Source organism: Impatiens glandulifera, chromosome 6 (genome assembly GCF_907164915.1).
Source record: "Impatiens glandulifera chromosome 6, dImpGla2.1, whole genome shotgun sequence".
Taxonomy (NCBI): Eukaryota; Viridiplantae; Streptophyta; class Magnoliopsida; order Ericales; family Balsaminaceae; genus Impatiens; species Impatiens glandulifera.
The window spans coordinates 1,581,258-1,725,436 of NC_061867.1; the positions used below are offsets into that span (position 1 = coordinate 1,581,258).

General features: G+C 29.1%; 15 protein-coding genes across 18 annotated transcripts; 9 read left to right on the top strand and 6 right to left on the bottom strand.

The window, feature by feature from the left end:
* Positions 1–567: 567 nt before the first annotated feature.
* LOC124941583 (secreted RxLR effector protein 161-like) lies at positions 568–2,494 on the top strand. Its single transcript, XM_047481925.1, has 3 exons — positions 568–976; positions 2,364–2,377; positions 2,432–2,494. Exons 1-3 carry the CDS (start codon positions 568–570, stop codon positions 2,492–2,494), a joined length of 486 nt encoding a protein of 161 aa, XP_047337881.1.
* Positions 2,495–3,972: 1,478 nt separating this feature from the next.
* Positions 3,973–4,582, bottom strand: LOC124941585 (ethylene-responsive transcription factor 1A-like). The gene has a single exon (XM_047481927.1). The coding sequence runs from the start codon at positions 4,570–4,572 to the stop codon at positions 3,973–3,975; it is 600 nt and encodes a 199-aa protein (XP_047337883.1). The 5' UTR covers positions 4,573–4,582.
* Positions 4,583–6,272: 1,690 nt separating this feature from the next.
* Positions 6,273–27,604, bottom strand: LOC124941527 (protein virilizer homolog). Its single transcript, XM_047481868.1, has 28 exons — positions 27,242–27,604; positions 27,080–27,168; positions 24,175–24,298; positions 23,440–24,099; positions 22,972–23,340; positions 22,748–22,852; positions 22,437–22,619; positions 20,349–20,490; positions 20,087–20,268; positions 19,872–19,957; positions 19,741–19,789; positions 19,129–19,195; positions 18,564–19,042; positions 18,394–18,493; positions 17,397–17,521; positions 15,870–15,937; positions 15,570–15,783; positions 14,198–14,413; positions 13,534–13,695; positions 13,381–13,434; positions 12,907–13,103; positions 12,202–12,271; positions 10,694–11,022; positions 10,037–10,223; positions 8,087–9,328; positions 6,772–7,569; positions 6,629–6,700; positions 6,273–6,527 (listed from the first exon to the last, which is right to left on the bottom strand). Exons 1-28 carry the CDS (start codon positions 27,359–27,361, stop codon positions 6,507–6,509), a joined length of 6,510 nt encoding a protein of 2,169 aa, XP_047337824.1. The 5' UTR covers positions 27,362–27,604; the 3' UTR covers positions 6,273–6,506.
* Positions 27,605–39,400: 11,796 nt separating this feature from the next.
* Positions 39,401–40,332, top strand: LOC124942362 (ethylene-responsive transcription factor ERF105-like). The gene has a single exon (XM_047482849.1). The coding sequence runs from the start codon at positions 39,520–39,522 to the stop codon at positions 40,246–40,248; it is 729 nt and encodes a 242-aa protein (XP_047338805.1). The 5' UTR covers positions 39,401–39,519; the 3' UTR covers positions 40,249–40,332.
* A 7,441-nt stretch (positions 40,333–47,773) lies between these two features.
* LOC124942019 (ethylene-responsive transcription factor 5-like) lies at positions 47,774–48,713 on the top strand. Its single transcript, XM_047482424.1, has one exon. It carries the CDS (start codon positions 47,868–47,870, stop codon positions 48,654–48,656), a length of 789 nt encoding a protein of 262 aa, XP_047338380.1. The 5' UTR covers positions 47,774–47,867; the 3' UTR covers positions 48,657–48,713.
* Positions 48,714–53,001: 4,288 nt separating this feature from the next.
* On the top strand, positions 53,002–54,613 carry LOC124942837. The gene has a single exon (XM_047483400.1). It carries the CDS (start codon positions 53,185–53,187, stop codon positions 54,289–54,291), a length of 1,107 nt encoding a protein of 368 aa, XP_047339356.1. The 5' UTR covers positions 53,002–53,184; the 3' UTR covers positions 54,292–54,613.
* Positions 54,614–56,291: 1,678 nt separating this feature from the next.
* Positions 56,292–58,324, bottom strand: LOC124942838 (homeobox-leucine zipper protein HAT4-like). The gene is made up of 4 exons (XM_047483401.1): positions 58,135–58,324; positions 57,763–58,061; positions 56,972–57,051; positions 56,292–56,872 (listed from the first exon to the last, which is right to left on the bottom strand). Exons 1-4 carry the CDS (start codon positions 58,238–58,240, stop codon positions 56,566–56,568), a joined length of 792 nt encoding a protein of 263 aa, XP_047339357.1. The 5' UTR covers positions 58,241–58,324; the 3' UTR covers positions 56,292–56,565.
* A 15,475-nt stretch (positions 58,325–73,799) lies between these two features.
* LOC124942939 lies at positions 73,800–75,156 on the top strand. Its single transcript, XM_047483510.1, has 3 exons — positions 73,800–74,480; positions 74,552–74,617; positions 74,704–75,156. Exons 1-3 carry the CDS (start codon positions 73,947–73,949, stop codon positions 74,707–74,709), a joined length of 606 nt encoding a protein of 201 aa, XP_047339466.1. The 5' UTR covers positions 73,800–73,946; the 3' UTR covers positions 74,710–75,156.
* A 5,889-nt stretch (positions 75,157–81,045) lies between these two features.
* On the top strand, positions 81,046–83,437 carry LOC124942266 (RING-H2 finger protein ATL22-like). Its single transcript, XM_047482729.1, has 2 exons — positions 81,046–81,739; positions 82,830–83,437. Exons 1-2 carry the CDS (start codon positions 81,046–81,048, stop codon positions 83,276–83,278), a joined length of 1,143 nt encoding a protein of 380 aa, XP_047338685.1. The 3' UTR covers positions 83,279–83,437.
* Positions 83,438–85,000: 1,563 nt separating this feature from the next.
* LOC124942265 (mitochondrial inner membrane protein OXA1) lies at positions 85,001–90,229 on the top strand. Its single transcript, XM_047482728.1, has 10 exons — positions 85,001–85,087; positions 85,188–85,620; positions 86,224–86,314; positions 87,222–87,269; positions 87,800–87,858; positions 88,401–88,476; positions 88,565–88,696; positions 89,376–89,483; positions 89,565–89,619; positions 89,685–90,229. Exons 2-10 carry the CDS (start codon positions 85,199–85,201, stop codon positions 89,966–89,968), a joined length of 1,275 nt encoding a protein of 424 aa, XP_047338684.1. The 5' UTR covers positions 85,001–85,087; positions 85,188–85,198; the 3' UTR covers positions 89,969–90,229.
* Positions 90,230–95,401: 5,172 nt separating this feature from the next.
* Positions 95,402–101,654, top strand: LOC124941167 (long chain acyl-CoA synthetase 4-like). Its single transcript, XM_047481446.1, has 19 exons — positions 95,402–95,588; positions 97,014–97,077; positions 97,151–97,240; positions 97,438–97,494; positions 97,693–97,741; positions 97,853–97,929; positions 98,008–98,047; positions 98,119–98,213; positions 98,688–98,855; positions 98,962–99,072; positions 99,141–99,228; positions 99,665–99,731; positions 100,120–100,195; positions 100,289–100,406; positions 100,478–100,723; positions 100,803–100,942; positions 101,019–101,201; positions 101,268–101,387; positions 101,535–101,654. The coding sequence occupies exons 1-19, from the start codon at positions 95,434–95,436 to the stop codon at positions 101,580–101,582; spliced, it is 1,992 nt and encodes a 663-aa protein (XP_047337402.1). The 5' UTR covers positions 95,402–95,433; the 3' UTR covers positions 101,583–101,654.
* Positions 101,005–107,434, bottom strand: LOC124941162 (toll-like receptor 13). 4 transcript variants are annotated; one of them, XM_047481436.1, is made up of 9 exons: positions 107,112–107,434; positions 105,556–105,710; positions 104,390–104,607; positions 103,402–104,011; positions 102,698–103,204; positions 102,515–102,609; positions 101,465–101,660; positions 101,301–101,369; positions 101,005–101,134 (listed from the first exon to the last, which is right to left on the bottom strand). In XM_047481436.1, the coding sequence occupies exons 1-7, from the start codon at positions 107,324–107,326 to the stop codon at positions 101,646–101,648; spliced, it is 1,815 nt and encodes a 604-aa protein (XP_047337392.1). In that variant the 5' UTR covers positions 107,327–107,434; the 3' UTR covers positions 101,005–101,134; positions 101,301–101,369; positions 101,465–101,645. The 4 variants fall into 4 exon arrangements, with proteins under 4 accessions (XP_047337392.1, XP_047337393.1, XP_047337395.1 ...); XM_047481437.1 differs by having other exon boundaries at positions 101,301–101,372; XM_047481439.1 differs by having other exon boundaries at positions 101,005–101,372; positions 107,112–107,232; positions 107,284–107,421.
* A 6,799-nt stretch (positions 107,435–114,233) lies between these two features.
* LOC124941165 (probable protein phosphatase 2C 8) lies at positions 114,234–115,416 on the top strand. Its single transcript, XM_047481443.1, has 2 exons — positions 114,234–114,667; positions 114,766–115,416. The coding sequence occupies exons 1-2, from the start codon at positions 114,257–114,259 to the stop codon at positions 115,090–115,092; spliced, it is 738 nt and encodes a 245-aa protein (XP_047337399.1). The 5' UTR covers positions 114,234–114,256; the 3' UTR covers positions 115,093–115,416.
* On the bottom strand, positions 115,167–119,370 carry LOC124941160 (endoglucanase 6-like). The gene is made up of 9 exons (XM_047481435.1): positions 119,036–119,370; positions 118,755–118,967; positions 118,468–118,668; positions 117,225–117,314; positions 116,981–117,145; positions 116,407–116,691; positions 115,961–116,309; positions 115,808–115,873; positions 115,167–115,728 (listed from the first exon to the last, which is right to left on the bottom strand). The coding sequence occupies exons 1-9, from the start codon at positions 119,222–119,224 to the stop codon at positions 115,430–115,432; spliced, it is 1,857 nt and encodes a 618-aa protein (XP_047337391.1). The 5' UTR covers positions 119,225–119,370; the 3' UTR covers positions 115,167–115,429.
* A 17,327-nt stretch (positions 119,371–136,697) lies between these two features.
* Positions 136,698–139,657, bottom strand: LOC124941163. Its single transcript, XM_047481441.1, has 5 exons — positions 139,459–139,657; positions 139,305–139,389; positions 138,807–139,212; positions 138,612–138,739; positions 136,698–137,481 (listed from the first exon to the last, which is right to left on the bottom strand). Exons 2-5 carry the CDS (start codon positions 139,374–139,376, stop codon positions 136,990–136,992), a joined length of 1,098 nt encoding a protein of 365 aa, XP_047337397.1. The 5' UTR covers positions 139,377–139,389; positions 139,459–139,657; the 3' UTR covers positions 136,698–136,989.
* Positions 139,658–144,179: the final 4,522 nt, after the last annotated feature.

A 144,179-nucleotide genomic window follows, 5' to 3' on the forward strand; every position in this document is an offset into this window, starting at 1 on the left:
GAAGTTCATCAAATGGACGTAAAAACAGATTTCTTAAATGGAGACATGGAAAAAGAAATTTACATAGATCAACCTCAAGGGTTTTCTTCTCAAGGGCAAGAAAATAAAGTTTGTGAATTAGTGAAGTCATTGTATGGCTTAAAACAAACTCCAAAACAATGGCATGAGAAATTTGATCATGCTATGATCTCAAGTGGTTTTAAGATCAATGAATGTGATAAATGTATTTATATTAAAGACACAACAAATGATTACGTCATTTTATGTCTTTATGTAGATGACATACTTATCATTGGAAGTAATGATAAAATGGTTAAATCCACTAAAGATATGTTAAATTCAAAATTTGACACTGATGTGATTCTTGGAATCAAAGTGATTAGAACATCAAAAGGGATAGTTCTAAGTCAATCACATTATGTGGATAAGATCCTTGAAAAATTTAACAAGGATGATTTGGCATTGGCTAAGACTCCGATAAACACGAGTCAACATCTATCTAAAAATCGCGGAGAGAGTGTTTCTCAATTAAAATATTCTCGAATAATTGAGAGTCTAATGTACTTAATGAGTTGTACAAGACCAGATATAGCCTATGCAGTAAGCAAACTAAGTAGATACACAAGTAATCCGAGTAATAATCATTGGAAAGCCACTGTACGATTATTTAGGTATTTAAGAAATACTCGTGATTATGGTCTGCACTACACGAGACATCCTATTGTTATCGAAGGGTACACTGATACTAATTGGATTTCAGATATGAAAGACTCTAAGTCAACAAGTGGATATGTATTTACACTTGGAAGTGCAACTATATCTTGGAAATCTTCTAAACAAACTGTTATTGCTAGATCCACGATAGAATATGAATTTATAGCTCTTGACAAATGTGGTGAAGAAGCTGAATGGCTACGTTTATTCTTAGAAGATATTCCAATGTGGTCTAAGCCCGTAGCAGCAATTTCTATTCATTGTGATAGTCAATCTGCGATCGGACGAGCTAAGAGTCATATGTATAATGGTAAGTCTAGACATATACGTCGTAGACATAATACTATTAGACAATTACTCTCTACTGGAATTATCTCAATTGATTACGTAAAATCAAAAGATAATATTGCGGATCCTCTAACCAAAGGGTTAAACAGAGAGTTGGTGTTAAAGTCCTCACAAGGAATGAGACTTAAGCCTATAATAAGTTAGTATGAAGGGAAACTCAACCTATGATGACTGGAGATCCCAAGAACTAGGTTCAATGGGACAACCTAATTGTACTAAACTTGGTAGATTGCTATGGATAAAAAAATCCTACGATAAAATAGCATTTCGGGAAAGGATAAGCACACAGACTTTTAATGATTCTTTGTGAACAAAGAGATCACCTATGTGAGAGAGAAGTGGGGCCGCTTCGAAAGAATTGCACGGCTCAATTATAGACCCTCTCACTGAACCAGGCGAGTGTTCATGGCCAAAACGAACACAATCATGAGAACTGACAAGTATCAGGAAGAATTCTATGTGAAAGTGTGTAATCGTTTACACAGAAGGCAGAATAGTTCAAGGACATCGAGTCTAATAATCAGCTAGTAAAGTTATATACTTTCATAAGGAAATGTTTAAAGGGTTACACCTACCTATCCTATGTAGACCGGGTTAATCTTTCAATTTCTATTAATGTGAGGGATTGTTGGAATTAAACTAATTCCATTAATTAAATGGAAATGATATTTGGGCTAATGAAATTCACACCAAATTCAAATGTGAATTAAGTGTGAAATTAATCCAAATGAAATTCAAATAAAATTCAAATGTGAATTAAAGTGAAATTAATCCAAATGAAATTCACATAAAATTCAAATATGAATTAAAGTGAAATTAATCCAAATAAAATTCACATGAAATTCAATTGTGAATTAAAGTGAAATTAATCCAAATGAAATTCACATGAAATTCAAATGTGAATTAAGGTGAAATTTCATCCAAATGAAATTCACATCAAATTCATTGTGAATTAAATATGTTAATTGTTACAATTAACATAAATATCTTGAAAGAGGCAATTAAAAAATGGTGTTAATTGCTATTGTAACTACAAAATACTTATTGTTGGATGTAACTTACAAAGATAATGAAAAGACAAGCAAGGATAACCGTTGGATGAATGGATTAGTGGCCGTTGGATTAAAGAATTGATTATGAGTTTAATTTTCAACTATAAATATCCTCTTACCTTGATTCCTCTTCACACATGATCTTATCACTTCTCACTCTAGAATTCTAAAGTCTTTCCTTGTTCTTGTGAGTATTCTTGTGAGTGTTCTTCGAGTTTCTTGACTCGACCATTTTTGTGCAAAACCCAGTGATTGTGATTCAGGTACTTTTGTCTAGTTCGCTGTTGTAATGGTTTTTCTGTGCTAAATCATTGCAGGTTCCGTTGTACTCTGGGAAACAGTCACTGACGAAACTCTCTAGCACAAACGGGAAACGGTGAAACTGTTTTAAGGGAACTGTGATTCCACAGGCTTCGAAGCAAACGAGAAGATTTTTCTTCATCTCTTAAATAATCTGTTGTATCTATTTTATTATCATTGTATATTTTCATATATTATTTACGTGTAATTTTTATGAGATAAGATTACCAACAAATATAATGATGAAGACAAACATATCTAGAATGGTGAGTTTGAATGATTCTAATTATAATATCTGGATTGCTAAAATTGAAGATTTGTTGTATGTGAAAATTTTCACTTACCAGTGTTCTTTTTAGTTAAGTCTAAAGAAAAAAGTATTGACAATTGGAATTTTTTGTATAGACAAGTACGTGGTTATATTCTTCAATGAGTTGATGACCATGTTCTATACCATGTCAATATCTCTATCTAAATTTGCTATAATTTGATGATTTTTTTTTTCAAGTAATGTATTGCTTCACTGTATTGTACACTTGGGATTGTCTCTTCCAATATGTCCTCCTACTTTCCATGTTCTCTCACAGGGAGGGCAAAAGTATTTTGGATCCGAATTTTGAGTATTTAGGTCTTCATGATCTTGGACCATTCTTTTCCAAAATGAACTTGAGCTGTTTCACTTGTATTTATAGAAAAAAAAAAAAAAAAAAAGTTATAAGCTCTTCTTCTAAATGATATTTTATTTACAACGATAACACTGTAAATTTGGCCGAAAGTGTTTATTTCCTTAAACATATCTTTATCCAAAATATAAAAAAAAAAGTTCAAAATTTCAAATCAAATAATAGTAATGTTCTATACATGTAAGATTTAATTTAAAAAATATTAATTATATATTATTATTATTAGTAATGATAATGAAACTAAAAATTTATATTTGATTATTATTATTTATGAAATAAGATAGGAAGGAATTTTTATTTATTTAATTATAAACTTACTTATCATTATAATTTGTCTAAAAAAAATATTAATAATTGAATTTTTTTTGTATAGACAAATACGTTGGTTATATTCTTCTTGACGATGTTCTATACCAGGTCAATATCTCTTCATCTAAATTAGCACATAATAAACTTACGATTTTGAGTATATGATTGAATTAATAAAATAATTAATCATCAAAAATAAATAAATTAATTTATTGTCACAAAAAGTATCATTATAATTTGTCTAAAGAAAAAAGTATTAACAATTGAAAATTTTTATATAGACAAGTACATAGGTATATTCTTCACGACCATGTTCTATACCATGTCAATATCTCTCCATCTAAATTAGCACATAATAAACTTACGTTCCTGTGTAAAGTTACATATTAATTGTATATTAATTGTTGTATGTGAAAATTTTCACTTACTGTTCAAAATATACGAGTATATGTTTGAATTAATAAAATAATTAATCATCAAAAAAAAAAAATTAATTTATTGTCACAAAAAGAATTAATAAAATAATATTAAAACCAATTCAAGAATACCCATAACAAGTACTGTCCTTATCCACTCCGGCCTTCATCACCAAACACTTCCTTCGCCATCTCCGGCGTCGGCGCCGCCTGTATCCGCAACCTCTTATTTGTGACACGAACCGGTTCGGGTTCACCCGAATTAATCCGGAGCGGAAAGTTTAATAAAGCCCGACACCCACGAATTCTAAACGCCGCTTGATCATAAGCCAAGGCTGCATCTTCTTCCGTCTTGTATGTTCCCAGCCATATCCTCCCTCCATTCTTCGCCGGAACCCTAATTTCCGCCGCGAATTTCCCCCACGGCCTCTTCCTAACTCCCCTGTAATGCTTTCCTCCGACCGGAAGAACTGAATCAGAAGCTCCAATCTTGTTTCCATCCATTTTTACAGAAAAACCCATCTCGGTATTGGCCGAGAAATTGGAAAAATTGTTATCTGTTTCCTGTTTGATTACTCCGGCGAGCTCTGTTTGTGGGTGCCAAACGGCGTCGTTTAAGGCGTGGATTATGAGCTTGTCGTTGGAATCGTTGTCGTGAAGGTTCAGAGCTTCCCAGGTAATGTCGGGGAAGAAGGTGTTGTCGCCGGAAATATCGGTGGCCGGAGTTTCAGAGTAGCGACGGCGAGTCATTGATTTTGGATGAAGGAATGAGACGTATGAATTAGTATAAATATATGACCAAATTGTTATTTAATGTTTGAATTTGTCTCAACTATGAAGGCTGACGTATTCTCTTCGAATGATTACAAATTTTTATTAATAAAAACGTCAACTTATTATTTTCGTTTTTTAATTAAAACTGAACTTTGAATGATGACGTATTATACTCTTCAGAAGGTTATATTGAAACGTTTTTGTTTTTTTAATTAATTTATCACGTTTTTAAATTTAATAATATTTAAAGATATTTTTAACATTGAGTATTGTCTTATAAGATTTATGTATTATAATTTGTTAAAATTTGTTTGAGTAATTAAAAAAATTTATAATATAAAAAGTATTTGAATAAAATATATTTTATATTTATTTTCTAAAAAAACTTTAAAATAAAATAAATTTATGTACATTTTATAAATTTGAACGTACTTATGTTTTAAATTATATAATTTTTGAAATATATATTTAAATTTGTGAAAGATCTAAATTGTGACGGTTGAAATCTAAGAATATAGTCAATCATAAATATTTATATTGAGATAAAAAGGATAAGAATTGAAAAGTATGCCTGAGAGAGTTTCTTTTTTGAATGTTCTTCGGCAATGCAAAGAAAAGTATGAAGACATGACCAAATATGTTTTGGATTATATGGGTCCCATTTACCATACATGTTTTTTTATGTTGCAAAACTTTTCTTGTCGGACAATTATTGAAGAAAAGTCTCATTAAACTTACAATAATACGAAAAGTCAGCATCACAAATTTCAAATAATCATTCTAGCTTATGTATGAAAATAATACACAATCCATAATTTAAGTGAAAAAAATTATGTTCGTGAGTATTTATTTAATAAAGATTAATATCATATTATTGTGATTAGATATAAAATAAACATATGTACCAGCTTTTAAATTATCATGTATCAATTTAAAATTATAATTTTATTTTAGCAATGGTTAGTTTATTATATTTTTTTATAAATAATAACTCAATATCTATAAAAAAATAACATGAATTTAATATAATTAAAAAAATTAAAAATTATACTCTATTTAAATTTGTTTTTAATATTTAAAATATATAAATTTAAACAAAAAATAAGATAAACATAATATACCTCAATTACAATTTATTTAGAAATTATAAATTTATTGTTTACATTTTATAAATAATAATATAACATTCCTTATAAAATAAATTACAATAATTTATTGTACACATAGCACACATTTTAAAATATTTGTACACTAAAAAAAATACTAAAATCAACTTACAAATTTTAGTAATTATTATTTTATAAATAATAACACAATATCTTTAAAAAAATATATGAATAAATTTAAAAATTAAAAAATGGTTTTAAAAATACATATAATTAGTTGAATTAAAACATCATTTCAATTTAATTGTCAATGAATAGACCATAGACAATGATATTTTCAAGTAGGATATAAACATCATTTATAGTTATGTAAAGTCATAAACTTCTATGCTTAAAAAAATGAATTTTCAAGAAGAGAAAAAGAAACTAAGATCCAATATAAAGCAGCCCTTATGCAATGCTAGTAAACAAAACCCTAGAAAATTTTAAATAGGATGATAATTCACTAACAACAAAATTGTTATTTCTAAAACCCTATAAAAATGAAAAGACATAAAATAAAAACAAAGCATAAGAATAGTCAAAATATACATCAACAAAATCCCCATGATCCAGCCATCCATACATCCATAATCAAGCATCAAATGAATTAATTGTCTAGTTTATATTACTTTTTTCTAACGTTTGAACGCATCTTGCGCTCGATTTAATAAAAGTTTAACTTTTAAAAAAAATGATTATTATTCCATAACAAAAACAAACTAGGTCACAAAACCTGCGTTTTACATCTCACAGCAGCAACCGCTATATTTGTCCCAATCTCTCCTGACAAAATAGTAATAATATGAAAGAGTAAATCACAATGAACAAGTTATTGAAAACAGCAACACACAAAGCAGGGATATAATATTCAGAAGCTAACCAACCTGGAGCATTTGCATTAATTTTGGATGTTGCTCTAATAACTGACAGAGTTTATCGCGATCACTCAACAGAGACTGCAACAAGAGAATAATTATATCATAGAAACACAAACTTGAAGTTAATCATCGTAAATAGTTTTACATACCTGAATAGCTTCTGGGGAGCTGAAGTAGTGTTGCAATGTCATTGCAGCATCTTGCTGCTGCTGCTGCTGAGAGGTAGATGACTCACCCCCTTGGTTATTATGTATTACCTGTTGCTGCTGCAGCTGTTGCTGTTGCAGCTGTTGCTGTTGCTGTTGCAGCTGTTGCTGCTGCAGCTGCTGCTGCATCATTTGAGAATGATCAACTTGGTGTCGTTGGGCATGTGACAGACTCTCTTGTTGTTGTTGTTGCTGCTGCTGATAGTATAAATGAAGAGGGGAGATTTGGGATTGTTGGGTGATCTGTGATGGCATTTTATTGTCAGACTGTTGTTGAACAACTTGCATTGGTGGTCTAAGGTGGTGAGGTGGGCGAAGAATTTGTGGCGGTTGTAGAGGCTGTAACTGAGTAAGTGATTGCATTGACTGAATGGGAATATGATTATGTTGGGGAATACCAGACATGTTTTCCCCTCCCTGATTATGTGTTGGAGGAGGAGTTGGGTTATGTCCATAAGCAACACCACCCATGGGAGGCATGGAAACCGGTCTTGAAAACAGTAGAGGTGATGGAGGATAAGAAGTCATTGTTGCACCCGATGCAGAGTGAGTGCTATACCTAGGATCACTTAACGATGGATGAGATAGATCAACAGCTCCATTATTACTACTTTGGTTAAAGGCTGTTGAAAGTGATATCGAAGTTTTATGTGATGGTAAGTTGGAATTAGACATCGGGTAAGGTAGTGGGGTGGAAGGGAGTGGGGGAGGTGGCCTTGCAGACCCACCTTGTGAATGCCCCTGCAAAATATTCAATTGTCAAACTAATGGGGGAATAAATATTGACATTACATAATTGCCTTAAGGCCTTATTGATGTGGGTTGTTTGAGATTAAATTAAATCAATAATCATTTACTTATTCAAATCATTAACCAAAATACACTAAATTGTTAAAAAAACAACAATATTTTCCATTATATATTTATAGTCTTAATGTCTTTTTACCCAGTAACCCCAAATAACCTGATCATTCAAGGTTATTTGGAAATGATCCTAACTCAAAATAGGCCTAAGCTTAAGAGTAAAATTTCCTTATATTATTTACTTTTCTGTCTAGTCGATAGTTGTGAGAGTTGTATCAGATACCACCCATATGGAAACACTTGTTCAAAAATTTGTTTAGAACCTTAATTCAGTTAGACACCTGTTCAATTTTTTTTTATATAGAAACGGATTCACATACAAAAACAAGTGTTTGAAAATGGGGTTAAAAGGAAAGTACTTAGGAAATGTAAAGACAAACATATTTGTTCTTACATGATATCCCTGGGGTCCTCCTGTAGGGTGAAAATCTCCGGCAGGGTTAGCAAACTGAGATAACTGATTATTCATGCCATCGGAAACTTGAGATAACATGGATATCATTGTGTGTGGTGGTGGCATTGGAGGAAGAGGGGGGTTAACTTTTGTATCATATGGCCCTCCTCCAAAATTATTCTTTGGCTGCAAATGCAAAGACATTCTAGAAGAAGGCAACAAATTATTATTCTTCACATGAATATTCTGTGCATCATCACCCTGTTCATAATATTTCCTATCAGAAGAAACACTTTGTTCCCTAGCCAATGGCTTATCAGGTCGTGAAACTGACATCCTTGAAGAAAAATCACTCTGAGCATTCTCTTCTGCTAATACACGACTGCTGCTTCCATTCAAGTCATTCCCTGTCTCTTCCACAATTGAATGTGGAGACCGTTGCTGTTCAACTAAAACCGTAACAGGTTGCAGTAAATTATCATCTGGTTGGGGAAAAGGCAACTTATCGTCGAATTCCGCCTCTTCCGCGTCAAAGATTATGTCTATCCCCTCATCATCCAGATCAGCCTTCAAGCGCTTAGATATATTCGACTTGTCTTTATCAATATCAATCACAGGAGCAATACTTTTTATACGAGGAGTTGCATCACCAGATACCATTGCTACTGGATTTTGGCGTTCCCTTTGCCTAGCCATGAATTCATCAACATGGATCGATGGAGGTCGCCCGCTTGATGATCCTACCCGTTGTACTGCGATTACATTAGAATTACTACCATCAATATTTCTTTCTCTGGCAACATAGTCATCCACATGCATAGATGGAGGTCTGCTCGTATTAGGCTTCCGTTGCCTGAAATTATCCCTACGTGTAGGGATTGTTGGTTGTCCTGAACCTCTAGAGAATGCATTATTTTGGGCTTGAGTGTCAGCCATGGAATTGTCACCTCTTTGACGTCTACCTGCTCCATCAGAAGAAGAAGGTATTTTCCTTTTCTGGGGAAGAGCTGCTTCTGATAAACTTTCAGGCAAACTTTCTGGACATTCCCACATAAATTTATCTGCAAGTCCACTAAAGTTTTGATCGTCAATTTTTTCATCACTTCTGTCAGCAATCATACATATCTTTGGAGAAATTTCCACATCAACAGAAGACATTAGACTGAGATCTACATCCGTAGCTATTAACAAGTCAGAAGGCTCGCTTAATAAAAACAATAGTGACTTCGAAAACTGTGTAACCTGTAAATGAACAAAACACAGAATTAGAAAACATACACATTTTTTCAGTTCTTTTATCCAAAACTCTTTATCGCCATTGGAGAGGGACACCTTGGTGATGCATATTTGTAAAAAAATAATCAAAAAATGGAGAAGAGACCAATTATTCTCCCCATTTACTTCCATTGATTTTTTTTTTAAAAGGTGAACTTTTATTTAAAAGAGCGCAAAATGCGTTCAAACGTTGCAAAAGGGAAGGAAAAAAACAAAACAATAAATAAGAAAAACAATGTAAGAATTTTAAATGCCAATAAGATCGAAAAATTCTCATCCCGTACAAACCCCATTTACATCCATTGGTCAGACAAAGTATTAGTGAAAAGAGAATAATATTGCAACAAGTTGACAGCTTCTAACAATAGTATTTATGGTACAAGACTAACCAAATGGCTCTAGAAAAAAATAAAAGGTTGAGTATTCAGGAATGGAATCAGAAGCTGATGGATCAATTTGCTAAATGCTAGTCGAACTAAGGCAGGAAAGATAGTTGTTAAGTTTATAAATAACTTGCAGGAAATCATGTCTAGGAATTGAGTAGGATCACAGGGAAGAAAGCTTCATTATGGATAGCAAATATTTCTCACAAAAAAAAAAGCATTTCATATACTACAGCACATTTTTCAAACAAAACAAATATTCATCAAACCAAATAGAAAGTCACCCCCAAACCTGATATAGACTTTTTCTCTCATTGGATGATACAGCTTTATAATCGCCATTACTCATTTTTGAGGTAACCATTGATGCTAAATCTTGAATGTATTTTATGTTGTCCTCTGAAAAATAATTTGCAGTGTTCGCATCATGAGGAATACCAAAAAGATACTTCAAAGCAACCACCCTGTCCAGGTTCCATCTGAGGTTTCAAAAGAATAAAAAGAACAAAAGCACAAAATATAAATCAATCTTCTGAAAACATCAGTAAGACAAATTCTTAGAAATCAATCTATCGAGACAACCATAGAAAAAAACAATTACAAATCCAAGAAAAAATAAGAATTAGAAGACAAGTTACAGCTGTTAACAATCCAAAAATCATACAACCTTACTAAAATATTTGTTTCCTTCATAGTTGAAACATAGAATGGTAGGACAAAAATTTTACTATGGAAACCTGATGTATGAAATTTATGAGAGTTAAGAGTAACAAAACATAATAAAAATAAGGATAAAAGCTTTTTTTCCACTGTACTTGTGTAAAAGGTTCATTTTCACTGAATTTGCAAAAATGGCTACCCCACTCACTTAACATTTTGACTCATCCAAAGAGAACAAGAACAAACAAGTTCTGCATAAGATGAACTCTATGTCACAAAAGGGACCAACCTTTCCGCAACCATGCAGAACTTCAAAACACCACAAGACAATGCAGTAACAGCATCAATAGCATGGTCTGGTAGGACATCCCTTGAATCAAGAGATTTCAGTAAATTTATCCAACAACACAGCAACGGAGGGTGTTTCTTCCAGTTAAGTGTATCAAAAACACTACTGTAGCTTGGTTCTTCATTCATGCTCGTTGAATCAGATTCCTTGGCAAATAAAGCTTTGACATGGTTGGTAATGGACAGTAAAGCTTGCTGTCCTTCAGAAGCAAGGCATGTTTCCTTAAATGCAGATAAACAAGCAAGTAATTCTTTCCCAACTGGCAGTACCTATGAGAATAAATTACCATTATAAACTAGAACAGACAACCATTATTGGATGATTGAACAGCAAGAGTATATCAGTATTAAAAAAATACAGAATATAGTGGAGCTATGTTGGGTAACATATAGAAGAAAAGAAGGATTGTAAAGGAGTTCACGGAAGCTAAGATAACATATGGAAGTCCATCACTTATATAATATTTAACATGATGAAATTGCAAGCTGTTTTCTGAGTAGTAAATACTATGCATAATTAACAACAAAAAATACATTGGAACATTTCAAGGTACAGTGATAAAGAAGCAAGAATGTGATATATAAGGGGAAAGGGTTAGGGCTAATGCCCCATGGTAGAAGTGTGGTTGGGAAGCCTAACTGTATGTATTATGTGATTGGGAAGCCTACTGGTTAGGAATGAAGTGGGGTTATTAATAGGGTAGTATAAATAGAATAGTTGTTATGTTGCAGTTATGAAATGAATTAGTTGAATAGTCTTTTGTTAGATAGAGATTATCTCTCTTCTTCATAAATGTAATTCTCTACTCTTCATTCTCATTCTATCTTCGTTCTTACTCTATAATTCATTTTGAGACATCAAGAAGATACATATTCGATAATTGAGCTAGGATAGGTAATTGAGCTAGGATAACTGTCAAATTCTAATTCACATTATAACATTTGTATCAGAGCTTGATTCTGGCAAAAACAAGGTTAGATGGTGAGCTGTGAGGTGAAATTTTTCAAGTTGACGTTCAAGAAGAGGTCTGTTCAATCGGAGGTTGCAATTCCGATGATAACAGTTCCAGAATCGCAAGTAGGTATGCTAAAAAAACGTTTTGTTAATTTGTCTAGAAATAGTAAATAATAAAGAACATAAGTATCCAACGATTAAGAGAAATAAGTATAATGTTTTATTAGATTAACTGGGTGTACGAGTGTCTTTGTGTTAAGGTTAAAAGGTTTCCAGTCTTTTACATTTTCTTTTTATAAAGGCATGAAGCTTTCTACCTTTGCTATCAATAAAATTAGTCTCTATATCTAAACCAGAACATTCCCCAGTTTCGGTTTATAATGGAGACCTAATGCAGTACCCCAAATCTTCTTTTCCAGTATTGATTCTGTTTTTTTTTCTCTAACAGCTTTCGTGTAAGGTCATAGAGAACATGTAATATAACAATGGCATACCTTGCATAACTCAAGCAGCAGTGATAAGATCATTGAGAAATCTTCTGTAGTCAATGTTTTGAATTTGATCCTAAAGGAAACAGAAGTATTTCAATTAATGAATTAACATCTCTATTTAATATACTAAGAAAGATAAGAATGAACCATGGAGTTTATTTTTTAACGCAGAAGAGCAAATATTAATAATAGAAGAAACACTATAAACAGAAAGAAAACAAAGAGAAATGAAAAACATAAAGAGGAATACAAGAACTAAAATTACATCTCAAATTTAGAAATGATTAAGAAGCTCAGCTTTCAGAGCTCATAGCCATATATGAATAAGAGAACAAAGAATCTCTTTCAAAAGCTTAGGCACAATAAGACACTGCATTTTGAATGGGATACATGAAGTATGTCACAACAGAAGATATTGCAGCCCAGGTTTGACAGAAAATATATGGATGTTCACACATAGAAGAGATAAAAAAATTGGAACAAAGAGAAAAAAAAAAAATATATTGTTTAATAGATCAATAAAAACACTGATGTTCAATAGATCAATAAAAACACTGGTGTTCAATAGATCAGTCAAAATGCACTGTACAGCTTGAAGAAGATCAAGAAAATTGAATAAAGCCTCAAAGCTAGCTGGGAACTTCTTATCCAATCAGCTACCTAAAATAAGACAAAAATACAATATTCTTAGAAACAACCTGGGCATACCTTCCAATATAGAGAGTACATGGTCGTGAATCACAGAGATGTTCAAGTGTTCTTAATATAGGAGCACACCATGACAGCTGCGGAAAACCAATATGTCTGCTCTCATAAAATGGCTTTCCTTCCAACTCAGCAACTGGAACACACCTCTCCAGCCCTTTTACAAGTATATGAACAACACCTTCCTTCAATAATAAGGCCTATATGAAACCACAAAAGGAAACATTTAGTACTCCAATTAGAATTCTTACACAGATGAAAAACTAACATGCAAAAAATGCATCCACTCTATTCTCTTATGAGGTTTCTCATTAGGATACGGTTATAAATCATGACCATTTATGGTAATTGCATGATCTGTTTTAATAGATTGAGTTGTTTCTCTAAACTAATGGGTGTTTCTATGTTAGAAATATATAAAGAAACAGAAATAAAAACAAAGGGAATTTCCATAACAGGCCCTATGAATAAACAAACCTTGCCACAGGGATGCTCTGATAAGACAGCAAGAAAATCAAGCAATCTGGAGACCTGGAAATGATAAGAAAAAATAATAAGGTTAAGAGTAGCAAAAAAATTTTAACTCCAGATATAAGAAAATGAGAGAAAATATGAGGCATCTCCCATCACCTTGTAAGCATCATAATCAGACATCGACAATAATGATGTTTCAGAAAGGGAATTACGAATTGATGAAACTATAGGTTCAAGAAGTATAGAGGCGTGATCCATATTCAGGCATGCCACACGAACAACACAAACACGAAGCATGTCTTGTAGCACAATTACAGTCTGTCAATGCAATATAAAAATTCATCAGAACAAAATAAATGACCAGTAAATTCAGAACTCTGAATCATATCAGGGATCCCCAATCACACAGTTACAGTTGGATTATTAATTAAAACACATCATTATAATAAATAAAATGTAGTCATGTTATATCAAAATCTTTGGACATCTTAAGTGTTTTCCCCTTAATCATTTAAAAACTTTGTATGTTTTGCTTACTAAATCCAAATGCAATGCCTTTTCATAAATAAAATAAAAATCTCTAACACTATCACACAAACAGAACACCTTATCGAAGTTCAGAAAGACAATAGCTTCAAGGATAATAATGAGGACTCTATACAAAAACTGGCATGGATGGCAGCAAAACTGATATCAAATATGTTGTTCATCAGAGAGAAACTTAACATGGATGGAAGTGCTTCTAGCAATAATCAGGGACTAACTTGCAGGGTAAAATATCCACGTATTCTGATAGAGTAAACAAGTATGAGTAACTTACAGTGATCGCACAACGCAGGATAATCTGCGCAATATTCTCAAGCTGTGGTACCAACTCACTCAACAATGTCTCAAGGTGTTTTGGTTTCAAGTACCATTCTGTATCTTTCGCCTTCTCAGAACCAAGGAATGTGCCAACAGCCAACATTCTAAGACCGCTTAACATGGGAATTCCTTCTTTCCAAAGCCAGATGCCTTCTTCCGGCAATAGATCATTCTTGTGATTAAACAAAAATATGTATGCATATCAGTTAACAATTTTAAATTCACCTGCTGATTATATATTAGTAATAATAACATGAGAATCATCAATAATCTAACTACTAATTACAAAACCCCAACCATAGTTGTCAATAGCGCCCGTAGCGCTAGCTATAGCGAATAGCGTAGCGTAGCGCCCCCTTGTAGCTATAAGGGGCTATAGGCTACGCACTTTCAAATAGCCCCGCTTTTGTAGCTATAGCGCCTATAGCGCCAAAAGCTATTGCCCCTTGTAGCGACGCTTTTACAAAATTAATATTAATTATGACTTTTCATCTCCCCAAAATTTTTAAATTTCAAAAATTTTTTGACTCTTCCTCTTCTTTGCACTCTTCTTTTATTCTCTTATTATTTTTTCCTCTCTAGTTTTTCCAATTATTTTCTCTTCTTTCCTCTAATCTTATTTCTACATTTCTTCTCTAGCCTTTTCTTATCCCTCTTTCTCTTCTCTAGTCTTTTCTTATCCTTCATTCTCTTATTTTCTCTTCATCAACACATTTAAGAAGCTCGAAGGCAATCACATCTAAATCAAGAGGGAAAAGACCAATAGAAACATCTAACACATCTGATATTTTAGATGAATTTGATTACAATGAAAAAAGTGAAGAAGAGAATGATGCCAAACATTATGCAATTTCAAATGAAGAAGATGATCTCAATCTTGATGAAAAAAATGATGACAATGAATTTTAGATTATGTTTTGAACTTTTTCTAGTTTAAGAATTGATGGTTTTTTGTTTTGAACTTTTATTTTTGTGATGTTTTTTATTTTTGATATTTACATGTTTTTAACGCATTATTTTCAAATAGCCCTCGCTACGCTATTCGCTTTACGCTATAGCTATGAGCAGCTTTGACGCTATTTAGCGCTATACGCTATTGACAACTATGACCCCAACTTTTGTTATAGTGAGGCTGGCATTCTTTTCCATTTCGTAAAATGATGTAACATTTTTGTTTGGTGCCAGTTAGAAGGAGAAGTGATACACAAGAAATGTGATATACTACAGAACACTTTGGCTCCCCATGTATGTTAATTAAGCAAAGTTTTACAAAGAAACAAAGCTGCGAACTAATTAAGCAAAGTTAACAATGAAGCAAAACTACATACCAATAGACAGAGGAAACTGCAAACTTCCTTGGGACCCAGTGCCAGAAATAATGTAGTTTGAAGACTGTCAGTGAGAAATGAGAAAAGGGTGGGGGTCCAGCCATAAATTGGCCAACAAACAAGCACTGAAACAATTAGATGGCAAACAGCCTCATAACCGAGTGCAGAAACAGGATAAGAAGCTAAGTCTGTTGAGCATGCAGCTAATTTTGAGCTGCAAAAAAAATATATATTAGATTGCTAAATTAAATATTGTGAATTTGTAATCAATACCCAAAGAAGATAGCACAACGGATTTACCTCACTTCCTGATGTAATTGCACAAGGGCTTTCATCAGCTTTGTATTCTTGTGCTGCTCTTTGGATCTCTAAAACAACAACAAAGAATATTCTTATGTACCACAAAATACAGAAAATTAACAAATTACCTCCTGAAATGTCTATAAATATAATGACAATAATTCTTAATGAAATGGCACTAAGCCGTTTTCCCAAAAAAACAAAAACAAAAAATATAATGACAATAAATAAAAGGATACAGCATATGAGAATGACTGTAACTAGAGTGTTGCATGAAGTATCATCTCTTAATGACCAAAACAATCTTCTAATTCTAGAGGAAAAACATATTAACATTGATGGAAACAACATATATATATATATGCATCTAAGTCCATTGGAAAAGGACTACTTAACTAAAACATCATAAAGAAGTCAAAGATCAGTACAACTTAGCTGTAGAAAAATTAAGAGAAAATATTGATATATATTTTGAGATTGATTTGGAATGCTAAACTATTTAATTTATTTATTTTAAATATAATAAAAATGATATTACAATGGAACTATAATTTATAGGAAAATGAAGGAGACTAGTTAAATAAAGAAAAACTTCCAAGATAGGCATAAATGAACATGTTGTTGGGAAGACACAACTCCAACCATTTGAAGTTAATTTCTCTTGGAAAGACAAAGTTGTTTTGTTTGGAATAAGGCCTAGTTAGATATTTTCACACTCGCCCTCAAAGTAGGAGAAAAATTCAGCCTAAATGAGGAAGCCCCAAAAAATCTTGATTGAACAAAAATAGGTGGCAATGGAGACAAACACTGAACAAAGGGACATTAAGAGGTCCGCATGAGTCGTGGAAAGTCTACAGAATGGCAGCCACTGGATTGCCAAGATGGGCGAAAATCTCCAATAGGTGTGACACTTTAATATATCCGGAGATGAGCCAACAACATTGCACATAGTGTTTACAGAATGGAAGCCGTTGGATTGCCTAGAGAGGGCGAAAATCTGCAAGAGGCACGACATTTGAATATATGCAGAGAGGAGCCAAAAACAAGTAGGCTGAAACGGCATGATTTCATCTTCCAGAGCCGCAGGAGAAGTGATATTGATTTATTTTTTCTTTTAGATATTTGAAACTTGAAAACCAAACTGAGCCTAAAAGAAAAACACCGTCGCAACTAGCAAGACGAGCATCCAGAGACAAGTGATTTGTGACGGTTGAAGCCCTTCGCCAATGGCAACATTGGCCATCGATGGAGGAAACGAAAGACTATCAATAGAGACCTAAAACTTTGATACCATGTAGAAATATGAAGAGAGAAAATAGATGATATATTTTGGTTGATTTAGAATATTAAACTATTACAATGAAACTACAATTTATAGGAAAATAAAGGAGACTATTAAATACAGAACAACTTTCAATATAGTCATAAATAAACATTTTGAAAAATGAATCTTGGAAAACAAATTTGTTTTTGGAATAAAGCCTAGTTTGATAATCTACAACAATAGCAGCAGATTAATCACCACACCTGTAATGATTGCAACAGGTTGAACAGCAACACTAAGGATGGAATCAAAAGATCAATTAGACTTTGCTCCCGGTGGCGGTCAAGAAGAAAATCAGAAGTTTCAGTCCCCTCATCAACAAGGTGATCTGCTTGAACACATAACAATAGGAAGAAAAATAAGTCATTTCTTCTGATACACCAGATTAACATGGCCTTTGAACAAGGTTATACATAAGCTTAAAAGTAGAAGCAAGAGGACATGCATCACTACAGTTTAATTGCTACAGCCATCAAGATTGCTGCATATCTGTAAACTAGAATTTGAGCTACTAAACGGCACTTTACATGAACCAAACAAGGTAGAGAATAGCAACTGAACCTTAGCATTATTGGTATGATAAGGAAGTAACAACATGCACTCCACATTCAACATAGTAGTTGAATTGACTAGAATTAATCCAAAGTGCATGCAGAAAAACCAAGGTGGTAAAGATAGAAATAGTTATACTCTATAGGAAAAGACGAAACAAAACAAAAGAAAATTAGTGAAAATAAATTAGCTAGCTTTGCCACTGAGTGGAATTAAACAAGTTACAGAAGTTTGAAAATGTGATATTTATATTTTCTCTATTAAAAATATGTTACGAGAGAAAACCAGAAACAAAAGCAATGCCAACTAAAATGTCAGTCCTAAATGCGGTAGTTTAACATAGTTTTTCATAAAGTTAGTTAGTGGTCAGTTTTAAATCTTAGTAATGACCATCTACGCATATACATGCTTACTACCTAGAAGTTACAAAATGACAAAACTACCATATGAAAGGACAACAATTTTGTTCACTTCCAAAGGATACTTTTTGTCCAAAAGTAGTCAAAGTAACTTTTGTGAAACATGTAAAAAGTCAAATGTTTTATCACGTTATCAAGGCACAACACAAATCGAGATATCATAACAAAACAACTTATTGGTGAGAAGGGCAAGGGGAGGAGGATGTTAATACAGGCAGTTCCATCTTACCGTAGTTGTTAGAGGATTTCTCTAGCATCAGTCCGGAGTTGATCAAAAGTGCATGCACAACCAATACAGCTCCTTCTTCGTATAAAGCAGCAGCGACAGCCTTCAAATTTGATTTGTAGTTAGCCCTAAATTCTGACAGGATAAAGTCTTGTGTAAAGAAATTTCCTTACCGAGTTCTCTGATATGAATGCCAAAATACGGAAAGCTGTAGTCAGTTGCGCAACAGAAGAATCACGAAGAATAGAGGGCTGGTAACTTTTCTCATATATGGATTTTCTTAGATTCCCAATAAGATTATTCTCAGAGTTGCTGGAAGAGTCTTCGACTTCATTCTCCACACCTATGGCATCTGATGACAGAATGCTAGTCAAGGCAACCTGTCCCTCTCCTCCGGAAACCAATATTACAGCATAGTGTAGAAGGCGAGTAGCCCCTTTACTATGATAAACTACACTAGCATCTAGCCATTCCAAAAGTCTTGTGGGCACATCCTTTCTGTTGGAACCCGGAGAAGATGAATCGAGAGCCTTATGAAGTTCTGTAGCATGTCCAATCCATGAACTCATTGAAGAGGCCATAGAATCAGCAACAATAATTTCAAGGACCTCCGCAGCTGAGTGAACCATTGCCAAATTAAGTGATGAAGCTCCTGCAATGGGAGAATTTCATCCAATAACACAGAGAAGGTTAAATAGGTTAAAATAATCAAGTTTCAACATATACCGAATGCAGTACCACTATTTGAGGGAACAAGATCCACTTCTTTAATGGAGTGTAAAGCTTTAACCAGGACAGACATGACCTACCAAAAGGAGAAAATTTTGCTAAAGTTCATTAGTATAGGGAATCTCAGATATAGCAGAGCAAGTATTCAAAATTAATAAGATTATTGAAAGGCCCAAAGCATGCAGCAAGAATATGAAGTAACCAAATTACAACTAAAATAATTTGTCTAATGATTGGGCCGAAAGTCACAACCTCCTGTTTAATCAACCAACGCTCTATCCGCTCGGCTACAATCAACTATAAGAACTATACATATATTAACTATACATGTGACATGTGGAATGCCTTTAACCTGAATTTTAAAGAACACAATAGTTTCATAAGGGAGAAATAACATAACTAAAACATTTAGATATCATACTCGAAAAGAACATTTAAATGATAAGCACTGCCCATTGTGAAAGATGATTAACAACAAATTGTTACAAGTTTAATCCAGACTATCTTTTAGCATCCCAGTATACACAGGTTTCTTCAATATAAGATGCATGAGAAATTATAAGAATCAAAGTCTGGCTCAAAATCCTAATGAAGATGCAACCCGTGACATAAATATGATACCTCTGGAAAAAGTCCAATAACCAACAAAGCCTTTCGTCCACAAGTAGATCTGTTATCCATCAAAGCTTTTAGGCAGAGGATAAATGTAAATATAATAAATAGACCTCACATAAAGAACATGTAATATGAACCTCGATATGCTGCATAGCTCCCATATTACCCATAAAGTTTCATCAGATTGTGGAGGGCATAACAGCAAACGGTCTACAACATTTACCTGCACAAGATTCATGACATCCACACTCAAATAGTAGACAGCAGAAAAGTATGGAGAGGCAAAAGAAGAGTACAGGATACTTCAAGCAATCATGTAACTGAAAGTTTTGCATTTTTCTATGAGACTAACCACCCTCAGATGTGTCTCGATGATTTTTCCAACTTCGTCAGGATGACAATAGATACCCTTTGATATCAAAACAGATGCATAACGGAGAGGAAATGGATCTTCCTTGCCAAAATGACCTCTGCCTTTTAGCGAAAGTATCAGTGTTATTGATAGCTCGGGGTGGAGTAAAAGAAAGAGTAACCCTGAAAAAGATATGAAACGTGTGAATCAAGAGACAAAAAGGAGAATGGGAAAGGTGATATGCAGTTAGCTCCAGAAAAACCTGAGCGGCAAGAAACAAGAGAAAGCATTATGGCTCCAACACAAGAAGTAACATCCAGAAATATATCTGTGGCATGCCCCATCAAATCGCGTAAATTTGGTGAAGATAAGACCGCAGCAGAAAGAGAAAAGAAACCCCTCTCCTGCTTAGAAGAAAAACAAATAATCAAATATCCTGTAATTAGCAAGCAAAGAACAGCATGACTTACTATAAAACCAGAGAGGAAAAAGAAAAGTAAGAGATAGCTGTCCAACAGAAACTTGCTATGCTCAAATAGTTCAGCAATTAGCATAGCTACCAAAAACAGCACATTGCCACTCATTTCAAACAATAAATAACTAATATCCTTTCTTTTTCTGGAAAATGAGGATACTACCGGCACTGCAAAAAAATGTGATTTACCTAGTCTCATAAATAGCAAACAGGATTGCACATTTATGAATCACGTAACTAAGAGAGTTTTTCAAAGCCCAAATTCTCTAATACTTGCGCATGGTGAACCAGCACTTTTCATTACAAGCTGCGAGTGATTAAGACAAGGAGACACACGTTCTCCATTCCTTTTTCTTGTGCCTATGGAGGGATTATCATTCTAATTAAGAAAGCAAAGCTTGCTTTGTGGACTCAATGTCAGAATTTCTTTGGGAGGTTTTGATCCCTTTATTAGCTACTTATTACTTGCAGATGATTCTATCTTCTTTTGCCGGGTACATTGTATTCAGTTCAGACCTCATGAATATAAGATTTACATTTCAATACATCTTGGGCTTGTTCAACAATTCTACCAAAATTGCACTATTCACCATTGACGAAGTCCAAGGGATGGAGGTTCTAGCTGAAAATGCATAGCCAAAATCATTAAACTGCCATGCAAATATGTCAGCCCCCTCGGAGAAAAAGGGTATATGCTAGCACCATGGAATCATATTCTTGAAATCTTCATTAAAAGAAAGACTCCTCAGCTGAAATTCTCAATCTTATCATGAGACGTCAGGTTGGTTCTCCTTAAAAACATACATTCAGCAATCCCTATTTATTACATGCCAATGTGGCTCAAGTAAGTGTAATTGAGAAATGGAGTCCATCCAGCTGAAATTCTTTTGGAAGTCAGGAATGTACCTAGCTTGCATTCGATAAGATAGGAATGTGTAAAGAAACTCATAATAATTGATAGCAAGGTCTTTAATAAGGCCTCGGAAAAATGGTTGTTGAGATTTGGGTTGGAGGAGTTCCTTTGTGAATGAGGTCATTTGAGTTAAATATGGGATTGAAAATTTTGACGGGAATATCCACCTTGTATATAGTCCTAGGTTTAAATCAGGAAAGGTTGGGAGAAACTTGGAGCATTGGACCCTATTCAAACTTGGGAAGGGACCGTCACTTTCCTTGAAAGATGGCATTCGAGAAGGATATATGTTATTGGAAACTTCCCATATCTTTTAAGGATTTTTTTTAAGACTTTGCTCTCTTTTGCAAAAGAAAATAGGATTTCCCTTTTTTGTATAAATCTAGTGGTGTATTTGGATGGACAGAAATGGAAGAGTGTTTGATAAGAAGAATAATGATGCACTTAGTGTGAGGAAGAAAGCTAAGAATTCAGTAAAGGACCATGCCACTTTTTATTCTTTTTATTAGAACGATGGGTTTCGCTTCTCCTTCAGAGTGCGACTAATCCCCGCGGGTTAAGCACATAGCCCACAAACATACTCAACCAATTTAACCAGATGAGCGAAATTTACTGTCTGACGGGCTCGAACCCAGAACCTCTGAGAGGCTGGGCTATCCACCTCTTGTTGTCGCTAGGCTGGGATAGGACCATGCCACTTTGAAGGGGTTTGATTTTAACCAAACTTAGAGACTGGGCAAGATGTTCTCAAGCTTATAACAAAAACATTTCTTGTCAAAAAATAGATATATGAAAAGAATAAAGTAACAAAAACACAAACATAAAAAGGAACAGAAACAGACATAAACAAATATTACATTTGCAATTTAGACAAACAATACAACAAAAAAATGAATGTAATATAAGCAAACATAATAATATCCACTTGTAGAAACATATGTAACATGCAGGATACGACATACCTTTAGAAGAGATAGCAAGTATGAATCAATCCCTTGACTAGAAAAGTCACAACGCAATGAAGATATCAAGTTTATGGTTGACTTATATGACAACAGTCCCTCAGTTCCGGAAAGATTCAGGGATCTAGAAGATGAGGCCACCAGAGATGGATCTTCAATAGGACCACCCAATTTTAACAACCTCTGCATCATCAATAGGCAACAATATAAACTAAAGGAATAATAATAATGATAGTGTGCAACAAGTTAGTCAGTTAAAGGAGACTCTACTCTCATCCAATAATCCAGCAAAGCAACAAATTACAACTAACCACGAGTTTCTTAAGTTGCATTTTAGCATTGACAAGCTTGTCCACTACAATACTACCATATTTTTCAGCAGACGGATCACCTTTTATCACAGATAACACTGCAGACTGTGCAAGAAAAAAAGAAAAAGAATCGTGTTAACAATTTTACAACAGATACTTACAAAAATTGGGAATTATACAAGCAATTGATTTCCATAAACAGACTTCCATCAGCAATCATATACCTCATATCTTGATGCAACTTCATAAATACGCAAACGATGGAGTATACGAGTTGCAAGAGATGCAATATCATGCGGTTGTTTATCCAATAATAACTTCAATAGCATATTATATCCATCACTGGTCCCGGATGGAACATTTGGATCACCACGAGGCCACCAACCTAGAAAGCCTTCACACCCTTCGGAAAGTTTAGTAGCCTGCTCTATTACTACAAGATACGTTAATGTAACAGCACGAGAGTTCAGCAAGCCTTGAAGAAAGACATTTACTAGTTGCTTCATCCCACCACCATTAACAAAGTGAAAACAGCACTCCCTGCCGGAGCACATAAAAAATGCTGCACTCAACCATAGAAGCAAGCTCTTATTCTGAAAACACGGATATCAATCGTTATGGAGCTGTTATGGTAACAAAGTTAATGAACATAACAATCCACTATATCAAAGAAGCAGAAAAGGCCAAGTTACCTTGGGAACTTCTGGGTGTGCAGCCAATCCAAAAGTACCTTCAAATTTGAAGTTTTTATTTATTAGATCGACCAACTCTTCCGAAGTGAGAATTTTAGAAGTTGAATCAAGAAAAGTAAGATCCACTGAAGATTCAGCAAATGAATCATCTGATTCATATTGAAGGTTCTTGAAAATATCTTCAATTTCCTTCCTGCCCTCAATGATAACAGACAAAGAGATGTTTCCAGAATCCTTGGTGCTACCTGCAGAGCCGCCAATGGTAGAGACACCTTGTGAACTAGATGATGCATAACATGAGGCTACTGTTACTAGGCAACTAATAACTTTATCAATTTGATCCCTAAAGTGGGATGACTGCAAAATCTTGAACACTAGCTGCAGCAGCAGCTTAACCTCAACATCAATATCAGCAGGAACAAATTCTAGGGATAATGCTTTGGGAGGGCATATAATTTCTTCAATTGGTTTATAAGTTGGGCGAAGTGCAGGAGGAAGATCCTCAAGACTTCCCTCAACTGAGGAAACCATATTAGTCAGAGTGCTATCCAAATCCGTATCTATGTTGAACTGCCCCAAATCTTCAGCTGTATTTCCGTATACAACTAAGCTAAGACTGCGGTAGCAGCCTCTAACAACCAAATGATTACACACAGCAACCTGCAAAAATTACAATGTTATACTAAAACAAGTTTGACACATTACTAGAAGCTATAATACGGATAGAGAATATACCTCTACTTCAAGGACATTTGATGACGAAGGAGAATATAGAAAAGGTTGACAAAGCCGCCTAAACCTTATTTCACCCTCGCACTGCACAAAAACCTCCAAAGCAAAAGAGGGAGGAGAAGTTGCTCTGTTAAAGGACATAAAGAACAATGGTCAAGACCAACAGAATCCATGCAGTTTAGACCACCTACAAAACTTAGTCTTGAACATCATTACCAACTACTAAAAAATCTTAATAGCAATGCTTCTTATTTACAAATATACTCCATTGAAGAAATTCTTTAAAGATACTCTTATTTCTAGTAATGTAACTATCAGCATTAATGTAACTACATTCATCAAAGAAGCACATTCAGAATATATGAATCGGGCAAATCGGCTAAATAGGAAAATATATGAATCGGGTATATATAATTAATATTTAGCAGTATCGGCTAAAGCCTAAATAGGCTAAAATATTTAGCAGTAAACAGTGAAGCTATATAGGTTACCAAGAGAGACGGTGGTGGCTGTCGATCGCGGGGGCAACAGCGACTGTCAATTGACGGCGGTTGAACAGATGGGCAAGAGAGAGGAGAAGTGAGATGAGATAGGAGGTATCAGTCAAGAGTAGGAAATATTAGGTCAGTGTTAGTTTTATTTTAAACATACAAGTCCTCCTAAAATTTTTATTTTTTAAAAATTTACCCTAAACGTATCCAAGCCGTATCCAAACCGTATCGGATTGGTCAAACCCACAAACAAATTTATCATATGAATCGGGTAAATATAATTAATATTTAGCAGTATCGGCTAAAGCCTAAATGCTAAATAGGCTAAAATATTTAGCAGTAAACAGTGAAGCTGTATAGGTTACCAAGAGAGACGGTGGTGGCTGTCGATCGCGGGCGGCAACTGCCACTGTCGATTGACGGCGGTTGAACAGATGGGCAAGAGAGAGTAGAAGTGAGATGAGATAGGAGGTATCAGGCAAGAGGAGGATATATTAGGTTAGTATTAGTTTTATTTTAAACATAAAGCCCTCCTAAAAATTTTATTTTTTAAAAATTTACCCAAAACGTATCTAAGCCGTATCGAATTGGTCAACCCCACAAAAAGTCAACGATACCTATCTTGCCGTATCCGATACCCATTTTGCCAAATGGGAGTATCGGTGCTACTTGGCTACTATAGTTCGCTAATTATTTAACTAACTCATTGACCCAATGTGAAAATAATCATCTAGTATGTAATATAAAATGCAAAGTTTAGATATCAAAAAGATAGAGAAAGACATTTCAAGACAATTGAAAAGTGGTTCGATGAAATCAACATTTTGTCATTTTTAAGCAAGGTGATTTTAAATTGAACACTAGCTTGTCTAAAACAAATCATGGCATTGTGCCATGATGGTTGAGTTGCTTAATAAACAATGTTATTAGTCACAAGTTCAAGATTTTGTAAAGTTTACAGTAAATTATATTAAGATATGTGAGTAAAATAAGAAGAAAGCAACTTTCTTACTTCCAGCTCTGCTAATTAATCAAATAAGTATATCATGTGAAAGTTCAATCAGGTTAAAATAAATAAATGGCTAGTCGTATAAATTTAAGAAAGTGCTAGTTCAAGAAACATAAAGTTATCCTCCATGAAACTTGAGAGATAATAATTATATAGAGAATTGCAATACAGTGTTATTGTGAAGATAAAAAGACTTCCCAACTAGGAGTTGGGGGACTGATCAAATAAAGGCAACAACCATAGGTGGATTCAAACTGTCTATGCACTTAGGCCCAATCTCCGTATATTTTTGTCTAAACAGGTACATTTGATGGCAAATCAATGAACCACTCAACACAAAAAAAAACTTATTTCCTTTGCCAATTGAACTAACTTTCTAATATTAATCTCCACTATAACCTTGTCGGAATGTGGCAAGCACAAGGGCGACCTTTTCATTCTAGATCAGATGGCCTATTAAATTTTGTAGTTTATATCAAATATAGGTAAGGTAATAGTTAAGCTAGCATTCATCATCACATCAAAAATAAATAAATCATTTATGACACCGGGCACAGAAACACTACAGTTCAGGATGTTAGGGTCGGTTCCTACTTCACCCTTGCCTTCCACCATCATACATGCCTATCACTAGCCTCTTATTTGACTCTACTACTTTTGTATGGTCTTCAACCTGATGTGAATCTAGCATAACAACTCTGACCCATATCATTTTTTAACGAGGATGTTTTACATGTACTGATATCTATCACATAGTGCCCAATTTTGGAAACACTATTTCATTTTTGGATCAAAATACAGAAACATTAGAAAACTAAACTTAAATTATAGATAATTAGAAATCTATTTTGGTTATTGCATCTAGATCCAGAAACAAAAAATATATATATTCAAATGGGGCAAATACTAAACATACTTCCAACAGATAATATACAATTGGTTTTAATCTTAAACAGGCCAAAACAACATTTGCACATCATCCAAGCTTTCTCAATAGCTTCAGACAATAAGACACTACATTGCACATCCTATACAAGGGGAAACATGCATCCACTTAAAGGATCTTGAGATCTTATCATGAGTCCATGACTTCGTTAAATTCACAAAAAACTAAGTTTCCAACCAGAATATTTTTACTAAGAAAATGTATAGACTCCTTAAATTATGTCAAACAGAAAGTATAAAAAGGTCATAACCAGAAAAGGAAGCATGGAAAACAAACCCTAAATTAAAATCAAATCTGTTTGGCGATTTCAGCAGTAACTATAAGCTTTATATCAATAAATTCTTTACCAGACCTTGCCTTATATTTGATCAAATAAACAACTAATGCACCATAGTAAATAAAGCACACATTTTTCCAGTTTCCTAACACTACAACATTTCAAGAGAATATACAAATCCATACCCAACTAATGTCACTGCGGACGAGGCAGATGAACAACTTTGTTCAAGAAACTCGCAAGATGTGATGACAACAGGTTCAGAAAATATCACCTGGGATTGGAAAATTAAAGTTAGCAGTGTTAACATATGGATAAACAAAACAGAAGAGTGAACAAGGAAGTACCTCGTCTACATATTCATCAAGTTGAGGATGAACAAATGTCTGAGAAAACAGAACACAAGGCTCTGCACGACCTATATAGATACCATCCTCTGGTCTTCTCTTCCTCCAAGAAGTCTTCATTGAAAGTTGCTAGGGCTTTAGTTTCTACTGGCCTCGCTCATAAACCCTAGTAATCTTTCACCTGTTGGTGCTAGAACGCTTGAATTCAATGGAATGGAGAGAAGAAGAAGACGGTAGAGGACTGTATCGTGAAATATGAACGCCAACGTTCGCCGCCGCGATCTCGGGTTTTGGTTTCCGCGTCTCAATTCGCTTGGTTTCAGAGTAGTTTGTGTTCTATTTTACTAAAAGGTTTGGGGTTCAAGCTTACAGCAATTTTATTTTGTTTTAAGTTAGTTATATATATATATTAGTAAATATTATTTGAAAATCAAAATAAACCATGAATTTCATGATGTAAATATCAAATTATATAAATAATTATGATATGATGTTTGAATTTTTTTTATCCGTTTTTTTAACTTTGAATTGTATCACATGAGAATGGAATTATTACAATTGTAGTATTTTCAGATTTTCTTTTTCTTCGCTTCGGAACGACGGAGGTTCATGGTAGTGACATCGAGGAGACTCGACCTCGATGGGAGTGGACACGTCGTGATCGGACAAACGAACAAGAATGTTTGTCTTCTTTTATCGTAATGTTCTTATTTCTTAACTAATTTTACCATATTAGTAAAAAATCTTTTTTTATTCTTTCATATGGTAACGATGGAAAGAAGGAGGAATGGCGTCCCTGCGACGTCGGAAAAGTGATCATTCAATGATAAGATTCAGCATGCTGCTTTTAAAGCAATGAATTGTTCGTGAAAAATGGAACGGCAAAGATGATTTTAAAAAATGAAAAAGACACATTCCGGTACCGGCCGATTGACGTAAGGCGAGGTCTCAGTCGTATATGGCAGAGTCTCGATTGATAGCGAGACCGGAAAGAAAGCAGTAATTCCTTATAAGGATGAAGCCAATAGAAATGCAACTATTTTCACATCTTACACATTTTTGTTAATGCATTCAATAGAAAGAATATACTCATGTATCTCGAAAAAAAAATTAAAATATAAATACGTTTCAATTAGTAAATTATACACAAAATTATGTCGTTCTAAAATTTTATAAAAATTAAATACCAAATCTATCTTTTTTCAAATTTTTTTCATTTTTTTTAAACGTTGGGCTTTACTTCTCCTACAGAGTGCGACTAATCTCGCGGATTAAGCAAATAGTTTGTAACACACTTAACTAATTAACAAGACGAGCATAACTTGTTGTCTGTCGGGCTCGTACCCAGAACCTCTGTGAAGCTAGGATATATATTTTATTATATTACACTTTTTTTAGTCACTTAACCTATCCAACATATTACAATATCTTCGACATATCACACACTCGTAAGTTAAGGAGGAATATTTGGTTTAAACCGAATATTCGACTGAATTTGAATTCACCGAATTTCAATAAATCAAATTCGAATTTCATTTTTTCTTTGTGAATCGAATTTTAAACCAATTCGAATTTAAATATGGTTTTCAAATTGGTTTTATCAAACCGAAAACCGAATTCATTTTTTATTATTATTATATTATTTATTATATATTATATATTATATATTATATATTATATATTATATATAATATAATATATATATATATATAATAATTTATTTATTTTATTATATATAATATATAATATAATATATATATATATAATAATTTATTTATTTTATTATATATATATATATATAATAATTTATTTATTTTATTATATATAATATATAATATATAATATATAATGATTTATTTATTTTATTGTATATAATATATAATAATTTTTCCTTCATTCTCTAAACCTAATTCATCATACCGTCCCCTCATCTATATTCTTTAAGTAGGCCGCGGCCAATATTCTTTAAGGAGGCCGCGGCCCATCCCATCTATATTTTTTAAGACAATAGCACAATATATATTCTCTAAACCTAATATATTTTTATTCTCTAATCTAATCAAATAATCTTCCTAGCCTCCATATATCTATTCTCTTAACCTAATCATCACATCTTTCTTTCATCTCTATTCTCATATGAAAAGCCTTCAGGTTTTATATCTTAGTTTTTTCTTTGTGAAGACTTTTAAATATTGATTTTATCTATGTTCAACACTTATTTCAAATTCAAGATCTATCTCCATTGTTTAATATTTATCTTCTCCACAATTTAAATTTCGTTTTGAATTAGAATGATTCAAATTCAAGATTTAACAATAAAAGAAAAAATAAAATCAATTTCGAATTATTAAAAATTTGAACCGAATATCAAATTAAAATTCGGTTTAATTTCAAATTGGCTAAAAATAATCGAAGAACATCGAATATGAACACACCTATTCTCTAGTCTTACTAAACATTCAATTGTACCACTAAACCAATGAATTTATAGCTATATTATTGCAACCATAGATTTTCGCCAATGAAATTATAGCTATATTATTGTAACCATAGATTTTTGCCAATGAATTAGTAGTTATATTATTGCAACCATTAAATAATATATATATATATATATATATATAAAAAGAGGACAAAAAGATAGGTACAAAAAAACTAATTCATAGTTCATACCACTATGAATGTTTCAACTTTTCAATTATATTTGACTCATGACTTCTGAATAATGTAGACCTACCCGTGAATGAATCAAACATAATTAGACATTGTTTATAATAAAAATATACAAAATTCTAAATTATTATAATTTAATTCACACAAAATTATTTCAAATAACTAAATCAACAAAAACTCATTAAATTAATTAAAATGAAAAGAATTTTGTTTTATAAACTAAAGATCAATAGTTAAATTTCTAAACTTTTGAGTTATTTTAAATTTAAAAAATCTTATCTAAATAGGACCGGAAGTTTCTGACCTTAACCTAATTAATAAATAGAATATATTAAAATTGGGTATACATAAAATGACTCAAAATAAATTTGCAAACTTGTTTACAAAATATATATATATATATTTTAAAGATTTTGTGTTTATCATTTCTTATTCAATCACTTATTTTATTTTATTTTTGTAGAATTTTTTACAAATATATTTGTTATTTAATTTATGTCATTTTAATGTGAAATAAAGAAATATGGTATTAATTAGTAATTACATTTAGTTAAATCGGGTTCGATCTAAAATAGTCCGATCAATCAGTGAATCAGGTCGTCAATCTGGTCGAATTTAGGTCATTTACAAATAAATAAATCAAGTTTATGTTTGAGATTTTTTTGAACCAAAATACTTAATAGGTCAGGATAATATCTTTAATCATGGATTTTTTTAACCAAATTGTGACCCTATACAAAATTATTTAATTTTCACTAAAAATGCAAAAAGAAAAACATATTTTTTATTCAGACAACAAAAGAGAAACATTCTAGTGAATATTTCTCATAATATTGCAAATTAGCTTCTTTATAATACTCAATTTAATCCTCACAGGAAATTTATTACTAACTTGGATTTTTTTTATGTAAAATAAAAATAAAAAATAATAATTTGAGCATTTATTTAATTTTAAATATTCACTTACATTTTATGATATGTAATTTTATTTTATTATTATTAATATATGATTAAATAGATGCAGGCCAATTTGATGCATCATTTTGAATTCTGAAAAAAGAACTATTAAGTATTAACGGCTAGGATTACCACTCATTAATATATAAATATACACGTTTGAAGTTACACTTTGATCTGCATTCCACTAAAATCCCCAGTCTGCAAATATCAAATATAACGATTTATGTGAATCATCTATAGCTGAAATAATCGGATTTTGTAGAGAAAAAACTTGAAAATTCGATTCGAGCTCAATTGAACACGTAGGAAGAAACGATAGTGGAATTAGGCAAAGGCCATGGAAAAGTATGTTGTGGAGATTCGGGATCTGAAATGTACTAGTTGTCGGTTGTGGCTTGGGAGTTTGATACTGCCGCCGAATCATATTCTTAATGGTTGATGTGTCCGTTCAGAGCCGGCCCCGAGGTTTGGACTGCCCTAGCCTCGGTAGAAAAATTTGGATATACTTTTGGTTGTCCTAAGTCTAGTTTTAAAAATTGATAAAAAAAAAATTCAATTTTGGTGAGATTTGAACCCATAACAACCCCACATTGAAACTTTAAATGGATATCTTGAACTACCAAGCTATAACTATTTATGTTTAAAATTATAATAAATCTAATTAAATATTTTGATATTTTTAACAAATGGGCTACCCTGGGGAGTGGGCTGCCATAGCCCGAGGGCTTGCCGGGCTTACCCTAGGGCCGACCCTGTGTCCGTTGTTATTAGTAGCCGAATCATATTATTAATGGTTGATGTGTCCGTTGTTATTAGTATTTCTCGATTCATTTGTTTTGATATTTTTAACAAATGAGCTGCCCTAGCCCGAGTGCTTGCCGAGCATACCCTAGGGTCGGCCCTGTGTCCGTTGTTATTAGTAGCCAAATCATATTATTAATGGTTGATGTGTCCGCGTTGTTATTAGTACTTCTCGATTCATTTGTTAATCATTTTTGTCCATTTTTTAATAGCTAACTTATAAAATTATATTTTTGTAAAAAAAAATTAAAGAGTAATTAAAATTAACATTTTAGTTCCTCCTATAATATTTTCTCATTATTTAGAATGTTTTTTTCAATTTCTCATTATTTAGAATGTTTTTTCACTTTTTTTTTATCATGAATAGAATCTATAAATTAGAGTTATATTAAGTTTTTATAAAATGATTTATTTTTGTGGGCTAAAAATATAATGAAAAATAATAAGAATAATAATAATAATATGTACATTAAAAGTCTCATAATCAAACAAATCACACATAAAAAATAAAATTAAAAAATTAATAATAATAAGTCTCATTTTCTTCAAATTATATCACTCCCTTTCTCCCTCAAGTCAAATCTTACCAAATTATTAGGTTCTTCACTCAACCATGCGCCAATATATATATCTTTTAATTTTTTTTCTTATTTGACTCAGTGTATATATATATTTATTATTTTCTTATTTGACTCCGTATATATATATATATAAAAAAAAAATAGATTATTGCCTTTTGAATGATTTGTTGGGCGTGTTCTATTTGATCACCCATAGTAAAAAAAAATGAAAGTCACCGAGAAGAAATGACACAGATAATTATATCTTCTTAGTTATAATTTTAATTATTACAATTTTTTTTATTATTATTTAACATTTAAATTTTTATTTAATTATTTTAATTTTATTTATATATAACTCTTCATATTAATAATAATTAAAACTGTATTTGATAACTTGACTATCACTTAATTAAATATATTAAAAATTTATTAAAAATAAGTAAGTTTGATTATAATCACTATATAATTAAGTAAAAACACGTTAAAAATAATAAGTTCAAATATAAAACTTATTTTAAAAGTGAAAAAGAGCTCAACACGTTACTCTAAAAAAAAGTTCATCAAAATATCACTGTATCCTTTTAAATTTAATAAAATTATTGGTATATATTATAAAATCGTATTATTTTTTTCATTTTTCTCTCTCTTTTTATATTTTTTATTAGAGAAATGATATTCTCAACGACAAGTTAGCGAAAGCAAGACCACGAATCCTACGTGCCCTTGCCAGCTAGGAGAGAGAAAAAAATAAAAATAAAATTGAAATTTTCTATTTCTCCCCAAAACCAAAAATCATATTATTTCTATCTTTCTATTTCCCCCCAAAACCAAAATCTTATTCTTTCTCTCTCTTTTGTTTCATTCTCTCTCTTTCTCTTTTGTTTCATTTTTCCTAAACCCACCGAGATTCTCTTCTTTCATTTTCACCGACTTCTCTTCCGATCGATCGAAATGGTAAGACTTCTTCCGTTAATGAAACATTTCATTTTTTCCCAAAACCAAAACCCCCACGACAATCTCTCTCTTTATTTTTCGTTTTCATTTCCCAAAACCCAACCCACTGTCGATCTTACTGAAACGTTTCATCGACTTCTTATCTTCCGATCGATTGAAATATAAAGTCTTTTTTCTTTCTTTCGTTTATCTTCCGTTCGAAATGATTGTCATATCAATATTTATGTTTAACGTTTATGGTTTAGCTGCTGAATCGATTTAGATTAGAGTTCTAAAAAATCTGGATCTTCATACATGACCTACAAATCAAATTAACATTACAATAAGATTATTAACAAGAAATGCTAGTTTCGGGACCAGAAAAGCTGGTTTCGGGACCAGAAAAGCTGGTTTCGGGACCCGAAACGGCAAAAAAAAAAAAAATATTTTTGTTTTTGTTTTTGGAAATGAGTGGTTTCGGGACCCGAAATGAGTGGTTTCGGGACCCGAAATGAGTGGTTTCGGGATCAGAAATGAGTGATTTCGGGACACTTTTTTTAATTTTTTTTTAATCTGAAACATTATAATGAATCTTAGAAAATCAAAAATAATTGAAGATAATGTTATTATACTAGAAATTTACATAATTAAACATTTATTTACAATGTTACAATCTGTCATTTATATCACATTTAAAATACAACCTACAATTTGAGAGATTAATCTCATTTCTTCATTAACTTGATCAATAAGAAGATTTGGATCTTCTACATGACCTACAAATCAAATTAACATTACAATAAGATTATTGGTTTATAAAAAAATAAAATAGCAATAAAAGATCGTATAGAAACCATTTCGGAGTTTGAAATCACCCTAAAATGGTGATTTCGGGACAAAAAATGCTGGTTTCGGAACCAGAAAAATTGGTTTCGGGACCCGAAATGAGTAGTTTCGGAACCCGAAACGGCAAAAAAAAAAAAAAAAATTTTTTTTTTTTGAAATGAGTGGTTTCGGGACCAGAAATGAGTGATTTCGGGACACTTTTTTTAAATTTTTTTTAATCTGAAACATTATAATGAATCTTAGAAAATCAAAAATAATTGAAGATAATGTTATTATACTAGAAATTTACATAATTAAACATTTATTTACAATGTTACAATCTGTCATTTATATCACATTTAAAATACAACCTACAATTTGAGAGATCTCAAATAATCTCATTTCTTCATTAACTTGATCAATAAGAAGATTTGGATCTTCATACATGACCTACAAATCAAATTAACATTACAATAAGATTATTGGTTTATACAAAAATAAAATAGCCATAAAAGATCGTATAGAAACCATTTCGGAGTTTGAAATCACCCTAAAATGGTGATTTCGGGACAAAAATTACTGGTTTCGGGACTAGAAAAGCTGGTTTCGGGACCCGAAACGGCCAAATTTTTTTTTTTTTTTTGGAAATGAGTGGTTTCGGGACCCGAAATGAGTGGTTTCGGAACCCGAAATGAGTGGTTTCGGGACCAGAAATGAGTGATTTCGGGACCAGAAATGGTTTTTTCTTACAACCTAATTGAAATTAGTTCTGCAACTAAACCCATAACAACAGCCAAACATTATATAATCATACTTCCGGGTCCCGAAATCACATTTTCGGGACCCATAACAGCCAAACATTATACAATCATACTTTCGGGTCTCTAAACCATCCATTTCCGGACCCATAATGCAGCAAATACACAATAATCATAGTTTTCTATCGTTAAAATCATTAAAATCATTAAAATCCCTAACCCTAACCGCAAAAAGCTAAACGATCTTCAAATCATTAAAATGATCTACGATTCTAAAAGAGAAAATGTTATTTACCTTGTCCTTTGAGATCTGGGAGATTTTGAAGTCTTGTATGGAGATGTACCTGGACCACCAGCCTGAAAAGATAGTATGAAGTGAACACGAAGGCAGACAATGAAGTGAACATACACGAAAGAGTTCTCTTACCATTTTCGATCGAAAGAAGATGAAAAAAATAGAAGAAGTCGGGAATGCCGGAGAGAAAAATCGCCAGAGAAGAAATCGGGGTTCGCCGAAAGTGATAAATGAAAATAAGAAAGAGAGGAAAGAAGAAAGAGAGGAAAGTAGAAAGAGAGGAAAGAAGAAAGAGGGGGAAACTAAAATATTTAATTTTTTTATTTTGTTTTTTTTCTTTTTCTCTCTCCTTGTGCTGGCAAGGCCACGTAGGATTGGATTCGTGGCCTTACTTTCGCTAACCCTTATCATACCTCTAAAATATATATATTTATCTCAAAGAAGGGGAAGTTTGTTTACTATTTTTAGAAAAAATTAAAAAATTAATACGATTTAATATGTAATAATATCAATAAATAAATATATATATATATATTTCTCTTATTTTTTTATTTATAATTAGTTAGATATTAATCTTATTTTTATTTGATAATGTTTGAAAATAATTAGTAAAAAATAATTAAATGAATTATGATAAAAAAAAAATGAAAAAATGTGTTATACTTATAATATGAAAAAGAAAAAACAATATTAATTTATATATAACATTAAATATGAGTTAATATATATATATATATATATCTTATTTTTATTTAATAATTAGCTTAGTATAATTTTTTTTTCTGGTATTTGAAAATAATTTGGTACAAATAATTAAATGAGTTATAATAAAAAGAGGTATGATAAACCCAACGAAGGGTTAACGAAAGTAAGGCCACGAATCCTACGTGGCCTTGCCAGCAAGGAGAGAGAAAAAGAAAAAAAAACAAAATAAAAAAATTAAATATTTCAGTTTCCCCCTCTTTCTTCTTTCCTCTCTTTCTACTTTCCTCTCTTTCTTCTTTCCTCTCTTTTTTATTTTCATTTATCACTTTCCGCGAACCCCGATTTCTTCTCTGGCGATTTTTCTCTCCGGCATTCCCGACTTCTTCTACTTTCTTCATCTTCTTTCGATCGAAAATGGTAAGAGAACTCTTTCGTGTATGTTCACTTCATTGTCTGCCTTCGTGTTCACTTCATACTATCTTTTCAGGCTGGTGGTCCAGGTACATCTCCATACAAGACTTCAAAATCTCCCAGATCTCAAAGGACAAGGTAAATAACATTTTCTCTTTTAGAATCGTAGATCATTTAATGATTTGAAGATCGTTTAGCTTTTTGCGGTTAGGGTTAGGGATTTTAATGATTTTAATGATTTTAACGATAGAAAACTATGATTATTGTGTATTTGCTGCATTATGGGTCCGGAAATGGATGGTTTAGAGACCCGAAAGTATGATTGTATAATGTTTGGCTGTTATGGGTCCCGAAAATGTGATTTCGGGACCCGGAAGTATGATTATATAATGTTTGGCTGTTGTTATGGGTTTAGTTGCAGAACTAATTTCAATTAGGTTGTAAGAAAGACCATTTTTGGTCCCGAAATCACTCATTTCTGGTCCCGAAACCACTCATTTCGGGTTCCGAAACCACTCATTTCGGGTCCTGAAACCACTCATTTCCAAAAAAAAAAAAAAAAAAAAATTTATTTTTTTGCCGTTTTGGGTCCCGAAACTAGCAATTTTTGTCCCGAAATCACCATTTTAGGGTGATTTCAAACTCCGAAATGATTTCTATACGATCTTTTATGGCTATTTTATTTTTGTATAAACCAATAATCTTATTGTAATGTTAATTTGATTTGTAGGTCATGTATGAAGATCCAAATCTTCTTATTGATCAAGTTAATGAAGAAATGAGATTATTTGAGATCTCTCAAATTGTAGGTTGTATTTTAAATGTGATATAAATGACAGATTGTAACATTGTAAATAAATGTTTAATTATGTAAATTTCTAGTATAATAACATTATCTTCAATTATTTTTGATTTTCTAAGATTCATTATAATGTTTCAGATTAAAAAAAAATTAAAAAAAGTGTCCCGAAATCACTCATTTCTGGTCCCGAAACCACTCATTTCGGGTCCCGAAACCACTCATTTCAAAAAAAAAAAAAAAAAAAAAAAATTTGTTTTTTTGCCGTTTCGGGTCCCGAAACTACTCATTTTGGGTCCCGAAACCAGTTTTTCTGGTCCCGAAACCAGCATTTTTTGTCCCGAAATCACCATTTTAGGGTGATTTCAAACTCCGAAATGGTTTCTATACGATCTTTTATTGCTATTTTATTTTTTTATAAACCAATAATCTTATTGTAATGTTAATTTGATTTGTAGGTCATGTATGAAGATTCAAATCTTCTTATTGATCAAGTTAATGAAGAAATTAGATTATTTGAGATCTCTCAAATTGTAGGTTGTATTTTAAATGTGATATAAATGACAGATTGTAACATTGTAAATAAATGTTTAATTATGTAATTTTCTAGTATAATAACATTATCTTCAATTATTTTTGATTTTCTAAGATTCATTATAATGTTTCAGATTAAAAAAAATTTAAAAAAAGTGTCCCGAAATCACTCATTTCTGGTCCCGAAACCACTCATTTCAAAAAAAAAAAAAAAATTTTTTTTTTTTTTTGCCGTTTCGGGTTCCGAAACTACTCATTTCGGGTCCCGAAACCAGTTTTTCTAGTTCCGAAACCAGCATTTTTTGTCCCGAAATCACCATTTTAGGGTGATTTCAAACTCCGAAATGGTTTCTATACGATCTTTTATTGCTATTTTATTTTTTTATAAACCAATAATTTTATTGTAATGTTAATTTGATTTGTAGGTCATGTATGAAGATCCAAATCTTCTTATTGATCAAGTTAATGAAGAAATGAGATTATTTGAGATCTCTCAAATTGTAGGTTGTATTTTAAATGTGATATAAATGACAGATTGTAACATTGTAAATAAATGTTTAATTATGTAAATTTCTAGTATAATAACATTATCTTCAATTATTCTTTGATTTTCTAAAATTCATTATAATGTTTCAGATTAAAAAAAATTAAAAAAAAGTGTCCCGAAATCACTCATTTCTGATCCCGAAACCACTCATTTCGGGTCCCGAAACCACTCATTTCCAAAAAAAAAAAAAAAAATTCGGGTCCCGAAACCAGCTTTTCTGGTCCCGAAACTAGCATTTCTTGTTAATAATCTTATTGTAATGTTAATTTGATTTGTAGGTCATGTATGAAGATCCAGATTTTTTAGAACTCTAATCTAAATCGATTCAGCAGCTAAACCATAAACGTTAAACATAAATATTGATATGACAATCATTTCGAACGGAAGATAAACGAAAAAAAGAAAAAAGACTTTATATTTCAATCGATCGGAAGATAAGAAGTCGATGAAACGTTTCAGTAAGATCAGTGGGTTGGGTTTTGGGAAATGGAAACGAAAAATAAAGAGAGAGATTGTCGTGGGGGTTTTGGTTTTGGGAAAAAATGAAATGTTTCATTAACGGAAGAAGTCTTACCATTTCAATCGATCGGAAAAGAAGTCGGTGAAAATGAAAGAAGAGAATCTCCGGTGGGTTTAGGAAAAATGAAACAAAAGAGAAAGAGAGAGAATGAAACAAAAGAGAGAGAAAGAATAAGATTTTGGTTTTGGGGGAAATAGAAAGATAGAAATAATAGGATTTTTGGTTTTGGGGGAAATAGAAAATTTCAATTTTATTTTTATTTTTTTTCTCTCTCCTAGCTGGCAAGGCCACGTAGGATTCGTGGCCTTGCTTTCGCTAACTTGTCGTTGAGAATATCATTTCTCTATATTTTATTATCTCTAATATATATATATATATAAATAAATAAACGTTAACAAATTATAATATAATATATTAGTTAACAAAATATAATATTTATTTTAATTATTTTTTATTTAATATATTAAATTATATATTTTAATATATTAAGTTTATTAACTAATATAAATAATATATAAAAGTGTTTGTTAATTTTTTATCTCTTATATTTAAATCATTAAATACTTAATTTAATTCAGTTCAAATTTTAATTTTATCATGATTCTTTAAAAAAATAACTCAATAATTATTAATTATACTAAAAATAAATTATAATAATTTCAAAAAATTAATAATTAAAATTAAAAAATGAGTCAGAAATATCGATTCCACACATTCACACCTAAAATAACTACCCTATATTATATTAGCCGTTGATTTGATTCGAATATCTAAGAGTTGAAAATGAGAGAAGATGCTTCCTTCCTTCTTCATACACGAATCCTGGAAGGTCTGTACATTTGAATTCTTCAATCTCTCCTCTCTCTATATATTCCACTCTCTTTCTACTCATCATCATCATCCAAGTTAACTGAACTGAACTTCTCACTCTCAAATCATTCATCATCATCATCTATGGCAGAAATCTCAACAATCGATCTCATCAGACAACATCTCCTAGGCGAATTCTCACCTGTTTATAACAATTCCAACCACACTACTACAACCTCTCAATCTGATTCCATCACCATCTCCGATTACCTAGAATCTGAATCTAAGATGAACTTTCTCGCTTCCACGAAAGCGGTTACAACAAGTTTCGCTAATCGGAAACCGATATTAACACTAGATCTGCCTACTAAACCAGCGGTTACGGTTACGGAATCAAGATCTGAGATTGAAGAGGATAGAAGACACTACAGAGGAGTTCGTCGGAGACCGTGGGGGAAATACGCGGCGGAGATTCGAGATCCAAAGCGTCGTGGATCTAGAGTTTGGTTAGGAACATTCGATACCGCTGCTGAAGCGGCCAAAGCTTACGATCGCGCTGCGTTTGATATGAGAGGGAGTAAAGCGATTCTTAATTTTCCATTAGAGGCTGGGAAATGGAATGTTGAAGAAGTTCAACCGTCTACTTCCGATGATTCTTTACCGGCGCCGGCGCCGGAAAATGGTAGAAAGAGAGATAGAGAAGATGAAGGAGAGGAGAAAACGGTTAAGAGAGAAAAGACGGAGTTTCCATTAACGCCGTCAAGTTGGATGGGGGTTTGGGATCAGAATAATAGTGGTGATATCTTTAATCTGCCGCTGTTATCACCGTTAACTCCTTCATTTTTTAGTTTTCCAATGCTTATGGTATTGTAGAAGTAATATTAATATGAATTGAAATTTGTTAAATTTGTTTTAAAATTATAAATTATTTGAAAAACTTAAATTATATTGATAAGATTTATCATTGGTTAAACCCATATATTTCTAGAATTCATAATTATCTTAGACAAATAATTAATAATTCATTTATTTTTAAACCTACCCATTTAATTTAAAGTATAATATTATATAAATATATATAAAAATAATTTAAGAATTAGAGTTGGTGGCTTTGGCCAATTTGGTTAGAAAAATTATGGATAAAATATGAGTTGTCATTTCTTTGAAAATAAAAAGAATTAATATTAAATTAATTGAAAATAAATAGAGAATTATGTCATATTTATTCATATTGATTGAATAACATAATCCATCACCTAATCCGAATTAATAACAATAATTCATGCCTCATTTAAATAATAGGAAAAGTACTTTTTATTATTTATTTATTTTTATCGAAATTCTATTTATTTTTGGTACATCTCATATGTTATATTTATTAAATTTTACTATCTATTTTTTCCTTGTAGTGTTAATTAGAAATATATTTTTTTTTAAATGTTAAACAATTGTTTTTATCTAACAAAAAAAAATGAATATAATAAGTTGTTCTGTTCATTCTAGATGTAAACGGTTATAACATAAATTCACTCATCTAAACATCTTCAATATAATCAATTAGGCCACCTATATATATAGGGGCGGAGCCAGGATGAAAAATTACATGGGGCTGACTCCAACTTGCATCTCAGATGTAACTTTCTATGCTCCGCTTTTTTTTTCAATAAGATTTCTACGATTATTAGAGATGGAGACTCGTCATGCCCTCTCAATGCATACGCTTGCAAAGTGAGTCACCGAGCGCTTTCAATAATTGTTGTAAGCCGTAATCTGTTATTTTGTTTTTCATCTGAAGACTATGCATTCATAATTTGTCAATATGACAAGGATATTCATTAGATTATCAAGATATTCAACTGCCCTATTATGTGGTGAAATATTACATTCTATATGCATAACAAAAGAGCATATATCCCCATCATTAACTCGCTTTCAATATTTGAATTCATCTATTGTAAATGTAGGTTTTTGGGGTTGCTTATGTTCAAACAAGAAACACGGGAAACAAAAAGCAGCATCTTTCAAAAGAGAGTATTCTAACCAAGTAAATTTCTTAAACCAATGACTTTGGAACCGTCGATTTTGATTTCCAAATTTGGTCGGCGGGTACTCATCCTTAATAGGTTGATATGACCTCATCTTGATATAAACTTGTCTAATTTAATCCATTTGATTAAAAGGATATTTTTATATCAGAATACGTAATGTTGAATCAAGTTTAAGATAACTTACATCAACATCAATTCTAGGAAATTTGTTAGGTTTTAAGCAGGGATTTGTATTACATTATTTTATATACTTTATTTATATTAGAAAATATTGTTAGTATAAAATAAAATATTAATAATAATTGTTTTAATAAAATTAAAATAATATATAGATAAAAATTATATTATAAAGGTGAGGCCAAGATTTGATCACCTGACCTGAAGGTTAACAATTTAGTTAAATAGCCAATTAGGCTAAGAGTCCTATGTCAAATACATATATAAAATATTTCATTTTAACATTTTAATTTAGGTGGGGCTGGAGCCCACCCTAGCCCATGTGCGGCTCCGCCCCTGTATATATATATAATCTAATATAACTATTAATTGATTACATTTATTACACCCCGCAATCGAAATAGGTGTACAAACTGAAATTGGATTGAAAATCATAAAAAAAAAACTCTCAAAAGCCTTAATGAAGATATCCGCAAGTTGAAAGCGAGATGGGACATGAAGAACTCAATCTAACAATGTGAGACATTCTCACGAACAAAGTGAATGCCCATCTGAATGTATTTGGTCCGTTGGTGCTGAAGAGGTTACTGGAGAGGTAAATCGTACTCATATTATCACAATAAACAAGAGTAGTAGTGGAAACAGGGCAATGAAGTTATAGGAGTAAATTTTGTAGCCAACAAGTTTCCAAAAATACATTCGCATCCGCCCGATACTTAGTCTCGATACTAGAATGGGACAAAGTTGTTTACGCTTAGCCGACCAAGAGATTATATTATCTCCAATAATACACAATAGCCAGACGTCGAACGCCGTGTGTCCGGGCACCCACCTCAGTCAACATCAATGTAAGTTAAGAGATATGTAATAGAGGATGGAACAAATGAAGGCCAAAATTAAGAGTTCCTTGAATATACTGGATAATTCTCTTTAGAGCCGCCATGTGTACCTCCCAATAATTATGAATGAAAAGACAAACCTGTTGAACCGCCTACGTGATATTAGGACGAAAAAACGTCAGATATTGTATAGCACTAGTTAAGTTGCGGTACAAAGAAGAATCTAACACAAGAGAATAGACTGAAGCCCAAGTTTCAGTGTAATATCAAACAGCATAGTCGACGGCTTATAAGATTACATACCCGCATTGTCTACAGTCTCAGACGCATACTTTCGTTGAGAGAAGATTCTATATCATTTGAATGAGGCATTATCGAAATGCCCAAAAAATAATACAAAAGACCTAAATCCTTCATAGCAAATCAAGCTGGAGATGAAGGATCAACGTAGAGAGTTAGAGGATGTCGTCAATATTATATCATCAACATACAATAACAAGTCGTGTGAAGGAGATCATATGAGATTGTGGCATGGATCCATTGAAGGACAATGACATTGAGCGTTAGTCGTATATCTTTCTCTTCGTCCATCGATGACGTCGGTAGAATAAGGACCGAAGAAATGATGTGATGAAGTACTCGATGAGGATGAGAATGAGAATGAATTTTGAATAACTCCGTCTATGTCGTGTATTGATTTCCAGCTCAATAACAATATCAACGTGATTCTTGATGTTGAAAACGTTAAGGGCCGGGTGAAATCATTGTTGGTTACTCGTCATCAGAAAAGAAAAGTGATTGAAAAGAAGATGAACTGTTAGGATACGACGTAAAAAAGTAATTAAAGAGAAGACAATAGAAAATGAACCAGAAAGAGAGAAGAAAGAAAAAACCCTAGGCTCTTATAACATAAATGAATACAATCCGTTGTTTTATTGTAAACTATATATACAAGATTATAACATTGAGATCCACTAATTTAGAGATTTTTAATATATTTAATTAGGCCAATCATATATAAAAAAATATAAAATAATTATTAATTAATTACATTTATTAAACAATATATATATTATATGATTTAAATAATCTAACAATTTCATAAATTTTAAGGATTAATTTGATTTAGTTTTCGTTACACATTTATATACATTTGATAATATCCTCAATTTATCTTTCTTATGTGTTAAATATTATCCAACTTAACTTATTTGTTATAAACCTTCAAATATTTTTTTTAACACTCAAATATATATATATATATATATTTGTTTATAAGGATAACTTGTTTCATAGAAATATTCTAAAAAATAATTTAAAATTATTATAATAAATTATTAAATAATTGCAATTGGCAACTTGTTAACGTTTATAAAACAAGTCAAAACTTAATAATAAACAAATAGTTATATAATAATAATATTTTGAGAAATATAATAATACATGACTTAGGATTGAGTTAACGTCTAAATTTCAACACTTATTACAAGTTTGTCCTTTATAAAGAATTTTTTAAATAAAATATACTAATTTTACGTTTTTGCCCATACATGCGTGCGTCACTATTTTGCTGTCTTACGTATTGTTCATTTAATAAGGAAGATCAAACATCTATTTAATATTTGTTAGGATAAGGTGGGCATTTATGAGTTGTAAATATTTTAAAATAATATAATTAAATTAAAAAAATCAACCACAAGATTTAAAAAACAGAATTTTATAAAATTAATATTTTTTAAATTTTAATAAATAATATTTACTATAAATTAATTTCATTATTGTCATTTTATTAGAAATAATTTTTTATTTATTTTCATATCAACCTTCTAGAAGAAATATATATATCATCGTAGAAAAGCTTATTAGTAGCTTTTTATAAAATCAAGAAAAAGTCATCGACTTTATATTTATAGAAGAAAGCAATCTTGTTCTAGAAACACAACTAGGGTTAGTTTTATTATAAAAAAAAAACGTAGCAATAAAAAAGAATAATGAGGACATCAGCAAAATTAAATAAAATTATTTCAATTAATTCAATAAACTCTATAAGATCAAGTCATAAAACATTTAAGGCTTTATGTCATTTATGATTTTAATATCAATAGGAATTGAACTCATTGATATCTCAAGTAAAAAATTATAGTATCAATTGTTTTAAATTAAAATTTTACTAAAAAGTCTTATAAGTTCAAATTTTAATGTGGAATTATAATTTAAAAAAAATGAAGTTAGCTTATTATAGATAATAAACTATAGTTTCAATACATTGTAAATGTGTTAAAAAATAAATACATATTTGATTTTATTATATATATATAGGATAGTTGAAAACTAAAGACTATAGTTTGCTTAAGATATTAAATTGTTAAGGTGGGAACATGACTTCCATATTAGTATTATAGGTACTAACTTCCTAACAAAGAAAATTATCTTTATGACTATAATATTTTTTTTAAACGGTTTCGTCATTAAAAAGACTCAAAAATAATAAAAGGAGTAAAAGAGTTGAAATTGAGCTTATAACCGTTTGCTCAAAGTCAACACACGATAACAATGAGGAATCCACAGTTGACCAAAAAACGCACACGAACATGAAATCAAAATACAAAAGTGAATAATGAATGAAAATAGCAATCAATCAACTAAAACAAGACGATAAGAGTTGATTTTCTTGTCTCGGACTCGTCTCTCTTGTCTTTGCATTTGTTCTTTCTTGTCAATTTTAAGTTTTTTTTGAGATATATTTCCGAATAGAGTTCCGGCTTTTTCGTCTATAAATTTTTTATAATACTAAAATAAAGTTGTCTTAAATAAATAATTATATTATTAGTTTTATGAGGACAATTAAGCACAATTTTATTCTCAGAGAAATATTAAAGTTAGTTTTATAGTGTGTTTTAATTTTAATTTTAATTTTTTATCAAAAATGTATATATTATATATTTTTCAATAATTCAATATTATTTATCAAATAAAATACTACAATTTTATTTAGTTATTTCAAATACAAAATATACTATAATGATTTAACCAAATAAAAACACAAAATAACCTATTTTTTCAGAGTAAAATTATTTTATTTTGAAAAAACATAAATAAAAATTATAAAGAACTTAACATCAAACGAGCTCTAACAACCTCTTAGAGCTAGTTTAATAGTTAGTTATTGGATAAAACTCATTTTTTTTAAAAAAAACTCAAATATCACATCAATAATCTAATAAATCAATTTTATCCATTTAAATACCAAAATTATTTTTTAATTAAATTTTTAACTAAATTGAATATTAATATAAATATATATATATATTAAATAAAAATAGGCCTCAGAGTAATTTGGTCTTCCAAATTTAAAAACCACAATTTTTCTACATTTTATCAAAATGGTCTTCTTTTTTAAAAAAAAAAATCATGTAAAACTCAAAAACATCATTCCTCAAACAAGACCTTATAACTTTTTAGGATTTTATTAAAAAAATATTTTCTCCTTAAAAAAAACAAGTTATTATAATTTTAATTGGTATAATTACTCAATTATTTTTTTTATTTAAATTATAATAAAAAATAAGAATATTTTAATTAAAAAATAAATATTTTAATTATTAAATTGATAATAGAATTTAAATATTTTTATAAAGAAACTAAGTAAATTTAAAAAATCACCCAACTTTGAAGAAAATCTTCTAAGTCATTTGATTTGATTATTTTTTTCGAATTTTTACCCAAAACATAATTATCTCAAGATATTTTTTTTTACAATAATTAAACTATTTAATTTATCAACTAAAATTTTTATTTTAAAATTTAAATTTTAAATATAAAAAATACATTATAATAATTTAAAAAACTAAAATTTAAACAACATATTTTAATTAAATAATATATTTAATAAAAACTCAACAAAACCCCCTAAATAAAAAACATAAAAAATCCTTATTATCTAATAAAAGATTAGTGTCACGACACAACGAAATTGAGAACGAAAACAAAACCACAATCTATAACTCAACAAAATAATAAATAAAATTAACATGTTCGGGATTAAAATTTCCCTTTTGAACATACCCTAATATATATATATATATATATATATATATATATATATATATATATATTTATATTTGTTATTATGAATTTTTTTTATATGGCCTACATGATAGGTTGACAATTTTGGACACGACACGAAAACACGACATAGACTGAACACGAAAAATTAGGTTAAGGTCATGTATTTTTTTAAGGCTGACAATTTTGAACACGACACGAAAACACGATCCAGACCGAACACAAAAAAATCAGGTTAGAGTCATGTATTTTTTTGTTCAGGTTAAAATTAGGTCGACCTGTTTAACCTAATTAATAAATATTGTCAAAATCGGGTCAACCTGAAATGACCCAAAGTAGACTAAATAACATGTTTACAAGTTTCTTTTGTTGAGTTTTGTGTTATTCTTTCTTATTCACTCTTCTGTAAATTTTTTTATAAACAGATTTGTGATTTAACTTTATTTTTATTTTATATTGATGTCATTTTAATTTGATATAGATAAGTGAATTGATTGAATCAGGTTTGGATCGAGTTGAGTTAGTTAAATCGGGTTAAACGGGTCAAACGAGCCAAGTTCAGATCAATCACAAATAAATAGATCAGGTTCGAGTTAGAGATTTTGACCCGAATTACTAAACATGTCAGTTTAGGTTAGAATCGTTCAAACACGTTAACATGTAAACTCGAACCCGCCAATCTGATATTACCTAGATTGTCACCCCTAATTTTTTTTTTCAAGTCGAAATTAGGTCGACATGTTTAATCTGATTAATAAATAGGTGAAACTCGGGTTGACCTGACATAACCCAAATTAGACCTGATAACCCGTTTACAAGTTTTTTTTATTGAATTTTGTGTTATTCTTTCTTATTCACTAATTATTATTTTTTACATTTTTTTTATAAGCGAATTTATATTTTAACTTAATTTTTATTTTATATTTATGTTATTTTAATTTGAAATAAAGATATACAAATTAATTAATCAGGTTTGGTTTAAATTGAATTAGATAAATCAAGTCAAACAGTCAAATTTTAGAAATTTTTTACCCAAATTATTAAACAAATCAAATTTAAGTTAAAATTGCTAAACATGTTAACTCGAATATGAAACTTACTTAAATTTCCACCCATTCGAATAAAAGATTTCTTTATATTCAAATTTCACATGTATATATATAATAATAATAAACCGGACCCACCAATTGATAAGAGGGACATTTCCTGGCTGGTTCATAGATGAATCCTGGAAGCTCTGCATATTTGTGTTTATATAAATCCCATTTTCCACTCTCTTTCTACTCATCCAAAATCCATCATCATCTTCATCTTCTCCATTTCTCACTCTCTCTATCTTCCACTCCAGAATCAAACATCATCAATGGCGGCCACATCTCCAGAACTCTCCAACATCGATTTCATCAGACAACATCTTCTAAGCGACTTCTCTCTTCACGAAAACTTCCTAATTAACGATCTATCCGTTTCAAATTCGCAATCCGATTCTCCATCTTCCGATATTTTCGAATTCGAATCCGAATCTAAAATAATCGATCTCACTTCACCTAAGTCCGTCAACACAATCCGCAGAACAAGTTTCAACAATCGGAAACCATCATTAACACTAGATCTACCATCAGTTAAGAAACTAGAGATCACCGAACTCAAACCGACGGTTACGGATGCGAAATCTGAGATAAACGATGATAGAAGACACTACAGAGGAGTTCGCCGGAGACCGTGGGGGAAATACGCAGCGGAGATTCGCGATCCAAAGCGTCGTGGATCTAGAGTTTGGTTAGGAACATTCGATACCGCTGCTGAAGCGGCCAAAGCTTACGATCGCGCTGCGTTTGATATGCGAGGAAGTAAAGCGATTCTTAATTTTCCATTGGAGGCTGGGAAATGGAATGTTGAAGAAGCTCAACCGTCTACTTCCGATGATTCTTTTCCGGCGCCGGCGCCGGAAAAAGGTGGAAAGAGAGATAGAGAGGATGAAGAAGGAGAGGAGAAAACGGTTAAGAGAGAAAAGACGGAGTTTCCATTAACGCCGTCAAGTTGGATGGGGGTTTGGGATCAGAATAACAGTAACGGTATATTCAATTTGCCGTTGTTGTCACCGTTAACTCCGCATCCGTTTTTAAGTGTTTGGCAGCCGATGGTTCTTTAAAATAATATGTTATTAGGTTTGTTTTGAAATAAAAAAAAATCATATATTATGAAATTATTTGAATAATCTAAAAGATATCAAATAATGTTAAATATGAGTTTGTAAAAAAATAATATATATATATATATATATATATATATATATATATATATAAGTGTGATTTTGTATTATGATTATGAAAGCTATTATTATAGCTGCAAATTTAATTGTTTCAATCTATGTTTCTCAACATGTATTCATCATTTCGGGCATAATCCAATAGATACATCTAAAAATGATTTCAAATAATGAATTTAGTACTTACTATTATAGGGACATAAAAATGAATTTTTAAATACTATTTTATTTCTCTAAAATCAAATAATCCATTAATCTATATTATAATCCACATATATAATACTTCAGTATGTTTTTGTTAGTCTATACAATATGATATAATATTTTAACTTGAAAAAATACTAGAGAAGAAATAACTTGACATCATTATATTTGTTGGAAAAAGAAAAGTATAAATAGAGTAGAGATAAATTCTATTATTTTTTCGACCATCAAATTGCTTAACGTCATTCTCCCAGTCTACTTTTCAAATTCTCTCCCAAACTTTCTAAAAAAAATGTTAATTGAATATATTTAAATGGAATCCTTCAAAATTTCAATGGTATTAATCAGTCCATTAACTTCGGCCCAAACAAAGTAGAATATGGGCTTTAAAACCACCCACATGCTTTCAAATTATAACAGAATCCGCAACGGTAGATTTTAGTCCATTTCGAAAAAAGATAAAAATTTAATTGAATGTAATATTTTCCTCAATTTTTTAATTTAATTCATTATTTAAATTTTAAAAACTAGCATTTTTCCCGTGCATTTGCACGAGTATTAATATAAAAATCGTGAAAAAAAACTACGGATAACATTCTTTATTTTATTTTTAACCGTTTTAAGTTTATGGGTGGGTCAACCCACAATCCGACCCAAGTATCCATTTACTCAACACCTATATAGATTAGTTAGTTAAAAAGTTGAACTTATATTAATATTAAAACGTTACGCGTTTATCAAATTTGGTTTTGAATTTAAAATATAAAGTCTTTGTAGCCTAGTTGGTTAAAGAGTTGTACTTGTTTTGTTAGGTTGCAAGTTCGAAACATACCTCTAGCATTTTTAATTTTATTTTTAACCGTTTTAAATTTAAAAACGGGTCAACCCACAATCCGACCCAAGTATCCAAATTAACCACAGCTCTCGACCCGCCAATCCGGACACTTTAAAAATTAAGCATCATTATATATATATATATATATATATAGATTAGTTAGTTAAAAAGTTGAACTTATATTAATATTAAAACGTCTCGCGTTTATCAAATTTGGTGTTGAATTTAAAATATAAAGTCTTTGTAGCCTAGTTGGTAAAAGAGTTGTACTTGTTTTGTTTGGTTGCAAGTTCGAAACATACCTCTAGCATTTTTAATTTTATTTTTAACCGTTTTAAATTTAAAAACGGGTCAACCCACAATCCGACCCAAGTATCCAAATTAACCACAGCTCTCGACCCGCCAATCCGGACACTTTAAAAATTAAGCATCATTATATATATATATAGATTAGTTAGTTAAAAAGTTGAACTTATATTAATATTAAAACGTCCCGCGTTTATCAAATTTGGTTTTGAATTTAAAATATAAAGTCTTTGTAGCCTAGTTGGTTAAAGAGTTGTATTTGTTTTGTTAGGTTGCAAGTTCGAAACATACCTCTAGCATTTTTAATTTTATTTTTAACCGTTTTAAATTTAAAAACGGGTCAACCCACAATCCGACCCAAGTATCCAAATTAACCACAGCTCTCGACCCGCCAATCCGGACACTTTAAAAATTAAGCATCATTATATATATATATAGATTAGTTAGTTAAAAAGTTGAACTTATATTAATATTAAAACGTCTCGCGTTTATCAAATTTGGTGTTGAATTTAAAATATAAAGTCTTTGTAGCCTAGTTGGTTAAAGAGTTGTACTTGTTTTGTTAGGTTGCAAGTTCGAAACATACCTCTAGCATTTTTAATTTTATTTTTAACCGTTTTAAATTTAAAAACGGGTCAACCCACAATCCGACCCAAGTATCCAAATTAACCACAGCTCTCGACCCGCCAATCCGGACACTTTAAAAATTAAGCATCATTATATATATAGATACGATCAAACCTACACTTATCGATAAACATGGTTGGTACTAGGTAAGCCCATCAAAACTCCGGCAGCCTACCTCACAAATTTAGATCAACTTACTTATTTTTTAAAATATTAAAAGGTTTGGTTTAATAGTTAAGATGTAAGATTTAAATTTTTATTTGGTCACATCTTCAAAACTCAACAAAACACATTCTTTTTAATTAAAACTAGTGTAGCTAATTTTACTTCCACGTTTTTCTACTTTGCGACTAGGGCAAGCCAAAATTCAGTCCCGGTTAAGTCTATCAAAATTGAGAGTTTACGTAAAATCGTTAAACCGTTATAAACTCGTAAAATCTAGAGTTACTTGAAAGAGTAAGAGTTTAATTTTAAAAAATACTATTTATATATTATTATTATTTATATATAATTAAGTATTTTATACCTAACAAATTAAAAGAATTTATATATAAAAATAAACAAATAATAATAATGAGTAAATAACACTATAAAAAAATTACAATTAATTAATTTAAACAAATAATAATTTAATTTTTTTATTTTTAAATATAAAATTATTTTTTTAAACGTAAAATCGTATTAAATCGTAAAATCGGAATTATTTATAAAATCTTAAATCTTATTATCGTAAATTAAAAATCGTAAGATTTTAATTCGTTGACCTTATGTGAAATCATAAAATCGTATAACTTTAAGAGTCAACTCGAGATTTTAATAGCCTTGATCTCGGCATTGATCCATAATATTCCTCTTATTTTTCTTAAGTTCATCACAACTTTTTTTGAAATCTATCTCAACTCTAATATCTAAATCAGTTTTTAGTTCACTAAAATAAGTTCTCTTATCTATTTAAAGGAACTCTATCAAGTTAAGTTATCTTATAATAGTAAAGTATTGATATCATTATCAATTGAATCATAAGAAGTTTATTTGAAAAAAGGAAAAGAAAAGGGTATTGGTTTATAGCGTAGGGTGGCCAAAAGAAAAAGAATAATCCCCACCACCATTTCCACGCTACCTTATTCATTTCTTCCCTTACTTCTATTCCCATTCCCCACTTTTAATTCCATTAGTATCTTAAAAATATCATTTCACTTTTTTTTGTTACATTCAAATCAACCCTTTTACTTCTATATATTACATTCTAAATTGGAATCTCATTTTTTACACTATTATTTTGTTTACACATTGTACAAGTAAAAACTCATAGTGGGTTCATAACTCTCAATCTTACCCTATAATAATTGTTTTTGAGTGATTTGTTTGGTAGTAATTGTCACAAAACTGAAAAATATTTTAGTGATTTTATATAAGGTCTTATTGGCAAATATTTTTTAATCAAAGTTTTTTTTTAAGCAAATTATTAAAAAATTTAAAGTTACACTTATACTTTAAGTGAAAAATTAACAATCCAACTTTAACATTTTGTCAATTAGGTCAGACTTTTTCAGATAGAGTGGTTTGTTCATAACAAATAAGAAATAAATAGTGATTATTGAGTATTAATAATAGAAACTTTGTTTTTAAAAACAATTGAATTTCCATCCTTGTAACATTTATAACATAAACCTTGTAACATTTATAACATAAACTTTGAAGAGTTTGACTCAACCTCTTAATAAAAAGAAACATTTTATTTTTAATATAAATATACTACTAGATCATGTATCTTTTCCTATCATCAATGTCTCAATACCCAAATTCAATTTAAAATAACTAAATTTGACCCTACTCCTTAGATTTGAGTAATTTTATATTTTTTAGAAATGATTTAGCCAGCAAAAATATAACAAAACAAGATCATGAATCCGACGTGGTCTGCCACATGTGCATTAAAGAGAAATAAAAAAAATTATATTTGAAACAATAATAATAAATTTTAAAAAATGACCATATTTAAGAAACTTTTGACCTAAACATGACGATATTCAGATCAAGTTAGATTCGTGGTATTGCTTTGTTTCTCAACTTCGGTTTTTTTCTATAAATAAGTAAGTGAGAATGGAATTTATATGTTCTAATTTGTTTGTCCAATGTTCACACACAAAAAAAATGTTATATATTAGTTTCAAAACAAATAAATAAAAGATAGATATAATAGTGATAGAAGATCAGTTTAATTAGTTGAGTTATAAAATGTTGTCACTATTCCTTCTTCCTAAGAATAAAAGAATCTCATTCATCAACATCTTCTTCTTCTTCTTCATTACAAAGCATCTCTTCACTTTTACTTAACCCTTAAGTATTCCTCCCTTCCATTTTTCCACTCTTCTTCTTCATCATTCCACATTTCTTCATTAACCCAAATCACACCAAGCTTTCTCTCTTTCTCCTCTAATGGCGGATACAGATACAGACACATACAACAAGCCGCCAACCAAATCAAACCCAAAAAACCTCTTCAGCCATTTCATATTCAAATCCGCCATTGTTACACTTCTCTTCCTTGTTCTCCTCCCTTTCTTCTCTTCTCAAGTTCCTGATTTCATCAACCAATCATTCAATACCAGAAGTTGGGAACTTCTGCAACTTGTCTTGGTCGGAATTGCTGTCTCTTACGGTTTGTTTAGTCAGAAAACAGAGGAATCTAGTAAAGAACAATCCTCTGGATTCGACAATGCTGCTCATTCATATGTCTCAAAATTCCTAGAAGTTTCATCAGTTTTCGATGTTGAAACTGAAAACCCAACTGGGTCTGATCATGACAACAAGATTGAATCTTGGAATTCTCAGTATTTTAGAGAAGAACCCATGGTGGTCGTGGCTCAAGATCAAGAAAGCTCTGTTCTTGATCAAGAACAAAGATCTTTAAATAAACCAATACTTCTACCAATTCGAAGCTTAAATTCACGAATACCCAATTCTCATATTCCATTGAGAAGTTCGAGTTTGAGAATTAGCGACGAAAATGTCGTTCTTCGTTCACCAATTCCATGGAGGTCGAGATCGGGAAGGATGGAGATGAAGGAAGAGATAGGAATCGATCCTAACCCTCCATTAATAGATGAATCACAAATCGGACGGTTCAAACCAAGTACAGAAGAATCTCAGAGACAGAAGATATGTTACAAGGCGGCGCCACCGCCTCCACCGCCGCCGCAACCGCCAACAAGATCTTATTCTGATAAAGGATTGAAAAATGAAATCTTGACCCATAAGAAACCCAATACTGAATCGGGTTCAAAAGTGAGATCTTTTGTACCCGTTTCGGAGAAAAGGGTAGAACCGATCTTTCTAGAAGATTCTTCTTCTGATGATGAAAAGGAGGAAGAAGTGGAAGAAAGACACAGCAATGGTGAAGAAGAAGAAAACGGTTTGAATGATGACGTGGGTCCTGACGTCAACAAGCAGGCAGATGAATTCATAGCGAAATTCAGAGAGCAAATTAGGTTACAGAGGATTGATTCAATCAAGAGATCAACTAAAAGAAATTCTAACAAGTAATTAAATTAGCTTTTTTATTTTATTGAAAGTTTCTTATAATTTATTACTCAAACTTTTATTTTGTTTTGGGGTATAAGGATGTTGCCATGATTTATGTATGTATTTGTATGTATATGGTTTCTTACTTTAAATACAAATTCAATCGGTAGGATCCGGTTGCATACGGGTCGGTTGAGGTTTAGGGTCTCAAATCGCCTTTTAAGGTTATTGGGTTTTTAGGGTTTCGAATTTGTTGGTATGATTCGGACTAGGAATGACCTATCCACTGTATCCGGTTCAACTGCGATCCTGACCTGAACGTTAATGAGGATCATGTGAGGTAACTTGGGTTTATTTTTATAAATTTCATAGCTATATGGGTTATAGGTCATCCTATGAACAGTTCGCAACTGAGTGGAGATCATCAACTTTTATATGAAATGATATTAAGTTTTTGTTTTTCGACCATCTATGTCACACTTGTGACTTGGTTTCTTTTAATCACAATGTCAATGTGTAACAGAATTTCGCGGCCATAAATAAATGCTAATGAGAAAATGTGTGGTTTAACAAATATTTGTAGTCACTACCACTTGTGTCATTTAAACTATTATACTAAATTATAAACTCGACAAGCCCTCGAGTTAGGACAACTCACTCTGAGCTCCCTAAGACAACTCATTTATTACAAATATTGTACTTTAGTGATTTAAGATAAAAACTTAAAATTTTTATTTGATTATGGGTTTAAATCATATCCGAAACCATTTTTCTATTATTTATTTTTTTTAACTAGACTTAAGACAACAAAAATATATCGAATTTTTTTCTAGCGGGACTGGGACAGTGTCGACTCTGTACATATTAAGAAGAACGATACTTATTCTTAATTATTAAGGAGATTTTAAAACGAATTGTTTGAATATCTCCAAACTCATTAACGATAGATTTTTAGTTATGTTCGTTCATTTTTTAACATTTTGGGTTTATGTTTTTATTGTTCTCTTAAATAGTTAATTTTGTTGTGTTTTGAGTGTGTTTAATGATAATGTAAACATTTATATTATATTATAGGATAATTTTAAATAATAACACAACTAAGGAGATTTTATTTCATGAAATAAAGAAATTTGATTGTTTCATGAGAGAACTCATAAAAACATGTTTGTAAGCAATGTTCTCTTGAAACCTAGTATGACAGGAAAGTTACATGGGCCAAGTTAAGACTCATTTGAAACTTCTAACTATAATATTTGGGTCAGTTATAACATGTCATTATACATATTGGGTATGAGTCCATGACCCATTTAAAGACTTTTGTGTCTGGCCTAGACAATTAAAGGAGGAGACTCATATTGTAATCCCTAAATTAGAGAGACATCATTTCTTCTATCATGTTTCAATGTTCTTAATAATCTATCTCATTGACAGAAAATGTGATATTGTTTATGTTTTATTTTCATAGGTTTCATTCTTGTGCATACAAAAAGAAGTTTTCAGTTATGGCTTCTAAAAGAAAACTATTTTAAGCATTAGATCGAGCTTTTAGTATATCTTTGGAAAATAATTCTAAGAGCTAGTTTTATGTGGGATTTTTTTAGATTTTTTCTAGTTAAATTATCTACTATCACATTATTATTAAAATACTTTTACTTTTATCATTATAAAGTTAAATACAAAAATAACATTAAAAATTCAAATAATATATTTTTTCATCCATTAAGAATACATTTTTTAATAAAATCCAAAAAAAACTCAAATTATTGAATCAGCCCTAAAAGTCGAATTTCACTGAGAACAAACAAATGACGTTATTAGATGCACATGTAAATCTATATTAGAGCTCATGTGGCTTCAACTCAGCTCGAAAAAAAATTATAATTTATAATAGAAGTTAAGATGACCCTCTATTTATTTTTAATTTAATTTTTTATTTGTTTATCTAATTGATAAAAATACTAAACCTACATTAATCTGCTCCAAAACATGACAAATATGATAAATACAAACATTAATTTGATTAAGATTTTTAATTAATCAAATAATAATTATATAGATCTCTTTACAAGATTACATCACATCCAAACCTTAAATTACTACCCATCCCTATTTTTCTTTTTTCTTTTTTAAATATTTTCTCCTCCTTAAAGATCAACAAATTAGGGAATAGTAACTATCAATATAACACTAACCTACAATATGTCATTTTAGACAATATTAAGATTTAAACAAGGATCATTAAATTAAAACAAATCATGACCCAAATCTCCTTTCTTAAAATTGCATGCATTAAGATCAATTAGGACGTAGCACATCAAATGTCCTTTGAGAAGTGTTAACATTCGACCAAGGATTAAACGCAATTGCTCGATTCTGCGACCGAGGATCCACAGAAGCGGTAGAGGAGGCGGCGCAACCTATGTCGCATGAAGGACATAATGTAAGGGTGGTCGGAGGAGCCATTTGCATGTAAAATTGCGGCGACATTTTTAAAGCTCTAAGTTCTTGTACTTCTTTTTGTAACCTCCTATTTTCTTCTGTAAGATTATCGCAACATCTCTTTAAGAATTCGCAATCAACCTCTGTTTGCTTCAATTTTGTTCTGTAATTATAAAATTGATAGAAATTGTAAATTACAATGATTTATGAGGGTATTATTGTGAAAGGGAGGATAATTGTTAAATTACTAAAAAGTCCTTACCTTGCTCTTCTATTTTGGAACCACACTTCTACTTGACGAGGCCTCAGACTTAATCGTTTAGCCAAGGCTAGTTTTTGCTTCTGTAATAATGGAAGTAACAAATACCCATGATTAGTCACATAATTACAAGAATACCACTAGACCTAGCTCTATTATTAATATACTTAGGCCTTGTTTGATTTTTGGGATTTTTTTAAGAGAATCATCACTTTATCTATATAATTACTCTTTTATTTATAAAAAATTCAATTTTTTTTATTAAGTATTTAAAATTAATTTTATGATCTTTCAATCTAAAAAAGAAACAGTAAAGGGTATTTTTGTATTTGTACCATAAAAAACTGAATTTTTATAAATTTAATCAAACAAGTTTTATTTTTAAGAAAATAAAAGACCAAAAATCAAACAAGCTCTTAAAACTTGTTTGATATATTTTTAGATTTTTACCAAAAACCTAATATTTTCACCCTTTTCATTTCATCAATTATATCATTCCTTTTTATAAATCAAAATACAAAAATACCATTTACTTAATATATTATTAAACTTTAATCAAACAAAAATATTATTCAAAACCCAAATCAAATCCAAAATAACCCAAAAAATAAACCAGCTCTAAGAAGTTGTTTGATATTAGTTTTTTTTTTTAATCCAAAACCTAATATTTTCACATTTTTTCTCTTAAAACACCAAAATAATTTCAATTTCATCAATTTCTATCAAAGATTTAACCCAAAAACACAAACAAAATCCAAAAAAAACAGAAACTAAAGATCAAAGAAAGCACTTACAGGATTCAAAGTATTATGTTCTTTAAAACTTTCTTCAAGTATAACAGATTGATCCTTAGAAAGACGAAGTTTCTTCCTAGACCCATCACCATCTTCTTCATCACTATTTCCTCTCGATGAATCTCTTTCTGCGTCCTGACCATCGCCCATCAAATCGCTACTACTCCTCTTCCCACTAACGCTAGAAATCGTACTATTCGGAGATGAAACGCCACCTTCTTCTTCACACTCCACAACCGCCGTCGCCGGAGAACGATTAACGTCAATACCCTTCAAGAACGACAAAGTTTCCCTCCGATCTGTACAGACATAACAGATTAGAATAGAGCATAATATGATTTACAGATCTAAGAAATAACAATGATTACATACAATTAGAAGGTTGATCATTTGAATTGAATAGATTCAATTGAAGGAGATCGCGATTGTCGGATGGGAAACTTAAGCTTAGACTGAGACCCAAATCTTGGTTCATCATTTTTGTGTAAAAGTTGTAAAAAAAAACAGTACGAGGTAGCAAATAGTAAGGTTTTCTAGAGAGAGAAAGGGATTGGGAAAGTTGGAATGATAAAGAGATAGATGAAGAAGAAGGGTTATATAGAAAAAGAATTATGACATGGTGTGTCGGGAGGACACCAATTATCTTAATTAATCATAATATTTTTTTTATTAGAATTAAATTATATGTTTTTAAAAAGATTGAGTACGATTTTATACCAAGTTTTCATCATTGGTATAATTAATGTAGTTTTCATATAATAAATGATTGCAGAAGAAGACTATATTTATATGATCATGAGATTGTATGATTTAAATTAGTTTTATTATTGAAGCTATTAATTAAAATATATTATTATTTTAATAATTTAATTTAAATAATCTATAATTTTGTTAAACAAAAGTTTTAAATTTATATTAGTGAAAAATCACAATAAAGCAATATAATAAAATAATGACTAAATAGTGTCCTAAAAAATAATAAGAATAATAACCTAAATATATAATAATGTCACATGAATATTTAAATTTAAAAAATGCGTGAATCACTTAAAAACTACTATACACTAGACTTAAAATATTTTTATATTATAAATGTTTGAAAACACCCCTAAACTTAATTTGAGTTTAAATAATGAAAATTATATAAACTCATCTTAGTAATAATTTTCTACATGAAAACTATTTATGTATTTTCAACGCATAACGTCTTGTTCAGTGTCCTACTAAAAATAAATTTTATTATGAGACGAACTATCCATATTGTTTAATCCCCATCTATATTTAATTCGGTTAATGAAACTACCATATTGATGATCAAACATGTCCTTAACGGTGACATTTTTACATAAAATAATGGAAGCAAGCATATGATACGTCGTAACTAGACTTTTGACACACACACCAACAATCTTCCCAAAATTTAATCGAAGAATCATCCCCACAATGAATCTAGATTGATCACGAAAACTTTTCCCCATAAAATAAATTCTCCTCCAAATACTACACTCCGCTAGATAATTAGAAACTTTTATGAACCAATCAGACCAATTGTATCATACTTACGATGCCCATAGCCTAATCGATTTCGTTGCAAACTATAACACCATTTTGATAGAAAATTTTTATTAAAAAAAATAAGATCTCGAATATTCAAATTTCTCACTCTTTACCTAGATAGATGGATAGATTAGAGAATGTGAAATAAATGTTACAGAGAAACATCAAATTAAGAATCTTGTCGTGGACATAACCATTAGTGGGGACTACATAAAATACGATATAGAAAAGTCCATATTAAAATGGCCTTCTTTAGAGATAGACATAGGAAAGTGGAGTTCACGTGGGATGATTGATGTTTATTATAAAGGTCAAAATCGAAATAACAAGGAAAGTTAGGGGTATATTTGACTATTTTCGGTGGAAAGTCACGTGAAGCAAACATGCATTTGCTGGTGGTCACGTGATTTCGAGGACATCAAAATTATATACTATTTATTTTTGGGACCCACCAACCATTTTGTAGGACCCACTTACACAGCCGTGCGTGTCATCTTCTTGTCCCTCCATCTCCCGACACGTACAATCATTTGAACCCACTTTCCCGTTTCTCACGCGCCGTCTATTATTCCTTAAAGTAAAAAGCAAATATATATATAATAAATTTAACATTTTAATTTTAATTATATTAATTAAACAATAACTATACACTATTAGAAAATCAACTTTCATGAGTAATTTAATTTATATTATATTAAAATAATAGTTGATATATATGTCTATGTATTATTATTTATATTTTTTCTTTTGATTTGGTTCTAGATTATTTATTCTTTAATCATCATTTGTTTGTTGATATTTGGATTATTTTTATTTTTTATAAATTTATATAAGAAGTCTCTTATAAAAGAAATGCGATAATTAAAATAAGGTTCTTTATCCTATATTTTTTAGTGGATTATCGGATTGAAAATAAATCAAAATTTTTTTAACCACTTAAATAGGTCCTTAAGCGCATGACATGTGCACGCATCAGATAGTGTGTAAAAGGCAGATCATTATTTTTTTTCATTTTTTGCATTGTAGATAAAAGCAAAAAGAGGGCAGTGCCCTCTATGCCGGTCATGCCCTCCTCTCACATTTTCATAATATATTAGTTATATATTTAATTATAATATTTATTCTTACTATTTTTAAGTTACATTATAATAACATTAAATAAATATATATTATAAAATTTTACTATAATATAAAATATTAATTATATATTAAATTATAATAATATTATAATATATTTTAAATTATAAAAATCTTTTATATTTTATTATAATATAGAAATATTAGTTATATATTATCAAATTTTCCTATAATATAGGAATATTAGTTATATATTCTCAAATTTATTTTGATAATGTTTTTAATATTATAATATATTTTAAATTATAAAAATATTTTATATTTCAATTTATTTAATATTAGTTATATATATATATTTAATTAATAAATATATATTTCAAATAAATTAATATATTTTTTCTATTAATTATATTAACATGTTTTAAGGGTGAAATTCTCAAATTTTCCTATAATATATATAATATAGAAATATTACTATATATTTAATTAATAAATATATATTTTAAATAAATTAATATATTTTTTTATTAATTATATTAACAGGGTTTAAATTCTCAAATTTTCCTATAATATAGGAATATTAGTTATAATACTATAAATTAGTTATTTATTTAAAATAGTATAAATAAAATTTACTTTTAAATTATTTAGAAGCATTGGAGAAGCATTGGAGTGTTTTGCCCAAGTACAATGTGTGCCCCCTTTCTGCCGAGGAATATAAATTTGACAAAATAAGAGGGCAGAGGTATTGTGCGCTGCTGATGCTCTAAGTATTATTTACAATATCATTATTATAAAAATGTCAGAGATTAATTAGATTCGGAAAATCTATGAATTTGTGTGGAGATCTTATTATTATTTTTTAAAGATATTCAAATCAATTAATTATATTAATGTATTTATTTTGTACATATTTTTTTTTCATATTATGTTTTTATCTTTGTATTTATATATAAAATAAACTCCACCATGTATAGATTTTAAAAATGACTTAAATTTTGTGAGGTGAGCATGATTATCACATGTATTAATTAATGTATAACGAATTTCATTAAACTCTAGAGCTAATTTAATTTTGGATGTTTCAATTTGTTTTTGTTTTTATTTTCTTTCTATCTATTAGGTTATTATTATTTTAATTATAAAATAATTAATAAATCAGTTATAAAATACCTTATTTACTTTTATTAATATTAAATTTTAAATAATAAAATAAATATTGTAATAATTTATTTTAAACAAATTTGAAATAATTATTTTTTATATAAAAAAAAGAAACATAAATATCCAAAAACACAACAATAAACAAACCCTAAATGTAAATTAATTGAGAATTTGGGTAAGTGCAACCATAACCATGATTAGATGTCACAACTCATATGCTTTGGTGTGCTTGAAAAGGATCTTTATCTTTCATCATGATTGTATCATTAGTTGTTATAGTTACATATCATCATCATCATCATGGCCAATTCAACTTGATATATTGCTTACTTTTCTTTTAATTATTGTCAATTTATCATTTTAGGTAAACAAAAAAAAATATACATATACATCTTAACTAATCCATTTTCAACACTCATATCAATAACCTTCTTTTTTACATAATTCATGATTAAAATCATGTATTATTATTATCATAAGAAATGTGTGAGTTATACTTGAAGTATTTTTTTTTTCTGTTTTATAGATTAAATATTTTATGTTTAATTTTCATTATAATAGTCAAAAGTTAAAAGTGAAAAATTATAATGGTAATTTATTTTTTAATTTTTAATTTTTTTAATTATAGTACAGGACATTATTTTGCTGAATTTTCTTACAATTTATTCTATGTTTAATTTTATCGACATCTTTTTTTAGAAGTCTACAACCATTACTATACCACTAAATATAAAAGACTTAATAATTTAACTCACACAATGTGCTTGATCGGGATGAATTGAATAACTTAGCTTTATTAAATAATAATTTGTAATAATTTTGAAGAGATTGATTTTTTTATTTTAATTTTAATAAAAGGGATTTCTGAAATAAATTTTATTTTTTTAAAATAGATGATATATTAATATTTTTTTTAATAAAGGATAAAATAGTTTTACACCCTACAGTCATGACTAGAGTTGGGCAATGGGTTAGATAAATACGAACCGATAAGATCTAACACGATATTTGTATGAAACGACATGTTACGATATTATCTCACTCGGGTCTTGAGTTGACACTATACAAGCACAAGACGATATGGTCACGACACGATTATGAGTTTATACGATCTTAACATGGTTACGAGTTGACACGAACACAACACGAGTATAGACACGACACCAGTATAGACAAGACACGACACGAGCACGAGTGTAAACACGAAACGATATAAACACAATAGTCACAATACCTAATTGTGTTTAAAACACAAAACACGAATTTAAACACGAGTTAACATGACACGAATAACACGACACGAAAGAGTCCGTGAATTTTAATATTTTTAGTGGGTCAAGACACGATACGATACTACACAATACGACACGATTAAGAGTCTAACACAACTTGCTCGATTCGAATACGAATGTTTATGCACGATGCCTAGCTCTAATCACAACCTGATAAACATTCAATATTTCTCTATGATGTTCTTATAACGTGGGTTCGGTTTTGTCGGGCTATGTTCGATTGTAATCCCGTGGGTATTCAATTGGATGGTTAAATGTTGCCCGGAAGGCGAACTTGTGGACGATGTTTACATTTGTGCTACTATGGCCACGATTTTAGCTGTAGGGTTTGTAACTAATTCAATCGGGATTCATGCGCTTTTTGGTGCTTTTGTGGTTGGTGTTTTTATTCCCAAATACAGGCCTTTTTCAGGTGCGTTAGTTGAGAAAGTGGAGGATTTTTTATCTAGTTTGTTTCTTCCTCTTTATTTCGTGTCGAATGGTTTGAAAACAAAAGTGGCTACAATTCAAGGACCGCAATTGTGGGGGCTTCTTGTTTTGGTTATAAGCACGGTCTACGTTAGGAAGATGGTTAGGACGATCGTCGTATCGCTTCTATGTAAGATTTCATTTCGTGAATCGATGACATTGGGATTCCTGATGAATACTAAAGGTTTGGTTGAGCTCATCGTGCTTAATATTGGTAAAGATTAGAGTTGGGCAATGGGTTGGATAAATATGAACCGACACGATTCAACACAATATTTGTACAAAACGACACGATATAATATTATCTCACTCAAGTCTTGGGTTGACACGATACAAGCACGAGACGACACGATCACGATCACGACACAATCACGACACGGACACAACACGAGTATAAACACGACAAAAACACGAGTATACACACGAAACGATATAAATAAAATTAGTCACATGACCTAAGGTATTAACATTAACATTCTCTAAACCTATTACATTTTATTCAATTAATAAATTATTTAATTTTATAAATGTAATATTTATAATTAAAATTAAACATACTAAAATACAATATTAAAAACATAATTTAAATAATATAAATATTAAAAAATAAATAAATTATATGAATAGAAATGTGAGTGATCGACTGACCACTCGTCTATTGAACATAGGAGTTTGACTTAGACTCCTTCACGACTTTCATTCGTGATAATAAGATCTTCACGGTGATGACAGTCATTATTCGACAAGGGTTAAGAGCTGCACCCCCACCCATCGGAACATGCAGATGTTCCAGGAGCCAGCCGAGTTGGACTGAGAATCCCACACTCTGCTTGCTCTATGGAGAAACCATCTCGTAGAGGGTTGAGAACAGAGCGGACGCTTAGTTGATTGACATCCCTCTGGTTATAGCCACCATGTATTCAAACCTGTCTTGGGTGTAATTATCGAAGGACCCTGTCATTGCCTGGAGCGACTTCGCTACAATATCGTTTAGAATGCAGACATGGTATTTTAGCTTTTTCTTCTTCCCGTTGATGTTAATCGGACCAGCGATGTCCAAGAAGAGTGTCTGCATTTCTGAAATGATCTCGGACAGAATCTTGACGTCGAAGGTGTGACCCTCCGATGGAAGTTCGAAGAACTCAGCAAATAAGGCTTCGGAGAAAGAATTTTTTGCACCGTTCACCGTCGCTTCGATAAAATCTCCAACGACTCTCCCTGACTTGAAGAACTCTCGGACTTCATCTTCATATAGAGTAAAAGGACCGCCAGAAACTTCTTGAGGCCAGACGCCTCCAGTGATTTAAACACATCAACCACGTCCTGCTGTTCAAAAGTGTACATAGATTCAAAGTCTACCTGCAATATGTTATGAGGAAAATAAACAATCCTTTAGAAAATGTTAATGTGAGTAGCTTATGTCATGTGACTAATTATATTTATGTCGTTTCGTGTGTATAAAAATGTGAGTCTATTAATAATTATTTTAAAGCGCATTTTAAATAATTGACATTCAAATTATTATTATGTTAAAATTTATATTTACACATTTTACATATTAAATAACTTTTTAAATAAATTTAATAAATTTAACTTATTAAATTAATTTAAATTTTTTAAATTAAAATAAATTAATAATCAAATTTTATAATTTACTAACAATATAATTTAATATATATATATGTTAGGATCGGGGACGCCCTTGGAGGACCGGGGTGTTTCCGGTTTCTAGAAGGGTGGTCGCTTACAACACGCAACACACTTTGGTGATAGTCCGGTTAGAGACTATGACCGTTCTCAGCACTTCGCAAACTGTCACAGATTCTTGAACCGGGTTCAAGGGCGGAAATGTCTGTTTCAGTCTAAAGCAACGTATGCGACTTAGATGATGTTTAGGAGGAGTCGGTTTTAGAAATATGAGTGGACCGGTTTTTGATCTAAGGAGTAAGATTGTCTTGGTTTGTGGTTAGGTTAAGTGAATAAGCCGGGAATAAAAGAAATGACACGAGACAATATTTTTTATGGATGTTCGGAGCAAACCCTCCTACGTCACCCTTCTTCTCAAGTTATGAGAAGAATCTCCACTAACTTTCAAGTTTACAACATTTACACTGCCGGTCGAGCCTTAACTTACTACTCGCCGGTTACACTAACTCACTCTTGATGTAATACAATAACACAACACAACAATAGCTTTCGGTAAATGATACAACGGTTTTGGATCGCGCGTGAGATTTCTTTATCTCTCTAAGATTTTCGTAACTTGTCATTAATGAGGTCGCTTCGTCTTCCTTTTATAGTGAAGAGTCTTCCAACGGTCACTTTCTTCTCTCACCGTGGGATTGGTTAATTGAGAGTCACGCCGGTGCAGAGAGGTTGCTTACACGTTTCACCTTCCTAACACTTGGCAAGCATGCAAATACTCCTCATGTAAAGAAGACGTAGCCGGTTTGCAGATTCGAACACGTGTCAGGCATGCACTCTCCGGATGTCGAAGTCGGATCAATAAATCATCATTGTTTTTATCGCATGTTTCTGATCGGATCTTATCTTCTTTTATTTCTCCGAGACACGTATATTTCGTCATATTACGTCATCTTTGTAACTTTTAGTTTCCGGTTGGCTCTTACATAGTATAGTCCGGCTGGGATGTAGACTTTTCTTTGCTAGTCGGTCCCTTGAGAATGTTGAAACCGGTTCCTCTTGATCTTGACTTGATCACTTGGAACTGGATTTCTTTGAAGTGTTCTTCAGCCGGTTTGTGAGGCTCCAGCCGGTTTATGCAATTCGATCTGTTCCTGCACATAGAAGTTAATAGTTGTTTAGTTTTCTGGCCGATTCCAAAAATTAACTTTACTTAATTTTTCTATCAATTTCTCCCTTTTTGATTATTTAGAATAAATATTAAAAAATTGTAATGTATGGCTGGTTTGAAAATTAACTTACTTAATTTTTCTATCAATATAAATAATAAATAATGAACATGAGTGTGTTAAAACACGATTGTGTTAACATGATGAGAAAATCTAGTAGGAATAACACGAAACACAAATTTAAACACGAGTTAGCACGACATGAATAAACTCGTGGACATGAATAACACGACACAAAAGAGTCCGTGAATCATAATATTTTGTGTGGGTCAAAACATGATACGACACGTATTAGATTGAGACACGTCACAACACGACACGATTTGGCCGAGTCGAATACAAACGTTTATGCACGATGCATACCTCTAGTCATGACCCCGCATAATATTGTAAGCAATTAATTGAATAATGTAATAAAAAAAAATAAGGATTAAATGATTTAAATTAGACTAATCAACTCTTAAATTTGTTTGATCTTGTCGAATTTTGTTAGGATTTTTAATGAATTTTATAAAAAACAAAGTTATAAGCTATTGGAAATTTGTTTATGATGAATTATTAAAATATTATATTATATTTAAAATTCAAATTTAATAAATACAAAGTAATAATATATTAATATTTTAATTGATAATTAATTAATTTGATAATTAAAATAATAATAATAATAATAATGTTATCCTAAATATTTAAAATAATAATAAAATCTAAGGTCTAACCAATGATGAAAAAAAAAAGTTGAAGGACAATAATGAAAAAAAGAATATATATGACTATATGTAGATGTTGATTAACTTCACATTACAAGTTTTGTTACATAAGATAACTTGTATCAATGATCATTAATAACTTCAAATCAACACTTACCATTAAATCACATTTATTTATTTATATATATATATATATATATCCAATTAATAAGTTAAAACAAACATGGCCCAGACATGATATAACGGCGAGTGGAATAGACGCTTCAAAGACACGAAGACACACAATAGAGCGTAAAGTACACGCAGAAGAAATGAATGATGGTAAAGATAATTGTAGGTCTTGTTTGGAGTTAAAATTATATAAATAGATAATATTTTTGAAACATGTATAATTAAAATTGTATAATAATGTATTTATTTATTTATTTAATTATATAAAACATGAAAATCCGGAGATCAAACAACGTGGGGTCCAACAAGGTTAGTGATTAGCTGTCCCACGTGTTCCCTCATCATGATTTCAATTATGCATCACTTTACCCTAGGTTCATTTATTATCAAATTCGTCGAGGCAAAATAAAATTAATTAAATCAATTTTAATAAAAATAAACTATAAACAAATCCCAATTGATGGTATATTGGATAATGATGGGTTGTGTTATTATTGAGTTTATTGGACACCTTATGTTATAATTAGATTTAGGATGATTTGATTGCAGATTTGAAAATAATAATTGTGAGTAATAATTAAGATGGAAATATGCATAAAAACAATCAGTATTTGATTGAAAATTAGACTATGAAAAAAAAATTATTATTCTTTAAAAAATTATTTTAGAATTTATTTTATTTTTTATTTAGATTTGTCAATATAATATAATAAACCTTTTTAATGTTTTTTTTTTTTGTTATACTCTTATTTATATCATACAAATTCTATAACAAAAAATAAACATAATTTTATATATATAAATATATATTTTTTATATAAGTTTTATGAAAAAATAATAGTAAGCATATTACTTGTTTAGTTATTTTTAAATAATGGAATATAATAATCTAAGCCTTACATATTGCATTATAAGTAATTTATTTATTTATTTTTAATGTTTGAAGATAATAATTTTACAAATATAACATTCACTCAAACTTAAAACATAATTTTACAAGTAAAGTTTATAACTTACTAACTTACTTTTATATTATTTAATTTGAAAAAATGATTACAAGTTTTTCATTTAAAGTAATTCAATGATTTAAAAAAGTATAAATTAATAATTATTTAGTTAGAATTTAGGTAAATATTGGCTTTATTTAATAGAGATTATTCAAATATTAAAAAAAAAAACATTCATTATTTTATCAATTAAAATATTTATTTCATTAATCAAATATTATTTATTTTATTTTTTAATAATATTTTATTCTATTTTAATACATTTTAAGTTTTTTTTTTCTAAAAAAAAAATATTTCTTAAAATTTACCTAATCAGTTATTTTATTCAAATAATCTAATCTGAAAAAGCTCTATATCATATCAAATCATTTTTTAAATAGTATAAATACTTATTATTAATTAGTTGTTAAATATACCCATTATCTATATATATATATATAATGATGCTTAATTTTAAAAGTGTCCGGATTGCTAGGTCGAGAGCTGTGGTTAATTTAGATATATATGTGAGAGTAAATGGATATTTGAGTCGGATTCTGGTTTCACCCGCCCATAAACTTAAAACGGTTAAAAATAAAATTAAAAATGTTATAGTTATGTTTCGAACTCGCAACTTAACGAAATAAGTACAACTCTTTAACCAACTAGACTAATAACACTTTATATTTTTAAGTCACACCAAATTTGATGAACGTGAGACATTTTTAACTAAATAATTTATATATATAATGATGCTTAATTTTAAAAGTGCCTAGATTGTCAGGTCGAGAGCTGTGATTAATTTGGATATATATGTGAGAGTAAATGGATATTTGGATTCTGGTTTGACCTGCCCATAAACTTAAAACGGTTAAAAATAAATTTAAAAATACTATAGGTATGTTTCGAACTCGCAACCTAACAAAAGAAGTACAACTATTTAACCAACTAGGCTAATAACACTTCATATTTTAAATTCAACACCAAATTTGATGAACGCGGGACATTTTTAACTAACTAATCTATATATGTATAATGATGCTTAATTTTACAAGTGTCAGATTGTCAGATCGAGAGTTGTGGTTAATTTGGATATATATGTGACATTAAAAATGCTATATGTATGTTTTGAACTCGCAACCTAACAAAACAAGTACAACCATTTAACCAACTAGGCTAATAACACTTTATATTTTAAATTCAAATACCAAATTTTATGAACGCGGGACGTTATAACAATATATTTTTATCTGTGTGCATCACACATGGATCTTCCTAGTAGTAATTAATGTGGCATAAAATATTAAATCAAGGCCTATATATTGTATGACCACATATTGAACCTAAACTATGTATAGAGTTTGGCTTCCAAAAATTGTATTTTCTTGGAGTCATACTCAAATGTTATTATTCAAATTTAAATTTGATTTTTTTTTTTCAATGAGAATAGAATATAACTACAAATTAACATAAATAAATTATACCAAAAAAAAAATCAAATTAATTTTTGAATACATTAGTTTTAGAAATACATGTATTAACAACAAATTAAACACTCGTGTATAATTAGCACGTGGATATTGGTCAAATCTATCTGTATTCAGTCAAGGTCCATAATCATTTCATCATTAACATCTAATTAATTAATTAATTTAAATAAGTGCATTTTTTAATACCCAGTTGATGATTAGTTAGGTAGTGAATGAAATTCTAGATCATAAAGGATAAGCTCTCTTGGCCGTTAGATCATGATGTATTATTATTAAAAGTAATGTCAACCGTTAGATACGGAATTATCACACGACAGGAGCACATGCCACGTGCTGCTTAATTAGGTTGTAAATCAAATGTGTAGGTGACCCAACATGTTTGGCACATGACCGGTTGAGCTGTTTTTTACTGAAAATGAGACATTTTATCTTTTAAATAATATTTGTTTTGGTTTAAAATTTAATAATATATATATTAAGTGATTATTTAGAATTGTAAAACTAATTATTGGTTAGCAGTTGGGACATGGGTATGATTTTGGATCCACGTGAAGAGAATTTCCAGGTTGGATATGGAAGATATTATTATATTACCAAACATGGTGTAACAGTTTTTAATATAAGATATTGTCTACTACCAAATATGTGCAAATATTACATTTGACGTGCACTTCATTTCATATAATTGATGGAAGATATTTGGAAATCTTATACATTTATTATTATTATCATTATATATTTGGTATAAGAGTGAAGATTTTTTAATAAATTAAAATGTATATATTCAATTTTATTAAAAACTTTTTAAATTAAAATTGTTTATTACTGATATAGTTGGGATAATAGCTAGATATATGTTATGATTCAGTTGAGTAGAAATGTGACATGTTATATAATTTTTTTTTAAAATTTAATTCATTATTTTTTTATTTAATACCTGTCCTATTTAATTTGTTTTTGAATTAATTTGATTTTTTTTCTCCCTCTTTCTCAATCACTTCAATCTTTTCAATCACTTCATCCCTCTATTTAAAATATTATTTTACCCTTACAAATTTTTTTAAATTTAAAATTATTAAACCATATTACTCAGTGACACATTCCGTAATTTTTAATAATAGTGAGAACTTAAATGTCCAAAACACATTCTACTCAAATAAACTTATTTATATTTCATACAGGTTTATTTTTATCACTTTAGTCAAAATAAATAAAAAATCTAATTTAGGTCAGGCCCTTAGTTTTCAAAAAAAAAAAATTAAAAAATTAAATGTTCAATTATACAATTTATCAATAATTTTCTTTTTATTTTTTTAAAATTAACTCTGATTTTTTTTTTCAAACTCATCAAATTCTATTTTTTTTATTTGTTCCTTATAAAAAAAATTAATAATTAAATGAAAAAATGTACAAATATATTTTATGTATTGATTGTTTTCAAATGATTTTATATATATATTCAAATAGGTTAATGTGGTTAGTATATTTTTTTTTGGATATTGTTTTGTTTTAAAATTTAAGAGTGTGGCTAAAGATCTAATGTGGACTTTGTTAACCCAATAGTAATTGGGCTAATTTTTGGATTAATAATTTTCATTGAAAGGCCCTTAAATAATATTTTTCATTGAAAATGGATCCACTCATGGCCTCAAAAACAAATGTCAACACACATATATTTTAATACAATGTTTCCACATTATTAAGATATCACAAGCAAAAATTAAAATTGAAGATACTTAAAAACTATTTTCAATATTAATGAGTATATTATATTATATGATACTATACAAACTTCTATATATTAAACAACTCAATATTTTCCTACTTACAAATGATCACATTTAAATTAATAATTATATCAAACAAATAGATATTAATAATTAAATTTCAAATGTGTAATTACTAGTAGTAAACAATACTTTATTGAACTATGGGCATCCTATCATATTCTTAGAATGTTCAAATTATTTTCTTGACCAAACCCTTGAAAATTATCATAGTCAACTTTATTATAATTATAATGTCCTATAACTCACCTTTTTTATTGAAAAATCCACATACTAATCAACATATATTGACTTTGAATAAATCTTTTGAAATAATTTTTATGTGGTTTCTAGAGTAGATTTGTTGTTATATGATGTTGACATTCTGATTTTTATTTAGAATTGTTTTTTTTCTTATAAATAATACTAACATAAATGCAAATAAAAATAATTTATTAAAAAATTCTTACATATTAAAAATCTCAGCTAGCAAATATGCCAATTAATGTTTTATTATCTTAAATTTGAAGGTTTAAAAGTTCATACTGTACTTAGATTAATCAATGAATTTTGTTTATTAATATAAATTATATATTTATATATATTTAGATAATATTAAAAAATATTAATTCATTAATTATGACACACACCAATTTTAATTTTCTCATAATACATTATATATTTTTAATTTCAATTTTATAATAAAGGATAATGAATGATTTGCCCACAAATATGATACTTTCTCAAATCATATGATGCCCTAAGTACTCTACCATGAAATATATAATTTTATATGATTTTGAACTAAGCTATAAGATTCAAACTATTAATTTCTTGATGAAAAGAATAAGACATCTAGAAAAAAAATAAAGGAAAACCAAAATGGTGAATATACAATTAATGATTTTAAAAAATTTGATTAAATAAAATCATCATTCCAAAGCTTTGAATAAATATTTCTTAAAGTAACATTAATTTGATTGGTTGAATATAATATTACAAAAGAGGGAATACCAAGAAGAGGCTTGTGGTCCTAATACAAAAAAAATAACATTAAATATATTTTTTATGAGGATAAACCTAAACAACCCAAATGAAAATAGTTTATACAAATTAGTAATTGATATTAGGTTGAATTTGAATTCAAGTTAATCTCATAAATATTTTACCCAAATTAGTAATTCATATTAGATTAAATTTAAATTTTGAGTTAATATGTTTAATGATCAACTATAAGAATGCCATAGTTACAATTAAAATAATAAATTTATGTAATATAAAATATGTAACTTAATTTTACATATGCCTAGTTAGTGTTTTGCTAAGAATAAAAATAATAGTTCTTGATTGCTATATTGGAAGTGAGATACAAGTTGAGGACATAGATAATTATTACGAAAGTTAAAGGGCTTATTGAATCTATAACTATAATTTCAGGGCTATTTGATATATATATATATATATATTGAAATTTGTTAAAAAATATATTATTATAAATAAATAAAAATAAAACTTTTATAAAATATAAAAAATAAAAATTGCATATAGTTTAATATTGATATTTTATTTTTTTATAATAAATTTACTGTATCAAAATTTCATTTTAATCATTCATTCACTTAATTTATCAAATAATGAAATATATATAAAAAAAAAAAATCTATCAAAATTTACAATTTGTGGATTTTTTTATATTTAGGACGCTAAATTACACTAATTCTTTTGAGTGCGGTTAATCCTCGTGGGTTAAGCAAACAACCCGCAAATACACTTAATAATTAAGTAGGCGTAAAATTTACCGTCTGAACCTAGGATCTCAGGGAGGCTGAGGATACTCACCTATTGTTACTGTTAGGATATAAGAGTGAGTGGATGCAGTTCCTTAGCGTTAAAGCGATGCACAACAAGATTTTTATTTTAACAATTTCAAACGTCGTTAACTTATTATTTATTTCACATTTATAAATGAATAAATGAAATATTCATATTACTAATTTAACTACAAACTTTTTACGAATTTAGGGTTTGAACTAACGTTTTTCTGAAATTCAATAATCAATATCCTAATTTGGCTAAAATTTAATAATTAAATTTGTAATATTAATATTTTTAATTTATTTATTTATAAATATAATGTAAATAATAAGTTAACTAAATTTAAAACAATTAAGATAAAATTTTATTTCGCATCACTTAACCAATAAAGAGTCTCAAATTATAAAGTTAAAAAAAAGAGGTCCAAAACAATAAAAAGCCCACATTTTAATTTTTAAAATTGAGATCAGCCTTATTATTTGATTTCTAATAATTTGTATAATTAGTAATAATTTATATTTTAAATATTGATGGAAGGGTTTGAACTTTGATCCCACAATTAATAAAAATTAGCCCCCTTATTTTAACTACATGTATATATTAGCCCCCCTCCGTCTTCTCTCTTAAACCTTTCTCATCGCCCACAGAAGCACAATTCTTCTTCTTCTTCTTCTCGCAAAAACCAGCTTTTCTTTTCATCTTCTTCTCCATTGATATCTCTTCTGCAATTCTCATTCATTTTTCAAATAAAATTCAGGGTTTGTTTCAATCCTCTTTCTATTATCTATTCTTGGCTGATAAACCTTCATCTTCTCATGGCCACAGCGCCAATGAAGTCTAAACCTCTCCATAACTTCTCTCTTCCATATCTGAAATGGAGTCACAAGAAACAGGTCTTCAACAACAGCGATAATCTGTTGCGGAAATCTGCACTATCATCTTGTTCAACGCAGAAACAGGATGATGTATTTGAAGAAGATGTTCATCAAGTTGATGAATCGTTGAAAAGGAAATGGAATTTCAGGTCTATGAATGTTGTTTCAAAGGAAACGGTCGAGATCGGAATCGTTTCAAAGAAGAGATTAGTTGTTGTTGATGATGATGATAATCATGATGATTATCACATGGGTAATGCAATTCTGCCGCAGAAAACTGAGAATCAGCCGAAATCGATGAGGCTTAGAGGATTAACGGCTGATGGGTATGGAATGGATAGGAGAAAAGAGAAGAGGAAATTTTGGATTGCTCTTTCTCGTGAAGAGATTGAAGAAGATATTTACGCTATGACTGGATTAAAACCCTCTCGTAAGCCCAAGAAAAGACTCAAGAACGTTCAGAAACAACTCGATGTAAGAATTTTTCACTTCAATTGGTTCAATTTCAGTATGAAATCTCTGATTGTTTGATTTGATCTATGTAGAATGTCTTTCCTGGGTTGAATTTTGTTGGACTTTCATCTGATGCTTATCGGCTTAATCAATCTCTGGTATGTATATTGTAATATGTTCTGTTTACCCTATTACTGCTGCTGTCATTGTTGAACACTGATAAACTCTTTGCCTGATCTTGCAGAGATGATGATGATGATGATGATCCTGTTGATTCAGTAGTTTCTTGCATCTTGTTGATTCAGTCTATGAAGATAGGTTAGCACTTAGTATAGTAGTAGCAGCAATGTTTCTAATATATACACTTTCTAGTTTCTATGTTTTAGAATTTATGCATGATCTTATGATCTTAAAGGCAATATATGCTTATTTCTAGTTATGGGTAAATGGTTATTAGTGTCTGCCATTGATGAAATGATATTTTGGCTATGGATTCTTGATTGTTTCTTCTAGAATGGAACAAGGTTTTGTTTTGATGACTATGTTTTTAAAACCCATATGCTTATATTTGCAGAATGTAAGTTGCCATTTTATTATCTGATGATCTGATAAGGTTCTATGTTGTTTATGTAGTAATGGGATTTGTGAATTGAATGAAAGGGGATTGAGTGAAAAAGTCTTTAAATGGTGAAGATGAATTGAGTAAAAATGGATCATATATGTCTGGCTCAAGTTTAATAAATAGACTGGTCTGATTTACTGATTTACTCTCTGTTTGTGAGTTTCTCCTTATTTTTTACCTTCTTTTTAAAAGGGTTAGTTTGATTCAACTTATTGGTTACCTTTGTTTGCGTAGAAAGTTTATGGGTAACTAGGGATGGATTAAAAAATTTAGTGTAGACTTACAAAATAATATGAAAATTGTGGATAAACTTAAGGTTTGACCTATATTTTATGAATTTTAGAAGCAATTGGTGAATTAAGTTGAAAAATCAAAGAAATAGTGGTCAGATTTACTCTCTGTTTGTGAGTGTTTCCTTTTTTTACCGTCTTTTTTTTGTCAACTTATTGAATACTTTGTTTGCGTAGAGAGTTTATTGGTAATTAATGACGAAATCAGGAATTAGAGTTGGGGCGTGTTGTCCCATTTTATATGAATTAGAGATGCAAATATAGGATTAAATTGTCGATTTTTTTCGAAGTGGGCTCGAGCTCTAGTCTAAATCTCTCTGCTGATAATATGCTTGATACACTTAATTGTTTGATTTTTTTAGATTTTTTTTATTATTTCAATTTCATTCAGCTTATTGCAAACTATTAGCAAGTTACTCTGGTGATGATAGACCTCATTTTGATTGATATTGAGAATTGATTATTACAACTACCTGTAATTATTATATCTACTAAAAAAGGACATCTATTTTTCTTAGAGCTAGGCATTTGAGGTCACTTTTCATGAACCAATGAAAAAGATACTTTTTAATTTTTAATTTTTAATTTATGTTTTATTTTGTAAGGATTAAATTTTATTTTTATTTTTTATTAGACGAGGTATTAGACGAGGTCGAATTTAGTTAATCGAACTATTAAAATTTGAATTGTGTCATATAATATTTTTTGAAATATATGTTTAAAAACGTGTGAAAAACAATTGAGCTTATATTTAAATTAAGAGAAATGATTTATGTGACGCAAATATAATATTTTTTTTTATATATATATATATCATGTATAAGTGACAAACCACTTCAGATTCGTAGTGTCAACGTTATCTTGTTGCATCAATTTTGGATCGTCTTAGTGCAATATATAAATTTGCTTCTCTTATTTGTTTAAAATTATTATTCTCTGTATATTTGAACACTTTGAGTTAACAATTAATAATTAGACTTAATGATTTGATTTGAGATGCTAGTCTTAAAATGATTTGATTTATTTGAATAATTTTTAAATAATTTATAATATTTTTTTATATCAACAAAAATATATTTTATATATATATATATATATATATATATATATATATATATATATATATATATATATATTAATACTTTTTGTTTTCACATAATAATTCAACTTTTATAAATACAATTTCAATAAAGTAAATGTTGGAGTCCTAAGTATTTGTCTATATTGGGTCAATTGCTAAAAAAAAAAAGGAGAGGAGTACAATTAAAACTTGTTTTAAGAATTTCAGAGAAAAGTAATTTGAAAATATAGATTTATTTTATATATATTATTCAGATAACTATTACTATTGAATTATTAATTTGTATTAAATTAAATTGTGAAATATATATATATATATATATTTATTTATTTATTTTGTTATCTTTAACAAGAATCTTACACAAATAAGGTGGATAAGCTTTTGTAATTATTTATCTTTAAATTATATATATCAACATAAGTGACATAACATCAAATCTTATTGATTCTTTTGAATATTTGAAATTAAAGTGTAGAACATGATTTACTAGGAGAATCATGTTAGTTTTATTTTATAATAAATTTTAATTTAAAAAAGAAAAGAAAAATAGTTATACATAAATGTTGACTTTTATATTCTCTATATAATTCTTTCAATGGGTCGTGCAGTTATTTCAATGATATAATTTAAAGGAATGTTTCATTTACATAATTGACAAGTTGTTTACATAAAATCATTTTTATTAGATCCAAACATTATATCTCAATTTATATTTGACGAATCATATGTTTTCGGTTTAAATGGGGTCGATATAATAGTTGGACGATTTAGATTCATTTTATTGCACATTTAAGTTGAAACAATGAGTTATCAAGTTCAATTCTTATTAATAACGACTAAGTTTGTGTGTTAGTGATTTAGTTATAAATAAAATAAAAATGACAAATTGACACCCATTCTATAAAAATAATAATAATATCGTTTAAGATTATACTTGGATGAAAAATAAATTTGGACCATCTTTATTCAAAAGTCAATTGCCTATAGCAACAGTAATATATGTCAACAATCTCAACCCAATGAGAAAATTTGGCAAATGACTATCTCAATATTCCTTTTGTAAGACTTTTTGAAAAAAAATATATTTATCATTATTTAGATTTAGAATGAGATTATTTAAAAACAATGTGTTTTAATACATTTGCAAATGTATTCAATTTTCATTAAAATATTAATGTATCTTAATAAATAAATAATATTTTATGATAAAAATGTGTGACTGATTGAGATCCCGATTTTATTGACCATAAATAAATAGGTGCTGATCTACTTAGGAGTTCAGGATTTTTTTATCTCATAATTTTAAAAAATAAATAAATTAGTACACTATTATTTTCAAAAAAGACAAAATTTACATTTATCTTTATCCCATAATTTTCTCGTTATTTTTTAAGCCCACCAACTCAGATTGGATCCGTCATGATCATAAATTGTTAACTGAATTTCGGATTATACATACTTTTAAAATTAAATACATTTTTTTTATACAAAAGTTTAACTAATTTGTTTATATACATTAACGTAGTTTTGATTTAAAAGGCAAAAGTCACTACATGCATACATTTGAAATAATCATTTAAAAGATCTTCAATTATTATTAAATAATGTAAAGAAGAACTTATTTAATATTTTTATTAATTTTTTTTAAAAAAATGTTGTACTAAAAAAAAGTAAGTTTTTTGAATTGATTAAATTATTATAATATTATTTATTTCTTTATTTAATTTAAGTTTTATAAAAAATGGTAGAGATATTTTGATATTTTAATTTGTGAATGGAGTGATTTGTGATTTAAAAAAAAGTTAAGATATATATTAATTTTTATTTGTTATAATAAGATCAAACATCAATTGGGAGTGGAACTACACGAATAATATTAATTTCTTATAAAATAAAATGAATAAATGAAAATTTATTAATACAAACTTTTTATTTTAAGAAAATGAGTTATATTATTTTATTAAATTATTATGAATACAAATTTGACAAGGGTACACTATCAAAACCGACTTCTAGAAAATACAAATGACCTTTACGTACTTAATAAGTTTATAAATAATTTATTTATTTATTTCTTCGAAACCGACAAATAAACCAGGCCACACTAATCTCACCTAACAAAAAAAATAAAAATAATTAGTGGTTAGTTGATGGGATTGAATAAGAAACACAAATTAAAGTTGCTGACTAGAAAGGAAAATAAAAAGAAAGAGCAAATATCATAATTATTTGACCAATAAATTTAACTCAATTTTATTACATTGTCTCATTTACATATGATTTTTTTATATTTAATATTTTTTTCATCTTTCTATCTATCACATCTATTTAAAATTCATTAAACTTTAAAAACCTATTTTTTCAAAAAAACAAGTCAAACAAAATTTGTATCAACCCATAAAAAATCTAAGAAAACTCAAAATCAAACAAAAGTGATAAATATCTAAGATTCTTTTTTAAAGTTAATTATTCGAGGACCTCACAAAGTCACAATAATAAAATATATAACTATCCTAATTTTGTTAACCCGACATTTTATTGTCATTTGAAAACAAATAATAGATATCTCTATTTTTGTATCTAGATCTATAAATATATTACAATGGTTATTGAAAATTCATATATCCTTGTCAATGATTAGCATAAATATATTTGTTTTGTTTTATTTTAAATGATATATTTATAGTAAAAGATTATGAGATAGGTTTAAACTCAATAATTATATTACTAGGGACATCTATGTTAGGATCTAAGTTAGCTAGGGATTAAGTGAGTTTCAGGTCAATTCGAAAAAATAAAATAATAATTTGTTTTCTAACGTAAATGTTAACCCGCTATTTGTGAATGCAAAAAAATAAGTTGTTTGTAATATAAATGTTTTGTTTCATTTTAAATGGTATATATATATATATATATATATATATATATATATATATATATATATATAATATTTATAAGATATTGTTTAAGCTCAATAATTATATAAAGAGGAACAAATCTAAGTTTGGGTTCAAGTAAACTCCAGTTCATGTTAATCGAAAAAGAAAAAAAATTCTCTTTTAACCTAAAAAGTAGCCAAATGTCCTTAGGAATAAGTTTTTCGTAAGAGCAAAGCTAAGATTTGAAATTTACCCGAGTTAATTTTTTTTATGAAATTTACCCGGATTATAATAAGAATAATATTATGCAAACAAAGAAAATAAACTCATTTACTTTCGCTTTTTTTCGTTCGTTTTTATATATATATTATTTTGGGTAATCAGGCTACTGCCCAAGTAACCCTGTACATAGATCCTTCTTTGGCTGTTTGTATGTTTTGTTTTATTTTATGTTAAATGGTATATATATATACATTAATAGATGATGAAATATGTTTAAACTCAATAATTATATAATTAGAGATAGATGTACGTTATGGATCAGTGAGTATAACGTCAATGGAAAAATAATTTTATTTTGGTATTAATGTGAGATAACTAATAAAAAAAATGTATTTTTAAAACATAACACTTTCCCAATTAATTAAGTATAAGACATGCCAAGACAATACAAGTTTTAGTATGAAAACCTCTACAAATCTAAAGTAAAAAATCACGGGACATGTATATGTCATTTAATAATCCAATATCATCAATAATGATACAATTAATAGTTTACTCTAGATATAATCAAACTAGAGTCTAATTAATTGGATTAAAATCACACAACAATCTTAGCAAATAACAAAAAAGAGCAAGATTATTCAACTATACAAATTTTTCCTGACTTAGAAGACTCAAAATACAGATCTTCACCATTCAAAACGTAGTCCTAAAAATAACCAACAAACTGTCAATGTTTGAAATCGATCAAATGGTGCAAATTTCGGCAAACGAAAATCTTCTTCAGCTACCACCTCTCCCCAAACTCTTTAATATGTTTTTCTCTACTTTCTCTTTTTCTTCTTCTATAAAACACACTTAAACCTAAACATGAGAATTGAGGATTAATAAAAATTTAAATTCCGTGACTCATAATATAAAATGAATAATATATTATAATACCTAAAGAGATAAAAAAAAATTGAAATAAGAAAGTTACATATATAAATAATATATATTTAATATTAAAAGAGAAAAAAAAAATTAATAATACTATTATATAAAATTTTGGGAACCCTATAAAGGTGGTGACCTATACAACTGCATAAATTGTCTACCTAGAGAGCATGTCTTAACCTAAATGAAAAATAATGTCCATTCACAATATATACAATGAGTCTAAATAAAAATTCAAACCAAATTGAGTCTCTCTAACTAGGCTAACCCCCATTATTTTTTAATTTATTTTGATTTAATTAACTATTTTTTTCTATAATTTTTAAAGAAAAAACTATTTTTTTAAAAAAAATTTACCTAATTCTTTTTCAAATACACACACTCTAATTTCTAGATCCAGTCAAAGTGTCACTATATATAATATAAAAAATACAAAAACGCGTCCATCAAATTATAACCCTATAAATTTAATTATTAAAACACATAACTTTGAAATAAACTTTAAATATTTATAAATAAGAAGAAAAGTAAAATGAAAAATTCCCATTTGTCGCTAATGGATGCTTCACCTTTCTCTCTCATCTTCATCTTCTTCATCTTCTTCAGTCTTCAATTACAGTTTTCTTCTTCTGCAACTAACACTTGCAGTTCTTCATCCTTCTCAATCGGAAACCAGATCCGTTTCCCCTTCCGTCTCAACTCCGTTTCCTCCCGTTGTGGCTATCCAGGATTCAATCTCTCTATCAAAAACGATTCACCAATCATAAACCTCCCATTCTCCGGCGAATTCACAGTCGAAACAATCGATTACACATCACAAACAATCTCAATCAACGATCCAGATAACTGTTTACCTAATCGATTTCTTAACTTCAATCTCTCTGGTACTCCTTTTCAACCAGTTAATTCTCGTAGATTTACTTTTTTTAATTGTAGTTCTGTTCCGTCAATTGCATCGTTTATGAAGATTTCTTGTCTTAGTGGTTTTAATTTTAGTGTGATTGTTGTGGATGATGAGAATGATGATGAGAAGTTAACTATGGCTGATAGTTGTAAGTTTATATCGACGGTTTCTGTTCCGATTCGATTTTGGAGATTACAGTATGGATCGTTGGAATTTATTCGTGAAGATTTGATTATGAAATGGAAGAATCCGGATTGTCGTCGTTGTGAAAGTATTGGTAGGAGATGCGGTTTTAATGGCGATTCAATGGAGATTATCTGTTCATCTTACTTAACTCATTCACAAGGTATGTTTAGTTTATTCATGTTCAAATCACCATTGATACAAGTACTTTTTTTTATTTAAAATCATTTAAATTAAGTTGGGAGATGATAAAGTGCATATAAAATTTGTAAAAATGACATTTTCGGGTTATATAGAGACACGAAAATATCTATTCGCGTCACGCGACACAAGAATCACGTGACGCGAAGGGGTGACCTGATAATATTTGCAAAAATGATTTCGCGTGCGTCGCGTGATGCGAAAGAGTGAGTCGCGTCACGCGATGTCATTTTTGCAAACATTATCAGGTCATTCCTTCGCGTCATGCAATTCATGATTCGCGTGACGCGAAATGTATTTTCCTCTTAAAGGATCCATTTTTGGATATTTATAAGGATCATCTCGTCAAATTTCCCTTTTCCCATAACAAATATTTGTAAAAAATATATTGAAATGATTGTTTTAGTATAGACCTCAGATTTTGAATTTATAAATTAAAAGAGTATATAATTCTTATAAAAATTAATTTTTTATTTTCATTTCGAAATTAAATTCAAGTATTCATTCACATTCTTTTAGAAAAATCAAATTGTCATAAACAATTCAACTGATCTTAGTAAATTTTGTTTATTTATATATTCTCTATAATTTTAATAAATTTTAATTTAATTATAAAAATATAATTTTTCAAAATTAAATCAAAATATAATTAAATTTTAATATTATTTGGTATGAAGGGTATAATTTCGATAATGTAGCGAAATCGTGGTATACTGTTAATATTCAATATAATCAGTATGTTATTCGTATTATATTGAGACTTCGGTCTATCGAAATAAAATATGTTTTTCCTACATTGATCTTTTGGTAAGATATACCGTATGAAAAAAAAAAATCCCAAAACCGAATGGGATAAAACAGTAAAAATATATATATATATATATATTTTAAATATGACTGGATCCCGTAAAAAGTGATCCTTTATGTCCCGTTCATATATTCACAAATAGTAGAAACTCATATTTCAGCTTTACTCGGACCATTTATACAATTAAAAAAAATTAAATGTATTATATAATTTATTATAACTAAATAAATCGTTTTTTAATCAGGTTTATCAATGGGTGCCAAATATGGATTAATCACCGGATCAGGAATTGGTATGGTATTACTCATTGGCATTGTTTTTTGCACTTTCAATAAATTGAAGTTATTTATGGGCCGTAACCATCTCAACAATTCCCATATTTCCAACTTAGAAATGGGCCAACCACACATTGTCGTTGTTAATGGGCTCGATAAGCCCACTATAGAATCCTTTCCCAAGACAATCCTCGGTGAGAGTGGTCGATTACCGAAGCCCAATGATATTACCTGCCCAATTTGTCTATCCGAATATCAGCCCAAAGAGACTTTACGAACAATTCCCGAATGTAAACACTATTTTCATGCGGATTGTGTTGATGAATGGCTCGAGATGAATGGCACTTGTCCGTTGTGTCGGAACTCACCTGATGCTGTATCGACAGTATCGTTAACCACTCTTTCATCCGCTTCGTGATTGTTACCACGTGTATATAATAGATATATGGTATGTTGTGTTTTTGTTGTTGTATATAAACGAGCCATCGCGAGACTTTCACAATCGATTCGATGAAAGGATCTTGTATGTCTCTAGAAGACTTGTCATAAATTTGTGGGAATTTTTGTTGGGCTTACAATATGCTTTGATTTGAAATTTTGAGAAATAACAATAAATAAGTTCTTTGGTATTTTTAACTTTATTTTTGTTAATATAAACATAAGGCGTTGTTTAAATTGTGAGTTATTTAGGTAAAATATATTTATAATATTAAAAAATTATATTTTGATTGACGATTTTAAAGATAATTAATGAAACTAGCATGTATCCCGTGCATTTGCACGAGTAATAATATAAAAAACCGTGAAAAAAATATTACGGTAAAAATTTTATGGGCGGGTCAACCCACAATCCGACCCAAGTATCCATTTACTCTCACATATATCCAAATTAACCACAGCTCTCGACCCGACAATTCAGACACTTTAAAAATTAAGCATCATTATATATATATATAGATTAGTTTGTTAAAAAGTTGAACTTATATTGTTAAAATGTCACGCGTTTATCTAATTTTGAGTTGAATTTAAAATATAAAGTGTTAATAGTCTAGTTGGTTAAAATGTGTACTTGTTTTGTTAGGTTGCAAGTTCGAATCATACCTATAGCATTTTTAATTTTATTTTTAACCGTTTAAAGTTTATGGGCGGATCAACCCACAATCCGACCCAAGTATCCTTCTACTCTCACATATATCCAAATTAACCACAGCTCTCGACCCGGCAATCCAGACACTTTAAAAATTAAGCATCATTATATATATATATATAGATATGAGAAAGTTTGTCAAATATTTAAATAAATACTCATATAATTGATTATTTTATTTTATTATTCGTTAGATAATTTAATATACAAATAATAATAATAATAATTTTAAAATAAATTATCCCAATCATTTTACAACTTTACAAAAGTTTATAAGTATTCAATTATTTTAAGTGAAGTCTCAATTGTGATTTATTATGGTGTAATATTTTTTTCTTTTAATATAGTAATGATTTTGTTTTTTTAATCTTTTTTAAGATAAAAAATTGTATTTTATAATTAAAACATTTTTAAACCCTCAAATTATAAGAATGAATATATATTATTGATGGAATTTATTTCTTACAAAAATGTTATTCATCATAAAACTTAAATATTATTTAAATCGAAATCTTAGAAGAAAGAATTGATGATATTTGCACATTATAAACTTGATTATGGTTAGGGTTGATCATTTACTATTTCCATTTCATTCTATTTTAGAAATTTTTTGAGGCATTGATATATTACTTTTTTATTAAATTATATAAATGATTTTTTAATATTATATATTAAAAATTTATACTATTATAAAAAAAAATAATCTATTTAAAATTATTATAAAATATATATAATAAATAAATATATTGGTGATATTATATATTTAATTGTGTTTACGAGAGGATGAAAGTGAGATCGAGACAATTCAAAAGTACATAAATACTATTACCACCCATTCATCCTCCGTGAACTATCCGTAAAACCGGAGAAACCCGTTTATAACTGAACAATTAAGAATAAAAACCGTGAGATAATTATAATTTTTTATTTTAGACAAAAAATCAACTTTAAATAAATAGAAGTGGCATAATGGTAAATAAGATATTCCGCGCCTCCAAACAGAAGCAGATTTGACGACTTCATAAACACATAGGTAGGTTCAAACAGCCGTCTTCTTCCTCTCTAAGATCCATAGTACTGGTAAGTTCTCTTTCCTTCTTTTGAATTCGAATGTTCTTTTCACTATTCGATTGTTAATTTCTCGTTCTAATTGTCAACAATGATCTCTTCTATGTTATAGGGTTTCCTTTAATGGCGTACAAGCGTAGCCTCACAGAAAGAGCAAGGCTTCTGTATAAACAACGTTTTTGTCCTTCCTTTTCATATATTCATCACAATGATGACCGAAAACAACAAACCCACAATAACTATCGGTCTTTCCATAGTTTTCTTCATCAGAATCAATCAATTGGGAATACTTTAACTAATTCTCAGATCTTTAGTCCATCTATGGTGTTTGGAAGACATATGTCAACTGTAATGGGTGAAGGGGGGAATAAGATTGAGTATATGACTGATATGGCAGACATTCTTGTTGATAAGACAACTGAAACTGTGGCTGTTGTTACTCCTTTAGCAAATGAAGTGGCTATTGCTGCTGCTGATTCTGCGTTTCCTGTGGCTGCTTTACAGCATCTCATTGATGCTGTTCATACTTTTACTGGATTCAATTGGTATGCCTTTTTCTATTCGTTTGATTTAGAAGGGTAGTTGTTTGTATGTGTTAGAGTCGAGTAAAAGAGAATCATTATTCGATTTTGATGTGTTTAATGTACTGTTAACACGATTAGTTTGAAGTTATGTTGGTCATGTTTTGATGTTCATAATTGCGTTTTGAATTGGAATTTTTAGTCCAATTCTTATATTTGGAGAAATCGGGTGATTGCAATTCTAAAATAAGAAGGGTAGAATTGAAACCCACAATTCCAATTTCACTATAACCAAACATAGCCTATAGTATTCTGAAATCTGAACATCTTTCTCAACTATTTGGCTTTTTCAGAATGTGCAAAATTAGTCTTGACATCGCATATAAGAACAAGGTCTCCTATATGTTATACCGAATCTATCCACTAATGCACATGTAAACAATACATTCATGCTTGAGATCTATATATTATAGTTTGATTAACTATGTTTTTCAAGACAATCCTTTTGAGGAAACCAATTTTATTTCTTAATTAAAATTTGTAGTCATATCTGCTTCTCTGTTCATGAGAGTCTTGTAGGTAACCCTGTCATACTAATATGAGGAAAAACTATGATGATTTTTCCAGGTGGGCCTCTATAGCTTTGACAACTGTTCTGATTCGTGGAGCAACAATTCCATTGTTGATAAACCAGCTTAAATGCACTACAAAGCTGAGTGTAAGTTCCATCCTTCTTTTCCTTGCAAGTTTCTCAGTTTCCCTTTTTGCATTTGAGTTCATCTTGATTGTCATGTATAGAATTCAGATAAGTTAATAACTGTTTACATTTTGAGTTCAAGAAATTGACTAATTTCGAAAGCTTATATTTTCTCCTATTAAGGATATGGTCTCAAATAAAGAATTGATGATCTTAATTTAATTGGAGAAGCAACTATTCTCTTGGGTAGAAACATTAAATGCAGAAAGAATTACATAAGTGCTGAAATGAGCTGCTAATGTCATCAATGTTCATCGGTAGTAAACATGTGGATTCTCTTGCAATGGAAAATTCTTAGTCTTGAAATATCAGTAATCTGGATTCTCGTGAAATACCTCTTAGTAATCAATTTACCAATCTGAACCCTAATCTAGTTCGAGTCTCCATATTTCAGAATTTTCAGAAGCTGTAAACTAGAGGTTCTAGTTGAAGCTTTTAACACATAAGTTTGGTTTTACTTTTTGCTGCGTCTCTTCCTGATTTTCTGAATGGTCATGTTAGTAATAGTTTCCAATGCATCTCCAAGTTTTTTTTATATATTTTTTGTTATGATGAAGTTATTTTGATAACTGAATTCAGTATTTAATTTGTAAATGTTCAGTGTTTTTATTAATTAATTTGGTTTAATAAGGAACAAAAACAATAATTTGATTAAAACTATTAACCATAGATGAAAACAAGTCCAAAACATTAGATCAATTCAACTTTATTTTACATTGAACAGTTTATCTATTTTTTTTATTGAAGAAAACTTGTTTTGATTTATGACTTGACTGGTAATTCTCACCCAATTCTTAACTCCCCATTTCTTTAAGTTTGCGTGAGAATATAAAAGGGACTAACCTTAATTGCTAACCTTGTTTTGCAGCTTTTACGGCCGCGGTTGGAAGAAATCAAGCAAGAAATGCAAGATAGGGTATGGCATTGAAATTCATATCACTTTATTGCATGTTATAAGTTCGGATTTTGTAATGCCCAGTTGTTTGCTGATCAACTGAAGAATACTGATTGATATTCTACTGAGAAAACAGTTCCCCTACTTACATTTTATTTATTGTGAGCCCAATTTATTCAAGGAAATAATGTTATTACCATAAAAAACTACGTTAAGTTCTTAGATATTCGGTTGAAGCCATCTTTTGTATTAACTGCTCTTTTAGTACAAATTCAGCAAATGATCCTTCATCAGTTGGCAACTTCCCCTTTTATCACAATGATCAGCCTCATTATATCTCGTAGCTTGTGCTATCATTTCATATATTTATAAGCATCTACAAGAGCTCGTTTCATAAGTTATTATTTCATTTGCTCTTTAGCCAAGAAACTACTGTAAACTCAGTCTTATTTTCATTTAAGTAGTTTATAAGGTTTGTTAACTAACAATTAAGCAGTCGTCTTCATTTCCTTGTCTAAATATGAACCTAAATGATTTCTTTTTTTTACAAGAGCATGGATCCCAAAGCTGTTTCTGAAGGTCAACAACAAATGCAGGCCTTATTCAGGGAGTAAGAAACTTATACCCCATGCACGCGAGGATAAAATTTGAATGAGCATTTATAACTAAAGCACACTTTGTTTTTTGAGAAAATGTCTACTTTTTATTGAAATCGAGAGTGAAACGCAAGAAACGTTTCTAAACAGTTTGCAGGAAAAAAAAGAGGGTGAAGAAAAAAAAAAATCAAAAATACAATAAAGCTAGATTCTGATAAGCTCGAGATAGTCTCATCCTGTGCACATCCCCTTCTTCTTGATTGATGCGAAAGTTTGAAGAAGAAGAACCTATCGAAATAAACAACTAAAGCACAATTTCTATGTGTAATCAAACATATCCTTGAGATAGGACGGAGTTATAAGAGGCTTCTACCTGGTTCTTATTTTTTACTCTAATTATCAACGAATCTATATTCTATGCATATTATTCATTCTGATAAAACTCGATCTACTTTATTCTTTAAATATTTATTATTGTTCTTTGGTTTCAGTTTCTTTCATCATAACATTTTCCCCTCAATTTAGCTGTTCCATTGAGTTTCATTTGTTAATGCAGATATGGAGTAACTCCGTTCAGCCCACTGAAGGGGATGCTCTTCCAAGGTCCAATCTTCATCAGTTTCTTCTTCGCTGTAAGATTAATAGATGTCATCATGCTTGATAAAACAGTTTGACAATTTAGTGGATATTTATTTTCGTAATTCTGAAATGTATCTGCAGATATCAAACATGGTAGAAAAAGTTCCTTCATTCAAAACCGGGGGATTACATTGGTTCACTGATTTAACTACTACAGATCCCATGTATATACTTCCAGTTTTGACAGCATTGACATTTTTGATAACTGTGGAGGTGAGATCCTTGAAACTATCTGTATTTTTTTTATAAAGGTAAAAATATTAATTTACAAAGTATTGAGCCAAAAGACAACTAGTTTGAGGATTTCTTTCATCAAAAAGTTAGATTTAAAAAAAAAATCGTTTGATAAGGAATATGAGATAATTATTGTTTTTTTGTGTGGGTGTATTGCCCAATATTCCCTTTGGATGTGAGGTGAAAAGACAAAAACTTCCCCTTGAATTGTAGGTGAAGAAAATTGAAGAAGAAATGCATTTTTTGTGTAGGTTTTAAAAAAAATGATTTGATTGACTATGGATTAAGGGAATCAGCTCGAAATAACCCTTCATCGAACAAGGCCCAACTATTAACCATTTCGTCAACTATCCACCATAGAACAATCTGGATCATTTTCCCTTGAATTTGGTTGTTTTCACCCAATCAATCCATTTATCCCAAAATTCTTATTTTATTTTGCAACTAGGGTTTATTCCTTCGTGAAATCTAGCACGACCCCTCGCAGGCCACAACCATGGTCTCCCACTTCATTCAGGACACTCTTAGTAGGAATCGTTAACTTGGCATGACCCAATAAACCTTGAGAACACGTTTGATCTTTTTTCATCTGAAAAATAACACCTGTTAATAAAAAATGCAGTATTTTGCTAACTCTCTTTCGTTTTTTCTTTGCCAGAGCAATATGCAAGAAGGCATGGAAGGTAATCCAACTGCTAAAACAATGAAAAACGTGTCAAGGGCTTTTGCTGTTCTTACCGTTCCTTTCACAATGAGCTTCCCTAAGGTATTTATTTAATCGCAAACTGTTGTTTTTATATTTTAACTTGGAAACATCCTCTCGTTTATTCCATTTATGTTTTTGTAGGGTATATTTTTCTATTGGGTGACATCCAATATCTTCTCGCTACTCTATGGATTAGGTAATTTTTCTTTTTATATTTTGATCATTTAATACTTTTATCGTAACACATTCGTTTTATTACAGTAATTAAAACACCTAAGGTGAAGAAATTATTGGGCATTCCTATAATTCCAGTAGCACCTCCTTCAATAGCCAGTGAAAAACCCGCCCTTCCTTTTTTCGAGACTTTGAAAAAATACGCGGCTGCACAGAAATATGCAGTAGAGGAGAAAGCTCGATTGTCATCGTTGCCAAACGAGGCTTCTAGACCTATTGTTGATCATAAGATGCAGTCTGCCGTTCTTAGTCAGAAGATTAAGAGCCTAGAGAAACAAGTAAAAGGAAAAAAGAAGAACAAGAAGAGATGATGATGACCATGAGAAATTCCATTGGAGAAAAACCTTTCTTTTTGTATTAGGAAATAAAACTTTATAAAGTAACCCATTTTGTTGTATTAATGGGACAAGAATTTTGTTTATTTATCTTGCATAGAGAAGAGAGTATTAAGTAGGAAGATATAAAGCCTATGTGAAAAAATATTATTTTCTCTCTTTCTCATTTAAATATTTATTTATAAGCTTGGGTGAATATATTTATTTATTTATTGAATTTAAGAACTATTTTGTCCACTCTTACAGCTGGTTTGATGTGGGTTTGTTTATTTTAAAATTTTATAAATTCTCTCTTTTAAGTTTATTACCATTCTAACTATCAAATCATTCTTTTCATAAATGTATAAATTATTATAATTTTAGTCATTTAAAATTTTATCACTAATGAAAGAATAAATTTATCCTTCTATTTTAATTTAGTATTTTTTTTCTTAATTAATTTATCACTTTTGTAAAATCAAAATAATAATTCTCTCTTTAATTTTTTTTAATTATTCTTACACATTTTTACATTCAAATTGTATTCCACTATTTTGAACACATATATCTCAAAAAATATTCATTTTATATGTTAAATTGATATATCCTATACAAAGTTAGGTCGTTAAAAATTGAAAAATAAATACAATATCTCTATTCAATTTCTTTTTTAGATTACACATTTTTTAATCATTAAAATAAATTTTGACAAATTAAAATGCGTAATTTTCGAAAATAATACGTCCAAAATGTTTCTAAATATCATTTCATTTAAAACGTGACAAATTAATTAGAAAAACGAAAATAATACGTAAAATAAGACGACCCACGTTTTATCCATTCGAAAAAAAATCAAATGACTACAATTTTACAATTTGAATAGTTTAAGTTTTATAAGACACAATTCAATATTAAAACTTAATTTGACAAAAATAATCCAAATTTGAACCTCAAATATCAATTCAATCTTTCATAAACTAAAATATACTTACTTTCTCTTTATAAAATTTAAATTTTAAATATTTTTTTAATGATTTAACAAATTAAAGCTTAAATAACTAACTTTTTTTTTTTATCGAATACGTTTTTTCTAAATAAAATCCAAGAAAACCCATCAAATAACCGAATGAAAGAAGCTCTAAAGTGAGTTTCTTGTTTGCTAAAATATTATTATATTTTATCTGTAATTTTAAAACGAATATATGATTTTTTTGTTAGTTTCTTTGAGAAAAAAATTAAAGTGACGATTTTAAAGTTAATTAAACCGATACATCCGCGAGTGGATCGATTTAAAACATGTACGGACCAATTCAAAAGGCCTATACTAGATAACTCTATTTTTAATTCCTCATCCCTTTCCACATTTTACGGAATGCATAGGAAGGTAAGTCAAGAGGTTCTTTAACATAACTTATCTTAATACACGAAAAACGTTTTCTCTTAAAAAACAGTGCACGAGTCGAACCTATCATAAAAATCTCTCGTCTCCTACTGCGGGAGTACGTGAGGAAGGTAAGGCATGTGGTCAATAATTTCCGGATCGCACAAACTGCCTTAAAGACGGAGTATATTTTTTTAGGGGAACGAAAAAACGCGTATAGTCGGAATTCCCCTAACGTCAACGTTAATGTTGTTCTTCATCGACATTCCCCTAACGCCGACGTTAATATTGTTCTTCATCTACGTCGACGCTCCCCTAACACCGACATTGATAATGCTTGCTCTCGGGTTTTTGGAACATTTATGGTTCTTTTATTAACGTCGGCATTCACCTAACGCCGACGTTAATATTGTTCTTTATCAATGTCGGCGCTCCCTTAACGCCGGCATTGATAATGCTTGCTTTCGGGTTTTTGACATATTTTTGAATTTGATTAAACCTGTTTCATATGTTGTTGAACTACTATTCGCAAAAAAATATCATTCATAAATAATAATAAATTTCAAGTTTTAATAAAAATCTCAAATCATATTAATATAAAAATTTCAATTCGTATGTCAATCACTACTGATTGGGGGAAGAGAGGACATCCTAGACATAAGCGTTTGTATAGTTTCTTGTTGTGCATGTATCATCGCGCATCTCTTTCATTTTACGCGCCTGTTGCACCAAGTCATAATTAACTAGACCATGTTCAAGTTTCTAGACAGATTCAGGCGCACCAAGTCATAATTAACTAGACCATGTTCAAGTTTCTAGACAGATTCTGTAACAAAAACTAGTAAACCATAATTTTAGTTTTATTTAATGAATATCAGCGTCGGCGTTATCGTGTGCCGATACTAATACTCATTTAATGACTATTAACGTCGGCTTTACTCAGCTTTAGGGTAAAGCCGACGTCAACAGTTAACGTTGACGTTAGGCAAACGCCGACGCCAATAATCTTTTCGAAAAAACTCTTCAATTTAGCAGAAACTCCTCTTTATTAGCGTCGACTTTGGGTTAAAGCCGACGTTAATATTATAACAGATTAACGTCGACGTTAATCTTTTCCAAAAAATGTTTTAATCTGGTAAAAACTCATCTTTATTAGCGTGACTTTAGGGCAATTGTGGCGTTAATATTATACCTCACAATCCTAAATTGTTTAGACAAATTAAGTTTTTTATCTGTTACATATTATAATCCTAAATTGTTTAGACAAATTAAGTTTTTTTTTAACTGTTACATGTTATAAGTGTTCCAACTAGGGTAGCGTTTGATACGTGTTCCAACTAGGGTAGCGTTTGATACGTGGTACAAATTATATAGGGTAGAAGTTGTATAGAGGTATAAATTGTAACGAAGTATAAATAATATATGGTAGTATAAATTGCATAAGTTATTAATGTTTGGTATGAATTATAAGAAATAGTATAAGTTTTATATGGTTTATAATTTTGTGTTTGGTACATAGTATAAGAATGTAATATAAGTTATATAGATATAAATTTAAAATTTTAATTATTATTATTATTTTAATTATTTTATATTTATTTATATTATAAATAATATTATTTATTGTTATAAATTATTGTACTATTATTTAATAATTAATGTAAATTTAATTAACATGTAAAAAAAATTAATTATAATATAAACGATAAATTATATTTATTTAATTTAAATATTATTAATAATTGTAATAAAATAAAATTATTATTTATAATATAAGTAAATATATAAATTAATAATTAATAAAATTATCATTATAAAAATAAATAAATATTTTTAATTAAAATATTGAACTATTTAAAAATATATATTAAAAATAATTAAATATAATAATAATATTAAAATTAAATTAAATATATTTAATATATTATATAATAATAAGTTATATATATATATAGTATTAATACAGATTATAATGAGAAATTAAAAATTAAGTGATATAAGAAAAGTGTTATACCTCTATTGAGATTAGTTATAATTTTATACCAAATATAATATATAAATTATATAGAGGTATAATTTATATTAATAATAAAAATCCTACACTATTGGTATACCAATAGTATTATACCCTCCTACCTCTCGTACCAAAACACACCTAGATTTATATATATAAAAATTTACTCTTTTTTGTTATAACATTCAAAATGAATTAACCCATCAAGGTAGTTTATTACTTTCAAAGCATAAACTTTGGTTTTAACTAAATCATATAACACAAAAATAATAGGGAAAAAACAAAGATAAAAAAAAGTTAAATTTTGATATTTTAAAGGGAGACTTGTCTTGTTTGCAGCATGAGATTGTGTAGTCTGTTCTTCGTTAGTCAACGATATAGCCTTTAATTTTATTTGAAAAGGGTGGATGTCGAAATCATGTATAAAAAAAGAGTGGTGGTGGTGGTTCCATCAATGGTTCTTTCATTCATTTAATTATAGTTGTCTTTAATTAATTATTAACAAGTGACTTGTTGGACTGAATTTCTTTCAAATTAAAGTATACTAGTACTTCTTCCTTTTCTTGGCTCCGCAACATCATTACAAGTGTCCTAACTTTCATTTAATGTGACAAATTAAATATCAAGATATTTCAAATTTTTGTTAAATATTTTTTATAGCCACAAACACGAATGTGTAAAATTCTTTCAGTTCTTGCATGTAGTATAAGGGTAAAAAAAAAACGGTGGTGATCCAATCAATGAAAAAAGAATTTTTATATATCGATAATATATAATCAAGTAATTAAATAAACCACATTGATGGACGACTTGAAATCAATAAACCAATATACTGAAGTGACTGCATGCAGGAATTGGTTTTTCCTTGTGATCTCCAATCAATGTGCTTCTAACAAATAGATAATCAGACTTTTCTGAGAAAAATTTCATTTTTAACCAATTGAAGATGGAGATATCTCAGAAGAGATCGATTGATGATCATTGAAAAGACCCTGATTGACTATTGGTTAGAAGAAATTCACTCTTCACCACTAAAGAAATCTCAAATTTCGTAAGGAGAATCGAGAGATGAGCGTGCTATTTAAAGGTCATGAAACTTATTTGGCAAAGAATGTCAGCGACGACATTTGTCGGTAGGTCGTTGATATTCTAAAGACTATTAGGGACGACGATAACATAATGTTGTGTTTGATAGTCTTTATAATATTAGTCACGACGACAACATAATGTCGTGGCTGATATTATAGATTATCAGTCACGGCATTATACTATTGTCTTGACTGATATTCTTTTTAAAAATGACAGGGAAAGGGCGGGAAATCTGATATTTAGCGATGACTTTCACATCGAAAATCGTCGCTAATAATAATGGCAGAAGAGGGACGGAAAAGTCAGACTATTTGCGACGACGCCAATAACGAGAAAGTCGTGGCTGGTATTTTTTTATAAGCTATACAGCGTAACTTCGTTATCACTGATATTTTTTTATTAGCAGCCTTGCTAATATTTTTTTTAACCAACTTCTCCTACGTTCCCTACTAGCCCTAATTCTTTTGCTATAATATTATTATATTTTATAAATCACTCATTCTTTATCGTAATGTATATGAAATTGATAAATAAAATTTTCTTAGTTATAATTCAGAAGATCGGTTCTCAAGGACCTTAAGCTTCTGATCAGCCATTATTTTGACTTTTTTTTTTTTAAACTAATTTTTGTCATTTCAAATTAAATTATATTTGTAATCAATAATAATCGCATCTTACTTGAATTAGTCGAAATCTTATCTTATCATAATAAGAATAAATAAATGTATAATTGTAAAAAAATAAATATGCATTTAATCAGATTTTGTCTTTAGTTAGTTATTTCGAAATATATAAAATAAATAAATTAATTATGATAGGCTGGTATTATATATATATATATATAAGCTAAATATAGGCCCACAATTTCAGTTTCATTACAGAGGCGGTTACAACTTCTCATTTGCGCTGAAGGCTGGAAAGCGTAGAGGAGAGAGAGAGTGAAATTGCGATCCATTAGAAAGAAAGATAGATCGGAAAATGTCGCAGCATAAGAGCTATGTCTATGAGGCGGAGCCAGCGAAGGAGGCGGTGAATGGAAGACCGACGATCGGACCTGTTTACCGTAGCGTTTTTGCCAAGGACGGTTTTCCTTTGCTTGTTGATGGAATGGAGAGCTGTTGGGACATCTTTCGGTGAGTTTTTTCAGTTCTAGCATGTTAGTTTTTGATTTATTTTCTCTGTTTTGGACGCAAGCAATCTCAATTGGATTTGCATGCATAAATGATTCTATGACTTTGTGTTGAATTGCATGGATAAAGCGTTTATGTTGATTGTAAGAGAATTTATTCATTTTGATCGATCTCTATATTGTCGTACTTTAATCTTCTAATCATAGCCTGATTTCTGGTTATATTAGCTATCTGTTGGTTCAAATCTTCATTCTGCTGTGAATGTAGAAGTCATTGGACTATCATGCTCATAAATGATTCTATGACTTGGTGTTGAACTGCATGGATAAAGCGTTTCTGTTGATTGTAAGAGAATTTATTCATTTTGATCGATCTCTATATTGTCGTACTTTAATCTTCTAATCATAGCCTGATTTCTGGTTATATTAGCTATCTGTTGGTTCAAATCTTCATTCTGCTGTGAATGTAGAAGTCATTGGACTATCATGCTCATAAATGATTCTATGACTTGGTGTTGAACTGCATGTATAAAGCGTTTATGTTGATTGTAAGAGAATTTATTCATTTTGATCGATCTATATCTTGTCGTACTTTAATCTTCTAATCATAGCCTGATTTCTGGTTATATTAGCTATCTGTTGGTTCAAATCTTCATTCTGCTGTGAATGTAGAAGTTATTGGACTATCATGCATCATTTTGCTGTGATTTAGTCGAAGTCTTTGGACTAACATGCTTCATGAATGATTATTCTTAAGTTTTTGTTCGAATAATTTGAAACAAATATGGTGTGGATAATTCAGACTTCCAACACTATATGGCCTACATAATGTGGTTTTGCTTTAGTTTTGATTTAACTGCCTGTATTCATCTTGAAATCGTACAATTTTGTTTAAATTGGATTATTGACCAATAAGGATTTGCATGCATAAATGATTCTATGACTTCGTGTCTAACTGCATTGATAAAGCGTTTCTTTGTAAGAGAATTTATTCATTGATCAATCTCTATCTTGTCGTACTTTAATCTTATAATATACTGATTTCTGGTTATATTAGCTATAGGTTGGTTCCAATCTTCATTCTGCTGTGAATGTAGAAGTCATTGGACTATCATGCATCATTTTGCTGTGATTTAGTCGAAGTCTTTATTCGAAACAAATATGGTGTGGATAATCCAGACTTCAACACTATATGGCCTACATAATGTGCTTTTGCTTGAGTTTTGATTTAACTGCCTGCATTCATCAGCTGATTCTTACTTGAAATCCTACAATTTTGTTTAAATTGGATTATTGACCAATAAGGATTGCTGGTAATCATTTGTGATGATTAAAACTAATTTGAATCTGCATATTTTAATGAATTTTACTTTTTAACTTTACTTTTACTAATTTGCTTCACAATGCATCATTTTTTTTTCATGTGAAGAGTTTCTGTGGAAAGATTTCCCGATAATCCTATGCTTGGTCGCCGTGATGTAGTCAGTGGGAAGGTATATATGAAAGCAATTCTAATTCTAGTTCTAGTTTTGCTAAGAGTTAACAATTTCTGACCCCACTGTGCAGCCTGGTAAATATGTGTGGATTACTTACAAGCAAGTCTACGATATAGTAATAAAAATTGGCAATGCCATACGCAGTTGTGATGTTGGGCAAGTAAGATATTGGTTCATAAACATAATTTCCATTCTGTTTATGAACAAATGCTTCATTCTTATTTACAACTTCTCTGTTTGATATTCTGTATCAATATCATAATTGTATAGCCTCCTTCTTTACAAGAGGGAGATGTGGGAACTCTTAAAGAATCATCAAATAATTCATATCTCACATCATTCATGGGCTTTTTACAGGCAGGACGATGTGGTATATATGGTGCGAACTGTAAAGAATGGATCATAAGCATGGAGGTACTGTACTGGTTTTCAAATTTTTCCACAGGGGAAAGATACAATTCACGTAGCATTATTCATTTCCTGAAGATACTCTGTATATCTAGAATTGCTAATTTACTTGATAATTACGAGCTTTAATCTCTTAATTATGTGTTTCTTTAATCTCTTTCGTGTTGTTGCGAGAATTTAAAATATATTCTGAAAACTTTGCAGGCATGCAATGCTCATGGTATCTACTGTGTTCCTTTGTATGATACTCTAGGTGTGCACTACACTGTTCTTTGTTCTTCTATTGGCTTTATAATATTAGAATTGAGCATTTCATTCTGATCAAAGGCATGATAGTAAGAAAATTTGTGGATTTCTCTTTTAGGTGCTGGGGCAGTGGAATTTATTATATGTCATGCTGAGGTTACTCTTGCTTTTGTGGAAGAAAAAAAGATTGAAGAGGTGTGATTCTATATCTGGCTTAATGACATACATGATACATGCTACTGTTTCTCAACACTATTCTTTTACTTTTTTCAGGTTCTGAAAACATTTCCTAACTCAGCACAGTTCTTGAAGAGTAAGAGAATTTTTTGAGTGGTCATTTAACATTTATGTTTGGAATTTGGACTAAGAACATATTTTCATTAGCAATTGTCAGCTTCGGAAAATATAGCCCTGAACAAAAGGAAGAAGCAAAAAAGTTTGGTTTGGCCATATATTCATGGGATGAATTCCTGTCTCTGGTAAGCTAATTATATTAAATTTTTGTGTTTTTTTTTTAAAGTTTAGGGAACATATCTTTCTGTGAGAACATATCTTTTTTTTTTAGTTCTTCTGTTGCTTTCTTATTTTCTTGTGTTCTTTTCAATAAAAAATTGACATTAAAAAAAAACAAACTATTGGTTATTGTAGAGACATCCAAAACCTTTCTGCTACAAATATATAAAGTTGCATGTTTTCTACTTTTCAGGTCTAACTGATATAGAGCTTCATGCCATGTCTTTGTCATTTATAATTTACTTATTCAAAGGGCTTTTGTAACATTTATATCTAGGGTTCCATGTTTATATAATCAATTGCTTTTATTCTTCCTGCTATTTAATTACTTATTATCACCAACTGGCTACAAGTCAATTCACCTACTATCCTTATCATAAAAGATGTTTTTTGCTCTTTAATTCCAGTGGTACTATGAACTGAAAATTATACAAATGCAGGGTGATAATAAACATTTTGAGCTTCCTGTGAAAAAGAAAAGTGATATTTGCACAATAATGTACACTAGTGGCACAACTGGTGATCCAAAAGGTGTCCTGATCTCCAATCACAGCATTCTCACTATTGTTGCTGGGGTAAAGCGTGTTCTAGAAAGCGTAAATGAAGCGGTAACTATATATATAATATGTATTCCTCCACAAACTTGGAATATGTTCTTTTAATATACAGCTTTAGTATTTCATAACAGTAGATATTTTCATTTGAAATTCACAGCTGCATGCAAAGGATGTGTATCTTTCTTACCTTCCTCTAGCACATATTTTTGACAGAGTGATTGAGGAGTGTTTTATAAATCATGGAGCCTCAATTGGATTTTGGCGCGGAGTAAGATGATCAATTATTATATTTTCATTGAAATTTTCAAGATGAATCACTCATTTCTAACAATACAGGATGTAAAACTGTTACTTGAAGACCTTGGTGAGTTAAAGCCTACCATTTTTACTGCTGTTCCTCGGGTGTTGGATAGAATATATAATGGTATGTTTTTCTTTTCTAGAACAATTTTGTTGTTTGGTCTATATTCTATTTGTCTGTCTATGGGTGACTACATATATTTTCTGCTTTAGCCCTAATCAAATGTGCTCCCATAGTGAACTAACATGTTTACTCTTCTGATTTCCAAATAAAAAAAATATACTTTAGTGTACTTTTGGTAAAACTAATAAATGCTGAATAGTTAATCTTAAAGTTAATTGGTATTGGTATTGGTATGTAAGTTGCTTTGATAAAATGTGGAACTAATGAAAATATTTGAAGACTATATTATCTTTATTATTTCGTAAGGTGTTAAAGTTGATGTAATCTATATTACCGAATGAAGTCATTTTTTAAACTTAATTTAAGTTGAATCTATATAATTAATTAGTATGTGATGAATATGCAGTTATTGTATTTTTCTAATCTATATCTTCAGGTTTGCAGCAGAAAGTATCATCTGGAAGTTTATTAAAAGGCGCTATGTTTAAGCTAGCTTACTCCTAGTAAGTTCATTACGTGGGTCTATAAATAGTGTTTATATCAGTTTAACATATTATCGAGCTCATTATTTAATTATAAATGCAATATTCATTTTCACCCTTTCTCATGGAAAATAAACGCAATGAGAACATCCACTTTTCCTTTGAACCAGCAAAACATGAAACAACAGGCTGCTTTTAATAAATTTGTTAGGCTATGTTTTGATGATTAGAATTGCAAATTCAATAATTATGTTGTTGAGAAATTATATTATTACAATTAATTAAGTCATCAAACAAACAGTAGATCAATTCCAATTACACCCTAAGAATCATTACAACATTGCATTTGGTTTACTTTTTCTGAAATTTATTATGTGATTTGCACATTGTTTGAACTGTAATGCTGCAGTAAGGAACACAGCCTGTTTCAGGGGCGTAAACACGGTGAGGCAGCACCTTTATGTGACAAAATTGTTTTTGGAAAGGTGAAAATTATGTCTTATCTTGATAATGACTATATCTTGTAGAAGAGACTGTTCTATCATCTTCTTCCAATTTTATTATTTCTTTTTAATTAGGTAAAGCAAACACTTGGTGGTAGAGTTAGAATTATTTTATCAGGAGCAGCACCTCTGGCTACACACGTTGAAAGCTATCTGAAAGTGGTAACATGCTGTCATGTTCTTCAAGGATACGGTATGTATCATCTCTTCTCTTTCAAACATAATTTTCATTTTCATGTTATCTTATTGCTGAAATTAATGTAGGGTTGACGGAAACATGCGCTGGATCTTTTGTGTCACTACCGAATGCAACGGATATGGTTGGGACAGTAGGTCCTCCAGTGCCAAATGTGGATGTATGTTTAGAATCAATTCCCGAAATGGAATACGATGCACTTTCTACCCCACCAAGAGGAGAAGTATGCATGCGTGGTGACACCTTATTCTCGGGGTACCATAAACGTGACGATCTTACCAAAGAGGTTATGATCGATGGATGGTTTCACACCGGTATTATTCATTCTTCTTCTTTTAAATATATCATTCATTCATTCTTCTGTTCTTAATGCAACAACATTGGCACAATCAGGGGATATTGGTGAATGGCAACCAAATGGTGCACTGAGGATTATTGACCGCAAAAAGAATATTTTCAAACTATCACAAGGAGAATACGTTGCGGTTGAAAACCTGGAAAATGTGTATGGACTTGTTACGGTTATTGACTCGGTATGTTTCAGTCTTGTTTACAATTACATTATTGTTATTATTGCATAAGAAATAATTACAAATAACAATATTTCAGATATGGGTGTATGGGAATAGCTTTGAATCATTTCTGGTTGCAATTATCAACCCAAACCAACAAGCATTAGAAAAATGGGCAGCATCAAGCAGTGTCACTGCAGATTATGAATTCGTCTGCCAAAACACCAAAGCAAAAGATTACATTCTGACAGAGCTCAGACGGATAGCTAAGGAGAAAAAGGTTATGTATTTTTATAAGTAGTAATAAATTTGTTACCCTTAAAGTAATATTGTTTTTTATTTTCAGTTGAAAGGTTTTGAAGTTATAAAAGATATTCACCTTGATCCCGTGCCATTTGACATGGAGCGTGACCTTATAACACCAACATTCAAGAAGAAGAGGCCTCAGCTGCTAAAGTATTATCAAGTAAGTAAAGCTTCACTCCCTTCCTCTCCATTTCATATCGAGAAATTTATAATATGTTTAATAAAAAGAATATTTACCGTCAACTATGGCGGGGTGGTAGTATTTGAAGACGTTCTGAAGCGAGTCAACTTGAATATTGCTTCGCAGGGTGTCATTGACGGAATGTACAAGAATAATGCTAATAAGCAGAGCTGATAGCATCAACCGAGTCCATCCAATTTCTCAATCACTAATAATCAATCCATTAGCTTTATTCCACTATGCGGTAGTTTTCTGAATTAAGAGTGGAAGATAATGAATAAATCTCAAAGTGACATACAAGGCAGTTACTACATCATTAATTTATCATATGCTTTTTTTTTTATTTATCTTCAAAAAGTAAAAAACATTTTGTGTTATCAAGAACTGACTCATAGTGTTGGAATTACATGCCTACTCATTATGGTTATTGTAAAAGATTTTGTATTAATTAGATGCTTCCTCCTCCTATAAACCGCCATTATCAAGCAAAATATACAATATGCAAGTATTTTTAGATAATCAAAACAAGCTAAAAAGCAAGTATTTTTAGATAATCAAAACAAGCTAAAGAGTAATGATAAAGAGCGAGAATTTTGGGTCATGAATGATATCGGGATGATGTGGCAACATGTAATTGGATTTGTTGTCACATCATTCCCGACACCATTCATGACACCAAATTCTCGATCTTTATCATTACTCAAACTAAATCACTCTCTATATGTACTCAAACTAAATCACTCTCTACATGTATTAATACAGTAAGGATATCTTGAAAGATGGAAATTTGGATTGTTGAAAGATGGAAATTGTTTGGAAGGGGGTAAAGAATACTGCTTTGGCAACTATCCCAAAAGCTTTGATGGAAGGTGTATAATTTAATTTTGTAAGGAATGAGAATTTTCTTCATATATTTTGGAGGATTTTAATTAAACTATTATAAAGAGAGTGTATAATTTATAGACCATAATTGAATGAAGAGCAATGTCATAGATATGCATAAGCATAAGCATTTCAAAAGGTAAGATGTGCCTTAGAAAGTCATCTATATCTCAATGTCTCATCTCAAATCATAAACCTCATTCATAGCTTATAAAAAATTATACATGTGTTACCTTTTCATGCTCAGTGGCGGCGGCAAGTGAGGCAGAAGAAAACTGCAATGCTAAAAGTTCCTCTCTGTTATACTTCAACCTTTGATCTGCAATTCACATAAAAATCAACAAGCTTATTTATATATATTAAACAGATCCCTAAGTTAACTAAAAAAATTACCAATTATGTTTTACCTATTATGAAATTAACAGGCAATTTTCCACGCTTCTGCTTCAAATGTGGTGAACTCCCCTTAGAACTTACTTTAGATGAAGATGAGATCGATTTGGTGGGGTTATACCGTGAAATGTTAATGAGTTCATGCCTCACTTCAATCTGAGGATGTTTATTACAGAATAACAGTAAAGCGTCTTTGGTTAACAGCCAACATTCCCTCAGATCCAGCATTACCAATTTCAATTGTGGATTGAATGAACCAAGTCCACCGTCTGTTAAAACCGCGTCTCGAATGCTAAGGCTCTTAAGATTAGGTATGGATGACAAGTGGTATAAAGATAAATCTGTTAGGCTATCGCTTCTGAGAGATAAACAGCTTAACTGTTTCAAATTGTTAAGAGGTAGAAGTGATGCATCTCGTATTTGTGTCTTCTCCAAATTCAATGTTTCTAAATAACTCAGATTATGTAGCTCGGTCAATGAAAAAACGTATTCTGAATCATCTCCATCTTGACGAATCAAACCTATAAATGAAATTCAGTGTTAATCAGAAGAAGAAAATAAACACTTTTTTTTTGTGTTATGTAAATAAACCTAGTTTGACTATTTCCAAATAAACTAAACTTAGTCCGAGACAGATTCAAAAATTGATTTATGTATCTGAATCCAAATGGGTAATGAGAAAACCTAAAGTGAACAAAAGCATCACACAAATTCATACCTTTCACATTTGTCTCACTTAGATCGATTAGCTTCAAAGAAGGCATCGTGCAGAGAAATGAAATCGCAGTATCATCAACATACGTGCCATAAAGCGTCAATTTCTCAAGATTGGGAACGTTCCCAGCCAGAAAACTTAGTCCAGACGAGGTGATTCTTGTTTTGTTGAGATTTAAACTTCTTAATGTGTTTCCTATACTTGCAATCAGGTGAACAGAATCATCTCCAACTACAGTAGAGCTCAGGTCCAAATGTTCAAGTGCATTCATGTTCTTTAAAAAGCCGAAGTTTTGAAAAGGAGTATTGGAGACATCCAAGAAGGATAGATGGAGTGTTTCAACATGAGCAAAGACCTCGGAAGTTTTATCGAATGTAGCACCAGAAAGAACAAGCTTTGTTAAAGGAGCTTTATCTTCGTATCCTTCGAATATTGAATGTATAGTGCAGTTACTCATGTTCAAGCATGCAATGGAGGGAAAATCTGGAAGATGAGTGATTTTGGTCCAAGCTAGAGTTAGGACAGTTAGCTTCGGAAACATTTTCAAAATGTTTACACCTTCATTGGATATAGCACTGCCCCATAGGTCCAGATATTGTAGTTTTGTTAGAACCTGTAGAAAAGTTGATAATAAAACTTGACTACACTGTAATAGTTTTGACTATTGATAAACAACCAGATGATGAAATAACAATGTAGCTCGTCTTCTATTCGATTAAGGCCTTGTTTGATCACTTCATCCGTCAAATCATCAACTAAAATGCCCTTAATTTGGCTAATACTGAGACTAAACCGGTTGTGCTAAATTGTTGGTTAGCCTTCTAGGCATTGCTGTATAAAAGTTCATTTTAAATTACCTAAAAGAAAGCTCATTTTAAATAATAGTCAATCGTGAAGTGCAATTCATATATGGTAGGACTGGATAGAATATGAATAAAATGCAATTCAAGAAACTATCACAAAAACATAGAAGAATGAACAGTAGACATACCCGTAAAGAACTCAGTGCTACATCAGTTACAGGTAAACCTCCTAAGTCCAAAGTATGCAAGTTCGTAAGTGAAGAAAGTAGTGAAATCCCTCTAGATGTCACACCTGTCTCTGGTATATACAGCTCCTCCAAGGATTGAATGGATAATAGATGTTCAATGCCTGCATCGTTGATTTTGGAACATCTTGAAAGATCCATAACTTTCAAAGTTGCCATACCTGGATCAAAAACTTGCATGAGTAAAAAAGTAATTAAAAATAATTTGCTAGGAGAAGAAAACAATGGTCCATATCCCATTATTCATCAATGATGGAATATAATTATCTAAAAAGCCATTTGTTAATAACATCAATATATTGTACTCTTCACATTATCATGTTTAGACAAATATGCTGCAACTAGTGAGAATACCATTTTTTCCATCTCAAACATCATTAAGTGTTCACATAGGAATATGTATTAGTTTATTATCATCATTTCTCATCAACAGATATGCTTATTTATCTGCCTCACGTGTCGCATGAAATATGAAATCAAACACTTCCTGATCTTGCATATATTCTAGTTTCCCAAACAAGTGCTTGTGCAGACTTGCATTAGAAAATACAGGGAATATAAACATATGCCCATGAAAGGAGTATAATGATTTGATCAATAACATAAAGGATTTAAAGAATCAAGAAAAGAGTTTCATAACAAATAGAGATTCCAGCTTACATTGCAATTAAAGAGTAAAATGCATAAAGATGTCACAAGTAATCTGCCACATTTAAGTCAAAATACTAATTTTCTTACAGAAGGATAGACCGATCAGTAGCAATATGCTCTCAGTACTAATCATGTCTAATGGAATTAGTCTGAAAAGTGCAGAAGATTGAGTTTCTGCACGAGATGCAAATCATGAAGAGCAAAAAACATGAAAGGAATATAAATTTAATAACAGTTATTAAGTTGAGAGTACATTTACAAAATCTACAATAATGAACTCATTGAATTCCTTTGAAAATAATGTGTTATTTCTATCTTGATAGCCTTTCTTGTTCAAGCATTTTAATTTACACCTAGAGTATAAACAGTAAACTAGGAGTGTTCGAGTAGATAATAAAATCCAAAATCAGAGTTTCTGATTAAGGAAGCTAAAGGACACCCGAAATGCATATATATACCTGAAATAGGCCAAATGGCAGAACTACTTATTTTGTTGCAATCTGCAAGTATTAGTTTGCGCAAATGGAGGAATCCACCTAGATACGCCATCCACTCTGCATCTACAATTACCTCTCCTCTCAAATCAATATGTTCAGCACTATACTTGAAAACTCTGATGAACAAGATCAATTAAGTCATCAATAAGTCACAAAGTTACTAAACAGACTAACATTGTGAATAAAAACAAGTGTCTAAATATATAGAAAAGAGAAACATGTTAACAGATATAAATATTACAATTTTTAGCTGCAGAATCTTGCTGAATTATTATCCATAAAACATCCATTACAACAATTTTATAGGATATCACCACTCATAAATCCAATAATGCAATGAAGAATGAATTTACGTATAAAATCATTCTTCTTTTCACCATATAGGAGCGGATCAAACATGTGAATATTCAACTTGAAAATTGTAGCTCATACAACAAAAAACAAATCAAATCACACGAAATTTGAACTACAATTACAAAAGAAGATAACTCTACAAACACAGGAATAGTAACTAGAGTTAAAAATAGGAGGAACCTAATCGATCTTCATTTCAATATATAGGAGAGGATTAAACATATGAATATGCAATGAAGGTTGAATTTACGTATAATATCATTCTTCATTTCACCATACATGAGCGGATCAAACATGTGAATATTCAACTTGAAAATTGTAGCTCATAAAACAAAGAACAAATCAAATCACACGAAATTTGAACTACATTTACAAAAGAAGATAACTCTACAAACACAGGAATAGTAAATAGAGTTAAAAATAGGAGGAACCTAATCGATCTTCATTTCAGTCAGTATATAGGAGAGGATTAAACAGATTAATATGCAATGAAGGTTGAATTTACGTATAATAGCATTCTTCATTTCACCATACAGGAGCGGATCAAACATGTGAATATTCAACTTGAAAATTGTAGCTCATAAACCAAAAAACAAATCAAATCACACGAAATTTGAATTGCAATTACATAAGAAGATAACTCTACAAACACAGCCAGGAATAGTAAATAGAGTTAAAAATAGGAGGAACCTAATCGATCTTCATTTCAGTAAATAGGAGAGGATTAAACATATGAATATGCAATGAAGGTTGAATTTAGGTATAATATCATTCTTCATTTCACCATACAGAAGCGGATCAAACATGTGAATATTCAACTTGAAAATTGTAGCTCATACAACAAAGAACAAATCAAATCACACGAAATTTGAACTGCAATTACAAAAGAAGATAACTCTACAAACTAGGAGGAACCTAATCGATCTTCATTTCAGTATATAGGAGAGGATTAAACATATGAATATGCAAATGAGAAAACTAAGCATACGAAAAATCGTAGATAGATAGATTTGCTTCAAATGTAGCTCAGCAAACAAAGGATCGGTAATTGAAACTCAAGTAAACACGAAATTCTAGCTACAAAATCTATAGCAGCAATTCGAACGATAAAATTAACGGAGGAATCGTAAATGAAGGTAGAAAAAGAAGAAGGAAGAACTTACTCGAGAAGTGAAGGATAGAGGATCCGTCTATGGAGGAGGCGGTGCAGAAGAATGTCGATGAGCTGAGAAGGCATGCGTTCGAGTGTTCGACGCTGCATCTTCCAAGCGTCAATGGCGTCTTTGCTTTCCGTAGCTGCCTCGATGCAGAGACGAACCAAAGGACTCTGCTCTTCGCAGATGTGTGGCATCGTCATTCCGATGTAGCTTGGATCCATTTCTCTCACTAAACAAGGAGCTTAAGCTGGAATCTGGAAATTGAATGAAAGTCTTTGGAGTCCTCACCCACTCCAAGAAGAGAAAATTTTCAACCTTGACGTCCAAGAAATTATAGGGTTCCATTGTAGGCAAAACCGCTCGTCAATAAAAAAAAAACCGTTTATAATTTTTATTTTTATTTTCGATTTTCTCATCAACATCTCATTGTCAAAATACAAAATCTCATTTTTTTTTTTATTATTTAAACATTTAAACATGAAGTCTCAATTTTATGGAGGTCAATTATTTGATTCAGAGCAAAAAAATGGCATCTTTCATCTTGATTTTATTCTATTACTAGAATTTTTTTTTATTACTATTTTCTGTGTTGTTCAGTTTCGAAGAATCTACCCGGACACTATCATATTCTCTAAAAAAAAAAATAATAATAATAAAATTATATAAACGGGTTTTTTAAATATTGCTAAAACTCTTATAAAATATGTAGAATAAATAAATATATGAGTGATTTATATATTTAATTGTGTTTATTAGTATTCGAGACAGGGTGGAGGACACAAATATCATTTTCGTCCTATCTCCGGTCAACTACCAATCAAAACGGATAAAAATAGCTTATAACGAAACAATTCAGATCGAAAACTACTGAGCAAATTATAATGGTCCTTCTTAACAAATTGATGAGTTTTGAAAAAAATTGTTCCAAATTTCACTTTAATAAATAACCTCAATTTGACCATTTTAATTTTGTTATTATTTTTTCCTTCCTCTTCCTCTTCCTCTTCCTCTTCCTCTTCCTCTTCCTCTTCCTTTCCCTTTAACTCTTGGCATTTCTTTACTTTAATTAGAATTCCATTATTTGAAAATGACTTTTTAATATGTTAGGGCAACATTTTGTTAGATCAATTAAAAATGATCAATTAAAAATGATCAATGTATATTAAAAATGATAAGAATCGTTTAAGTACAACGTCAAATGATAACATAGAAAAAAATACAAATATGTTACCAATAGATTATTGAGCTCGTAATTTCTTAAAAAAAATGAATAACTCCCCGACCTACTCCACCGCTTTCTAGAATGAATATTATAAAACGTCGTAATATTAGCATTATGAATGATACACATCGAACGACTACGATCATTGAAAGTTCAACGATTTTTCTCCAACTAGATAGTTTATCAAAAGATAATCGAGATGTTAACCCAAATATGTATTCTTTGTATATTAGTTGCCTAAATCCAAACTTCACACCAACTATCCAAATACTCAGGCATCACCTAGTGAATCTCAATTATACTCCACAAAAGACTCTATATACTAGTTACCCTGACAATGCAAAAGTAATTGAGTTGTTGATTCCACCTCCTTATGACACATACGACATTGACTTATCAGAATACAAATTTTTTTCATAATGGCACAAGAATCTCACGAGACACCTCTATAGAATCAACATGCTCCCACCACACAACCGTCAATTACATAGATCACTTACAATCTATTAATCAATCTTTCGAATTTTAGTCTCACTAAAACAATATATGTTTCAACCAAGAGTTCATAATAGTGACTTAATGACACATCTCTTCAAATCATCATTGATTCTATAAATGCTCTAAACAATGATCTTTCTAATCATTGATGAAATCTAATCGAAATAACAGTTTCTTAACTTTGAGACACACTTTCCCTTTTGCATATATCATGCGGTAGATCATTTAATTTCTTCAACTTGCAACAATGATAGATGTTCGATGAAAAAGGGCTTGGATAGAAAGTATACAGAAGGGTGAGATCTCGCGCATATTGGGTCACACATTAGTCTTGAATTTAAAGACCTTCATTCAACGTCATATTATGTGTCGAAATTTTCATCAACATATTCTTATTGACATCATAGTCTAGCTTAGAATCCACCGATTTCTCATCGGACAAATCGTGAATGAAAAATGACAATTCATTATTTTTAATTTCAGGATAAATGATTCTGATAAGGGTGAATTAGATTGTATCTTGCACAAGAGATTAACATCAATTTTCTACCTCATCAATCGTTTTTGTTCAGACAACAAATCCGAAATAGTATAGGGAGTTGATGCCCTCAGCTTTTGATACTCCACCACATGCCCGCACTCCAACATCTGAGGTGGCGTCACAAGTCTAGGGTTGTGAAGACGGATATTTGATCTCAACCTCACGAAAATTTGTTGGCTCATTTAATTCATCCTCAATTTGAACGACGTTCCTCTTGTCTATATCAAATCTTTTTGAATTTATCATCTCAACAACTAGCCTTTCAACATCTGCAAGGCTAGACGTACAGATCCGATCAACGTAAAATGGGGTCATCACTGATTTTCTCGTTTTCCTGAACGAAGTCGATGACTCCAACACATATGAATTTGATGTGTTTATTTCGGATGAAGGGGATACAATAATAGAACGTTTAAGCCATATCATCACATTATACATATGTGTTATGTTATCAACACATATAGATTTCGGGTAACGAATATGTGAATCATAATGATACATCCTCATTCTAAACTAATCGGTCTCCTCCAATAATTGGGTGTTCTCATTGAACTCAATAAATCTCCCAAAGTCATTATCAACCCGACTAAGAAGATCGTGATTCCACATATTTGTTGTCATTCCAAACAATTAAATTCATGTGCCATCTCTATCTATATGGGGTCTTATGATGTGTTCGGGCGCAACAATCTATAGATTTTCAATATTAATTGATTGTTCATTAACAAGTCGTCAAATTCATTTCTCGATTAACGATTTAATACACTTATCAATTGGCATTATAATATTATTTTAAATTCGTTTCATAGAGCAATATATCTTTCTCGAGAATTGAAGTCATACCAAAAGATGCCATGATTAGGTCCGGGCTTAGACGTTGTCGGTTCTAAGTCGATGTCTAAAGAGCGCGGCGTAATAGCTATAATTGAACCAAGTATATCTCAATCACTATTCTTTTCCGTTCTTTATTTTTGAGATAGCTACAACTTCGGGGCGCACCTCCACTGTTTGAAATTTAAAAGATTTGGGTCCGACATGAACCGCCTACGTCTAGTCTATGCAAACAACTTACTTTCCGACGCTTGTCACTACTTTAAAGGTCTAAGTTTTGGCCACACGAGGTTCTAGTTGCACCACTCCGAGCCGAGTTTGTTGCTTAAGTTGTGTGTGTCAATCAGAGACATTTTCATCCTTTTGTTGTGGAAATAGAGTATAGTCGAGAATCGACTCCTTTCTAGAGTCCTCCCTCTACCACCAATAATATTCATAGATTCATAGTACAATGCATAGTCACTCTGAACTCGAATGCACGAGGCACCCTTAAGGGTGTTGAGAAAGTCGACTAAAGACTAATGGCCGGTTTCAACTCCCTCATCCCTCTCACGATGTTCTACATTGTTTTACCCCCAAAACTCAAATAAGGTTGTTCGTTCACCAATCGGATTGTACGACTCTAACTGCTCAACAAAAAACAGTATACCTTGAGAATAATTGACACATCGAAGATAGACCTCCAATAACTATTTTGAGGGTGTAAATTTACACCTTTCATTGGAAAAAGAGACACTTTTTTGAGATATAAGTAAGAAGAATAATCTAGTTTGTTTTGGTAAGTTACAAATTACGCATTCAAATTTTTTTTAAGCTCTCCACCCTAAAAAAAATAAAATTGGATCAATAACTTCTTAAGTCTTCATTAAAAAATGGAGAATTTTATTATATCTTTGGACTAGGGTTCTTGTTTATATCATTGGGATAGAGTTTTGTAGTTTAAATTTGAGAGAATTTTGAGGCTTAATTTTGGGACTTGAGAAGTGGACTTGTTTAATTTCATTCCCTAGTTACTTTCAAATTTATTCTAGTGGCTATAGAGCTTATTGGTTATAGGCTTTAGCCACGCCCTTTTTTTATGGGCTAACAATATAAATGTAATTTTTATGAGATCATGTATTTATCATATCTTGATAAATTATTTGAAATGTTAATAATATTATATATATAATTAAATATTTTTATATGTTCATCATTTTCAAGAAAATATAAAATTAATTAAACAATAATAAAAATAAATAACACTATAAAAAAATATATAAAACAATAATAAAAATAAATAACACTATAAAAAATATATAATTGTAAAATTAATTGTATTAATTCATTTATTTGAATAAATAATAATTTTTCTTTAATTTATAAATATAATTTATTTTTCATCTTACAAATTATAAAATTAAAATTAGTTAAGTTCATAACTAATTTTAAGATGAAAAATAAAATTAAACTCATTAATCTACTTGTAATCATAAAATTAAATGACATTGAGTAGTTCTCAAATGTAAACAACTAAAACTAACCATCAAACTTTAATTGAATTTTATTTTTAGTTTTGAATCGAATTTTAAACGAATTCACGTTTTTCGATTTAATTTTCATGTTGAGGTTTTATTTCTATTATTTATTTTAATTATGTATTATATAATTAAATAATTATATATAATATATTAAAATATTGTTCGAAATTAAATTCGAAATTAGTTCGATTTTCGAGTTGATTAAAAAAAATTTAAAAAACCAAACTCGAGATACTCGAATAATTAAAAAAAAAACAAATTGATGAACCCTCTAATTTTATTACGTACTTAATATGTTTTTTTTTTTTTAATTTAACCTTTTTAAATTATAAATCAACTGAAATATTTAAGTATATTATTTATATTAATTAAATTATTTTTTTCTATAAACCCTAAAACTTTATACAAATTGTTATTTAATTCTCAAACTTTGTAATAATTGGAATTGGAACTCAGGCATCTAATTCAAAAGAGGGGTGTCAGCAGATCTTCCAGACGAAGAACCAGTAGGACTTGGAACCCAAATACATTAACCACAGTGGAAGTAAATAGGTGAATAACAAAATTTTATTTAAAAAAGTTTTAAAGGATAAGTCGATCCTTATGGATTGATCCTTACGGACTAACGGAAAAGTTCAACATCTAAGTCCAGCGTGGGGCTTGGAAGGTTTTGATCTTTTGTTGCGGGAGGAAGGGGTTCATTCTATTCATCAATTACTTGTTTTTTCGTATTTTACTTACTTCTCATCGATGACATCTTTTTTTGAAAATCTTAGTTATTCTTAGTATGATATTGGGGGAAATTTGAGAAGAGAATAAGAGAAAGAAGGATGTAACATCACTTTATTCTCATTAGTTTGAAAAAAAAATGTGTAAAGAAAAAAAAATGAGAGAAATTATTTTATTTTTTCAACAAATTAGACTGTGTCACGACTCACTCACGTCATTCTCTTTCTCAAATTCTCTCCTAAATAATTTTTCAATTCAATATAATTGATAATTACATATTTTAATCTAAATATTTTTTTTAGCTGTAGAGAATATTTAAAATAAATATTATTTATTTAAATATTTTCTTTATGTCTTGTTTCATTGAGATTTTTTAAATAATTTTAATTTAATTAATATGTGATTATTTAAATAATTATATCTATCCAATCACATCACTTAATTCAATGATCTAAATATTAAAATATATTTTAATTTATCATTATATATTAATACATTTTTAAGTCATTTTATCAAAAATATCTCCCCGATAAAAACCAATATCTATTAATTTTTTTAAAATAATCTATATTTTATTATATATTATATAATTTAATACATATAATTAAATAATTATATATAATTTATTATATAATATATTAAAAAATCAAATTCGGTTTTCAATTTTATTAAAATTTATTAGAATTCGTTATAAATTTTGAATTAGCTAAGAAAATCAAAAGAACTCAACCTCAAACCCCAGGCACTCGAATAACTCGAAAAGAGAACTAATAAACGCCCATAATTCCATTACATTTATTTAATATTTTTTCTTTCAATTTAACAATTTTAAATTATAAATCAACCAAAATATTTAATTTAGTATATTATTTATATTAGTTAAATTATAATTTTTTTATAAATCAATAATTTTTTATATCTATAAACCCTAAAACTTTATGCAAATTGTTATTTAATTCTCAAACTTTGTAATTTTAGGGATTGGAACTAGATGCATGTAATTCAAAAGGATGGATAATTACATATTTCAATCGAATTCTCTACTTACTTCTAGAGAATACATTTCAAAATAAATATTATTTATTATTAATATTTTTTTTAGGTCTTGTTTCATCGAGATTTTTTAAATAAATTCGATTTAATTAAATATGTCATTTTTTAAATAATTTTATCTATTAATCACATAACTCAATTCATTAATTAAAATACTAAAATACCTTTTAATTTATTATTATATATTAATACATTTTAAAGTAATTTTACCAAAAATATCTCCTCCCGATTAAATCAATATCGATTAATTTTTTTAAATAACCTATATTATATTTGAAAAACAAAAACAACCGCCTTAGCCATACCTTGTATTCCTATCCAAATCGCAGGCACGGTTTTCTATGCACTCAGTACACATCTATCCATTCTCAGTACATGAACATGAACAGCAAAAGACACCGCCAAATTTCAAATTCCAAATTTCACCGAGTCTGATTATCTAGTAAATTCCAATTCCCTCCAAATTTGATCCAATCCTATGAAGGGGCAAACCCTAAATTAAAATTTTACTCTTTCAATATTCGAAACGTCACATTTTCTAACCTCATTCATCAGACACGTGTACCCTTTACTAGCTGAGTAATCTCGAACATTTCTATCCCATATTACACTTCCTATTTAATTGGTTTCAATCAAACATAACAAAACATCATACAAATGTAGTAAAACCTAAACAAATCAAAAGATGTCTTATGTTCGCAATAACAGAGTTTCAATACCCAGTTCATCTGGTGGTGTTAATCCGAATTATGGATCAATGTCTGTCATGGGAAGACAAAGATTAATGGGTGATGCTGTGAGGATGTTGCCTGGACTAGTTTACACAAAAGAAAATCATGAGTTCTCGTTTTATGCTATTTTTCATAGCGAAGGAAGTGGAAAGGCAGCAACTTTTTGGAGGGATGTTTTACATTTGATGTTACTAAAGCGGTTGGAGAAGGAGAAACCAAACAATCGAGGTGGGATAGATTGGGTGAAAGTGATGAAAGACTGTTTTGCTGAGATGGAGTATGGGGAAGAATGTATGAGTCCTTCTAGAAGGAGGGATGATGTTGAAGGGATGGTTGTTGTTGTGACTGATAAGGAAGTGATTTTGTCTGTCAAAGGTGATTCAAAAGCTGTTCTTTTTCGAGGTGATAGTGCTCTGTTTTTGTCCCATGCTAGCGAGGTTTGGTTTCATTTTGTTATCTAATTTGTTGTTATCTTCAATCAATAGTTCAATACTCAATACCCATGTTTTGATTTCATTCATTTTTGGTTTATTAGGCTGACAGGGTTGATAAAAGACAGAGGAACAGTTACTATCACAATCCATATATTCCATGTAGAGAATCAATTCCAGAAGTAATCATGGAAAACAGAACACTTGAAGATGAATTTCTGATCATAGCAAGCAACGGTTTATGGGAAGTCATCAGTGATGAAACAGCATACGACATCACAAGAACATGTCTCATAGGTTACACAAGGGACCACAAATTCCAGGAAGAAGGATGGGCAGCAGAGGCAGCTGGTTTGCTAGCAGAGTTAGCCATGGCTAAAGGTGGTCAAGACAACATGAGTATCATCGTGGTTCATCTCAAGACAGTCTAATAATAATAATATCAATATCTAGTACTAAAAGCTTTCAATAAGATGTTGCAATCAATAAAACCATATGTAAAATATATCAAACTTTGCTTGTACTATGTAAAATAAAGATCACCAGTTTTATCATCACACTCAAAACACTTGTTTAATAATAATCGCCCAGAGGTTTCTTCACTTCTAGACGACGATTCACATATGGAAATTATCGAAAGTAGGAGGAGAAAGAGGATGAGCACTCTTCTTAAATCATCTCTTCACTCCTTTCTCCCCACCCATATAATAACTTCAATCATATTCTTAAATCAATCAGTAATTGAAGACTAATATGAAATTGCTATCTTTAGGACAGGGTATAGTTCGAAACTGAGACGTAAGCTTGAGGGGCGGAATGAATGTAAACGAACTCTAAGCTCTTTCCTGCAGGCAATGAGTTGAGCCATGAAGGGAAAACGTATGAATCACCATATTTCGTGAGCCCCCAAAGAGGACCATAAAGCTTGGATATGTACAGCTTTAGACCCTTCACAGTCTTGGCAGATTTGTTAGTTAAGATAGTCGAGTATCGATAGTAAGTCCTTCCATGATTGATCCACGAACCAGTCACCTTTTGTTCAATGGTTATAGGAGCTGAGAATGAACCTAAACAAAAGAAACTTTGTTCAAGAACTAGTATTTGTTACAATAACAATCTCATATAACAAAACAGGCTATATATTACCTTGAGCTGGTGTTGTTTTGGTTAATGGAGCTGGATTTGGTTTGGTTTGAGGAGCAGGAAGGATTTCTGAGAAATTAAGGTAAATTCAAATCAATAAAAATGAAAAACTCAATCAAATCTCAAAGAAGATGGATATGGATTAATAATATATACCTTCCAAGAGCTGGTTGTAACCGCTATGGCCAGCATGGAGACGAGCCAGAGTACCTAAAAGAGGAGCATTGTTATAAGTAGCAGGCTCAGTTTGTTCATAGTTGTCTCTTTGATCGGCGAAGTTATCATAAGCATCGGGACCACCAACAATAGCACCGGTTAAGACATTCGGGTCGCGAGACTTCTTACTGAACCAAGTGGCATAACCACCTCGACAACTAACAAAAGTAGAATCAACCTTAATTGAAACAATTGAGGAAGCCCTGTGATGGACTTGTTGAGGAAAGTTGTTTCCATATCCCACCATGTAACTTGTTGCTCTTGGATTGTCTCCAAGAATATAATCCACCTGAATTCAAAAACAGAGTACATATAAAAAAAATGTACAAAAAAAAACATGTTTTCCAAACATGGATTTGAAACAAGTTTCAAATAAGTTAAGAAACCTGGGATTTCGCAAATGCAAGAATCTCGGAAGGTGAGACAGTTCCGGAAGCGCAATTAAGGTTTTTTCCTGCTGACGAGAGATAGTCAGAGTAAACCGATAAGAGAAAGGAAGCACTCGTGGCAAACTGCAAGTTATTCCATCTTTGTCTATAAATGAGTCCTCCCGGAGTCTTTTGAACGTTGCGTGTTCCTTTTCCGAGACAAGAACACATGAAGAACTCGGCTTTGTCTTGATATTTCTTAAAGACGGGTGCATAATTGCCAGCTTTTCCTCCCATTAGAAGCTGCAACAACATTAAACAAAGTATAACGATCAAATTACAAACCTTAATAGAATGGAAAAGAGTTGGATAGAAATCATGTTTTCAAAATAGACATCAAAATTGGTAAAATTGAGCTTTTGTCTTTATTATGTGTTAGTTTGATTGGTTTTGATCCCTAAAAACATTTGTTATGTTCACATAGGATTTTAATAAAATGGGGTTATTTGAAAAACAAAGTAATATTGTTCCAACAATGTTATTAAAAATATTGTTTTAAACAATGATTTGACCATATTTTAAAGATATTAACCTTGGCGACGAGGGTTTGAACCCCGGGATACTTAACATCCCAACCGAACTCGCTCATGGCCCAACCGGTTCCACCTAGAGAATCGCCATTCTTTGCGAGGTAACTCAAATAGTATTGGTTGTTTGTGGCCTTGTATAACCAAGCAGCAGCCCACAACAATTCATCCTAAAAATGTTGCGAAAATAAATTAACACACCAAATTGGCTAAAAATCGAATAACATATTAGGGACAGCAATAACGAACCGCATATCCACTAACGGATCGGTAATACTTTTGCGCAACGGTTATGCTGCTGTCGTATTTACCCCTGTATTTGTCCGCAAAGTCGAAGAGCTGTAAAAATAATTTTGAAAGAAATAATTAAAATCATAAATATAAGTAAATTGATGTTAATTGGTGTTATTATTATTTCAAATATACGTGACATAAAATGTTTGGGGTAAAACGGGAATGATAAGGAAATAAGAGAGCACCGACAGTCTAATCACGTGGAAATCACGTGGAAGAGGAAACGCCGACAGCTTAGATCGTTAAATTAACGTTAGATCCAAGGTCAAGATTTATTAGAAAACACCATCGCGCGATCAACGGTGGTCTAGGCAATGATCCAAATTTCACTGAGGCTTGTTTGGAATCTAATTTTTAACACTGCTTAAGGGCTCATTTGTTTGGATTTTTACCAAATATTCAACTCTCTCATCTTCATTCTCTCTATTCATTAAATAAAATATCAATTAATTTTTCTATAATTTTATCAATAATTAAATTAAAAGATATTTAAATAAATCAACTTACTAAAAAAAAATTTAATTTAATATTTTTATATTTATGTTTAAACTATTTTTATCATTTTTAATATATAAAAAAAAAAAACATTACAAGCCAAAAATAACAAACATCTAACTATTCAAAATTGGATTTCAATTTTAAATAAATAAAAAAAAAAATATTCAAAATTGGATTTCAATTTTAAATAAATAAAAAAAAAAATTGAATGGAGGATGAACTTCACAATCCAACCTAACATTTTTTTTTGTTTATTAGAAAACTAAATTTTGATCTAAATATAAAATATTATTCAATACAATCTTAAATGATTTGTTATGATCCTTTAATTCATTTATTACTTAATAAGATATTTAACCATTTAATTTCCCTTAATTTCTTAAAACTCCAAATAGTCAAAGTTTTGGCCGCCTAAAGAGGGAAAAGCCCACGTTAAAGTGCGCCGTATTTGGTTAATGTGCACCGAATCTATGCTAAAGTGCGCCGTAGGTTCATTGTAGCATTTACAAAAACTAGGGTTATTATAAATGTGGATCCAATTACAAATCTCCACCGCTCAACTACCATCTGACAAAATAGGTGCATATGGTAACTACCCTAATAAATGCGCCACTAAAGCTAAACTACGCCCTATATTAATGAAACCCAAATGGGTATATTTTTTTATTTTAAATTATAAAAGTAAGAAAAAATAAAATACCTGTTGAGCATGAGAAAGGAGCAATCTAGAATAAGAAGGGTTATATCGCCGGAAAACAATAGACGCCGCCGCCATTGAGGCGGCGGTTTCTCCGGCGAGGTCAGACCCTGGATTGTTAACATCAATCTTATAAGCCTGCCTTGGTGTGGTCATATCTTCTGGTCTTTGCCAACAATAATGATCTGTATTTCCATCTCCAACCTATATAACCAAGAATTCTCACTTTCTCATTACAATTTTTCACAAATCTAAACCAAAAAAAGTGTTTCATTAATATGAATATATACCTCTCCATAAAGGACATAAGGTTGAGGATGAGCTTTAATGAAATAATCAGTTCCCCATTTAATAGCATCCATAGCATGAGATAGTTCACCACTTTGAGCCATTTGTCTACCATATTCAATAATACTCCATGACATCATAGTAACAGTGAATGCCATAGGTAAACCAAACTTAACATTATCACCAGCATCATAATACCCACCAACCAGATTCACCTGTAATTTCTAGGTTTAACAACAATAGTACCCAACAAAAATGAAAGAACATTAATATACTAACATACCCCATTGGTTTTTCCATCATTTAAACCAGAATGTCCTCTCCATTTAACCCTTTGATTTTGAGGTAGATAACCAGATCTTTGAGCTTCAAAGAAGAGAATGCTTTTGGTAAGAGCTTGACCATAATCATGGCCAGCTGAAGTTAAAGGAAGAAGAAGAAGAGTGATGAATAGTAGAAGAGGAAGAGACATTATATGAAGATTCCTTGAAAAAAATGCCAAATGCAGAGCAATGGATAGGTTTATCAGATAAAAAAAATCCTGATAAACCTAGCAAGGAATTGAAGAGAAAATTTATCAATCTATCTCCTTTAGCTAAAGAGAGAGAAGGGGGTGCAAGGGAATTGGAAGAGATAAAGGATGTATATATGGAAGATGGGGTGGGAGATTGAAGGGTACCCAATTAGACTAGATGTTAATAAATGTGGAATTCTTTCACCATTTTCATATATTATTATTATTATTAGGTTTTTTTAGTTGGGTTATTTAAATAAATGAAATAAGTTTTTTTATAATAAATCAATCCATTCATTAAATAAAATATTATTATTTTTATTTTATTTTTATATATTAATATCTTTTAAAATTTTTTTTAAAAATATTTTATATTTTCTCAAAATTATCACTAATCATTATTTTCAAATAAACCCCTTATTAAGTATGGTCCATCACAATATTTAAAAATGAATAAAGTTATATTTTATTTAATAGTAGAAGTATATTGAAATCATTGAATTTTAAAAAGTTATTATATAAATCAATTAATTTATTAAATTAAAATATTTTAACTAAACTTTTTATTAAAAAAAAAATTATATAATATAAATTTTGACTTAATTTTTTATAATTTGAGACGAAATAAGATTATTTAAATAATATTTAGAGCTAATTAGATAGAGTGTGAGAGGATTTATTTAAAAATGTAATATTAAGGTAATTTGTGAATTTTTTTCTTTTTTTTAAATATTAATATATAATAATAAAAAAAATTGAAAAAAGTATTTTAATATTTTGTTAATAAATTGAATGATTAATTGATGAGACAGTGAATATGTTATTATTATTATTATTATTATTATTATTATTATTATTATTATTATTATTATTATTATTATTATTATTATTATTATTATATTTGTGTTTTTGTTAAAACCCAAACCATAAATTTAATAGAATAAATATAGAGTATTATTTTTTTTTATTTTTTTAAATGATTAAAAAAAATTGACATATAGATAACAATTAAAATGTTATTTTAAATTATGAAAATATTTTTTATAAAAAAATCAAAATAATAACTTAATGTTTTTAATGAATATTTAATCATTTAAATAATAATGAGATAAAGAAATATTTAGCAAATAAGTATTTTTTTTATTTTTAGAATATTTGGTTCCGTTTTTACTTTGGAGTACGACTAATTTCCGTAGGTTAAACACATAGCTCGCAAATACACTTAATTAGACACATAACTTGTCGTCTAAAGACTCGAACCTAGACTTCCTCAAGAAGGTTAGAGATATCTCACTCATGTTACCGCTAAGTTAAAAGAAGAAATAGCAAATATGAATTTATATTTTGCCTCTTATCACATTAATTATTTTTCACACAAGAGAGTTTAGCATTCACTTTTCTTTATTTTTAAATAACTTAAATAAAAAAATATTAATATACATATATGGAGTAATTGATATTTCATTGAATACGGTTGAAAAAAGAGCAAGGTCATGTGAGGTGTCCTTTGTCCCTTAGGCTTCCTTTCCTGGAAGGGTCGGTGTTGGGGACAACCCTTTCACTATCTAATCTTTCTAATATAATTAAATTTCACTTTATACTGCATATTTATTATTAATATTTATAGAATAAATACTTAATATATATAATATGGATTGAATAAGTACTAAGTTGGAGAGAGTGAATATAATGTGCTGAATATATATATATAATGATGCTTAATTTTTAAAGTGTTCGGATTGCCGGGTCGAGAGCTGTGGTTAATTTGGATACTTGGGTCGGATTGTGGGTTTACCCGTTTTTAAATTTAAAACGGTTAAAAATAAAATTAAAAATGCTAGAGGTATGTTTCGAACTTGCAACCTAACAAAACAAGTACAACTCTTTAACCAACTAGGCTACAAAGACTTTATATTTTAAATTCAACACCAAATTTGATAAACGCGGGACGTTTTAACATTAATATAAGTTCAACTTTTTAACTAACTAATCTATATATATAATGATGCTTAATTTTTAAAGTGTCCGGATTGCCGGGTCGAGAGCTGTGGTTAATTTGGATACTTGGGTCGGATTGTGGGTTCACCCGTTTTTAAATTTAAAACGGTTAAAAATAAAATTAAAAATGCTAGAGGTATGTTTCGAACTTGCAACCTAACAAAACAAGTACAACTCTTTAACCAACTAGGCTACAAAGACTTCATATTTTAAATTCAACACCAAATTTGATAAACGCGGGACGTTTTAACATTAATATAAGTTCAACTTTTTAACTAACTAATCTATATATATATAATGATGCTTAATTTTTAAAGTGTCCGGATTGCCGGGTCGAGAGCTGTGGTTAATTTGGATACTTGGGTCGGATTGTGGGTTTACCCGTTTTTAAATTTAAAACGGTTAAAAATAAAATTAAAAATGCTAGAGGTATGTTTCGAACTTGCAACCTAACAAAACAAGTACAACTCTTTAAACAAATAAGGTACAAAGACTTTATATATTAAATTCAAACACCAAATGCGGGACATTTTAATATTAATATAAGTTTAACTTTTTAACTAACTAATATATAATAATGTTGGGTAAATGAATACTTGGGTCGGATTATGTGTTGACCCACCCATAAATTTAAAACGGTTAAAAATAAAATTAAAAATGTTATCCGTAATTTTTTTCACGGTTTTTTATATTATTACTCGTGCAAATGCACGGGCTAAATGCTAGTTAAATTAATGTGCCAAAACATTTGACAGCAAGTTTGTAATTTAACTTGTAGAAGAGAAAAAGAGATTGGTTTGGTGCAATTAAAAAAGTTTCCAAAAGTATAATGGAAAAATAAGATAATAATAGTGTGAAATTAAAATGTATTATAGAGTCAAAAGTTTATTCAAAGAGATGTCTATTTTTTTATGGGTGTCCCACTACCAATTTGTCTGAAAATCACACTCCTCTAATTGTGGGTTTTTAAAATTTTTTAATTTTAATGTTATAATTTATTCTGACAATAAAAAATGATAATCGAATTTGTGACTTTGTTCTCTTATAATCAATTTTGTCACTTAAATTATCTTAGTGAGTTTAATTAGAAGTGGATGTTAGTAATTTTGTATCTCTTAAAAATCACTTAAGTCACTTAAATTATCTTAGAGTTTGTTTGATCATTGGGGTTTTTCTTATTTAAAAAAAAAATTAAAAATAGTTTCTTATGGTTAAAAGTAAAAAATATTTTTAAAATTTTATATAATTAAATAAAGGGTATTTTATTATTTAAATATATAAAATAAAGTAATTAGATGGTTGAAATGTTTTTTGAAATGATGTTTGGTTTTAGGGTAAAAATCATAAAAAAAAAACCACTTGATCAAACAAGCCATATAAGTGGATTTAATTATGGTAATTTTATTTTGGAGAGAATGTATATTTGGATTAAGAACAATACATTTTATTTGATTATTTGAGTTAATTTAAAAGAAAATAATATTGAATAAAAAATCAAAGTTTTGAAATTTAATTTTTTACTAAGAATACATTAATTTAAAAATGGGAATGGTTCACTTAGAGTTTATTTGATGAGAGAGTTTTTGGGATAAAACTCAGTTTTTATTTCAAAACTTAAATATCTTATCAACCATCAAATTAAATAATTTTATCATTTAAATATTAAAACTATCATCTAATTTTATCCTCTCTCTCTCTAAATCATCATTCTCTTCACTACACCATATTCTCTAAATTCAAATTGTAAATTAGTTTTCAAATTTTAAAAACTAATTTTTTTATAATTTTATCAAATAATAATTTTTAAGATAAAACTAAAGTAAAACCCAAAAAATTATTTTCTCAAACAAGTCTATCACTTATACATGATGTTGATTTTCTATTTTTTTTAGATATGAATTATTTGCGTGTTTTATATTTTATTGGGTTGTCTTGTAAACTTGTTCACAAGGTATACTAGTATATTTTTTATTTTATTTTAAATGATCACGATAATAAATGGTGATTTTATTATTGTTATTCTTTAATTCATATAAAATTAATATTTTAGATAATTATGTGAAATTTTAAAAGCAATGATACTTAAGGAATGTGGTGCGGACATGAGTTGAGACCACTACAACATATTTTGAAAATTTGTTATTTTTCATTCTTTTTTTAATTGTTTCTAGACATATAGACATATCAAAATCATGTTTTGTTTGATGTTTGATTATTTGAATTCTTTAATAAATTTTTTGTTAAGATGAAAAATAGTTTATGCTGTGAAATTAAAAAAATTCTTACATTTTTATAAAAAGTAAAAAAAAAAACAAAATAAAATCTTCCTAGGATCTGATTCTTATGTCATTATGTGGTGATGGTGATGCAAAGGATCAAATCAACTGTTTCAAACAAATAAATTTTATTTTAATGGTAAGCCGTACAATCTTAATAAATAACAAATACATAGTAACAAATTTTAACTAATTGATATCGACATATACAATTAATATGAAAAATAATTTAAAACTCCATCTCTTACCTTTGTCTTTTTGTGTTACTAGTTTTTATGTTTTTTAAACATATAAATATTAAAAATTATAAACTATAGTTTATATGAAATAAAACACAGGCACCGACAGTCTAGGCCGATTATATTCACCTTGATCTTATGGCTGTTGTTGGTATAAAAAATATCTTCAAATCCTGGCCCATTATTTTAAAGCCTCTGATAATATTTAATAAGTTTTAACAAATGTAAAAAAGGACAAATGGAAATACATATTTAGTAATTCACTTAATAATTGTAAGTTCGTAACTTACTATCTTACTATCGATGTTTTCGGTTCTTTATGCAACATATTTGTGAAATGGGTGACGATGGAGTCGAAATGAATTTGGTGGATAACGAATGTTTCTTTGTTTCAATGAAATGAGTGGGAGCATCTTATATTTGTATAAAAATCTTTTATTGTTTTTTAGCTTTATTCATCACATTTTATAAGGTCTATAAGATTAAAATCTTAAACTATTAATATGTAGTTTATCATTTTTATTAATGATATTTATTATTACAAACTTTATTATATTTAAGAAAATATTTTTTTTAACAACAATGTTTTTTTAATGTATGATTCTAGCCTGACTTAAAAAACCATAGTCATGACATTTATTTCAATTCAACACATTTTAAGTGAGAATTAAATTTGTGATCTTTATTATTTTAGAAAAGACTCCTAAAAAAAATAATATTCTTTCAAGAACTTTTAAGAAATGCTTATCTATAGTATAGTGAAAAAAACATTTGAGAGTCAAATGTTGACTTTTTTCACCATTTTTTCATTGTCTCAATGTTTATTTATTTATTTTGTACTTGTTAATCATTAACCTAGTTTTATCTAGCTTGTTTGCTTTGATTGATCGATAAACACGTTTAGAAATTGTGCAACCTTTTAGTAATATCGCTTTTATACTATTATTATAAAGTTTTTGAAATTCGTTCCGGATAATCTATGGAAGTTTCGGGAACTAATATTTTCTCGAAGATATGATTCTTATAATTTTTAATATACATTAACCATTTAAAAATAAAACTATTACAATAATTTATTACACTATTAGATACATATTTAAATATAAGTTCATTTAAAAATAACAGAAATTGTTTTTCAGTCAAAATTTTAATTTACTCCTCTTATGTTTTAAAATTATCAATTTATAATCTTTGAATCATTTAAATCTCATTTCGTAATCATAATATTTTTTTAAATTTTCATATCAATACATTAATAAAGTCAACACTAGTAAATCACGACCATTAATAACTTGAGTAATTTTTATAAGTTTAATAATCAAAACAAGATAACCGCATATAATTAAGGAAGTAGTTTTAATGGAGTTTTTTTATTGTAAAATATTCCTATTATATTTATCCCTAAAAAAAAAAATTAGTTTTGAAAAAATTTGGTATAAAAAGTGGACCCCGTGAAATAGAAAGTCAAGTACTTTTGAAAAAAGAAAATATATAATTTCGCTAATCAAGCAAACACTTTATTCGTAACCGCAATCAACGGTTTCCGTCGAAAAATAAATTGAAGCTTCTTTTTCTTTATGTCTTCCACGCTTTTCCACCAAGAGACAAGAAGAAAAGGAAAAGTCACTAATTCCAATTTTATTTAAATTTTAAATATGTATGTTTAAATAATTTATACAAAATGATATAAATAATAATCTTTAAATTCAACTATAAAAAAATATTATAAAAAACATTTAGACAAATGAATAACATTAAAAGGTTCAGCAAGGAAAAAGTTTTTTTGGTTTTACCCAAGTTTTATCCTAAAAACTCTTCTTTGATAAAATTAAGAAAAAATTGGTTTTTAAAATTAGAAGACTAATTTATCCTTTGATTTTAGAGGATATGGTCCAGGTGAGAGAATGATAGTTTAGAGAGATGATAAAATTAGAGGGTAGTTTTGGTATTTATATGATAAAATTATTTGATTTGATAATTTATAAGATGTTTGAGTTTTGAGATAAAAACTGAGTTTTATCCTAAAAATTCTTTTATCAACAAGGCCTAATTGTCAACAAAAAAAAAATATTTTATTGTAAATATTTTTTAATTTTACTAATTATTATTCTGAGTTAATTTAAATTATTTAATATATATTTTTATAATTTATTTTTAGGTGGCTTTCATTATCCTTTAATTCAGAGTTTTATTATATATATTTTAGTTGCAGTAATATAATTTATCATTAAATAATTTTTTATTATCAGTTTTTTATTGTAAGATAATTAACTATTCTCATTATAGTTTACAAAAATGAAAATTCAAATATTCAATTATAATTTTAAATGTCTTAAGTTGGAAGGAAGGTAGTTTAATAATTGTTAATATTTATATTTGTTATTTGTTCCACATTAATACATTATCCAGTTTATTCGTGAAACGCTTATATATATTTGATTGTACTTCCACTCAATAATTTATTCTAATATGAGTTTATAAACCGAATCAAATTAGCTCATTGTCTGTAATTTGACTAATTTCTACTAGTTTTAGCTAAAGTTTATTCAATCTTCTTACACATTTAGCTCATAGCTTAAAATTAAGTTTCATTGTTTTGTATTGACACAATATACTTAATGATAATTTTCGTGATTGTGTAATTAGTTGGCCTAAAGTTTATTAATTTTATATCATTTAAGTCATCAAATGTATGTGCATTCACATCATCAACAAAAAAATCAATTTGAAAGTCAACATCCCTTTCACATTTCAAGTCATTTAATATCATAGATAGTAAAGTTTAAAGACATGAGAAAAATGAAAGGTGGGAGAAAAATAATAATGTTTAATAGAGCTTGTTATAAAAATGAGTCAATATATATGTTATTTAATATTTTCATTTTTTTTTACCATAATGCCCAGTGATGGATTTATGAATTAGAATTGGGATGAGTTTAACAAAAATTTAGGTGGAATTTGAAAAAAAAACTATTGATAAATTATAAGTTTTACTATTTTTATTATTTATTTATTTTTGTTAGAATTAAACAAATAAATGTGAAATTAAATTTTTTTAAAAAAATTAGGTCATACGTGGGAAATTTGACGAAATAACCCTAATAACTACATTTTGGGAAATGATTAAGGCCGGATAAAGTTTACAAAAATATTCTTTCAGACGAAAATACTTTTCGTGTCAAGCGGTACGCGGTCGCGGTACGTTGGGCCATTACATGACGCGACCGCGTGACGCCACATGTATATTTTCGTCTTTACATATGCTGAAATGTTCATTTTGTAATGTTTATGAGGCACCGATTGTTTTCCAACAAAAAGAGTATTATTTGGGTCATTTCATCCAATTTTTCTCCTACATTATTTTCATATAAAAATAAAAATTAATTAGGCTGAAGCTCATGTTCTTTCATGCCCATAACTTACAAAAATATTTTGATTGATTTAACTACCCTTATTGAGAACCAATTGCATTTTTTTTTAAATAGTTCTTACACCGAACTTTAAATATGTTTAAAAATCGATATCAAATTAAGAATTGAAAAAAGAAGAAGAATTTACACTAAATTAACTAGTCTTTTAGTTTCTATAACTCTATTCATATATTTTTTTAATTAAAAAGAATTAATATGACACCTCGTATAAGTAATATTAAAAATAAATAAATGATCCGATTTAAAACGTTGAAGTTGAAATTCAACGAACAAATGTTATTAAATTTGTTATTATATACATAATTATAAAAAATTTTAAAATGTTATTTAATTAAAATGAACATCCCAATAATATATTGTAAAAATATAGTTTTTAAGTAATTTAAAAAAAATGGACCAAACCCAGCTCTTTAGTAAGTCAAAACAAACCGGTTAATATCCACTAAATAGAGATGCAAATTATGAACTCAAAAAATTAAGAAACTAACTAGGAAGTCAAAGACTTTAAAAGAGGTCTAATAAATTTATATTTTTTTTAGTAACTTGTATGGAACAAACTTTAAAGGAATCAATAAATTTAAGTGATATTCAAAAGTTTAAGTCATTTTAGAAACAAATTAACTTTATTGTTAGGTACATTTATCAATTAGTACTCTTTCATAAATATTTATATACAAAATTAAAAAGCATTTTAATTGATGATGGAGAAAATAAAGTTTGATGGATGGTGAATTATTTATAAACAAACAAGAATTAATGAAATTTATTTTTCCTAAAGATGATCATTTAATAATAATAGCCCATTTTATATTTGATTTTTCTAATGAAGTAATTAATGGGTTTAAACCAAAACGTATACTCAATTAACTATGAGTTGTGAGTTGTGACCAGACAATCAGTTTAATTTAATATTTTGGAACTATCTTAAAAGCAAAACCCTCATAAATGGCAGTTGATTTTTTAAATATTAATATTATTCCCGTCTTTTACTAGGGTGCAAATGATGCTCTTAGGTTATGTTTAAGATGCCATTTTTTCCTTCTAATAATTAATTTTAACATTCATTGGAGTTGAGTATTGGTTTAAAGTTTAAACCATAAAATATTAATAAATTTATGAGTATATCTTTAATTAAATTATGATCTTGATAAATCTAGTTGTTTCAACATAGGGAGGTATAGATCTACAATTATGTGGAAAAATTATTGATATTTTTAGTGTTTATATTAAAAATATTGTACCACAAAATAGAAAAAATTAATTTTTTCGGTGTACAAACAAAATTGGCAAGGTATGATACCAATACTAAAAATTAATACGTGAATTTTAAAATTTTAATAATATATATCGAAATAATATTTATAAATTAAAATTTATATTATAATATTTATAATATATATATATATATAATATTTATAATTAAACAAATAATTAAACTTTAATTTTTATTTCAATAATTAAATCCACTTACCTATTATTAACCCTTTTTTTTATAGCAAAATCAAACAATTATCAACTATCTAGTAAATTTATTTATTTTTCCGAATAAATTTGAGACTAACTCTCAATGTGTTATGTATATATTTGGTCCTTCTAACCTTAACAAATTTATTTTATTCTCTAACAATATTTAATATTAATTTATTTATAAAAATAAATTTTGAAAATAAAATCAAAGTATAATTAAATTATAATATTATTCACCATAAGCAATTCTATTAGGATATTAAACTAATTTGATTTCGCTATAATTTTTTTTCCAGAATAAACCCATTAAATCTAAATATGTTTTATCGGTATGAACGGTATAATATCGATATCATACCGAAATTTCGATATACCGTCAATAATGGTACGTCAATAATGGTACGTTATTTTTATCATATTGAAATTTCATTATATCAAATTATTGGTACATTACCAATATATATGATTTTTCTTAACGAAACTTTTGGTATGGTATATACGATATAAATAAAAAAATATGGTATTTCGTACTTAAACACCTACCCACAATCATGACTTTCACTTTAATTTAAATCGTTTTAAAATATTTTTAGTAATATTATTCGATATAAAATATAACCATTTAGATAGAATATTATTGATATTTTTTTTCAGAATATTTTTAATTCAACCCATTTCTTAATCCAAATTAATAAAGTTTTCAAATTAGGCCAATTGTGTTAGGATGAAGTAAAATAAAACAAATGGATGTGATGAACATGGGAAAGGAAGTTGGCGGTGGTCTTTTGATTCTTGTGTTGTTATTAGTTGCACATCATAGAATAAATGCACCATGTGATATTATTGTAATCTTTGTGATTTTGTCTACCTTACAAATAAAAGCAAAAAATAAAATATCTGTCAAAACACAGGTAGACAAAAATAACATATACTCAATCTAATAAAACACTATGTATTCCTAACCAATAACATACTCAAATCCATGTCAATATGTATTTAAGCTAGATATTATAACATCACACCAATAAAAAAATTCCATAAAAAATAATAATAATAATCTTGAAATTGTTAATAAAGAAATATAAATATGTTATTAACAAAATAGCATAAAGTTGATTTTCAAAGAAAAAATAAATAATATAAGGCATTTAATTGTTTTAAGTAAAGATGAGGCTGACCTAAAACTGCTATTAATTATGTCTGAAAAGCTATTAAATTTTCCATGTGCAATAAATTCAATCTAAAGATTTCAATGAAGTTATTGTCAATTTGGGGTTATAGAATGAAATGACAAATAGTGTTGATTCATAAGTCATAACTTAGTTAATTAAACACTAAATTATTCTTAATTTCAATCTCATTTGTTGTTTTTTAATTTAATTTTCAATTAACTAATTTTTACTTTGTAAGATTGATGTCTTAGTCAATTGTTTGTAGGTTGTTGGGTTCTTTGGATAAAAACGGTGAGATCGATTGAATTTAGTCGATTTCTATTCTGATTTTTTTTTGTGGACTATTTGACTCGAAAAGACCGTAATACGTTTAATAATCATAGAAACCAATATGTTTACTCTACAAAGCTATTACTATGACGATACAATAGATCTTTTTTGAAAAACTGGTGAAATCAGTTGGTAAACTCATTAATTTTGTTGAGACTCTTCGAAGTCGTTAATGTTAGATTTTGTGATTTGTTTATTCGTTAGATTAACATTTTTTTTTATTATTTTCATTGTTTTTACAAATGATTAATCTGTTTTTTTGGGTGTTTGATTATAAGGTCAATATTTGTTTTTTGTATTTGATTTTTTTATCGTTATTATGATTAATATCATTTATATTTTTTAAAATTAAAAAGAAATAATTTTATTAAAAGATTAATAAAAAAATATTATTTTAAAAATGTTAACACATTTAATAAATGATTAATAAAGAAAGAAAACTATTGATAAAAAAACTATTATTATTGTTGAATGTTTCTAAAGATAAAAACAAGTTATTTTTTAAGAATAAAATATATTTATAAAATTTGGTATTCAATTATTTTAAAAAATAGTAAATAAATATTAATAAAGAAATAAAATATATATTTTAAACATTGAAAAAGACCACACAAGTTATTTGCCCACGTGGCTTGAGATTACTGGACCCATTCTTTATTGATCCTTTCCCTCCCTAACAATCAATAATTATGATTTATGACCATGCTTCACTTTTTTTGCTTACCTATGTTAGGCATGCCATGAGATTTTTAACTTATTTTTGGGCTACAAAGAGAGAATTTTTTAATCACTTTCTATTATTTATATATAAATATATTAATAAAATAAAATAATTTATATTATAAAATATTTACAATTATTTTTAAAGAGATAAAGTTTTATCAATTTTAACACCCAAAACATTTAAACTTCGACCATGTATATTGTAAAAAAAAAAAAAATGATATCCTCCCTTGTAACTTAATAACAAATGAAGTTGGATACCCCGCGTACTAGTCTCCCTAAAGTCATGAGTTCGAGTCACTCATTTTAAACCTGCAAGGATTAATCGCACTCGGAAAAAAAAAAGAAGCAAAACTCATTATAAAAAATATGCATAGTTATAATTTTTTTTTTGAATTTATCCTGAAATTATATATTAATCAAGATAAAAATATATATTGTCTCAATAATAGTGAGACCCAAAAGATTTTTTTACATGTAAGATAATTTTGATTTAATTCAAATAATTATTTCTCGCATCACATTTGTATATATCTTTTGGATAATTAAATTATTTAAATTTTATTTTAATAATTTAAATCAAAATAGCTAAATAATATAATATTTTCGTCGAACAATATTTTAAATTCATAATTTTTTTTTCTTATCAAATAACCCCAAATCAAACCAACTAATGAACCTCATTTTTCAATTGTTGGATGAAAGTTGAAGGTTCCATCATTATTATTATTATTGCACTAATTTGAAAAAAGATTATAACTTTGGGGGTTATATACTAGCCAAACCAAGAACAAATTGGTATAAAAATAAATAAAAATAAAAATTGCTCACTTCTCCAACTTAAAGTGTTTAAAATTACCCCTTCAAAAGTGGTAATTTTAATTACAATATTTGGTTATATATCTTGATCAATTAAAAAATTCTCAAATTTTGAAATTAAGTTATAACCATTAAACATTAAGTAAACTTATTATAAGCTAATAAAACATAAAATAATACAACAGATGAGTTAAAACAATGAGATTTAAATAATGCATTTTTTAAACTTTTTTACCAAACCCTTTAATTAATTGCATAAATAGTCCCTCAATTATATCCCACCACCAAGACAACAACACAAATTAAATCAGCTACAATCATCCTCACCATTCTTCTCTTTATCTTTTTCACTCATTACCATTATCTATTTAATTATTCCTAATTTCTTTTCTTAAATATTAATAATAATAATGTAGATTTGAATTATATAGATATCACATCATTTCAATAGATATATACCATTAAAATATTCCCATATTCTAAGGTAATTGTGAGTATTTGATACAAAAGAAATGTCCTCTAAAGTAGTCTAATACTTTAATAAATGTTCCTAGAAGTGGAAATGAGAGATATGACTTTATTAAATTAAAATCAATTTTTTCTATAAATGAAATCATGATGATTTGTATAAATTAGTAAAAATTGAAAATAAATCACATAATTAGTAATCATTTATGAGTTCTTAGCCTTGCAAAGGATGTTATTATCTTGTCCTTGCATATGCCTCACACTTGTAATAATGCTGTAATTAATATAATAATTGGACAAATAGTATAACAAAACTTTTTTCTTCAATTGTTCATATATATTAAAAATTAAAAATTATTTAAATATAACGATAAAACATGACAGAAAAAAAAAAAATCCGTTAACCAACGTGTTATAGAAATAGTAGATTCTTAAGAATAACAAATAACTCCCGATACCACCTCAGGGTCGAATGAACTTTAAGATAGCCAAAACCCTAGCTCCTAAGGCCTAGTTAGATTCATATTTGCTAATGCAGTTAACACTAACAAGATTTATCAAATAATTTTGCTTTAACCTTTACTTGAGCAAACAACAAGAATCAATTATTATAAGCCTAGTTTGATTCCCAAAAAACCTTCAAATTAAGAACTGGAGGTAGCTTTTAAAAATGAGTCAAACTACAAAGAGTGATAAAGCTGAAATCAAACTAAGTCTAGACTTTATTGTTATATGAGCATGACCAACTTTTTATGAGCTTTTTTTATTATTATTATTATTATTTATTATTATTTTATTTTATTTTGTTAGGTTTTTAGGAGCTTAATTAATTATAATAATTCCATTAATTCTCACGAGGGAAAAGGTTGCGGAGAAGACACGGAATTGTGGCTCCATTTCCTCTTGCTTTGTCTCCATTTTGTTAATTAATTTACCCAAAAGAATATATATTTTTTTATAATAAAAATAATTTAAACACAACCCAAAATGTTAAAAAAACAAATTAATAACAACTTGTAATTGGTTATTCTCCAAAGAAATATTAAGGTACATAACAGAATCATACGTATTTTTTTTCCGATATATCTTCCGACGTCATTTCGATAATAACATTATAAACAATTATTATAGACCTACTTAAGTTAATAAATAATTTTTGTTTTTTTAGTGAAATAGTACAGTATAAGATAATAATGGAAAAGAGGCTAAAACAATTTAAATAAAAAAACAAATTATTAAAGTTTTAGTCTACTTAAAACTAATTCTTAATTCTTTATGATAAAATAAAATAAAAATAAGAAAAGTAACAAAAACATGAAAATAAGAAAATGATATTAACATGAAGTTAAAAAATACAAGTTATAATTGGTTTTTGAACTTTATTTCTATATATATGTTACACTTCTTAACATATTTTACATCTAAATATTTAGGTTTATTATCAAAATATTTTTCACTTAAAAATAAATGCTCGATGACGGCATTGTTTGATTATTCTAGCGTAAAACCACGAAAATCGATCACTATTTAAATTTTACATAAATAAATACTGTCATAAAATACACTTTGATAAACTTATTGAAGAAAAAAACATTATAAGACCGACATGTGAATCAATTGGCATAGATTTTAGTCCCACATATAAATTGATTACAAATAATTATTTTTTGGCCCCATCCCAACTTCCATCAATTCTTCAAATATCATACAATATAATTTTGCCTTGTTTGTTTCCCAAAATCACATCCTCTAATTTTAGAAAGTTGTAACGATTAAATCCTATCGACAAAAAATTGTGAAATGGTGAGCTAATAATTTTTTTTTATTGAAACTAAATGATTAAAAATAAAGTAACAAATTAGGTATCATTAAAATAATCAAACCGACGAAAACCAAATAAACATATATGTCCTACAGTTATATACTGAGGGTGACTAGCGATTTTTTTTTTTAAGATAATGGATTCATTTAATATCACTAGTTATTTTTTATTTTTTTTTAAAATCAATAATATATTGGGTTATTTTAAGGAAGAATAAAAAAATTATTAATTACCGAGATATTTTCAGTGTCAATATTCTCCTACGGTTGATTTTTATTTTAATTTATTGTTAATTAAAAATATTTTATAGGTATATCAAGTGCTTCAATTTTTATAATGTATTTATTTTAAGTTCTTATTAAATCAAATAGAGCGATACAAATAAAATATTAATTTATAAATAATAAAAAATAATATACATTAAATAATTGAGATTTGTAAATATTAAAATTTTAATGAAAAACATCACTCACACAATTTTTAAGGTTACTCAAACGTTGAACTAACATGAAATTCATGTGAGGATGAAGAGCAAGTTGAACAAATCATAAAACGGTGTCGAAAAAATTTCTATCTAAAATTCTAACCAGTAGTGAAATTTGCCATTACTCGAGAATTGGAAAAAACACCAAAAAAAAAATTCAGCCTAATAATAATTAATCATTTATAAATATAGCGAGAAACCCATAAAAATTATTAAATAATACGTTTAAAAATGCATATAGATTAAGGATGAAATTCAGGAAGTCTTTATTAGAAAAATAAAAGATAAAATTCAAATCCGATAAAATCATCTCCTTTGCTACAAAGAAGAAGACAGAGTCGAGAAACGATTACTAACACGATTGTAATGTATAAGAAATAGACGATCCACCAAAGATTTGAAGAATTATTCGAATTAAAAAAAATGTAGACGACAAATCTGATCAACTTATTATAAAATTGTACCGAACAACTAATAATTCAAATTAAACGATGAACCTCACCTCTCACCTCTCACCTCTCACCTCTCACCTCATATAATGACTTCTCAACTTCTTTAAGTTTTAAAAAAATAAAAATTAATAAAGTAATAAAATGCAACTTTATCCTCAATAGAAATTAATATATAATTCTAAGAAATTTTATAAAAGTATAATTTACAAATTTAAATTGTAGATATATAAAATTAATAATAAAAGAAAGTAGAAGATCCAAATCGAATCGTAGATATCTGTAATTTATAAAGATTCATTCCTAAACTTAATTAAATAAATAAATAGTTTTATTGCTTTGATTCTATTAGGGCCTGACTGTTTACAAATTAGACAAATTCCAAGTTAAGGGGAAAATATATAATATTAATAATATTTTATTACTTTAAATAAATATAAAATTAGTCTAATAATAAAAGCCCAAATGTGAGGCCCAATAATCCCGAATAATTTATGGACTGTTTTATCAACTCTTTTAAATATAATAAGCCCAAATGAAATTATGACCATATTTGAAAACCTTTGTTTAGATATTTGTTCATCACATAATTTATGTTATCGAGATAGTCTGAAAACTGTTTAGGATATGCACGTTTTAATTTAAAATAAATCTGATTTTCATTTTACAAATGTAATTGTTCATCTTTTAAAATTTTATAAAGATTTTATTTTTACGGTTTTTTATTTTAACTTATTATATACGTCATATTTATAATCAATTAAATAAATAAATAATTTATATCACAAATTTAATCACCGAATTTCAACGAATAAAGAGTTTTGACTAACAAATTTTAGAAAATTGATAATTAGAATAATTAATTTGTTAAAATTTGATAGTTAAATTAATTACATTAATATTTATTTATTTATTAGTGTCACGCAAATAATAAGTTAAAGATTTTTGAAATTGTTAATACAAAAACATGTTTTTGTTTAACATTAACCCGAGACGGATCTATGTAGGGCGGAAAAAAAATATATTTTTATCAGTAAATATGTTACCTCCTAATTTTTAAAAATGCTATTTACTTTAATGGAAAAATTTTACTCTAATAATATAGAAAAAATCCCTGGGAAATTTCAATACAATTTACGGTTTAATTATTTAATTATTAAAGAAATGATAAAACTTACATTTATATATTCATTTTATTCAAAATTTACTCGTTATTTGTTTAAGTCTATCCCAATTTTTTTTTACTTTACCACAGCTTTAAATCCTGAGTCTATCATTAACTAGAAAAAATCCAAAATTGTAAATTTGAAAAAATATGTCCAAAATTTTAATGAAATAATAATAATAATAATAAGATCAGTTTCACAATTCACAATTTTGAATTTTAACAGATGATTATAATTATTTGATTTCATATAACTGAATATAATTGAATTTAACAACTATTAAAAAATATTAATTTTTATACTTAACATTTACTTTAATGACAGGTGATTTTAAAAATAATTAAATCTATAAAAACTTATTAAATATTACTTTCCTAACAAAAATAGTAAACTCATAGAATCTAATGAGAAGACAATTTGATTTTATTATTCTAAAATTGTTTTATTGTACTAGTCTTTGAATATTTATTTTTGTAACTTTTTTTTTAATAATGATTAATCAAACTGCTCAGAGTATGAATATCAATTTATATAAACCAACTAACTTAGTCACACCCTACAAACACTTAAAAAAGAAGAGAGTAAAGTTACATAAAAAAAATTGTTGCCTAAATTCTCATTTTTACAACACCATTTCAATTTTTGGGAGTGTATAAACTACACAATCCCCTTTTTTCATGCTCGAAAATTTCACATCACTTTATCGTGAGAGCCCCGTTTTTCATGCTCGGAAATTTCACATCACTATACCGTCGTGAGACCCCAATCGTCTAGATTAAATCAACAAACAATCAAAAAAAAAGAAAAAGAAAAAGAGGCAATGTTATGATGTTAAGAACATTGACTAAGTTCTATTGCATTTACCACCTAACCAAAAACCTAATCCTTCCATCCATCTTTGTTGAGCTTCCTAGAAGCAAGTCCTTTAGATGAAAGACTAGGCGTTAAAGGCATTGTTGGCGCTTCTTCATCATCATCATCCCAATTATCACCCCATCCGTTGTCCCACCCATCGTTCGATTCCGGTTGTTGAGCTGTTTTACCACTCGAAACAACAGGCAAAACTTCCTCATCCAGCCTTTGATATTTTGGGAACAACGATGTCATGCTGCCCAATCGCTTCTTACGGAAGAAGCTGAGGTATGTACAAGTTAAGGTAACTAAAAGGAGAAAAACGAGAAGCGATGATACTATGATAGGGTTTCGTCTGATGAAGATCATTGGCATGAATTTGCTGGTGGTAATTACTTCCTTCTGTTCTGAGTATTGGGTAATGAGATCTTTTATATCGAGATTGCAGTCTCCATTGCCTGCCGATAGAACGATCATGCTGCCTTCATTGCTTCCACTCTTTGTAATGGAAACCTTCACCTGAGAAGTTGCAATGAATTCATTATCATGTTTGTAGAAGATTTTAGATTCTCTATTTGAGTTATATGTATTTAAATCACATAATTCAAATTATAAAACAAAATACCATATACCATCCATTTTTACCAAAATAACTTACTTTTCAATAATATGTACCAAGAAATTTATTTAGAAATAAACCCTAAACCGAACAAGACCTAAATAACCCGTCGTCCCCAAATCAATCACATAGTTGAGATATCAACTAAGATACATATATTCCCCCCCGAAGAAAGCTAGCACACGACCCTCACAATCATGACCTCCCACTTCAATCAGGATGTTCTTAGTGGGACAAATACATTCGGAAGAAAAACATTTCTCTAATGTCTATTTTATTCAAATAATCCAATTTTTAATAACCCAAGTTTTTTTTTGAAAATAACTTACTGATATATCTAAATAAACCCTTAACAGAACAAGTCCCAAATAAGTCATCGTCCCCAAATCAATCAAATAGTTGAAATATCAACTAAAATACATTTATTTCTCCGGAGAAACTTAGTACGACCTTCACAACCAAGACCTCCTACTTCAATCAGGATGTTCTTAGTGGGATTCAAACCCCCCAAATACTTTTGTAAGAATACATTTCTCTAATGCTATTATATTCAAATAATCCAATTTTTAATAACCCATGTTTTTTTTTAAATAACTAACTGATTGATTATCCAAATAACAACTTTTTACCAAAATAACTTACTTTTCAATAACTTGTACCAAAACAAGGCCAAAATAACCCATCATCCCCCTAGCAATCACATAGTTGAAATATCAACTAAAATACATTATAGTTTTAAAACCAAGATCTATTCTTCCGAGAAATCAGGCACGGTCTCACTTCAATCAGAGTTTTCTTAGTGGATTCGTTCTCTAATGTCATTTTTCTCCAAATAATCCAATTTTTAAAAATGCATTACTCCAAATAACCCAAGTTCGAACAAGGCTAGGGATTTTTCCTTATTGACAAACTACCACAACATATCTCCATCATAACCCCAATTCAATGAAGACTTTCAGTTAAAATCCAACTTGAGACCTAACATCTTGAAGTTAAGGACTCTTAAAGAAAGCAAATAAATGGATGATACCTTTATGTTCTCTTTCTCTTGAAGATTAACTTGTTTTTTCTCCAGCCTAACAGAATTTGGAGCTGAAATGTTAATTTCCAAACCCCCTTTCCCTTTGTTCTGAATCAAAAGTGATAGGTCTGAAGATTCTGCAAAGACAACAAGAATAATTTCAGTCTCAATTCAAATCAATCTATTTGATTACAAAGAATTTACCACTTCCAGGAACTCGCATACAAGCGATTAAACTGTTATCATTCACAGCACATCTGTTTGAAGGATCACAATCTTCACTTTGAGATACTTGCTGCTGCTGTTGTTTCTTCATCTTCCTCACTGAAACATCCTTATTACTTGTTTCTTCTTGATTTTCCAAACCCTTAACTCTCAAATCAACTTCACCAAAACCCTTCTTCTTTTTCATCTCTTTCCTTGAATCCCTATCAATACCCGTTACAGATTCTATCTGTCCCTTTGAATGATCTCTCTCTACTTGATCCAACTTATTTGAATCTACTGTCGATGGATTCTTCAACCCATCTTTACTAATATTCAATTCACTAGTATTTGAAGAAATTAAAGCAGGGTTTGACTCTATATCTGATTTCAAGATTTCATTAGCCTGGAAATGAAAAAATTATACTACATATGAACATTCAGATCTAAATACATATATGGGTATTCTTCATTTCAAAGACTTTTTGTTTTTTTTACCTGTAATCGGGGAATTTCTGAATCAAAAGCTACAAATGAAGTAAGAAGAAGAATCTGAAGTAGATGTTTCATTTTCAAATTTCACCTGAAATCAGAATCAACAGATTTACAGAAGAGATGCCATGGAATTCCAATTGAGATTACTATTACATACCTCAAGTAATGGAGAAAGGCGGCGCGGGTTCAGATTATCTTCTAATCATCAAACGATCGGTATAGGAAGCAAAAGAAGAAGATAGAGATAGGGTTGAAGTTTGAGAAGCTAAATGAATCTTCTTTTTTTGTCAATTTGGAGGGGATTGCTTGGCAGCCATTTTCGTCAAGCTGTTTTCTTTTGTTAAGGAAGGTAACTGCTGGTTTCCAATTCTTTTGTATCTTTAATTTATTCATAATCTGCTACTTATCATTAGGTTTATTAAGTTTTGTGGGTCGTTTTTTTTATCGAAAAATTTATCATCACGGGTCAAAGGTTTATTCAAAATATTTATCGTTCGAAAGACAACTAGTTGTAGTTTGTTATGATTGAACGTAGGTTTTCGATGTTCGATTTTATTAATTGTAGTTTGTTACGATTGAAAGTAGGTTTTCATGTTCGATTTTATTGATTATAAATAAATGATTGTGAATTCATTTTAAATTATATTTAGATAAGTTATTGACTAAACAAAGAATTTAAAATGGGAGTGTGTAAGTGTGTTTAAAAAGATTGGGATGGACATAAACAAAATATTATAGAAAAATAATGAATAAAACAAATTAATAAACTTAATTTTTGCTCAATTTTTTACATATTAAAGAAACAAATAATGAATAAAATTAAAAAGTTTTAAAAAATTAGGATGACACATAATATTTTTACAATTTTTTTAGCGACCCACCCGAGCCCTAGATCCTACCGTCGTTGGGGATAGTTATTCGATTTATTTATCGAAAAAATTATCATAATGGTTAGTGTAAGGTTTTTAAAATCTTTAATGATTGAAAGTTGGTTCGATATTATAAATTTTAAATCAATACGAAAAGTTAATTAATTTAAGTTGTTGAAAATTTTAAAAATTAAAACAAGATGTAATACAATAAATTAAAGTAGTGAAAAAACTTATTTCCTCATTCTTATGAATAAATTTAAATAAATGAGATAAGTTTATTTTTAATTATTTAAATTTTAAATAAAATATATATTTAATTAAAAAAATACAAATTAAATTATTAATCAAATCAAAATCAATAAACAACCATATAGGCATATATATGTGACTGCCAATAATAGTTAATTTTTTTAGCTTTTTATCATTTAAATTGTCAACAAACAAGTTATTTCAAAAAAAAAAAAAAAAAAAAAAAAAATTGCATTCTAGTTACCAAATACCTAAAGGAGCTCTCAAGAAATAATCCCTAAATATACAATCATAATTTTTTTTTATTGAAAATTCAAAGTCATACATCAAATTAAACTAATTAATAATTTACATGTTATCACTTATGATACATAAATGTTAAAGATAGGTTTGTAATAGCTTTCAAAATAAGTTTATATTTTTTATTACAAATCTTTATAATATCTTCTTTGACATTGATTCCTTACTTGGTTTATGGTTATGGAATCAACATGAACTGCTAACCATGTTCAATGGATTAAACTATTTATGCTACTTTTTTTTAATAATACTAGTTTTTTTCTTGAAAAAATAATGTTGTTTAGATTATAAAAAAAATGAGAATAACTTAAAATGTACTAATATATAATGAAAAAAATAAGAAAATTAAAGAATATTTTAATTAATATGAATGAAAATAAGTAATTTATTTGAAAATAATTAAATTCTAATTTTATTTTTTCTTATTAATATGTTATGTTATGATTGTGAAAGGATAATCGGCCAATAAAATAAAAATCGGGTTCGAAAATACTATCGAGGAGTAGATATATGTTAACGTCCCTAAATCCTATTAATGTGATTTAACCACTCTAATATTATTATTATTATTTTTTTTATAAAATCCTTTTTTAAAAGAATTCAATTCTAAAAGCTAAATATTTACAAATATGTCACTTCAGCCCAGGTTGTAAATAATTAACTTGGACTATTCTTAATGGATCCAATTTGGGGATAAAGTCCAATTTAGAAAATCAAGCCCAATAAGACTGATATATTAGCAACATTGATACAAAGAAATTAAATGATATAATATTTTTAACAAATAAATTATTATTTATAGATAAAATTAAACATACATGAGAATTTAATAAATAAACTAAATGATAGATAACAAATAATAAGGATAAACTAGAGATAAGCTTAATAAAAAAACACTCAAACATTAACTATTCAAATAAGTATATTTTTAAATTGTATATGAGCATTTAACAAATAAGTTGAATGAAAGTAACTTTATATCTACTATTATTAAAATATTTGTATCTTTTATAACTTTAATTCTATCAATTTAAATCAAAATATTATAGATAGATACAGAACTCCATATATAAATATGGAGCATGTTCCTAATAGAGAATTATTAACTTTTTTTTTTGTATTATATGCCAAATTAAGTTGAACTACATTTTATTTTTAAATGAAACTCTATTACACGATAAATGAGATAAAATTTAATAAAGTTACATTTTTATTACCCTGTATATAATCCTTTATTCATAAAGTTACATTTTTATTACCCTAGAAATAATCCACTTACATAACCCAAGTGGTCTAAAAACAATAATAAATAGATCTAGTTTGATTATAGTTATTTGATTATATATCAATATATATTATCATTAATAAAAATGCGCTTTATTATAATTTTTTTTGTTATTGCGATGTACATTGAATATATTTATTCACCACGAATTTAAATATGTTTGGTATCAAACAAAAATTTACATGGTTGTAACTATATATATAAAAGAAATAAAACATTTATATAAAATGAGTGATGTTAAAATTATGAAAACAATTTGAACATATGAAATGTAATCATACATCCCGTTAGTTCAAAATCACACATTTAGGTTGAATGGCCACAAATGTAAGTTGTGGACGATGCATCGTAACCACCTACTTCATTTGTTGACTAAATCATATACTTCCAAACTATAACTTTTTATTTATATATATAATCCTAAATGTCAACTCATTTTTTTAGAATTTAATATAAATTGATAACTAGTCTTTATCGCATAAGTTGTTAAAAGTTTAGACAAAATAGAACATGAAAACCCATTTCTCGACAAGTTTGATCATTGCTCTTGATCTATATGGGAAAGTGAGTGCAAATTGGTCTGGTGGCACTTCTGAACTTGGAGAATGGGGAAATCATTCTGAAAACGTTGCTTCAGATCAAGAACAATGGTGCAGCTGATCGATCGATTGTTCTTTCTTGGAATTAAATCAAAAGGCCTCAGAGGTGCTTGCTTTCTGGACAAGAAAGATGCGGGTGACAGTTGTATCCGAATTAAAACCCTGCATTTGTTTGGATGAAGTGTTATTCAATGATTTTTTTTTATGGATAATATGTGCATGAAAAACATTGTATTATGATTAGTCATTGTCGTATGCGTTACGAGAAAGTTAAATCGACAACTCACTTACTTTTGCATTGTCGATAATAACTAGTATCTAGAGCCTTTTGTTAAGTATTATTGGAATTCATTGATTGATGTTCAAGTCGTTGAGTAATTGTTGGCAAATTTGAATTAATGTGACTGATATAACATACCTAAATATTTGAGTTATCATCCTAATTATTTTTTGGTAGACTATCTCGTTTGAGAAAAATCGTCGAAATTGTAATGATCGTAGTCGTCCAATGCGTATTATTCATAATTTTATTATTACGATGTTTTCTGATATTCGTTCTGAAAAGTCGATAGAATTGGTCGGAAAGTTAATCATTATTCTCGAGAAATTTACCAGCTCAATAATCTATTAAATAACGTTTTTTTTTTCATCTTCATGTAATGTTTCATAAGTTCAGATACTTGCGAATGGAACAAAAAAAAAAGTAGACTGAACTAGATCGTCTTTCAAAAAGAGATTATGTTGTGTACTTCAACGATTTTTATAATTTTTAATATATATGAAATATTTTAAAAAAATACCCTTCATTTCTATTCAATATAAAATCATATTGATAAAAGAAAAAAATAATTTACTTTGACTTTGAAAACCAAAGAAAATCCAACACCAACCAACCTATATTATTATTATTATTTAGGTTATCTTCAATTAATTAATTAATTAATTAATTGTAGCTAGGCGACATTTCCACTCTCTATGGCAACAAAATCCAACATATACGCAGCTTGTTAATTATTATGCTGACTTTTCTTTATTGCCGCATGCTGTCTTATTAGTGGATTTTTTCTTTCATTTTTTTTTTTCATTCAAAAAAATTCATTTTTATAAATAATAATTACTTTTTAATAAGAAATAATTGAATATCATGGTTTGATCTTCTTTTTTCCTTTAATTTTGCTAAATTAATTAGTATGGTTGATCTAATTTATTTTTAAATTGTTTAAATTTTTATTGGAAGAGTATAAAACTCTAATATGATCTTGTGGACTTAAATTCCTAAGCTCTACAAAGAATTTGGCTTGATGTATTCATGATTAGGAGAATACCCATAATTAATTGTGACATATCCATAATTTATTTATAAAAATAATTAATTTAATTCACTATTTATTTATCTAATTTAAAAAAAAATACAAATTTTATTTACATTTTCATCACTAATTTCCTTAAAGTCCAACCCAAATTCAAATTTCTAAATACTTCCCACATATGGACAGTTCTTTTATCCTTTATTTATGTTTTAAATTGTAGGGTCATAAATTACTTTTTGTATTCATGTTGATCTTTAAATAGA

Excerpts from the sequence above, each read along its gene's own strand:
- LOC124942939 (XM_047483510.1), top strand. The coding sequence starts at position 73,947 with ATGGCCACAGCGCCAATGAAGTCTAAACCTCTCCATAACTTCTCTCTT. Across the intron at positions 74,481-74,551 it reads ACGTTCAGAAACAACTCGAT|AATGTCTTTCCTGGGTTGAA; the intron begins GTAAGAATTTTT and ends TGATCTATGTAG.
- LOC124941583 (XM_047481925.1), top strand. The coding sequence starts at position 568 with ATGAGTTGTACAAGACCAGATATAGCCTATGCAGTAAGCAAACTAAGT.
- LOC124942019 (XM_047482424.1), top strand. The coding sequence starts at position 47,868 with ATGGCGGCCACATCTCCAGAACTCTCCAACATCGATTTCATCAGACAA.
- LOC124941162 (XM_047481436.1), bottom strand. The coding sequence starts at position 107,326 with ATGGATCCAAGCTACATCGGAATGACGATGCCACACATCTGCGAAGAG. Across the intron at positions 104,608-105,555 it reads TGCCATTTGGCCTATTTCAG|GTATGGCAACTTTGAAAGTT; the intron begins GTATATATATGC and ends TTTTTGATCCAG. Across the intron at positions 103,205-103,401 it reads AAGTGAGACAAATGTGAAAG|GTTTGATTCGTCAAGATGGA; the intron begins GTATGAATTTGT and ends TTTCATTTATAG.
- LOC124941160 (XM_047481435.1), bottom strand. The coding sequence starts at position 119,224 with ATGTCTCTTCCTCTTCTACTATTCATCACTCTTCTTCTTCTTCCTTTA. Across the intron at positions 117,146-117,224 it reads GATCCGTTAGTGGATATGCG|GATGAATTGTTGTGGGCTGC; the intron begins GTTCGTTATTGC and ends CAACATTTTTAG. Across the intron at positions 115,729-115,807 it reads CAAAACAACACCAGCTCAAG|GTTCATTCTCAGCTCCTATA; the intron begins GTAATATATAGC and ends TCTTTTGTTTAG.
- LOC124941585 (XM_047481927.1), bottom strand. The coding sequence starts at position 4,572 with ATGACTCGCCGTCGCTACTCTGAAACTCCGGCCACCGATATTTCCGGC.
- LOC124942837 (XM_047483400.1), top strand. The coding sequence starts at position 53,185 with ATGGCGGATACAGATACAGACACATACAACAAGCCGCCAACCAAATCA.
- LOC124941167 (XM_047481446.1), top strand. The coding sequence starts at position 95,434 with ATGTCGCAGCATAAGAGCTATGTCTATGAGGCGGAGCCAGCGAAGGAG. Across the intron at positions 99,732-100,119 it reads TTTAAGCTAGCTTACTCCTA|TAAGGAACACAGCCTGTTTC; the intron begins GTAAGTTCATTA and ends GTAATGCTGCAG. Across the intron at positions 100,943-101,018 it reads TTGTTACGGTTATTGACTCG|ATATGGGTGTATGGGAATAG; the intron begins GTATGTTTCAGT and ends ACAATATTTCAG.
- LOC124941165 (XM_047481443.1), top strand. The coding sequence starts at position 114,257 with ATGTCTGTCATGGGAAGACAAAGATTAATGGGTGATGCTGTGAGGATG. Across the intron at positions 114,668-114,765 it reads TTTTGTCCCATGCTAGCGAG|GCTGACAGGGTTGATAAAAG; the intron begins GTTTGGTTTCAT and ends TTGGTTTATTAG.
- LOC124942266 (XM_047482729.1), top strand. The coding sequence starts at position 81,046 with ATGGATGCTTCACCTTTCTCTCTCATCTTCATCTTCTTCATCTTCTTC. Across the intron at positions 81,740-82,829 it reads TTACTTAACTCATTCACAAG|GTTTATCAATGGGTGCCAAA; the intron begins GTATGTTTAGTT and ends TTTTTTAATCAG.
- LOC124942265 (XM_047482728.1), top strand. The coding sequence starts at position 85,199 with ATGGCGTACAAGCGTAGCCTCACAGAAAGAGCAAGGCTTCTGTATAAA. Across the intron at positions 87,270-87,799 it reads AGCAAGAAATGCAAGATAGG|AGCATGGATCCCAAAGCTGT; the intron begins GTATGGCATTGA and ends TTTTTTTACAAG. Across the intron at positions 89,620-89,684 it reads CTCGCTACTCTATGGATTAG|TAATTAAAACACCTAAGGTG; the intron begins GTAATTTTTCTT and ends GTTTTATTACAG.
- LOC124942838 (XM_047483401.1), bottom strand. The coding sequence starts at position 58,240 with ATGATGAACCAAGATTTGGGTCTCAGTCTAAGCTTAAGTTTCCCATCC. Across the intron at positions 57,052-57,762 it reads AACATAATACTTTGAATCCT|AAGCAAAAACTAGCCTTGGC; the intron begins GTAAGTGCTTTC and ends CCATTATTACAG. Across the intron at positions 56,873-56,971 it reads TTCCAAAATAGAAGAGCAAG|AACAAAATTGAAGCAAACAG; the intron begins GTAAGGACTTTT and ends TTATAATTACAG.
- LOC124941163 (XM_047481441.1), bottom strand. The coding sequence starts at position 139,376 with ATGAAACATCTACTTCAGATTCTTCTTCTTACTTCATTTGTAGCTTTT. Across the intron at positions 139,213-139,304 it reads CAGAAATTCCCCGATTACAG|GCTAATGAAATCTTGAAATC; the intron begins GTAAAAAAAACA and ends TTTCATTTCCAG. Across the intron at positions 137,482-138,611 it reads AAGAGAAAGAGAACATAAAG|GTGAAGGTTTCCATTACAAA; the intron begins GTATCATCCATT and ends GCAACTTCTCAG.
- LOC124941527 (XM_047481868.1), bottom strand. The coding sequence starts at position 27,361 with ATGAAGACTTCTTGGAGGAAGAGAAGACCAGAGGATGGTATCTATATA. Across the intron at positions 24,299-27,079 it reads TCCGCAGTGACATTAGTTGG|AGCAACTTCTCCTCCCTCTT; the intron begins GTATGGATTTGT and ends GTCCTTTAACAG. Across the intron at positions 9,329-10,036 it reads AGAGAAAAAGTCTATATCAG|GTTACACAGTTTTCGAAGTC; the intron begins GTTTGGGGGTGA and ends GTTCATTTACAG.
- LOC124942362 (XM_047482849.1), top strand. The coding sequence starts at position 39,520 with ATGGCAGAAATCTCAACAATCGATCTCATCAGACAACATCTCCTAGGC.